A 141347-nucleotide genomic window follows, 5' to 3' on the forward strand; every position below is an offset into this window, starting at 1 on the left:
CAAACACCGTATCCCTGTGTATTTCAAACCCAGCAACACACTCAGACAGAGACTGGTACATCCCAAGGACAGAACACCACACACCCACAAAAGCAATCTGGTGTATGCAGTCCAATGCAACGAGGAATGCAAAGACCTCTACATTGGAGAAACAAAACAACCACTGCATAAACGCATGGCCCAACACAGGAGAGCAAACTCCTCAGGACTGGACTCTGCTGTTCATTTACATCTCAAGGAGAAAGCCCACTCCTTTGAGGACAGCAATGTCCAAATCCTAGACAGAGAGGACAGATGGTTTGAAAGAGGAGTTAAAGAAGCCATTTTTGTAAAAGTAGAAAAACCAACCCTCAACAGGGGAGGAGGTCTGAGACACCACCTATCCCCAATTTACAATGCTGCCCTTTCATCCCTTCCCAGGAGACTCAACAATCTAGCCTCAAAGAACAACTACTGTTCACAAGTGGCAAGTGACTCCAACGACTGTCGTTAGAACACAATAGGGCACTAACGAAGTCGAAACCAACTTCCCACCAACGACTGTTACTCCAACTACTGTCGTTGGCACTTGGAGCACAAAAGGGAACCAGTGACATCATCACCCTTGTGAAACGCCCACACAAGAGGTTAAATAGTGAGTCTCCACACCAGATAGTTGGACCAGTCCCAGCCTGGTCAGCTGCGTACATGAACTGATGAAGCCTCTTGGATGAGAGGTGAAACGTCTTCCTAGACAAATAACTAAGTCCAGTTGCTTTCGATTTAACCTCCTTTGAAATACTATGACCTGGACAAATGAGAATATGCACCGGCTTATTGCAGAACAATTTGGGGTGGCTACCCTTAGAATGGTGCGGGAACATGAAAGGTTGGCTCGGAAAATTGCAGATTACAGGAACCACCTACGGTTCAGTCTGAGATGCAGACAACAAAGGCTTACACCAACTAGCCTACGCTTAAATTCCACTATGAGAGGGCATAGAGTGGAGAAAATCATGGAAAAGGCTCAAAACCAACTCCTTAACGAACGAATAAGACAGGTCAACTTCACTATCGAGGGGCTAAAAGAGAAAACTGACCACTCACTGCTTAAACTGAAAACACTCTTACCTGGCTCCATCATGGAGAAAGTTGTGGATTTCACCCAAAAGGCACAACTATCACAACATAACAAAAGCAAAGAGAGACAAACCAAGAAATTCCGCAATTTACAATCTCGACATGTTGACAATAACACAGAAATACTCACATGGGGGCAAAAAACTGACCACTCAGCACAGAAAGAAACACAAAACAGATGGGTTAAGAATGTGTCTGACAGAGAACTCACCCAACCTGAGAAAGAGGTCCTAGCCAAAGGCTTGAACTTCGCCATGACACCGAAAGAGCTACCTATAGTGGATTTGATTACAGCTACAGAATCTGCTATAAGGAAAAACAACTTAACCGGAACTGAGGCAGATCAGCTAAGGTTAAAAGTGTCAGCGGCGGTGGCCGAGGCTAAGGTCCCCCCCTCTAACCTCACCTTTGAGGAGAGGAAAGCAGTGACGGCTTTGAGCAAAGACCAAAACATTACAATCCTCCCAGCAGACAAAGGTAGATGCACAGTTGTGCTCAATACAACTGACTACCAGGCTAAGATATCTACACTACTCAGCGACTCTAACACTTATGAAACTCTGAAACGAGACCCGACCAGTGGCTATAAAAAGAAGGTGATAGAATGTCTACAACAATTACAAAAAGAAGGGGTCATTGACAAAACACAATACTACCGGCTTTATCCCCAGGATTCAATCCCATGCCTATATGGACTCCCCAAAATCCATAAAGAAGGGTCCCCGCTCAGGCCCATCGTCAGCAGCATAAACTCGGTCACTTACAACATAGCCAAACACGTAGCCAATATCTTGGCTCCTTTGGTGGGGAACACCCCACACCACATCCAAAACTCTATAGACTTTGTGGGTAAAGTCCGGGACATACAAATGGAACCAGATGACACTATGGTATCCTACGATGTGACTTCTCTTTTTACCTGTATTCCAACTATGGAGGCTTCGGCCACAGTAAGGGAAAGACTCACACAAGACAACTCCCTGCAAAACCGAACAAAACTCAAACCCGAACATATTTGCCAGCTTCTGGATTTATGCCTGAACACCACATACTTCCAGTTCAACGGCAAATTTTACAGACAAAAACACGGCTGTGCCATGGGTTCACCAGTATCCCCTATTGTGGCAAATCTGTACATGGAGGAGGTAGAGAACAAGGCTTTAAACTCCTTTGAAGGAACAACACCGAGCCACTGGTTCAGGTATGTGGACGACACATGGGTTAAAATCAAAACCAAAGAAGTGCAAGCTTTTACCGAACACATTAACTCAGTGGACAAAAACATCAAGTTCACCAGAGAGGATGTCAAGGACAATAGTCTGCCTTTCTTAGATTGTGACGTCCATATGAAAAAGGACAGGAGCCTCCACATTGGGGTATACAGAAAACCCACACATACAGACCAATATCTACTTTTCGACTCTCACCACCCTCTGGAACATAAGCTTGGTGTTATCAGAACTTTGCAACACAGAGCTGATAACGTGCCCACCAGCTCACAGGCCCAAGGGGCAGAACACAAGCACCTGAGAGGCGCCCTCACAACTTGTGGTTACCCTAACTGGACCTTTGTGAAAACTGCAGCTGCTTCCAGAAAGAAAACCAGCAAAGTGGTTGAGAAAGAAAGACAAAACAAGAGAAAAAACATAGTCATTCCATATGTGTCTGGAGTATCAGAAAAACTCAGGAGGATCTTTAACAAACACCGTATCCCTGTGTATTTCAAACCCAGCAACACACTCAGACAGAGACTGGTACATCCCAAGGACAGAACACCACACACCCACAAAAGCAATCTGGTGTATGCAGTCCAATGCAACGAGGAATGCAAAGACCTCTACATTGGAGAAACAAAACAACCACTGCATAAACGCATGGCCCAACACAGGAGAGCAAACTCCTCAGGACTGGACTCTGCTGTTCATTTACATCTCAAGGAGAAAGCCCACTCCTTTGAGGACAGCAATGTCCAAATCCTAGACAGAGAGGACAGATGGTTTGAAAGAGGAGTTAAAGAAGCCATTTTTGTAAAAGTAGAAAAACCAACCCTCAACAGGGGAGGAGGTCTGAGACACCACCTATCCCCAATTTACAATGCTGCCCTTTCATCCCTTCCCAGGAGACTCAACAATCTAGCCTCAAAGAACAACTACTGTTCACAAGTGGCAAGTGACTCCAACGACTGTCGTTAGAACACAATAGGGCACTAACGAAGTCGAAACCAACTTCCCACCAACGACTGTTACTCCAACTACTGTCGTTGGCACTTGGAGCACAAAAGGGAACCAGTGACATCATCACCCTTGTGAAACGCCCACACAAGAGGTTAAATAGTGAGTCTCCACACCAGATAGTTGGACCAGTCCCAGCCTGGTCAGCTGCGTACATGAACTGATGAAGCCTCTTGGATGAGAGGTGAAACGTCTTCCTAGACAAATAACTAAGTCCAGTTGCTTTCGATTTAACCTCCTTTGAAATACTATGACCTGGACAAATGAGAATATGCACCGGCTTATTGCAGAACAATTTGGGGTGGCTACCCTTAGAATGGTGCGGGAACATGAAAGGTTGGCTCGGAAAATTGCAGATTACAGGAACCACCTACGGTTCAGTCTGAGATGCAGACAACAAAGGCTTACACCAACTAGCCTACGCTTAAATTCCACTATGAGAGGGCATAGAGTGGAGAAAATCATGGAAAAGGCTCAAAACCAACTCCTTAACGAACGAATAAGACAGGTCAACTTCACTATCGAGGGGCTAAAAGAGAAAACTGACCACTCACTGCTTAAACTGAAAACACTCTTACCTGGCTCCATCATGGAGAAAGTTGTGGATTTCACCCAAAAGGCACAACTATCACAACATAACAAAAGCAAAGAGAGACAAACCAAGAAATTCCGCAATTTACAATCTCGACATGTTGACAATAACACAGAAATACTCACATGGGGGCAAAAAACTGACCACTCAGCACAGAAAGAAACACAAAACAGATGGGTTAAGAATGTGTCTGACAGAGAACTCACCCAACCTGAGAAAGAGGTCCTAGCCAAAGGCTTGAACTTCGCCATGACACCGAAAGAGCTACCTATAGTGGATTTGATTACAGCTACAGAATCTGCTATAAGGAAAAACAACTTAACCGGAACTGAGGCAGATCAGCTAAGGTTAAAAGTGTCAGCGGCGGTGGCCGAGGCTAAGGTCCCCCCCTCTAACCTCACCTTTGAGGAGAGGAAAGCAGTGACGGCTTTGAGCAAAGACCAAAACATTACAATCCTCCCAGCAGACAAAGGTAGATGCACAGTTGTGCTCAATACAACTGACTACCAGGCTAAGATATCTACACTACTCAGCGACTCTAACACTTATGAAACTCTGAAACGAGACCCGACCAGTGGCTATAAAAAGAAGGTGATAGAATGTCTACAACAATTACAAAAAGAAGGGGTCATTGACAAAACACAATACTACCGGCTTTATCCCCAGGATTCAATCCCATGCCTATATGGACTCCCCAAAATCCATAAAGAAGGGTCCCCGCTCAGGCCCATCGTCAGCAGCATAAACTCGGTCACTTACAACATAGCCAAACACGTAGCCAATATCTTGGCTCCTTTGGTGGGGAACACCCCACACCACATCCAAAACTCTATAGACTTTGTGGGTAAAGTCCGGGACATACAAATGGAACCAGATGACACTATGGTATCCTACGATGTGACTTCTCTTTTTACCTGTATTCCAACTATGGAGGCTTCGGCCACAGTAAGGGAAAGACTCACACAAGACAACTCCCTGCAAAACCGAACAAAACTCAAACCCGAACATATTTGCCAGCTTCTGGATTTATGCCTGAACACCACATACTTCCAGTTCAACGGCAAATTTTACAGACAAAAACACGGCTGTGCCATGGGTTCACCAGTATCCCCTATTGTGGCAAATCTGTACATGGAGGAGGTAGAGAACAAGGCTTTAAACTCCTTTGAAGGAACAACACCGAGCCACTGGTTCAGGTATGTGGACGACACATGGGTTAAAATCAAAACCAAAGAAGTGCAAGCTTTTACCGAACACATTAACTCAGTGGACAAAAACATCAAGTTCACCAGAGAGGATGTCAAGGACAATAGTCTGCCTTTCTTAGATTGTGACGTCCATATGAAAAAGGACAGGAGCCTCCACATTGGGGTATACAGAAAACCCACACATACAGACCAATATCTACTTTTCGACTCTCACCACCCTCTGGAACATAAGCTTGGTGTTATCAGAACTTTGCAACACAGAGCTGATAACGTGCCCACCAGCTCACAGGCCCAAGGGGCAGAACACAAGCACCTGAGAGGCGCCCTCACAACTTGTGGTTACCCTAACTGGACCTTTGTGAAAACTGCAGCTGCTTCCAGAAAGAAAACCAGCAAAGTGGTTGAGAAAGAAAGACAAAACAAGAGAAAAAACATAGTCATTCCATATGTGTCTGGAGTATCAGAAAAACTCAGGAGGATCTTTAACAAACACCGTATCCCTGTGTATTTCAAACCCAGCAACACACTCAGACAGAGACTGGTACATCCCAAGGACAGAACACCACACACCCACAAAAGCAATCTGGTGTATGCAGTCCAATGCAACGAGGAATGCAAAGACCTCTACATTGGAGAAACAAAACAACCACTGCATAAACGCATGGCCCAACACAGGAGAGCAAACTCCTCAGGACTGGACTCTGCTGTTCATTTACATCTCAAGGAGAAAGCCCACTCCTTTGAGGACAGCAATGTCCAAATCCTAGACAGAGAGGACAGATGGTTTGAAAGAGGAGTTAAAGAAGCCATTTTTGTAAAAGTAGAAAAACCAACCCTCAACAGGGGAGGAGGTCTGAGACACCACCTATCCCCAATTTACAATGCTGCCCTTTCATCCCTTCCCAGGAGACTCAACAATCTAGCCTCAAAGAACAACTACTGTTCACAAGTGGCAAGTGACTCCAACGACTGTCGTTAGAACACAATAGGGCACTAACGAAGTCGAAACCAACTTCCCACCAACGACTGTTACTCCAACTACTGTCGTTGGCACTTGGAGCACAAAAGGGAACCAGTGACATCATCACCCTTGTGAAACGCCCACACAAGAGGTTAAATAGTGAGTCTCCACACCAGATAGTTGGACCAGTCCCAGCCTGGTCAGCTGCGTACATGAACTGATGAAGCCTCTTGGATGAGAGGTGAAACGTCTTCCTAGACAAATAACTAAGTCCAGTTGCTTTCGATTTAACCTCCTTTGAAATACTATGACCTGGACAAATGAGAATATGCACCGGCTCACTATAGCCTGAGTATTGTGTGTAGACGTCGGCAGATATGGAACGAGTTTGATGGGTTCATTAAAATGTCACAGTCGTTCTGAGCCTTCAAAAATAATGTGAGAAATAAATTACTGCCCTCTTATGTGTAATTGATATTTGGTTAAAATTATGAGTTTTATGTGATCAATGCTGTGTGTGAGAGAGTGAGTGTGTGTACTGTAAGTGGATGGGCCTGTCTGTTGTGTTGCATGTTTTGCTTCTTTGTGGTTCCCTTTGTGCATTTGCTCATTACTGTAATCTATAATGTGAGATATATTTATCACTTCAACTTGTCAGAAAAAAAAAGTGTGTCACCATGATGAAGAAACTCAACAACACATTCAGCTTGGTGGTGAAGTAACACTGTCACTTGTTGTTGAACAGCTGTGACGGAAACACAAAAGTACAAATCCACAGAGCCCCTCAGCTGTGATTTTAACCCTTCAACTTCCCTTCACTTTATTCACTTCACTTCAATAACATCAGTCAGTTTCTATGGACTTGAATTATCATGATTTTCTTCCACTGATGAAATATCCAAAGTTCAGACTCCATCAAAAGTCAAAAGAGCTCAATGCAAAGATTAAAAGAAATTGTTTTGAGTAAAAAATAATTCAAAATCAACTTGAGTTCATGTCTCAATGAGCTCCTCTCTGTTGCCACCGACTGTCAGGAGTCAAACTTTCACACTGCTGCTCTCTGCTGGTTGAGACAACACACTGCTTCATCTCCACACACTTCCACTTGTAGACTGTATTTTTTTTAAAGCAGTACATTTTATCAGTATTTTTTATGTAAATCACACTGACTCCACCTTTAATGAGGTGTCTTCTATAAATGGAGTCCTCTGCTGCTCCTGTTGCTTTAATGAATAAGATTCAAGATTCAATATTTCTTTTTTTCTCGTTCCTTGTCCACTTCGTACATAAGAATAAGAACATAATAATAACAGATAACATAAAAACATGAGACGTATCGGTGGAACATCAGCCTGAGCTCAGTGTGTTAAAGTGCTTTCAGTAAAGTGTAAATAGTCGACACACAGCAGCACAGTGTGTAGCTGCTGAACCAGGAGGTGAGGCCATAGGATAAAACAGACTCAATGGTGCCAGTAAAAGGTGGTGAGGAGGGGGAGGGGGAGGCTGCTGTTTTCTGATGGTGGAGGGGACGGAGCTACTGATGTGGCTTTTTGACAACGGCTGTGTGTTGGGATTTAGAAACTTTATTATTATTTTTTCTAATAAAAGAGTTGTTAAACACTTGAACTGCTCCACCACATCGACAGGACGATGATCAAACAGAGGAAAATAAAGACAGGTGCTGTGGTGTCTCCCAATAACCAGCTCCTTAGTCTCATTTCCATCAATAACCAGGACACTGTCCTCACCACACTTGGTCAGCTCACCACTGTAGTGACAACATGTCCACTGATTAACTGTGTTACCATGATGACAAAAGACCAGCCAGCACCGTGTCATCAGCATGTTTATACAATGGACATCTACAGACAGTTTAGTTTAATCCTGTGTGTGATTTACATCAACAATAATAAACAATATACAACTGTAAGAAATACAGTCTACAAGTGAAGAAGACAGGAAGTGTGTGGAGATGAAGCAGTGTGTTGTCTCAACCAGTCCAGCAGAGAGCAGCAGTGTGAAGGTTTGACTCCTGACAGTCGGTGGCAACAGAGAGGAGCTCATCAAAACCTTTCACCCAAAATAAACTAGATGTGAATTTGTTTTTATTCTTTTGAATTCAAACATAAAGACAAATATCAGATTATTTTCTTCTTTTCACTGAAACAATGTTGTTAAATCTTGTTTAAATGGAGAAACACAGAGTGAAAACAAAGCAGACAAAGTGACGGACTGCTCCTTTAAGAAGTGTGTGATCAGTGTCAGAGTCAGTTCCACCACTTTGAACAGGATTTCTGTTTCTATCGTTGACTCTGTTTCTGAGGATGTGTGATCTCCTGGTGCTGCTGAGCTTTTCTTTCATCACAGTTCATCCCAGACACAATCTGTGACTCTGAGCAGTCGGATCATTTTCACCTTGAACAACTGTTTGAAGAGCGACTGTGTGTTCTGGTCACGTGGTGAAAATCATCTCTTCACAGTCGTAGACAGGAGCCACATCAGTCCACGACTCCTCCCACTGTGTTTGTGTGATGGATTTGACACAATGAGCATCGACACTGGTCCAGACAAAGGTCCAGTCTGCAGGTCCAGAGGGGGGACATGTGGATTCAGTCGGACACTTCACAGGACCGTCCTCTGGCTTCGTCTGCACACACTCATCATTCAAAGCAGAACTTTATTTGAAATGTGACTTATCATGAGATTAAAAAAAACAAGTACGACTGAACTTTGGGGAAATGTGAATAAAATGAAGCAGCAGAACATTTGATGGAGTCTGAACTTTGGATATTTCATCAGTGGAAGAAAATCATGATAATTCAAGTCCATAGAAACTGACCGATGTTATTGAAGTGAAGTGAATAAAGTGAAGGGAAGTTGAAGGGTTAAAATCACAGCTGAGGGGCTCTGTGGATTTGTACTTTTGTGTTTCCATCACAGCTGTTCAACAACAAGTGACAGTGTTACTTCACCACCAAGCTGAATGTGTTGTTGTGTTTCTGCATCATGGTGACACACTTTTTTTTCTGCTGTCACATTAAAATCCAGAGCAAGAAACTTTTCACTCAGAGAAACTGGTCTGAGAAGAAGTCTGAGAAAAATCATCATTCAGAAAAAAAGAGTGAGAATAAATCAAAGATGAAGAGTTGAAGTGATGAAAACCTCTACACACAATACTCAGGCTATAGTGCATTTGAGTTTTCACTTTTCCCCCCAAATAAGATTTATTTTCCTGGTATTGTTTGTGAGCAGGAGACAGGAGATTGTGACGAGCTCACATGATCGATCGTTGAGTCTATTGATAACCTGGAACATGATCCAGGCAGTGTGATAGGTGTTGTAATCGGGAAGCCTCAGGAGACCAGAGGTGTAGAAGAGTGGGCCAGAGGGAGCAGTGAAGTCAGACCATGTTACTGCACCAACAACTTTCTTTTGTAAAGATGTAGTTTGATGAGACAACTTGGGAAAGTGTGACACCATATGATATTGCAGTCGGTGATATGTGGTTGAAAAAGGATCAATACAGAGTGAGGAGAGCAGAGAGAGGAAGAAAATGTCTTCATTTGATAAATAAACCTGTATATTCTGATAATTTGTTAATTAAAACAACAGTGAGACCCTTAAAGTTAATTCATTTGTGGATACCAAGACATGTAGTTGATTTTAGTCTCTGTATCTTTAATGGTGAGGTGGATATAAACTGTGTTATTTTGATTTCTGGTGGAAATAAATTCAATTTGTTTCATTGACATGATACTTTGTTGCATTTGAACCAAGTCTCCACTTTCTCCAGCTCCATGTTTTGGACAGGAGCAAGTTGGTGTTATCAGCAAACATGAACGCATTCACAAAAAATAATTTACATACAATATATATATATATATATAAGAAACTATTTCCACTTTAATGTTGCATGAAATGATCATTTTCTCTGATCCACTCACCAGAGTTTGTCACTTTTCTTTCTCTTGAAAAAACCTCCCACTCAGAAGAAAACCACACAGCATCCTGTGTGAGCCAAGGGGGCTGATGGGAGCTTTGAGGAGCCGTTACAAACCACGTGGCCTCGTCTCAGCTCACAGCTCGTCCTTGTTTGTCCTCGGCTGCATCAGAGCTCCACTTCTCCCCAGGTTCACCAGAGGAAACACCACAGCACAAAATGCTTTTCCTCCCAGCTGCTGCTCTGTGCTGTCTGTGTTCAGGTGAGTGTTTCCACACAACCAGGAGCCAACACACTCAACCTGTCACTAACACTCACACACTCACCTTCATCTACCTGTCTGTGTCTCTACAGCGCTGGTTACCATGGCAGCAGAGGTGATGCCGATTCAGGACCAGTTATCATTGACCAGGAGAGTTGGTGAAACTGTCTCATTCAGCTGTGAAGGAACTGACCAGTGTGGTGAAAATTATGTATTCTGGTACCAGAAGAGAGAGACGGAAACGTTTAGATTGATTCTTTGGATTGATAGACATAATGGCAACATAGGCCGAGGTTACGGCCATCCTCAGGAAGCCGATTTCACAGCTGTTAATAAACAGAACGGCTGTGACTTGAATATCAAGAAAGTTGAACCCTCTCATTCAGCCTCCTACTACTGCTTCTGTTATAAGAGAGATCCCCACAGTGAGAAAAGATCCGTGCCGCCTGTACAAAAACCTCCAGATGAACACAAGTCAAACAGTGGTAGTGACAGGAAGAGAGCAGTCGACCACAGACCACGTTCACATGTTTCACCTGCAGCTCAGACGCCTTTTCAAGACTTTTCTATGATATTGATTCATGTTTTCATCAGATATTTCAGCAGGTTTCCTGTTGTTCCCCACAGTGACGACAAAGAAGAAACACACAAGCTCAACGACAAAACAAGATGAAGACAAAACAAGAAAAACTACTAAAACAATAAGAGGTCTGGAGCTCTCCGGATGTTTGACCATAAACCAAAGTATTGGACAAAGTGAAATGTGACCTGATGGTGGCGCCAGATGAAGATTCAGAGGTTCAGCAAAGTGAGCAGCTTCATCCTGAGGGGAACATGAACGTCTGAACCAGTTTCAATGGGAATATTTGTTGAGATATTTGAGTGTGAACAAAAAGGAAAAACAACAAGAGACCATGTCATGTTGATATGAACATTAGAGAAACACATGATGGAGCTGAAACATGATCCTGGTTCATAATGTGTCGCCTCAGCTGACACATTCAGCAGCAGCAGGTTTTTGTATTAGTCTTTCTCACTGTGGGAGCAGATTGCCCTACTTCATCTTTGGCTCTGGGACTAAACTGTTTGTAACAGGTAAGAACAAACTTTTATTTTCCTTCATCTGTTTTATTCAAAGAAATATTAATTTTAACAATAACAAAGAACTTGAGGAGAAATGAATAAATTTGTTAAAGGGACAACGAGGAGTTTCTATTCGGTTATAAAAAAGTCTCACGTTAATGTGGATGAATCTCCGCTACCCACACTTGTTAATGGGCCTATTTTCGATAAATATATCGTTCTGTCTCTATCGTTATTTTGTTATTATTAGTGGTGGCGGAGATGCTGGTCGAGCCGACCAGCGTTTTTTACTTTCGGTTTCGCAACGAGTCATGAGAATAACGCAGCTGAATCGCCGTTTATGGTCGGAACTACGACGGTATGTGAACCTCTTTGAACCTCTGACTTTAATTCTTGATGAATGAAAACATGAGTCCGTCTTGCGCCGGTCAAAATAATTTTACGGTGCGCGCGGAGGCCAAGGGGGCAGTTGTCGGTCTGAGAAGTGAAGCTCACTTCCGCATTCAAAAAGCTGCAATCCCCCCGGCTGTCGCTGGGGGCTGGCTCCAGAAGGGAGCAACTCCAACTGAGCCCCATGTTAAAATAGCCGATTTTACAGCTTAAAAAAACATATTTACAGCCTGGTACATTTTATTTTTTTGGTCTCAATCGATAGTTTCTACCCCCGCACACACTCTGAGGGGGGTGAATTTTTTTTAAACTCTACCGTTTTACTATTATTAGGGTTAAAGTTCTGGCCAATCAGGGCGCAGAACCGTTGAGTGACAGGTCCGGCGACCGCTGCTACGAGGCCAGTGGGCGGGCTCTCGGCCGGCCAACGGCCGCACCGCTCCTAATATGGCAAGTAGAATCCAACATGGCGCGGTTCTAACCCCCGTAGTAGCGGCACAAAACAGACTCCCCCAAACCAATGGGTGACGTCACGGGTGCTACGTCCATTCTTTTTACAGTCTATGGCGGAGGCTCATAAATGTAGTGTGAAAACGCTTCGCTTTTCCAAAACTCCTCGTTGTCCCTTTAACAATATATGCAATTACACATTGGATGATATTTAATATTTAAGGCAGTCAATTAAATGTAATCAATAGAATGAATTTTAATTATTCTGTGTATGTACGTTGATCTACACTTTTATAATTATGTTTCCGTAATTACCAATAAATCTTATACCTATTCATCTCGTCAATATGACTACATTTTACATAGAGAATGGAACAAAATTGTTTTTTTGATGTAAAATAAAAATCCAGTAGTATAATAAATGTTATCATGTGAAATGAGTAAATATATTTAAATACTATAAATTTATAAATACTATTAATATGTCTCTTTAAGTACCTAAGTTCTTTTAATGTAAAATCTATCCACATTTCTTTAGGTTTCAATATTTCAATCATATGACAAACGTAAAAAAGCCTTCAATTACCTAATAAAAAATAGCAAACATAAAATGTTTGGTTAATTCTCTAGAATTTTTTTTAATCCATCATTATTTAGATAATACAAATATTTTTGATATGTTAGAATCGCACATAGAAAACATTGTAAATATAAAAAAAAAATACATGCACACTTCTTTAATATTTATTTAATATGTTGTCAGAAAACAGAAATGTAAACAGGTTGATTTTTGTATTAATGGAACAGTATAATTTCTATGATAACATGTTTCTTTGATACTGTGTATCTGTTTTTGTATAATTATACCTAAATCTAAATTAATAATAAAATGTGACAATAAAATATAACAAAGACAGTATAAAGATTTTAAAATATTTTTCCATCTCTTTCTTGAAGTTGACTCCTCTGTGATGAAACAGTGAACACGTCCATGATACATGATGTGTAGATGCTGCAGCTCAGTAACTCTATGTACAGGTGAACCAGTGTGTGTGTGGACCTCTGTGCTGTATTGATGAGTAGTTGAGTGATCAGAGTCCATGTATTTTCCAGGATCAGACTGAAAGCAGTGCAGTGCTGGAAGCTGCTGTTGACTGTGTGAATGTGTGTCTGTGCTGCTTGTTGCTGCTGTCAAACTTCAGATGAGCAGGTGGTGAAGCCCGTGGTGAGCGTGTACCCAGCAGCAGCCAGAGCCCACCTGGAGGGGAAGAGCTCCCTGCTGTGTGTGGCCTCAGCCATGTCTCCTCCTCTGGTCCAGTTCTCCTGGAAAAGACACAAGGAGGACGGTGAGCCTTCCCCTGCTGATGGAGAGCAGCTGGAGCTCACAGAGTCGGGACGCTCCGCCGCCATCTTGCTGGTGGACCGGCCAGAGGACGCCACGTATAAATACCGCTGCTACGTGAAGCACGAGGGGGGCACAGTGGAGGCCCAAACACTACAAGGTGATGAAGGCTTGGTGACTGTGTTGAGCAGTGATTCAGCTTCATGTGGAGACGCTGTCACAGAGAGCAGAGCAGCAGAGCTCACACATTTCTCACTACAACTCCAAACATCCCACTCCTTTTCTGTTTCAGAGCTTCCAGCTCCAGCAGCTCCCTGTCCTCCAGAGAGAGAGTCAGCACGCCTGGCAGCTCTGCACCAAGCTGACTGTAAGATCACCTGCTGCCTCTCTGCAGGGACAGCTCCACTGCTCTGCTGCACTTAGGGCCCAATATCAGTCTGTTCACTTTCTGCTCATCACTGAGGGACTCAAACATACACTCCCTGATTGTGTTAGAGTGTCCAACAGCACAACAAAGCCCAGTCACAGAGCTTTCACTGCACCATCTGACTAACAACACCTGTTGGGGGCGCTGTACTCAATGTCTCCACTCATTCATATTTCTATACATGAAGAATGAATCTAATGAGTGTGTGAGGTCAAAGGTCACAGAAACAAAAAAACTCAGTGAGTCCAACTTCAACCTGTGTGTTTTTCTCTCAGTGATGCTGCAGTGGTTTGAATTGTCAGCACCACTTGACAGCAGAAGGTGATGAAGGCTTGGTGACTGTGTTGAGCAGTGATTCAGCTTCATGTGGAGACTCTGTCACAGAGAGCAGAGCAGCAGAGCACTGACTGATTTCTTGTTGACTCCTTTTCTGTTGCAGTGCTTCTTCCCCTGGATCCTCTCCAGCCTCAGTGCAGGGTGAAGCTGCTCTGTCTGCTCTACACAGTGCTGATAGTGAAGAGTCTGCTGTACTGCTGTGGACTCTCTCTGCTGATGAGCCTCACAAACAAGGGACCGTCCACCAGCTGCACACGTGCTGACTGACTGTTTTCTGCTCCACTTTACTCTCCATCACATCTCATCACTTCATCTCATTTATCTCTTTCATCACAAATTCAAGTCTGATGTGTCTCTTCATTTCCAAATTATACAATTAGCCTAACACATATGTGTGGTTTTACTTCATTAAAGTTGAATTTGTCATCTTATTTGTGTTAGAATGTTTTATTTCGTAATTTCCACTTTTACTCATGGCATGTGTAATACCATAAAGTTTAGCTATTTGTTTGATATTTCATTGTTTATTACATTTTTTTCTCTTTTCCTTTAATTTCAATAAATTTATCAATCAGATTCTTTCAGTGTCATTTTTAATAACTAAATAATGTGATTTTGGTTAAGCTTCTTTTTTTTTTTTTTACTGATTTTTTACTTTTATTCTGCATTTCAATAAATCATCAAGAAAAAACTGTATCAGTCATTTTTCATTACATTACATATTTTCAATGCAGTGCTTCATTTTACAACAGATACATGGCCCTTTGAATTCCGTGTGCACAATTTGCATCTGAGCAAATCTTTTGTATATGTTAGACCAGGGGTGCTCATTATGTCGATCGCGATCGACCGGTCGATCGCGAAGACATTTGGGTCGATCGCGTGATGAAGAACAAAAAAAAAAAAAAAAAAATTAAAAACACAGTTGTCTGGACAGCAGGCATTTTTCTCACAACCGACCCATAGACTGTAAAAGAACCGACCTCAAAAGCGAGGGCAGGTCCGCCGAAGCATCATTCCGGGTGAATCAAGCTCTCCGCCCGTTGTCTTTGTTGTTAATTTGTTGCCGCTCCACAGAGCGCACATGGCTACTTAATTATGCACGTGCTGACCATATGGTTGTGCTGAGGCATTCTGGGGGTGGAATATGAGGTGTGTTCATGTCCGCACCATTCTTGGGTCCGGTGTGATTTATCAATGGAATATTGCGCAGAGTTGTGCGTACGCACAGCTTGATCAGTGTTTCCCACTAACAGAAAAAAAAAAAAAGTTTTTTTTTTCTCCTCACGTGTGTTTACGTGCGGTGCGCCCGCACGCGAGAGAGGCGGCAGGTTGAGAGGCTGACAGCTGACAGATGAGAGATGGTGAAACGCTAGCATGATTATTAAAAAAAACACCATCTCTCATCTCTGCCCGCACATAGACAGACACAGGTTCACATACAGACAGGGGCGCACGGTAAATGCAGCTGCATTTACCGTGCGCCCCCCCCGCCGCATAGTCCGACCAACTGGACGACCATAAATTGGTAGATCATTTTGACTTGGTCACTTTAAAAGTAGCTCTCAGGCTGAAAAAGTGTGAGCACCCCTGTCTTAGACCGAGCTGTAAAATAAACAGTATCCTACCACAAGCCAGTACAATACTGTAAATGCCCTTTCTAGTAAAGTAGGCTACTGTAATTTGCACTGCATCATGGGAAGTTTTTTCATATTTTACAGTACAATACCATACTCTTTTGAAATGATGTATGATACTGTATTTTATTTGTGATGGCTTAGTACCCTACACACACACACAAATACATCAGAACTGTCAGTTTAAAAAAGTACAGTACTGCACCGTACCCCTCCCCCTAAAAAACAGTACTGCACTGTACAGTACTGCATTTAAAAAAAAATGATAGAAAAGTAGGCGCTGGACTCAATGTCTCCACTCATTCATATTTCTATACATGAAGAATTAATCTAATGAGTGTGTGAGGTCAAAGGTCACAAAACATTATCAGTGAGTCCAACTTCAACCTGTGTGTTTTTCTCTCAGTGATGCTGCAGTGGTTTGAATTGTCAGCAACACTTGACAGCAGAAGGTGATGAAGGCTTGGTGACTGTGTTGAGCAGTGATTCAGCTTCATGTGGAGACTCTGTCACAGAGAGCAGAGCAGCAGAGCACTGACTGATTTCTTGTTGACTCCTTTTCTGTTGCAGTGCTTCTTCCCCTGGATCCTCTCCAGCCTCAGTGCAGGGTGAAGCTGCTCTGTCTGCTCTACACAGTGCTGATAGTGAAGAGTCTGCTGTACTGCTGTGGACTCTCTCTGCTGATGAGCCTCACAAACAAGGGACCGTCCACCAGCTGCACACGTGCTGACTGACTGTTTTCTGCTCCACTTTACTCTCCATCACATCTCATCACTTCATCTCATTTATCTCTTTCATCACAGATTCAAGTCTAATGTGTTTCTTCGTTCACACGTTAGAAAATTATTACATCCAACATGTTTTTATTTTTATTTTTTATATTCATGCTTAAAGCAGAAGTAAGTGGTCCGGTCGTTTTCGCTAATGCTGCGTTCCAGGCAGGCTTTTGAAATCGTAAATTACAGCTTCAAGTCACAACTTACGACTTTGTAGCGTTCCAGGCAACCCACTCGTGTTTTTCCGACCTGTTTTACCGGTGAAAGTCACTATAACGGCCACTCGTAACTTCCGACCTGTGAACTCGTACCAGATCGAACTGGTACAACTTCACGGTCGGAAAAATACGAGTTTCCTTGAACGCACCATAACAGTCCTCGTCCCTACGTCACCACATTCACGGCGTCCCTTGGCTGCACACACAGCCCTGCATGCCGTTCTCTCTCCTCATTGGATAAAAACTGTAGGATACGATAAATGTTTTCTCTTCGGCTCAGAGCAGAGCAGAGTGACTGACAGACCCGTGTTTCAGTCCAAACACTCTATGTAAGTGATTGCTGTCGGAAGATATAACTATTTAAGACTTATATTAACACAAATATATCACTTACTTCTGCTTTAAGTAGGTAGATACAAGCGTTATGAGATCAAGTTCAGAGAGCCTATCACTGATCTGCAGCTATATAATACATGTCAAACGCACATATTTCCATTTGTTAAATTTAAAGTCTTTACTTTATTGTTCTTTAGGTTATCTATATCCACTTTTATTTGTGACTTATATATCATTATTCAATATTATCAACTTTACTGAATTAAATTTTTTCTGGTAAATATCCTTTTTTTATTGTTTGTTTTACTTTCTCATGTTTCTTTTTAATATTTTCTGCAGAGTGTGGCTGTTTTCTCAATATATCAATAAATTGGCATGTTTGCTTTTGATTAACAACTTTGTTTTTACTGAATCAAATTTAGTTTTTAATATAAAATAATTGTAAACAGACTCAGTTATATTGATCAGATTTATTGACACTTGCAGCTCATTCAAAGATGGAGGTCCAGTCACACACATCCAGCATTGTGTTACTGTTGTGTTAAAAACAAAGTAAACAGCATTTCTCCACCTGTCTGAAATAAAAACACAGAAATTGTGTCTGTGTTAGTTTTACTGAACCATGAACCCAGTTCTTTAAGAGTCATGAAGCGACACTCACATGTGACAGAACATGAGCCAACACAAACCTGATGATGCGTTCAAATGCAGCAGGTTTCTGTTGTGTTTTTTATCTGTGAAAATAACTGGGTCATTTTCTCAGGATTTGTTGGGATCGTCTCAAAGTAATAATAATATTCAGCAGAAGCTAATCCCACACAACACTGAAGTGTTACAGTAACTACACAGAGGTGTGTTGTTGTTGTGTTTTTGATTCATGTCACCCAACACAATCAGTCTGCTCATGTTCAGACTACAGAGTTTATCCTAACAGGCTGTGTGGGAGCACACAGGGAAGCAGTGGAGGAGATTTAACAACCAAGTCTGATTTATTTTATGTTTGATGTTGTAAAACTGACTCTACTCCATGGGAGAGGATCTGCCAAAAATAATCAGATTTTTGAGTTTTTATCATTAAACTTAAACATGAAGCATCTTTATCAACTTTTACAGTGTGGACGTACAACATACGCTGATGACACTGATGTTTACACACACAAATAAAACAGCAAATTTCAAAACCATTAACATGAAATTATTTATGAGCCATTTTAAATATACAAGTTAAATAAATAACATTATTTACTTGAAATGAACACACATTGTTTACAGGAAACTGAAAGTGTAACATTATACAGACAATACAACAACATTTAATGATGTTTTAAAGATCATGAAATTAATTAATTCAGATATTTATAAGTTTACATCTGACATGTTTCAATCCTAAGAATTAAAGCAGATATCAGTGGAATGTTTTTGTTAATATAAGTCCTAAATAGTCCTATTTTCCGTCAGCAATCACTTACATGAAGTATTTCAGCCTAAACACGAGTCTCTCCGTCACTCTGCTCTGCTGTAACCCGAGGAGAAAATTTTCCTTGTGGGATACAAGTGTTATCCAATGAGGAGAGAGAACGGCATGAAGGGCTGTGTGTGCAGCCAAGGGATGCGCGTGAATGTGGTGACGTAGCACGAGGACCAATTGATGCCTGACAAGGGCGGGGGCTGCTAACTCATGGTGCGTTCAAAGAAACTCGTACTTTGTGTTTTTCCTTCCTGTGAAGTCATACCAGTTCGATCTGGTACGAGTTCACGGGTCGGAAGTTACGAGTGGCCGTTATAGGGAACTTTCACAGACAACAGGACGGTAAAAACACGAGCTACGGGTTACCTGGAACGCTACCAAGTCGTAGTTGTGACTTGAAGCTGTAACTTACGGTTTCAAAAGCCTGCCTTGAACGCAGCATTAGCCGAAACGGCCGTGAAGCTGATATCTGCTTTAATTTAAAATGTGTTGAAAATGATACAATGACTGTAAATTTACTTCAGCAACTAAATAAAATGTAGAAATTGAAAGTTGTCTTTGATCAACTTGTAGAGACGTCACATCAGAAAACTCTCCTCTGTGTCCTGTTGGAGGCTCCTGACAAACAACCTGCACCAGTTGTGTAGCAGCTCTTTGTTGCAGGGGTCAAATGTAACGTGACCTTCGGCTGCTAAAACTCCACATCCCCATGACAACATGAGCTGGACCAGAGCTCCAGGTGGGTGGTGTTTGTGGGTCTGTGAGCTCAGATGAACTCTGTGTGGGTGGAGGGCTCAGTGGAAACAAGTGTCACTAATAGACAAACCACAGAGATGAGTGTGTTCATGAGTGTGTAGAGCAGCAGATATGAATCTGTTCTCACTAGTTATTAGGACGGACTGAAAAACTTCTGAGAACCAATCAACACTTCCTTTCCTGCAGCAGACGAACCGTGTGGCTTTCTGCTCTGCAGCCTCCACAACGTGAGCTGTGGCTTTTCACCTCAACAACACAACGACAGCTACAAACACACACTCTGATAAAGAGTCATTGCAGGAAGGATCTTTGTAATGTTACACAACATTTAGCAACTTGTAGATAATATCACATGTATATTTGTATTTAATTGAAGTATCAGTGAAGTTTCAAATCACTTGTGAAAAATTTCACATTTCCAATTTAACCTGAATGTGAAGTAACTCACCTGCTGTTTTATTTGTGTGTGTGTAAACATCAGTGTCATCAGCACTGACTGAGAAATTTGTTAAAGAGGTTTAATAATCCAGGAAAATGTCACATTAAAGCTCCTCAATCTGCTCAGGTCCCATTTTATTATCTGACACTAATTCATTGAGTGTTTTTAGTCGTTAGAGAGTTCACAAGAGACAAACTACAAACTGAAGTCTCAGAGTCTCGAGAATCAAACAGGACATTTTGACTGAGGTGTTGGTGGACATACTGATTAAATTAGGAAAGAGTTTCAGACAAAGGAAACATGGTAGAAATATTAAAACCAAAAGATTTTGATATTGAAGTTAAATAATGTGATGTCACACCAACAAGTCAATATTATACATATAAATGAACATCAGCTGTACATTAATTCTCCTGTAGCCTATATTTTTAGAAATCAAAATCATGAAAAAAATCATTTCGATAAGTGACTTTATATTTAACAGACTAAATTATTTAACTGATTGAAAAACACCCAAGGCAATTGTTAAAACATAATTTATTATTATGAAGTATTTTACACTTTATATGATTAATAATCTGTTACTTAATAATCAAAATTTAAATTACTTTTTATTTTTAAAATGTCACATTTAGCCAACAGATCATGTTATATACTGAAAGTAATCTGAAATTGTTTATTTATATTTTATTTTATTTTTTTTGTATTTGTTATTGTAATCCCATATGGGATGGGCCACAGTGGTGGCATGACACGAAAATAAAAATATTCATTCATTCATTCATTAATTCATTCATTAATTCATTAATTCATTCATTCATTCATTCATTCATTCATTCATATATAGTGAAAAAATCTCAAAACTCTCAGCGCACACTAGAGCAGATTGAAAAATTGACAAACTTTCTTTGATAACAATGGTTAAAAGCAGTGAACAACACGTTTCGCCTGTTTCTTCGTCAGGTTCAATCTCATCAAATTACATTTGTTCAATAAAAATTGTACTCCACCAACAGCGAACTGTGTTTGAACAGAGACCATGAGAGTTTTCAACACCGACTCAAAGAATATACTGTATGTATACAAAAAGATTTGATCAGATTGACTCTACACACAAATCCAAAAAATTGTGCACACGAAATTCAAGTGCCATGTATCTGTTGTAAAATGAAGCACTGCATTGAAAATATGTAATGTAATGAAAAATGACTGATACAGTTTTTTCTTGATGATTTATGGAAATGCAGAATAAAGGTAAAAAATCACAACCAAAATCACATTATTTGTAATTAAAAATGACACTGAAAGAATCTAATTGATACAATATATTGAAATTAAAGGAAAAGAGAAAAAATGTAATAAACAATGAAATATCAAACAAACAGCTAAACTTTATGGTATTACACATGCCATGAGTAAAAGTGGAAATTACGAAATAAAACATTATAACACAAATAAGATGACAAATGCAACTTTAATAAAGTAAAACCACACATATGTGTTAGGCTAATTGTATAATCTGAAAATAAAGAGACACATCAGACTTGAATCTGAGATGAAAGAGATAAATGAGATGAAGTGATGAGATGTGATGGAGAGTAAAGTGGAGCAGAAAACAGTCAGTCAGCACGTGTGCAGCTGGTGGACGGTCCCTTGTTTGTGAGGCTCATCAGCAGAGAGAGTCCACAGCAGTACAGCAGACTCTTCACTATCAGCACTGTGTAGAGCAGACAGAGCAGCTTCACCCTGCACTGAGGCTGGAGAGGATCCAGGGGAAGAAGCACTGCAACAGAAAAGGAGTCAACAAGAAATCAGTCAGTGCTCTGCTGCTCTGCTCTCTGTGACAGAGTCTCCACATGAAGCTGAATCACTGCTCAACACAGTCACCAAGCCTTCATCACCTTCTGCTGTCAAGTGTTGCTGACAATTCAAACCACTGCAGCATCACTGAGAGAAAAACACACAGTTTGAAGTTGGACTCACTGATGTTTTTTGTTTCTGTGACCTTTGACCTCACACACTCATTAGATTTATTCTTCATGTATAGAAATATGAATGAGTGGAGACATTGAGTACAGCGCCCCCAACAGGTGTTGTTAGTCAGATGGAGCAGTGAAAGCTCTGTGACTGGGCTTTGTTGTGCTGTTGGACACTCTAACACAATCAGGGAGTGTATGTTTGAGTCCCTCAGTGATGAGCAGAAAGTGAACAGACTGATATTGGGCCCTAAGTGCAGCAGAGCAGTGGAGCTGTCCCTGCAGAGAGGCAGCAGGTGATCTTACAGTCAGCTTGGTGCAGAGCTGCCAGGCGTGCTGACTCTCTCTCTGGAGGACAGGGAGCTGCTGGAGCTGGAAGCTCTGAAACAGAAAAGGAGTGGGATGTTTGGAGTTGTAGTGAGAAATGTGTGAGCTCTGCTGCTCTGCTCTCTGTGACAGCGTCTCCACATGAAGCTGAATCACTGCTCAACACAGTCACCAAGCCTTCATCACCTTGTAGTGTTTGGGCCTCCACTGTGCCCCCCTCGTGCTTCACGTAGCAGCGGTATTTATACGTGGCGTCCTCTGGCCGGTCCACCAGCAAGATGGCGGCGGAGCGTCCCGACTCTGTGAGCTCCAGCTGCTCTCCATCAGCAGGGGAAGGCTCACCGTCCTCCTTGTGTCTTTTCCAGGAGAACTGGACCAGAGGAGGAGACATGGCTGAGGCCACACACAGCAGGGAGCTCTTCCCCTCCAGGTGGGCTCTGGCTGCTGCTGGGTACACGCTCACCACGGGCTTCACCACCTGCTCATCTGAAGTTTGACAGCAGCAACAAGCAGCACAGACACACATTCACACAGTCAACAGCAGCTTCCAGCACTGCACTGCTTTCAGTCTGATCCTGGAAAATACATGGACTCTGATCACTCAACTACTCATCAATACAGCACAGAGGTCCACACACACACTGGTTCACCTGTACATAGAGTTACTGAGCTGCAGCATCTACACATCATGTATCATGGACGTGTTCACTGTTTCATCACAGAGGAGTCAACTTCAAGAAAGGCAGAGATGGAAAATGATTTTTAAATCTTTATATTATTTAAATTGTCACATTTGATTATTAAATTAATTTAGTTTTAGGTATATTTATACAAAAAACAAACTGTAAGATACACACTATAAAAGAAACATATTATCATAGATATTAGTAGGAATATTCCATTAATCTGAAAATCAACCAGTTAAAATCGTTATTTTTTTCATTAAATATTAGAGAAGTGTGCATGTCTTTTTTCTTATATGTATAATGTTTTCAATGTGTGATTCAAACAGATCAAAAATATTCATGACTTGACGGATGAAGAATTTAAAGAACATACCAAACATTAATGTTTGCTGTTTTCATTTGGTAATTATAGGCTATAATAGCCTACTCGTCATAATCATGTGATTCAAATATTTAAACCTAAACAAATTTAGATAAATTCTACATTAAACAGAAACAGAAAGAAACATCTATATAAGTATTTATAATAACTAATTTTACATGATCAGTTTGACTGCGGCATTTTTATTTTACATGAAAAATACAGTAAAATCTAGTTACATTCTCTGTTATTTAAAATGCGTTCATATTGACGAGATGAATAGTTTTAAGATTTTACAAATCAACTGCACTGTTAATTAAGGAGACATAATTATAAAAGTTTAGATCAGCGTGCATTATATAGGCTGCACAGAATAATTAAAAAGTATTCTATGAATTACATTTTACCTTCTTTCTTAAATTTTAAATACCATCCAATATTTGTAATTATAACATGTAATATTTTTAACAAATTCCTCTGTTTCTCCTCAAGTTGTTGTTTTTTTTTATTTTTTAGAAAAAATCTTTCTTTGAAAATTCTGACTTCAAACACGTTTTCAACTTCTTCAACAAAACAACTGAAGGAAAATAAAAGTTTGTTCTTACCTGTTACAAACAGTTTAGTTCCAGTTGAGCCAAATATGAGGTAGGGGATGCCGCTCCCACAGTGAGAAAGACTAATACAAAAACCTGCTGCTGCTGAATGTGTCAGCTGAGGCGACACATTATGAACCAGGATCATGTTTCAGCTCCATCATGTGTTTCTCTAATGTTCATATCAACATGACATGGTCTCTTGTTGTTTTTCCTTTTTGTTCACACTCAAATATCTCAACATAATTCCCATTGAAACTGGTTCAGACGTTCATGTTCCCCTCAGGATGAAGCTGCTCACTTTGCTGAACCTCTGAATCTTCATCTGGCGCCACCATCAGGTCACATTTCACTTTGTCCAATACTTTGGTTTATGGTCAAACATCCGGAGAGCTCCAGACCTCTTATTGTTTTAGTAGTTGTTCTTGTTTTGTCTTCATCTTGTTTTGTCGTTGAGCTTGTGTGTTTCTTCTTTGTCGTCGCTGAACAACAGGAAACCTGCTGAAATATCTGATGAAAACATGAATCAATATCATAGAAAAGTCTTGAAAAGGCGTCTGAGCTGCAGGTGAAACATGTGAACGTGGTCTGTGGTCGACTGCTCTCTTCCTGTCACTACCACTGTTTGACTTGTGTTCATCTGGAGGTTTTTGTACAGGCGGCACGGATCTTTTCTCACTGTGGGGATCTCTCTTATAACAGGAGCAGTAGTAGGAGGCTGAATGAGAGGGTTTAACTTTCTTTATCTCCAACTCACAGCCGTTCTGTTTATTAACAGCTGTGAAATCATCTTTCTGAGGATGGCCGTAACCTGAGTATATGCCGCCATTATCTCTATCAATGTAGAGAATCAGTCTGAATGTTTCCGTCTCTTTCTTCTGGTACCAGAGGATTGGATCATAGTCACACTGGTCAGTTCGTCCACAGCTGAATGAGACAGTTTCACCAACTCTCCTGGTCAATGATAACTGGTCCTGAATCAGCATCACCTCTGCTGCCATGGTAACCAGCGCTGTAGAGACACAGACAGGTAGATGAAGGTGAGTGTGTGAGTGTTAGTGACAGGTTGAGTGTGTTGGCTCCTGGTTGTGTGGAAACACTCACCTGAACACAGACAGCACAGAGCAGCAGCTGGGAGGAAAAGCATTTTGTGCTGTGGTGTTTCCTCTGGTGAACCTGGGGAGAAGTGGAGCTCTGATGCAGCCGAGGACAAACAAGGACGAGCTGTGAGCTGAGACGAGGCCACGTGGTTTGTAACGGCTCCTCGAAGCTCCCATCAGCCCCCTTGGCTCACACAGGATGTTGTGTGGTTTTCCTCTGAGTGGGGGGTTTTCTTGCTCTGGATTTTAATGTGACAGCAGATATATGAAAAGTGTGTCACCATAAAACTCAACAACACATTCAGCTTGGTGGTGAAGTAACACTGTCACTTGTTGTTGAACAGCTGTGATGGAAACACAAAAGTACAAATCCACAGAGCCCCTCAGCTGTGATTTTAACCCTTCAACTTCACTTTACTTCAGTAACATCAGTCAGTTTCTGTGGACTTAAACCATCATGATTTTCTATCCAACGTTCAGACTCTATCAAAAGTCAAAAGAGCTCAAGGAAGAGATAAAAACAAATTCTCATTGAGTTTTCATTGGGTGAAAATAATTTAAAATCAACTTGAGTTCATCTCAGTTTTTGATGAGCTCCTCTCTGTTCAAGATTCAAACCTTCACACTGCTGCTCCCTGCTGGTTGAGACAGCACACTGCTTCATGTCTTTACTACAGCTGTAGTCTAAATAGTTTAATAATTGTTTAGGTAAATCACACTGACATCACCTTTAATGAGATGTCTTGTGGCTCTCTACATTGTTCCCTCTAAACCAGGGGTCTTCAACAGGGAGTTTGTGACCCCCAGGCCTAAGGGTTTCCACGGATGCAGCCTATACTGCACATAACTTATGGTTGATTAGACAATTTCTCATATTTTTTCGTTTCCATATTTATGTTAATAAAAACGTAAATTTGAACATTTTGCCTGCATCATGCAATAGCCTACACATTGTCGATATTGGCCGCACAAGTGTCAGTAACAAGGTTTGGCACTACTACTCTGACTGTTCATGTTTAAAATAAAAACATGAATATGAGGTATGGCACTAGGCCCAGTTTAAAATAAAACTCAGCTTTTATACAATGGGACAGGGTGCCTGGTCCATTTCTCCATCAGTTTGGGGGTCCTTGGCCTGAAAAAAGTTGAAGAGCCCTACTCTAAACTATCGAACCTGTTTGTTTGTTTTTTTAGTTTTTTTTTTTTTGGCGTTTTTGCCTTTATTTGATAGCACACAGTGTAGATAGACAGGAATGGGGGAGGCAGAGAGAGGGGGAATGACATGCAGGAAAGGTCTGCCCGGGGCGGGATTCGAACCGGGTACGCCTGCGTTGAGGACTGTAGCCTCTACATGGGGCGGCCGCCTTAACCACTGCGCCCCCCATCTAACCTGTTTGTTGTTGGGGTTTTTTAACAACACTTTATTGAAAAAGTTTCAATTACAGTCAATCTCACGTGGTTTATAAAACAGACAAAAACCGTAACACGTCATGTTAAGTATTGAAGGGGAATGAACTCAAAATATACAAAAAATAATTGTAGGCCTACTAGCCTACATGACAAACAAAAATGCCCTGAGACTCTTTTCTTCATTGGATTTATTTACCCTTCTAGAATAAGACCCTCACATTGTTGTTCTCTTTTCTTTTCATTTGTCCTGATAGCTGGTTCAACATTTCAATCTTTGTATCACAAATGTGCCTTAAATGTTTGTAATTTCATGATACTCAAATAATAAATAAATAAATAAATAAATAAATAAATAAATAAATAAATAAATAAATAAATAAATAAATAAATAAATAGTAGACGTGCTGCAGTAGCGCCTCCCGGCCACCAGGGGCGCTGCTGCGGACGGAGCCTCCTACGTGGCCTCTGACGGACACGTCATGCAACAGCGGCTTGAAGCTGCAGCGCAGGCGCCTCAAGAGCTCTTTCATCCCCGGAGGTTGAAGCTGCGCTGAACGGTAAGAGACCTGAGTGTCTGTTTCTTTTACCTAAACACACACACACACACTGGATTTATTTGATTATTATTAAATTCAGCAGCTCACACACACATACACACACTCACCGTGGGTTCAGACTCTGGTTTCGCACCGTGAGTCCGTTTAAAGCGAGCTGTGACCGAGTCTGTGACTGTGACACGGCTCCTCTGGTCCACGTAAGCGTCGCTGTCGGTCGGTGTCCAGCTCCTTAGAGAGGCAGAAATGTAAAAAATAGAACTAATTTAATGCTTTTAACAGAGACAAGAGAAGCGCTTCCGGTGTTTTTGTGTGTTTATATGAAATAGAGACTGTTTTTTTATTAGCAGCTGTTAGCTTTGTGTCTCTTAGCCCCGTCAGCCCCAGACTCACTGTTATGACGTGTTCCTGTTTGGTCTCCTCGTAGTAGTGGTGTAGTCAAGAGATTGTCTATTCTAGCTACTCTACTTCTGTTATATTTACTCATTAATTTGTATACTCTAGTGTTGTTGTCAATAAAGACCAAAAAAAAAAGTGCAGTAGTGAAGAAAGACCACCAACCCGAGACTGAATAAGGACCAAGACCTGACCAAAGACTTTGAGGGGGGTCGAGAGCAAACCAGACCACTACTGTATTTTATTCAGTGCCACAAACTTACTCATAATAATCATGTGGCTTGATATTAACATTGTTCCTCAGCTAAAAAAGTAAAGATGATTTGATTATGAAATCTAAACCATATTTAATTTAAACAAAGTTTGGATTGAACAGAATAGCACAGCAGCTCAAACCCTGCTACTGTAAAGTCTTAACCACTTTTGAGCTGGCACAACCACGTTTTTCTGATGGTTACACAAGCATATATACAATTTTAATCATATTATTATTAGTTATTGAACCACATCACATAAACCAAAATGAGCGAGTGACAGAGAGACATTTGATGTTTAAAATAAAGATGTCACTGCAGCTGTGGTCTTCACTGGTCTGCAGAAAAAATCCCGATCTCAAGACCAAGACTTTAAAAATTAATTTAATCGTCAAATTTATGTGGACACCTGAATATTACCAGTCTCATGAACACGTCCTGTCTCCAGTTACACCCCCCTCTGTCTCCTGAGGCTCTGTGCAGGACTTTGGAGCCTTGATCTGCAGGGACAGAGGTGTCCACACACACTTTGGACCTTTTACAGATGATTGTGTGTCTTTTTTTCTTTTTTTTTTACCTGATTGTCCTCTTGACATTAATTAATTGCGGCCTGTTTTACCTCCAGATGACGAAGATGCTGCCTTTGTTCGTGGTCCTGGTTCTGTTCGGTCTGGGTTCAGGAGAGGAGGGCGCCCGGCTGCTGGCCTCCAAGTCGCTGCTCAACCGCTACGCTGTGGAGGGTCGTGACCTCACCCTGCAGTACAACATCTACAACGTGGGCTCCAGGTCAGTGCACAGCGCCCTCCTATAGCTAAAGCTGAGAATAAGCTGTGTTTTAAGATAAATGCTACTTTTCACTTTTATTTAAAGGGATAGTTCAACATTTTATAATCCCTATAGTTTTGGGAGTAGGTTCGTTACCTTTAATTGTCGGTGCAAGCAATTTTTAGAACGGCAGAGCGGAGCTATGCAATGGAGGCTCATGGGATTTCTTGGTCATCATCAAACTCATAAAATACACAATCCAAAAACTCCAAAACGCTCTGGTGGACAAGTTGTTACCGGCACATTCACCACACTATGAGATAATAACGCAATGTTACGAGACAGAGTTGTTTTAGAGGTAAATTCATGCAAAACTGCTGATGTGTGTTGCCTTCAGGGACAGTTTTTCAGCAAGCAGACTCTGCATTTACTCATAGTGTGGTGAATATGCAGGTCACAACTTGTCCAAGGCAGCATTTTGGAGTTGTTGGATTGTGTATTTGATGAGTTTGATGAGGGAAACTTGGTAATCCCATTAGATAGATGGATAGATAGATATACTTTAGATCCCAAGCTGGGAAATTACAGCCTCCGTAGCGTAGCTCTGAGCAGCTCACGGCTCTGCTCCGCCTTTCTTAAAATAGCTTGCACCGACAATTAAAGGTAACGAACCTACTGTTTTGAATATAGGGATTATGGCAATCGGCCAATTTGCCAAGATGTTGAACTATCCCTTTACGTCTGATTTGACACGATGGATCAATAAATTCATGCTAAATTGTACTAATCAAAGCTGGTTTGCATGTGGTAGCTCTGTTGACCATAAGATGCAGTGATGTCCAACTGAGTGTCCTCTCCTCCGTCTGTCTCTGCAGTGCTGCCCTGGAAGTGGAGCTGTCCGACGATTCCTTCCCTCCCGAAGATTTTGGAATAGTTTCAGGAATGTTGAACGTCAAATGGGACAGGATCGCACCGTATCCTTGAGCCTAAATGTCCTCTGACCCTTCGGTCGTTATTGCTGCTGCAAGACAAAGCAATGAGTAGTAGATCTGAAGGGAGACAAAGACAGACAGCTAGATAAGTACGTCTCTGTGTGTCTCAGGTTACTGATTTCAACGACTGTCGATCATTACGTCACCTCCGTTAGCAGACACTTGAAATGATGACTTGTTGAGACAGAGACAGAAAGTGCAGCGCTGTGGAGAGACATATGGTGCTTTTCCACCAAGAAGTTACAGGAATTTATAGTTCCTAGAAGTTTCTTTTCAGCAACTAAAAGGTTCCTGTGGCCCATGGTCGTCTGTGTTTAGGATAGGATTGAACAGGATAGGATAGAAAACTTTATTGATCCCCAAGGGGAAACTACTTTGCCACCAGTAAAAACACATAAATCCACTTAACAAACATACCATTGCACAAAACAGCTGTATCGACATGATTAGGACAGAGTACTGAGTAGACAAAAACAGTGAAAGATAAATAAATAAATATATAAATATACACCTCCATAAGGTAAAAAAAAAAAACAGCAAACAACCACTGGTTAGTCATTGCTGTTAAAAAATCTAACTGCTGCAGGAACAAAAGAGCGTCTGAGTCGTTCAGTAGAACACCGAGGCATCACTAATAGGCATCACTACATTTAAGGAGCTTTTAAGCTCCTTAAATGTATTGTGGAGTGGGTGGTTATCATAGAGAAGGACTGTTTTGTCTGTCAATAGATATACTGCCTGTCTGCATTTCCAATCAATGTAGCCTTATAGTCTTATAGTCTTAAAATTACACATACAAGAACAAAGACTGTGTCTCAAACACATATTGTTTTGATGATGCATGGTAAAAAAAAAAACAAGGATTTAGAAGCAGTGTTGGGCAAATGACTCTGGTATTTAAATTACTTAGTTAATTGCTTTATTTATCTATATGGTGGAAAACAATTGAACAAATCCACGTTCAGCTCGCAGATCACACCCCAAAAGTTCCTGAACCTTTCAGAAAGTACGACCCCTCGACGTCTTGCAGAGGAAGCAAGCCGAGTAGGTCAGAGTGTCAGGGCGTTCTCTTTGTGAATTGATTTAAGATTTTTTTGTAGCTTCACACCCTTCATGTTCTTGAGGTTGTCAGCTTTAACTCAGGAACGTTCAGCGCCAGCAACGTCTCCCACACCGTGGTGCTGCGCCCCCTGAAGGCCGGGTACTTTAACTTCACCTCCGCCTCCGTCAGCTACCTGGCCCAGGAGGGAGGACAAGTCGTGGTAAGAGCTGTTGGATTAATATTCCCACAGATCACGTCACAGCAGCTCCGTGTGTAGTCTAATGAATGAAGCTGAACTGTTTTGTCCGTCCGTCCCGCAGGTCGGCTACACCAGCGCTCCAGGCCAGGGAGGCATCCTGGCTCAGAGGGAGTTCGACCGCCGCTTCTCCCCACATTATGTAAGTGTTCAGTCAGTCAGCTGACGATCAGAGCAGGAAAACCTCTGCACCGCTAAACCAAGTCTACTTTTAACCAATCTGTTCTTTTTAATGTATTAAAAGGGATCATTGGATGTTTAGTTCATGTATATGCAGACAAATTAGAAATACCCAGATTCTGTGCTGTGTTCCTACCCACCCAGGAAAGTTGCAGAGTGCAGTTGCAGTCGGCACTTAACTGTTTTTCTACCACTTGGATGAGTTTAGAAACATTATTTTAAGGCAGAGAAACTACATAGTGTTGCTTTAACCTTTATTTTACAACTGAGAGTGAGGGTTCAGTGAGCACTGTTAGTCCACAGTCGATTGGTGTCCATCTACTAGGGCTGGGTCTCTTTTTGATGGCAACACTGATGCCTTCATCTTGCTATCATTCTTAATCATTTCTTTTTTCAATGTAAATCTTTGAAGCTTATTTTAGCAGAAAGGGAAAAAAGAACACAGGGAATGGTACTGTACACATTTTAGTTTGACCTTTTGTCCTGGTCTCAGCAGCAGTATCAGATGTTGAGACAAGCACGCTGTATGCTGATTGGCTCACTGATGAAATTTACTTTGTCTCCTTTGGTACCAGTTGACAAGACCTCTAGAGCCAACACAACACAAGACTTAATCTTCAGTACAATCAAACCAGTGCGGTCAATCCATGAAAACACACAGATGTGCAGCTGTAGTAAAACCCAGCCAGAAAAGATTAAATCTGTGTCATTTTAGCTAAGCAGCAGAAATAAATACTGAGAGACTGTCCATCCATGTCAAGTCGGCAGCATACGGCTTATCTGACTGAAAACATATGAACCACCGAGTCACATTTGGGTGGCAGCTCAGGCCATAGAAACAGGCCACAAGTTCACCAATGAGCGAACAAGTCCCACTTTCATCATCTTCAGATACAACAGAAATCAGAAGTCAGGCAGCTGTTGGATGAAGCATAGCTCACTCTGTCACTATCCGACAGCTGTGGTCCGTTTAACTCTTTATCTTCACTAATAATGATGAACCACTTTATAATGTTGTGAAATACAATCAGCAGAAGTAAAAAATTGCTGTTGCATTATAAACCAACATGACGCCAAACTTCAGCTTCTAGTTTATAAGAGGAAATACTTTAGTAGAATAGCTCTGAGCTAAAATACAAGTTATTGACAGTTTGTAAGAGTGTTAGAATAAACACAGCGAGGCTGTAAAGGTGAACCACTGAGTGTCCATGTTTGTACCTGTTAGCAACCGGCCTTTTATAACAGACATAAAAGCTTAAACAAATATTTACTGATACTGACACTGTATGTAATAAATAATGACCATATTTCAGTCATCTAACCAAAAACACATTCAGAGGGCCAGGGAACAGGAAGTGGAAAAGATGCTAATTGATTTCCAAGAGACTCAATAAATATATAAACTAAACATACCTATCTATATCTATATCTATATATATGGAGTATATTTCAGTCTTGTAAAAACAAGTACAGTAGACAAAGTATAAAAGTATAGATACAAAACAAAACACAACAAAGCAATACAATGCACTTTGACTAAAAAGGTGTAGGCTGAAGCATCAGTTTATTTTGCCTACCCTTCTTAAATTAACATTTTCCGTCCACTCAGAGGACAAAAAAACTTGCATATTCTACATACAGCAGTTTATGAGCACACTGGTATTTATAATTCAGTTTTATATTTATTAATAATATTATTTTTAAATACGTTTTTGAGTCCCATAGTTTCATTTCTAATTCTAGATTATTCCATAGATTGACTCCTTTAATTGATATACATCTTTGTTTCACATTTGTTCGGACATAAGTCCTCTTAGTTCATATCTACTGGTTCGGGTCTGAAACATCCTCTGGACACTATCTGGAAGCATATTATTATTTACTTTATACATCATTTGAGCAGTTTTATAGACAGTCCACAAGATCATTGAATTTTAATGTCTGTAGGTTTATGAAATGAATGGATGTATCTAAAGAGTTGTTGGTTGTAGTGTTTGCTGTGCCCTGGTGAGTTTATGATAAAGTCGGATTTGTATTCAATCCATAATTGGTAGTTGTTTTTGGTTGTTTTTGTTCTTTTTGACTGACCCTTGAACCCTCCTCCCTCCCTCCCTCTCTTCCTGTTCTCCAGCTGGACTGGGCTGCCTTTGGCGTGATGACTCTGCCCTCCATCGGCATCCCTCTGCTCCTCTGGTACTCCAGCAAAAGGAAGTACGACTCGCCGAAGGCCAAGAAGAACTAAGACGACACCACTGGGATCAGGGATGGGGTTGGGGCGGGGGTGCACTGTAATGTGGGCACAGGAATATCTCTGAATAACTTAATAACCCATATTGGGGGGGTGAAAGTTTAAAGTAAAGTACAGTGACCAAGAAATGTGCTGAACAACAGCAGCAGCGTGAGTAGGAGAACTGAGGATGAGGAAGTAGAACCAGCTGCTGGACTTTCCTTCATATGGTTTCATGTGACAGAGCAGTGACACTGGCAGTTACTGTTCTTTTTGCAGTTTTGTAATTGTGTGTGTATGAACTGAATTCAGGTTTGTAGCCAGTTGTTAAACTGCAAAATAAGTCAATAAAAACAGGCTGGGTTTTTCTAAAACTGTGTCCTGAATTCTGATTTTTGCATCACTTCCATAGAGCAACACACGTTTTAAGATCATCCAATGTAAACAGAGGTCTGTGATATAAAGCAGTATTAAAGGTTATCAAGTTAATTAATAAAGTACATAATAAGGTAACTTGTATTGATGAAGCAGCTTGCTCAGTTATTGCTTGACAAACATAGTGTTGCTGTGTTTCAATGCATTTCCAACAACCTTGAAACAAACTCCCAAAACACAGTTCCACCAAGTGTCTTTTTGCTTTTGCTTCACTTTTGTCACAACTGTATTCAGGATTGTATTATGAATATTATCTTACCGTATAGATAATACATTTTTTCACTGATTTACTTGGTTAAAGATTATGAAAATTGACATAGACCTGCTCTGTTCTTCTGAATAACCCTCCCTGTGGATGAAAGTTACTGTATGCTCAACACAAACTAATCAGTTATCCTCACATTCTTGAAAGATAACTTTTTTTGTTTTGTTTTGTGGTTTGGACTTCAATTTTATCTGATGAACAAAGTTTTTCTTGGCTGGAAAAGTGTCCACAATCCTTCAAAGTGGCCATGAGGTTCTGGCAATGTGTCCTCCACACATTCAGCGCCCACCGCACCCACAAAGAAGTCGGTATTTGTCTGACATTGCTGCTCGGCCCAACCTTCATCCACCTGCAGTGACTCCCTCTAGAACCATTTTTCGTCACCATTTTATGTTCCTTTAACGTCTCCAACTCTTCTCTGGATAATTGTGTTTGCTTTAATCTATTTCTGCTGCATTCAAGTCTTTGCAGCTTTCTAGAACTGATCCATTCCCCTTTCTGCACTCTTATGTGTTTCATTTCCTGACGTACACCTCTCAATTTTAGGAACCAGGCAATGACGCTTTTTAACTTTGTGCAAGATGAGTAGTGACTAGTGAGCCATCATCTGGCTCATTGTAACACCAGGCTCTTGTACTGTGTGAGAACTCTATTGACCTCTGGGTCATCAGTGTCCAACAACATGCCAGGAACTGAAGTCTTTGGCCTCTGGTTTTCCCTGTGCAGAGTCGAGTTTAGATCCTTTTAGATCTCATCTGAACAGATTTTCAGTCATTGAAAAATCTTGAAATTGTATAGTTATAACAACCAACCGTATATAGGCCTATATAAAAAAAATAAAATAAAAAAAAAGGTCTAGTTTAAGAGCATCAGGTTTGGGTCCATCAATACACTTTTTGATGACAGGTTCAGAGAGAATGATTGAGGTCTCGGCTTTACATAAACAGTTAGGGCACTGAAGTGGTCCACACTCAAATAGCCTACCTATATTATATAATACCTGCAGAGTAAATTTGACTGGTCCCAGCCAGGACACAGATGTCATCTGTTGGACAGGACAGAGACTATTTTTCCTCAGGTCTGCAGTGACATCTTTTAACAGCCTGCAGTGGACAGTGGACTGTTTTTATTATAGCGTAGCCTATTAGGGACACCACATGTTGGACCTGGACAAAAGTAAAGTAAGTAGGCTAAAGTTTATTCTATGCAGCACCTATCACAAAGTCACAAGGTGCTGTAGGAGGTTATACATATCAGAATAAAGAAGAAAAAACAATCAGACAGTACAATCCATAAACAATTACAATGCAATTACACAGATGAATAAAATGCCTGTCTAAACTGGTGCGTCATCGTCTTCAGCTGCTTTTTCAATGAGGATACCGGAGACGCAGCTGTCAAAAGGAAACTGCGCAATCTGCTTAAAAAGTCTGTCTGTCTTTGGTAGGAGTCTGTCCACGCATTTTATACTTCCCTCTTTTATTTTGAAGGTTGACAAATTAACCGGAAGACGCATCTCACTCATCAGTTTGGTGCGTCCTTGTCGCCAAGAAAGAAAAAAAACCGAAGTTTAAAGATAAGGCAGATTCTTTAATGTCTTAGCCGCCAGGAGGGGCAGTGAACCTCCCACCACCAGGTCGCTCAACTCGTATTTACGGTAAATCGGACATGACATCAAACTGTCAACCTGGGTGTTTTCCGCATTCCCCAATAAGCGGCTGTGAGCGTCAGGGCCGACGAGCAGAGCGCGCAGCAGAGTAGCGCGCACATCCTGGGACATTTCATTTCACCGGAGCAGGAGCGGGGACACATTCATGGGACAGACGGCGGCTGGTGGGGACATCCAGACCGGGAGGCGAGCAGCAGCAGCAGCAGCAGCAGCAGCAGCAGCAGCAGCAGCGTTGGGTAAGTGCGTCTTATTGTTTGTTTCACCGGCTCTGTGTGTCCGAGGCTGCTCAGACACTTGAGTCGGTGGTCAGTGTGAGGAGGGGAGAGGAGAGGAAAGGAAAGGAAACGACATGCCTCGGTTGATTTTATTTTCTGTCTTCTTCACGCTGATGATGAGACCGTGGGAAGAAGCAGCGCTCTCACTTTTGACCCGTGTCCCTGCTGCTGGGACACTGAAGCATCTGAGTGTTGGGTCAGATCTGCACGTGCCAGGCACCGGATCAGATAATTTAACACGTTCACTCACTGAGATCATTGTAATGAAGTCCTGATCACGATGAAGGCAGTGGTGGTGTTTTTTTTTTGTTTTTTTTCTCGTCATTGCACAATGGTTGTAAATTCTGCCCCTGGGTTGGTCCGGGTCTATAGGCTGCTGGTCCAGGTGTATATGCTTGTTCAGTCTATATCTACTAGTCCAGGTCTATATGTAAGTCCAGATCTATGTTATTCCAGATCTATATTTACTAGTCCAAGATCTATAGGCTATCTGCTAGTCCAGGTCTATATCTGCTAGTCCAGGTCTATATCTACTAGTCCAGGTCTATATCTACTAGTCCAGATCTATATATCTTAGTCCAGAACTATAACTCTTAGTCCAGGTCTATATCTGCTAGTCCAGGTCTATATGTTATTCCAGATCTATATTTACTAGTCCAGATCTATAGGCTATCTGCTAGTCCAGATCTATATATTAGTCCCGGTCTGTCTCCACTGATCCATGCCTTTCTCATTTTATTGCGATGTGTTTATTGCACATTTCATATCTCGATGATTCATTTGATTTATTAGTGGACAGGATCAGTTTGCATGTGGAGAGCAGAGGAGGGGGGCGGGGGGTTGGGTGGCCTCCAAGACTTCAGGCCCAGGGGCTTCTGCATTCTTACTGCGGGTCTGAACAAATTAGTCGTTTCTCCTCCTGTGTGTGTGTGTGTGTGCGATACTGCGGCGTTATATTAGTCCAATGAAAACAGTGGTGAAAGAAACACAGTGCTCACAGTACCAACTGCAGCCCACGTTTCCTGCCACCTGAACGATTCACTGGAGTTTTTTTTCTATCTTCATGGAGAACTGCTCAGCTGCAGCCTGCAGGTCGTCCTCTGTTCAGTTCTTCAAATGGCCACTTGACCACAAAACACTTCACACATTTCTCAAAATAAACCTCTTCAACAATAACATTGCAACAGCTCTCGCCCAGAAGACAGACAGTGTTGTACCTTCTGACATAATCAACACAAACAAGAGGAGGAATTATGATAAATGACCAACTCTGCAAGATTTCAATTTTTTTTTTTTACACTAAATCAGTATTTTATCCCTTTAATTGGCTGTACTATACTATTATGTAACAAGAATGAATCAGAAATGCAGAAACCTCTTTTGAATTTGAGCTCTGTTCACAATTTAACTCAAACTAAACAAAGTAAATGATGGATGGAGACTGACAATGAGATAATAAATGATAATAAATCTATCTATCTATCTATCTATCTATCTATCTATCTATCTATCTATCTATCTATCTATCTATCTATCTATCTATCTATCTTCGTCACTCTGCATTAACAGAGAAGTTGGGTTGCACACCTCTGATGTCATGCTGAGTGTTATAAAAGAGGGGGCGGGGGTCACCACGACACCCCTGCTATATAAATACATAGTACACCTCATGATTCACAGAGACGGACAGAGTGCTAATGATGTCAGAGTGGGCGGGGTCGACACAGAGGCCAGATGTTAGTCAGTATTCACTTATTGTAATGTGGCCGCGCAGCAGAACATGAAATTAGGAAGTGCTACACCCACATGTGGTCTGAGCCTGTGTGGAAACCGATGACATCACCCACCTTCCTCTCTTATCCTCTCATTATAACGTTTTTCTGGTTTTGTTTTGTTTTGTTTCTGTTTTATTTCACAAAGACAAGAAAATGAACAGGTGATTCAAACAGGTGCCTCACCTGACAGGATTCAGGTCAGCATCCAGGAAGATAACTCATTATCTATTATCTATACAGTTGTTGAAGCTGCCAGATCTACCTTCACGGTACAAGATCACCCCCCCCCCCCCCCTCCCCCTCCATCACCACCACCGAACTGGTTTATGTCTGTGGGAAACACTTCCTCTTGGGTTGTCAGGGCCACCGTAGGTTTGTCTGAGCCAGGTGTTTGTTCGGCTTACAGATATTTTAAGATTCAAGGAAGCAGTGAGACCCATCCATCCATCCATCGCTGTGGGGTTAGAGACAATCTCAGCTGACACATATAGAGGCAAACAACACACACAAACTCTCACTCACACCTCTAGGTAATTCAGAGCCACCAGTTAGTATATGTGCTGGAGACCCTGAGGAGAAGCCACACAGGCAGAGACGTTGCAACAGGGCAGGCAACCCAGGCAATTACCTAGAGCCCTGATCTGGAAGGGAGCCTCCAGAGAGGCTGACATTGGTTCATATCAATGACAACATGACGTTGCTAATAGTTGTATACACAGAACATTATTTAAAAAAAAAAAAATTGAATCATTAAAGCAGAAGTAAGCGATCCGGTCGTTTTGGCTAATGCTGCGTTCCAGGCAGGCTTTTGAAACCATAAATTACAGCTTCAAGTCACAACTTACGACTTTGTAGCGTTCCAGGCAACCCACTCGTGTTTTTCCGACCTGTTTTACCTGTGAAAGTCACTATAACGGCCACTCGTAACTTCCTACCCGTGAACTCGTACCAGATCGAACTGGTATGACTTCACAGGTCGGAAAAACACGAGTTACGAGTTTCCTTGAACGCACCATAACAGTCCTCGTCCCTACGTCACCACATTCACGGCGTCCCTTGGCTGCACACACAGCCCTGCATGCCGTTCTCTCTCCTCACTGGATAAAAACTGTAGGATACGATAAATGTTTTCTCTTCGGCTCAGAGCAGAGCAGAGGGACTGACAGACCCGTGTTTCGGTCCAAACACTCTATGTAAGTGATTGCTGTCGGAAGATATAACTATTTAAGACTTATATTAACACAAATATATCACTTACTTCTGCTTTAATGGTTTTGGATTTTTGGATTAATTAACAGTTCATTCTTGTGGCTGCATTTGGGGGGAGGGGATGGTGGGAGGCCTCCATGGTGCCACTTGCCCGCGGCCTCCAGAATGTCTAGAAACACCCCTGCACACAGGCACAGGGGGAAACATGCAAACTCCACAACCTTCTTGCTGAGAGGCATTGGTAACAGGGCTAACCACTTTACTAACCAATCAATATCTGGGAAACAATTTGGGATGAAAAGTGTCGATTATGGGCGACTGCCTCGATGCAGGAAAAACAAAACCTTTTACGTCCTTCAGCTTGTGTAAAGTCAAAATATTTTTAGAGAGAAGGCCAGATAGCATATCTGTTTGACTCATGAACAAAAATGTTTCTGGGTGAAGTCCAGAGCAAACAAACTAATAGCCTACACACACACACACACACACACACTTAGTCCAAGTGCATCTGGTAGGAATACATCAGAGGACAGAGTGGGAGAGTGAGGAGAATGACGGTCTCAGTGGTCGTCAGAGGTGAGAGATCAGTGGTTTTCACTCAGCAGCTGCGTTAGGACATTGAACACACATGGACAGCAGTGTGCTCTGTGGTAAAATGTCGTCTCTCTCTGCTATCTGCTACACACAGGTCCAGCTTCGTGTGCAGAGTCTGGGGGGAACATGAACCACAGGACGTTGGCGGTGAAGTAGGACAAACCAACATGGCCGTCTTCAAGCCTGAGAATGTGGAAGACTTATATGAGATCGACGAAGTCCTGGGAAGGTACGGTGCAGTTGTCACAGAGCCTGGTGATGTTGTGTTTTATCTCCAGATTGTTGGATTTAAAGGACAATTCCACAACACCAATATTTTCTTTTTAATTACTCCTGTTCTGCAGTAGTTCTGTCTGTCCCTGCATCGCCACAGCAGCACATAATGGGAGCAGACCCACAAAACCACATTTTTTTGTCAGGTGGTTTGTTTACCTAAAGAAAGCCGACATGTTTGTAAACGGAGCTGTAATACAAAGTCTCTCGAAGTCTCACGCGAGAGTCAAGTTGACGCGCTCAGTATGTTTACAGGCAGAATAAACAATATCCAGACTTACTAATACTGCTACGAAAACGTTGTGCCTCCGAGTTGATATTCCTTTGATAACTCAAAAACAAACGGGAGCTTCAGACGACCTGTAAACATTCTTAGATGGTCAACTCAACTCTCACGCGAGACTTTGCGAGATCGCGCGAGACTTTGCGAGACTTTGTATTACAGCTTTATTTACAAATATGTTGGCTTTCTTGAGGTTAACAAACCCCTTGGTGTGTCTTTGAATAGCCATCTGACGTTGTCTGTGGAAAAAAAATTTGGTTTTGTGGGATATGAAAAGCCTAAACAGCGTAAGATCCATCCGCTCCCATTATACGCTGCTGTGGCGATGCGGGGACAGACAGAACTACTGCAGAACAGGAGCAATTAAAAAGAAAATCTTCGGATTCATTCTTTTAGACCTAAAATGTTAGGAAAGTAGAGCCCCAGGTTGAATTTGGCTGGAATTTGCCTTTAAGAGAAAACAATGATCGTGAAGGTGAAGTCGTGATGTGCAGCTGTAACTGGAGGATGTTTGTTACCCTGTGAAAGGATGCACAACCCTCTGTATCACCACAGAGCTGTCTTTTATTCTGAAACCAGAACTCTGTATTTTATTCTGAAAACCAGCACTGTGTATTTTATTCATCCACAGTATTTAATCAGGTGTGAGCGAACACATGCAGATGGTTGTGCTTTGTTTAGCTCAGTGACACGCTGGAGTCTGATATTCCCATACATGGATACAGACTCTGTGTTTGTTTCACTGCTGTGTGAGATTCTGCAACAACAACCAGAGCAGCTGTCACTGCACGGCCGACTCTGTTTTCCTCCACTGTGATATATATCTCTGTTATCAATATCAGGTGTCAGACAGGTGATCGATAGACTCTCCCACAGCAAAGCAACAGAGGGGGTTGAATAACAGAGAGGAGAACACCTGACAGCCAGTTAGTCACTGGTCTCACATGTCCCCAGTCCACATCATCACACATCCAGTTTGTTTAACCAGTAAATTTGTGCACAATCTTTATTTATTATCCTGATTGACAGAGAATACAATCCTGAGTCTTTATTTACAGATTCAACATTTGTTGTTGTATGTTTTTTCCAACAACCAGCTATGCAAAGTCGTTTGTCCCTCGAGCAGTCAGACTGCATAATTCCTTGAGTGGGATTGGAGGGGGGAGGAGGAGTAGACAAGTGAATAGAGAACACTTTTGTCTTTCGGGGGGCTGCTCTAGGTTTAAGGTTTTATAACACCTTACTCTGTTTTTATGTCTAAATGGTTCCACTATTAGTTATTTTCAAGCTATTTATGCGTTTGTGTTTATTGTTATGTTGTGACTGGTTCTATCTATCTATCTATCTATCTATCTATCTATCTATCTATCTATCTATCTATCTATCTATCTATCTATCTATCTATCTATCTATCTATCTATCTATCTATCTATCTATCTATCTATCTATCTATCTATCTATCTATCTATCTATCTATCTATTCCTTGGGGGGAAGAAGGAGCTCCATAACACTCATGTTATCTGCAGCTACATTTTTATAAGGTTCGGATCATTATGTCATGTAGAGCTAGAAATGGTCACAGTTGTCATATTTAGAGTTAAATTGGATTAATTGACTCCTGGTATAGCCTCTGAGTGAATCATACTGTACGCTTGATTAGTGAAGATGAAATCACAGGAAACATCCTCTCATTCAGTCTATACCCATTCAGTCAGAGTAGTTGTGGAGTCTTCTTGGTGCTCACTGTGGCTCGTGTCTCTCCCTAACTCGTCCCCGTCCAGCGGGCACTTTGGCCAGGTCCGGCGGGTCACCGAGCGGGCCACCGGGACTTGTTGGGCGGCCAAGTTCCTGAAGATCCGGAAAGGTGCGTGCAGCCGCCTGGGCCTGGAGCGGAGCAGCGTGGAGCGGGAGGTGGAGATCCTCCAGGCTGTGCAGCACCCAAACATCGTGACCCTCAAAGATGTTTTCGAGAGCCGAGCTGAAGTGGTGCTCGTTCTGGAGCTGTGAGTACACCTGTGTGTGTGTGTTTAAAGGGATAGTTTAACATTTTGGCAAATTGGCCCACTGCCATAATCCCTATAGTCTTAGCAGTAGGTTCGTTACCTTTACTTGTCGGTGCAAGCTATTTTTAGAACGGCGGAGCAGAGCCGCGAGCTGCTCAGAGCTACGCTACGGAGGCTCATGGGATTTCTTGGTTTCCCTCTTCAAACTCATCAAATACACAATCCAACAACTCCAAAACGCTCTGGTGGACAAATTGTGACCTGCACATTCACCACGCTATGAGATAATAACAGAACATTAGGAGACAGAGTTGTATTCGAGGTAAAGTCATGCAATCACTGATGCGCATTTGTGCTCGGGGCTGTTTTTCGGCAAGCAGTCTCCGCAGTTACCTCGAAAACAACTCTGTCTCGTAACGTTCTGTTATTATCTCATAACGTGGTGAATGTGCAGGTCACAACTTGTCCACGAGAGTGTTTTGGAGTTGTTGGATTACAATTAAAGGTAACGAAGCTACTCCTAAAACTATAGGGATTATGACAATGGGCCAATTTGTTCAACTATCCCTTTTTAAGGCGTTTTACATCATTTTGCCACAACACAATTTGGCATCAACAGTATTAATTTAAATAATCCAGCCCAAAATAATCTGGGCTGCTCTATGTAACTGATTATTAGGCCACCAGAAATATATGAGCTTTCTGTAAAGAAGACTAATCTGTCTCCCTGGAAATGTCCTCCACCTGAAGAGGAGAAGAGAAAACAGAGTTTGAAGGTTTCTGATCACAAACATTAAAAGCAACTTCATCGTATTCTTTATTCTGCTCCTCATGTGTGGCTTTCCTCTTTTCTTCACTGACCTGTCAACACGTTTTCATGTCCCATTTCCTCTTCCTCTGGTTTCTCTACATCTCATCCCCTCCTCTGTCTTCCTCTCTTCTTTAATCAACATCCTCCTCTGTCCTCTTCTCACCTGTCCTGGTTTTTCATCATGTTGTTATCCCTTCTCACTCTCTTTCTCACCTCTCTTGTCATCTTTCCTGCCTCCACTCCTGCTCCTCAGGTTTTGTACTCTTCCCTCTCTCTATTTCCCTTTTGATTCACCCAGTGCTAAAATGAAACCATCCCTTACATTAATTTGCATCAAGCCAAAGTCATCTGCTGTCCATCCAGTCACAGAGACAGAGGAAGAGTTACCATATTGTAAACTTTGCATGCTGTGCAAATGTTCCCAGACTGACTCAGCGTGTACCTGTGTGCCAGGTGTGAGCTTCAGACATTTAGACTTGTTACAGCAGGAACGCACACAGGTGTCACTCCCCCAGTGTCAACGCTGGCTCTCTTCCATTGAGCTGCGTCATTAAACTGTGGGACCGACACTCAACTCAATCCTGCTGAACAATGGCAGGTAGGCCCCGAAACCGGCCCGAGGGGCGGGTGTGTGTGCACACACAGCTTAAGCATATTAACATACCCTTCCAGTGAGAAGCCGGGACATATAGTGATTTATATGGAAATGAGGAACAGTCAGTGGTGCACACATAATGTTGAGAACCTCCTAAACGGGTCTTCATCGTCAGACGTGTAGAAACGAGTGACTTTGTCCTGCTGCAGTGAGAGTTGACGAAGGTAGATGATGACGAAGCCTCTGCCTTTACAAACCGCACTGTCACTACAGCCTGTTATCATCACCAGGACAACACCGCAGTGCAGGAAGTAGGACTGTACCTGCTGTGGTGAGAGGCAGTTCCTGCTGCTTTTTAGTGCTGCTTTCACTGACTGTGTTGAAATGTCTGAATAGTAACAACTGAAATATATTACACATTATCACCTGAATGAATGAATGAGTACATTTCAAAGGCTGATTTCTCAGTTGGCCTTTGTAACTGAAAGGCTGTGTAGGTAGAAGTTAAAGCTTATATAAACACAGACCCCTTTTTACCTTACTATATTATACTCGTCCCAACAAATACAAAAAGGGCAAAGCACAAGAAATTTAAATTAATCGTATCAGTAAACTTAAATTTCCTGTCACAACAAAATAAATAATAGCGCATAGCGCACAAATCTGAAAATAACAGTACAGAATCAGTAAACTTAATTTTCTCTCTTGTAACAAGAAATGATGTTGTCACAGTTGATTATTGTGAAGTTAAATGTCACCTCTGTCGGATCTTATAGAGTCAGCGGCGGGGAGCTGTTTGACTTCATAGCTGAGAAGGAAAATCTGTTGGAGAGCGAGGCCATCGAGTTCATGAAGCAGATTCTTGAGGGTCTGGGATTTATGCACAGCAAGAACATCGCCCACTTTGACCTCAAGGTAAACAGTGACCTGACCTGAATGGTCGACTTCGATATGTAGCTGCATGCTCCTGCCTCGGGTTAACGGCCTCGTTCTCTCCGTTCAGCCAGAAAACATCATGCTGTCGGACAAAGTGTCTCCACACCCCGACGTTAAGCTCATTGACTTCGGCCTCGCCCACCGCTTCCACCAGGGGGAGGAGTACAGGAGCACCAGCGGCACCCCGCAGTACATCGGTAAGGTTGGCGTGATTGTTCCTTTAAAGGGACAGTTCAACATTTTGGCAAATTGGCCCATTGCCATAATCCCTATACTTTTAGCAGTAGGTGTGTTACCTTTATTTGTCGGTGCAATCCATTTTTTGAATGGCAGAGCGGATGCTCATGGGATTTCTTGGTTTCCTCATTAAACTCATCAAATACACAATCCAACAACTCCAAAATGGTAAATTCATGCAAAGCCGCTGAAGCACGTTCTCATCGGGGCATTCAGTCTCTGCATTTGCCTCTAAAACAACTCTGTCTGATAACGTTCTGTTATTATCTCATAGTGTGGTGAATGTGCAGGTCAAACTTGTCCACCAGAGCGTTTTGGAGTTGTTGGATTGTGTATTCGATGAGTTTGATGAGGGAAACCAAGAAATCCCATTAGCCTCCGTAACGTAGCTCTAAGCAGCTCGGCCATTCTAAAAATAGCTCGCACCGACAATTAAAGTTAACAAACCTACTCCTAAAGCTATAGGGATTATGGCTATGTGCCAATTTGCCAAAATGTTGAACTGTCCCTTTAAACTGTTGCACTTCTTCTGTGGTCTTCACAGTGCTTCGTCCCCACCACTACCGATACAGGATGTTAAAGTACTACTATTACAGTAGCTGTAATTCATGATAAAGGGGAAGCGTGGAGCAAATTTCAGATGCAGCGCTTTTATTTTGAAGTCCTGTTTCCAGGACTCGTTTCAGTGAAGTAGGAGATGTCTGGATGTTTGAGTATGAGATAAACAGCAGATGAAATGATGAAAGCCTTAAAGGACAACAATGATTTCATACATCATGTCCCATATTCCTTTAAATAACCCCCCAACCCAACTCCCACCCCCCTCTATCTCTCTCTCTATCTCTCCCTCTTTCAGCCCCTGAGGTGATCAACAATGAGGTTCTGAGCACAGTAGCAGATATGTGGTGAGCGCCGTGTCTGACACACAGTGTTGTGCATATTTTCTACATGTACAGAAACTACACACACACACACACACACACACTACCATTGCTCTGTATAGGGGGTAAATTCTTCTGTTGTTGGCGTGTCTGGGCCTGATCTGCCTGCCTCTGTCAGGACACTGAGCCTCACAACGTGACTCACTGTCGCCTTTTCTCTCTCCTCCAGGAGCATCGGAGTTATAACCTACATACTGTAAGTTCAACTCTCTGTGTGTGTGTGTGTCTGTGTGTCTCTGTGTGTGTGTAGCAGTTAACACTAGGGTTGCCTCCTTTTATGTAATAAAGATTTTTTTGGAGAATTCAGTTCAAAATGCCAAAGCTACGGTGGCCCAGAGACAACAACAAAAGAAAACACATGTAAAGAGACAAATTCATGACAAATTCAGAAAACAACCTCATCTGTTAGAAAAAAGATGCACTGAAGCATCTCACAACACCTGCAGATGCACAAACATGCTACAAAGACTGAACTCACAACACTGTTTCCAGGGACACAAAAGTGACGGACCTGGCTAAAAACAGTACGTACATGTATTTGCAATAATGTCTGAATCATCCAAGATTGACTTTCTAATGAATCAAACAAACAAACTCTCCTTATTTTTCAAACACCTCTATCTGGTAGACATCTTCAGAGGTTGAGAATCATTGAAAGTGCATCCTATAGTCCGTCCCTTTTTTTTTTTGCTTTTTGTCAAAAAAAATGCAGGACAAATGGTGTTTTGTATTGATTCAATTCAAAATGCAGTATTTTATTTTCACATACGTAACCGTTTTTATGGACTTTTTATGTTAATTTGTTGTATTGTTTTGGGGACTACGGATGTAATTTAGCACATGTGCTAATGCCGGTGTAGCACTCACTGTCCATTAATATGCATTGTCCCGACTAAATAAACAAATAAAGTAAAGTAAAGCAATCCTGTAACGAGTAGCTGCCTCGTCTCTAGCTCTGTAGCTCTGTAGCTCTGGTTGTCAGCTTGACACTGAACCTCTCGTTCACAGATCAGAGATCAGTTTGGAGCATTTCCTTAGATGTGGTATGATGATTTGTGAGCAGCTTCCTGTGTGTGGATGGATTCAGATGTGGACTCTCTCTCTCCCCCCCCCCCCCCCCCCCTCTTTCTCCCCTCAGACTGAGTGGTCTGTCCCCGTTCCAAGGTGAAACAGATGAGGAGACCCTGAGGAACATCATCGCTCTGACCTACGAGTTTGACGCTCACTATTTCAACATGACCAGCTCCATGGCCAAAGACTTCATCCAGAAACTCCTGCTGAAAGACCCCAGGTACTGTATAGGTTGTGTTGGTACTGTGTTGGTACTGTGTGTGTGTGTGTGTGTGTGTGTGTCCTGGCTGGTCCAGTGTCATGACGTAGATGCTGACGTAGTAACGACTAATAACGATCTCACATCTTATTATATAACGAGCTGCATCAACTAGTGACGTCAGCTCAGATGTGTGTCACTCTTCTCGTCGACGTGTTGTCATCAGTTGTGTGTCGTTGTTGTGTTACAGTGAGAGAATGACAGCTGAGGAGTGTCTGCTTCACCCATGGATCAAGGTCACTACACTACACAACACACGCTACACACAAACACCATACACACTACGCTGTGTTCAGGCTTCAGCCGTTTACTGCTTTGTGTCGTTTACAGTGTTATGTTGTATACATTGTTGTGTCTTTTACAGTATTGTGTTGTTTACATCTTCATATTGTTCACTGTGTGTTGCTGATAGTAAAAAAAACAGTTGTTTCCGTCTTTTTCAGCCGATCACGCGCAAGCAGGCGGCCAAAAGGAATCGATCCTCCATCAACATGAAGAGCTTTAAGAAGTTCAACGCCAGAAGGAAATGGAAGGTGAGTGTGGACAGATGTGCTCCCAAAGTACAGATGTGGTGCAGATGTTGAGCAGCAACATGCAGGTTTCCTCTTTTTTTTTTTTTTTCACCAGAACTCACAGATTGTCTCATGTGTTGCTGTCAGACTCTATAAGAGTCACGCGCACTAGTTATTATGTGTATGAGAACACTACTATACTTATTTACTGCTATTAGGTCATTCTTTACACTGTCGGGTGGGATATATTACTATTTTACTTTTCATTTTATCATATTTTATTATTGAAATATTCTACCTACCCTTATCTTTGCTCTCTTACACTTTTATTTCTTTTTCATGTTTCTATCTCAGGAGCTTGTAACAAAAGACTTTCCCTCCGGGGATCAATAAAGTAATTCTGTTATTCTGATCACCTGACCTGCCGGCCGTGTGCAGGCAGAAAGTCACGTTGATTTTACAAACTAAAGAGATAAATATATAAACAGAAACATGTTCAGATTGTGCACATAGTCACATCCACCTCAGACTCTAAGATCGCTATGTTTTCTAATTTTGTTGAAGAACTACAGAGACAACTTTCACAATGCGTCACGTTTTCTATGTAGATCCTTTTTTTCATGAAATTAAGTTCTATGGAAGTTAGTCACAGAGAAACTGAAATCAATACTGAGTCCAACCCAAGTGTGAACTTTGGTTGGTTGTAATCATAACTGAAAACCACTCTCTGACTGTTCACTCCCCACACAGATGTCCTACAACATGGTGTTGATGTGTAACCGTCTGGTCCATCTGAGGCTGCTGTGTAAGGGCAGCTCAGATCCAGACCTGATCCAGGTGAGACCGCTTCTTCACTCATCGCCCTGTGACTCTGTTTTTACATCCATGTCAGTTAATGTCAGAGATGCTCAATACTGAATGTCCAATTTGTCCATCTTATAAACCTACACTATAACAGTGATAATAAATCTCACAAATACAGTGTTTTGAGGGTGTACAGGGTGTTTGTCTGCTCTCTGGTTACTTCTACACTCTAGTCTGCTGAGGTTTGACCACCTCTATCTTCAGGTAACCAATCATCAACCAATCATCCAGCGTACAATCAGAAATAATGTTGTTAGAGTCAACATATGCTGCAGGATGTAACCATGGTTCTCTAAACCAAACAGATCTGCAGATAGCTTCTTCAAATAAAAAAATAATTAGCAGAACAATAACAAGTGAAGACTGAACAAAGAGGCAGAGTTTGTCATATTTAATACAACAGAACAATGAACAACATCCTGTGACGCTGAGGTTCTTCCTTTTCTTTTACCTTTATTTATTCAGGGAGGGCCAATTGAGAGCAAGCTCTCTTTTCCATTGACGTCCTGATTACAATAATTGAAATACAACAATTCAATAATACAATGTACATGCAAGGCATAAACATAAAGCAGTAACACAAAAAACAACAATTTCAGAAAGTACATGTAGACTCATGAATGAAGTGCATGAAGTCCATGGTAATATGCTTGAAGTGATTAAAGGGAATCAAGGCCTCCAGCTGGAGCTGTGACGAAGGATTATTCCATTTGAATGGTGCAAAATACTCAAAGGCAGATTTTCCTACCTCAGTCCTTACATCTGGGATGTTAAGAGCCAAGGGATTATGTGCATGAGTGGAATAATTGAATAACCTCAAAGTAAGCAAGTTTGTAAAATAAACAGGTAGTTTGTGAAGAAAGGCCTTATAAATCAACAGTAAACAGAGTCGTTCTCTTCTCAGAGCCAAGTAAGTCCAGCCTGGGTCATGAACCTGTCACCAGTAATAAATCTAACTGCAGCGTAATAAACTGTGTCAAGTGGTTTTAGTCTAGAGGGAGAAGCATACATATAAAAGACATCTCCATAGCACAATACTGATAAAAATGTAGCTTGCACTATCTGCGTCATAGCTGCTACGATGCCGAGGTTAGTCCAGGTCAGGTTTCAATGATATGTAAATGAAGGTGACAGCTGATGGAAAAAAACAACAATGAACGAGTCCATCGAGAAAAACAAGCTCTGTTGAAAGATTTTTGTTTAGATCTGTCTGATTCAAATCCTCCGATCTGTGATGCACCTGTGATGTGATGATGTCGTTCCCCAGAGACAATGTGAAAGCGACGTGGAGGACACCGAAAGCAAACCGGCCTCTCTGCTGCGCCGCAGACTCAGCAGCAGCTCATAGAGCCGACCGGAGGAGGATTCAGATCCAGATGCAGATGCAGATGCAGCTGGGGTCCAGATGTTTTCTCCACAAGTGCACACCTAAGATGGACGAGTGTCTGAGAAGTGCCTGGGACGTCTGATGATGAGCTTTTCTTCACGAAGACGAGCTCCCTGGATCATTTTGTGATTTGATAACACGTGAAGAGCACAGCTTTGTAGAACTGTATGTACAGAAAATGTGAAGCTGAATTTACGTCCAAGTCTTCCATTATATTTTATACTGATGCTACTGTTGTCACCATCAAGACCGATGCAAAGATTTGAGTGCACATTCTTGTTTTTAAATGTCGTCCTGGTTTTGGTGGCTGATAACTTGTAAACACGCAGAACAATGAAGTTGTTCATCTTATAACAACGTAATAGTTATTTAATACTTATGTTTTCATTTTGTTTTCTATCATCATGAAGTGAATACAGCTGAGATCTGGGACCAGTGACTTCAACAGACTCTCAGTCCTCCTGGGGCATCATTATATTGGTACACAACAGTTTGTTTCTCTCACATGGTCCCAGATGTGATGAGTTACTATGATGAAGAGGCAGCTCCTTTAAAAACAGTGACACACAATTAAAAAAATGTAAAAAAAAAAAAAAAAAAACTGGACGGTTCGGTTTCAGCTTTTTAGAAAACAGCTTTGCTTTTCCTCCACCTGTTAAAGGTTGATGTTCAGTTTCATTGTGGTCTCATAGTAGTCGTTACCTGCTTGCTCAGTTGCCATGGAGATTTAGACCCACTCCTCCCGGCTCCTCATGCATGACGACTGAGGAGTTTCCTCGTACTGTTTCCAAGCAACCTCGCATCCACGTATGTACAGGTTCGAGTATCAGCAGAGAGCGGGGAGGTAATCTGGGGGTTTATGGGGTGTTGTGGGTGTTTTATGGGCTCTATGACACTGACAATTAGCAAGTGTCTTGTATTGTTGTAATATTTTATACTGCAAAGTATATGAGTTGATACTGTATATTACACCTTTTATACTGTCACATATTGTATATCTTTAAATGGCACAGTCAACCTCACTACCTAACAGTTGAACTAATATATTTGTCGAGTATTTTTGAAAAACTGCCAAAGCACGCCTCGTTGTCTCTGTTCTCAGTCTGGTGAAACGTGTCTGTGATGTGTTTGATTTCCCTTTTCATCTCGTTGATTTGAGTCGTGTGACTGAGGTCGGTCGATCCGATCGGTGTCTCTCCTGAGCTGCTCGGGGGTTCAGCGTCGGTCCGTCGTTACAGGTCTGTTACAGACCAGACTGGTTGAAAGTGACGGTGAGAATAAAGGGACATTTTTGGATGATATCAAAATGATTTGGACTTTTTTTTTTTGCCTACAGCTACACAGTGACCTCTGACCTTCGGAGTTCTGCATGTGTTGAAAGACTGAATCATGAGCACAAGAAATCAATAAGAAAAGCTCAAACTAAAAAATGTTGAGCTGAGTCATGCAGAAAAAAAAACATTACTTACATCTACTTCATATTGACAATGATCTGTCTGTAGTCATATAAAGTACTAAACACAGCAAGGTCTTTACCTTATCCTGCAGAATGCCTTGTGATAATGCATATTATGCTTTGGCACTATACAAATAATAGTGAATTAAATAATGTGGTCTGAGAAGTGGCACTGGTTTGAAGCGGTGGAAGGTCTAGTTAATAAATCAAAAGACATTAATAATGTAAACTAACTCATCTTAATCTTTGAAAACTGAACTTTGAGCCCCAACAGTGAGTCAGTCCAACGACATGCACATCAGGTTAATCAGTGACTCTACATCACAAACCCACATAAGATGGTTGGTACCGGATATGGGAGATTGGCACGATGTGACTCACTGGTAGATGCTCTGATCTCTGTCCAAAGCCTGGTGGGTTATCATGATTTGATTGATCTATGACAGGTATACAGGAGCTTTGCCAACTTGGTGACTTTGATGAAGCACCAGGCAACAAATCTGGTGAAAAAAGTGGAACTAGATCTCATAGATGGGACATATTTATGACTATTATTGAAAATGAAAATGATTAATGACAACCATGTCTGTCAAAATGAGGGGACGACAAGACTGCTCGCACAACTTGACACCCATGTTCACAGCTCAACCACATACTCCCTGAGCAAAGAAAAGGTGACCACATAAAATCATACAGAAAGCTGTAGCTGCAACAGTCACATCGTTTCACTGTGTGTTTTTTTTCTGTACAAACTCAGAAGATAAGAGAAGCAGGGATTAACTTCTTCTATTGGCTGCAGCTGCTCCGTATAACACGCAGATAAAACCCTGGTGCTGCACAGCAGGAAGTGTGATGCATTTTGATGCTGTAACCACAGTGGCGTGGACATATGTGTGGTCTTGCTGTCATGATGCATGTTGTATGAAAATGTTGTTTTGACTTTGTTAAATTGGAATTAAATGGTGACCAGAGCAGTTCTGCTTCATGCTTGTCACATACGCTTAAATAAAGTCAATAAAGTACTGAATTATGTGAAAAATAACCAAAACCTCAAATATCAGAGCTGAAAATAGATATTTAAAAGATATTTAATCCCCATAATAAGTAACACAGATACTTTACTGTAGTAGGAATTGAATTGAATATTATATATTATATCATCAATCTGAGATCAGGAGTTAGAACAGTTTATTTGGTTTATTAATTGATTGAGAGAAACTGGATTAGGCTAATAAATACAATTGACCCTGCAATACATTTCTGTCCTCTGTAGACATCATGAATCAAATCATCAATGAAAAATGGTTATGGATGAAAAAAAAAGCCTTTTGTTATGGTATCAAGCATAGGAGCATATAAGCAACCTGTTTCTCTGTGTCTCTAAAAAGTCTGAAGGCTCCATGAAAAACCATCTCAGGTCTAATGATGAAATCGGAATAGGAAATAATGTAGTTGATAAAAAAGAATGATTGACATTAGTTTTTTGATGTGTTTTGCTGGATAATTAGAGTCTTTCCATGTGCATAAGCTTCAAAATATTGCACGTTTGAGAACAATATAGCCCTGTTTTCCACTACAGTGGACAAAAAAAAAAAAAAATCCTGAGAGCGACCAAGTTGTTTGAGCGAAAATAGTAGGCTATTATTATTATTTTTATAAGTAGCCTATTAGTACCTCCGTAACTAGTAGACTTTATTTAATTATTTCATTTATTAATTTATTTTTATTGAGTGAGAGTGGTAGGCTATACACACTCCTAACCAGTCGGTGGCGGTAATGCACTGAAACGCTGTTTGCCAACCTCCATAAAACCGAAAGAGGAAGAAGAAGCAGCATCGCTGTTTCCCACGGCCGTGAACGCAGCACGACTATTGGCTGCGTGCAGCGGCTGTGTTTGGCCCGGTTTGGCCCGGCAAGGACACACAGGGGCTGGAATGACATTTGTGTGAGTTAGCTCAGTAGCGCTAACTAGCTCGTCACCAGCGTTAACGTAACCAAGCCGTGACTAAACCTCTCCCTGGGAGGCCTAGAGGAGGAGGTGGAGGAGAGGAGGAGGAGTAGCAGCACTGCACCACAACCAGGCGGACTTCGGCAGGATTGTGTCCGTTAAAGGTAACACCTCAGGCGGGGACGTTCTGCTTCATCCAGCCGGTAGCTAGCCGGGGTTAGCCTAGCGTGCTAGCAGCTGTCATTGGCTGTCACGGTGAGCTAACGGGCATGGACGTTAGTGTCAACGGTTAAGGAAAGATATGTCGACCCTGTGTCTGTTTCAGGAGGAAAAACACAAAGCAACCGACAGAAAACCCTGATCGAAACTGAATATCGATTAAGTGGCAGGTTTGTAATGCAGCACCGACAGACAGCATGTGAAACTCATGTGGGCTAATGTGAGAAAAAATACCGGCGTTATTAACCTCTCCTTGTTGTTGGGGTCAGGTTTTGTTTCTTTTTAAAGTTTACAACAATAAAATAAATGTTTTATCTCTGCTCTGCCATCAAATGATCGATTCATGCTGTAATAATAATAATTCAGGTGTTGCCATTTCTAGAAATGACCAGCAGCACCATCCAATTAACACTAGCAGAGGACATTTAGTTAAGTAAACCTGCTGTATTTGCAGTACATTGTATTACAGCTGCAACTAGCTGCTCTATTTTCAATTTAAATTATTACTATGTATCTCTATATGCTGCTAGTAAGTTATTCATTATGTGGTTTTAAAATCCCAGAAAGGACAACTTGCCCTTCACATATGAGGTCTTTACTCAGGTTGCATTCACTGAGCAGATTTATGTTGCAGTGATGTGAGTATGCTCATGTCTGGTAAAAGAAAAGAAAAGAGAAAAATCAGCCTCTGCTGTCACTGTGTAGTCTCTGATTATAAACTTGTGGTCTGCTGCAGGTCATGTGCTCCTGGCATCGGCTCAGAAAAAACCTCAGTGGATCCAAGTCAGAGAAAAATCCATCAGTGCTTTCAACTTGCATTTGCTTCACCTTTTGTATTTCCCAAAAAACCCAAATTCAGTATCTGCCATTAAATCAGTCCACAACTCATTGTGGACCTAATTATTGTTCAAGAATAGCTGGTTAAGTGTCCACGTATAGCTGTTTTTTTTTACAGTGAAAGAATAAACACAACTCTGCAGTTCCTTTCAGTCTTGTTTCTCCGAGTGCAGCAACCCAAAACCTAAACCAGGTGCTCAGTCTTTTAATTATAAAAACACTTAAAGAGCTGCATTGATTGGTACTTTATCTACTGGTGGGGCGATGAAATACGATCTAGGACCATTCAAGAGTGATGAGTTTTCAAACACTGTGCAATAATTCATTAGCGTGTCTGACAAAAAATAGTGCAAAACTTTGAAAACATATCTTTTTTTTAATCCTCCTTATCAGGACTGTGAGGATTTTCACTATTGATGAATATGCCAATATTCTCTGTTAATATTTTGTTTGCAAATTGACACCAAATATTGAAGAAAATAATCTTCACAATTGACCAACGTGCTTTCAAATTCCCAAAGAATATTTCTTTATCTCATGATGACGCTTTGCTCTCTCTCCTCTCTGTGGTCTCAGGTTTGTGGAGGTGGAAACGCTGCTGCTGCTGTAGCCGGGAGTCGTCCAGAGACACGAGGTCCTAAGGACACAGTGTGTGTGTGTGTCCTTGTGGCATCCTCTGTGCTGCGGGTGATGCTCAGCTTGTGACTGGGGTTGCCTCGGCCCCTGTGGTGAATGGCTGTGAGCAGAGGGGGTGTCGCCTTCTGGGTGGGTTGTGTCCGCAGCCATGGCAGAGGGCAACCCATCCGAAAACAGAGCTGGACTCTCAGCCAGGTGAGGGCTCTGCTTTCAGTACACACTTTAATAGTGGGTAAGGCTGTTTTGTGCCTTTTTAGTGATAGTAGTAGTAGTGAAAATGGACAGGAAATGAGGGAAACAATGTCCAATTGGTTTGACCATATTTGTGCAATTTAACTTATAGCATAAGGTACTGTAGGTCTCTCCTCATCTACACATGTACAAAAACAACAGATGAAGAGGGTGCAGACTCGGAGAGACGGACGGAAAATGAATTAGCACTTATTTAAAGCTAACTTTATGCCTGTGCTTATTGGTCAAGAAGGTTTTCGTTAAAAGTCTGAAGTTGCACAAACACTAGAAGGGACCAAGACCACACCAGCTGAGACACCAGTGCTACCAGTGGGACAGAGAGTCGGTCTGGAGCCCTGGATAAGATGCAGCATTCAGTATAATTCACACAGTTTTATTATACATCAGAGTAAAGCCTTTTGTAATGAAACATCAACATTAAACCAGTATGTGAAGTGTTGCTGTTCGTAGTTATGTTGTTCAAAAACAGAAAAAGATGCCCACAGAAAGGACTTTTAATCCTGGACAGAGCAACGTTTCGATCTGTGAGACCTTCGTCAGGCAGAGGATGAGGCAGCGAGTTCAAAAAACCTTTTAAATAGACCATACACAAGCAAAAATAACCAATAAGAGCCAAGGTGATTCATCACTACAGGCTGTATGTGGGTAGGTGATCATCACTTTAAAGCAGTGATTCTCAACCTCGTGGCCCCATTTTGACATGCGCCAGCTCAGATATTTTTATATGCTGCATTTTATTTGAACTCGATTTATATTTGAGAAAGTGAACATATAGAATATAGTTGTTTAAGATTATGTTTGGTGTTTTTAATCATAGTTTTAAAAAGAATAATTCGTTTTCTCCTGATTACTAGACATTTCGGGCGACCCCAGGGTTGAAAAACACTGCTTTAAAGGGACAAGGCACCACAGACAGAAAGTAGTGGATAAAAACATTACTAAGAATGGAACAACACATAAAAAGGACTGAAGTGAACATTGAGGGTCTTATTTATTAGATTGCCTCAATACCTATACATAAATATGCAAATCTATATGCATGCATACAGTATACAAGGATGATCCCAGGCTGCCACAAGAGAATCACAACAGAGTAGATAATACACTGGAAAACATTAGACAGATGATTGAAAAGGGGAGTTATGTTGTTAAAAATCATTTCACATTGTCATCATTGCTTCCTCAGGCCTTCGACTGGCTGTGGATCCGTCAGACACGGCCGCTGAGCAGTGCATCATGGGCCCTGGCTCCCCCCAACAGCCTGCGGTACCAGAACGTGAAGCAGCCGGTGCTGTCCCACCCGTTCCACAACGCCAGCCAGGCGCAGAGAGGAGCGTGCTTCGAGGAGGACTGGGAGGAGGCGCTGGGCGTGTGCGTGCTGGTGCGCCAGGGCGAGGCGGACGGCCTGCACACGCTGCTGGAGATCCCTCTGTTTGGCCACAATAAACTAGGAGAGCTCCTCGCCCTGGGGCCGCACCGGTCGTCCGACTTCTCCTTCGCGCTGACCACGGTGGACGGCAGCAGGGAGGACGACATCAGCATGGACAGCCTCCGGAGGAACAGCGCTGATGCTGCAAAGAGAGAACACGGTTGTTTCAGAAGCCTGTTTGAAGCGGAGAGGTGTCCTGCGCCGTTCATGTACGGCTCCCAGTTTTATTGTTTTCACTGCCCGGGCACCGAGCCGGTAGCCGGCGGCGGCGGCGGCGGTGAGCTGAGAGCGAAGCAGGATCGTTTTGGACTTGAGGACAAGCTGGTGGAGCTTCCTGTGCTGCGTCCCTCCGCTCTGTGTAGCCTTACGGAGAGAGCAGAGGGGGGGCAGGCTGACGGAGACAGCGAAGGAGAGGAGAAAATGGACGAGATGTATGAAAAACTGAGGATGGAGGTAAGAATCATCTAATAACATGTTACACAGGAGCTGAAGGGTGAGTTTCACCTGTAAAACATGACAAAATAAACCAGAAGTGGAAAGATTTTATTCAGGAATTGATTACGAGCAAGTAGCAGATGTAAGGATGTCAGGTGTTACTGTATGTGGTCTTTCTGGTAATAAATGTTTTTCTTGTAGTAATGTCGCTGGTGAGAAGACTCAAAATCTTCCCAAGGATATTTGTCTTATTTCTAGTCAAAACAATTCTCATTATACTTAAAATAAGACTCATCACATTAAAAAGTAGATTGTTTTTAGACACTTTTTACTTCTTTGAAGCATATTTTCACTTCAAATAAGTAGAAACATCTTATAGTGGAGCAGGTCTTTCTTTCTTATTACAAGCACAAAAAACTTGCTTTCACTGGCAGATTTTTCACTTATTTCAAGTGAAAATTTGTTTGAAACAAGTGAAAATTATCTGGAAAACAAGTTAATTTTTAGGTGATGAGTCTTATTTTAAGTGGGAAGAGATGAGTTTCACTAGAAATGAGACATTTTGACAAGAAATAAGACAAATATTCTTGGAAAGATTTTGAGTTTTTGCAGAGTAACAACTGTAGGATTTAATGAAAACTTGTGAGTGTTGATGTGCAGAGCAGCCAACTAAGGTTTTGAATCCAGGTTTCAAAGTTGCAGTAAAAATGTTTGATCAGGACCTTGGAGACTCGGACGTCCGTGTTCAGATGCAACAGATGTGATGATTAAGCCTCTGTCCGTGTCTCCCAGTTCCTCCCTGTTGTTCCCGTCAGCTGCTTCCTCAGCTGTGGAGGGATGAGAAGTTGGGAAAAGTTGTGTGATTCATTCATAAGAAATTAGGACTTTGGTCAGTTTACACTTTTTTTTCTGTGTTTTTCACCCTCTTCCTGCTCAGGTTTGAGTGAAATATGTTTCATACCTGAGCAGGTCCAGGTAGGAGGTACAGTAGGTAGGGATTCATGATAACTATTGGTACAGATAATTATCGGCCCGATATTGACTGATAATTAATTATCAGTCTCTATTCTAATTATCGGCCAAAATACATAGACAAGTTCGATAATTCAGTTTTTTGCTGATTATTTAGCCAACAATGCCTTGATTTCGCTCTTTGTTTGCCATCTGAGTTGATTTGAAACGATAACAAATATTGATTTTTGAAGAGTCATAACTGTTCCTGTTTTTGTTGTGATTACAGTAGTGATGTCGATTATATTATTTGGTTGAGTCAGAGGCAGAGCTATGATGTTAAATTCATCTTAATTCACTACATCTTAGTCTTTCTTATCTTCAGCTGTGTATATAAACTGTTAAAAATGTCAGGGATAATCGGTTGAAAAGAAGAGTTATCGTTCATCCGTAGTAGGAGGCGTGTTGAGATGACACAGCTCAGAGTGACTTGTCTGTATTTGTGTGGAACTGGGTCTTGTAATAAAATCAACTCACTAGAGTGAAGTCGCTGCAAGAATCAGTGAGAACAAAATTAACAGTTTATGATACAGTCACTTTTTTTCTTTTTATTTATACCACTGATACCGACTGTCTGTGAGTGACATCTGCTGATCCACAGTCAGTACCGTTAATTTTCGTCTGAATTGCAGTTGGTGTTAATTTTATCAGTCTCACACACTTTGACTAAACTACCAGATTAATAACCACAGGGGATTGGTTTATGGTTTATCAAAGACCAGGAGCGTTACAGTAATGCTGATCTACTTACTGTATCATGGATTCGTAATGAAAATTGCTTGGTCATGATTGGTGGCTGATCAATAGGGGCCATTTCTCTAAATAACTGTAGCAAATACACAAAAGTAAAACATTTTTCAGTGTTGGTTTATTAGAGATCATTCATTCTGCTGTGCAATATTTAATGTGATCAACTGTTTAACTGAATTTTTCTGGGTTTTTGTGACCTCAGTGAGCAGATGCACGATGAACCAGATGGCAGCGATATATAACAATGATTTTCCTATTTCTTGAACAGAAGCCAGTGTTTGACTCGGCTCTGTGTGTACTTAATGCCTCCAGTATTTCTGACTGACTGTTTAATCTATAAATGTGACCGCTGAGCATTTGGAAACATTGACGAAAACTTTCAGTAACACACTTCAACATTTATTGTGCAATGTAGAGATGAGTGACGCTCTTGCTGCGCTGCTGTCGTTTATCACAGCTTCATCGAGATCGAATCTATCGTCCAGCAGCTCTTGTGTCACTTTGCTTCACTCTTTGTCGTTGTCCTGAAAACTAATGACGTGAATTTTCTGTTTGTTTTGCAGCTTCCAAGTTTCTTTGTAAAGAACCATGATTACACCATGTACTCGAGTGATTTGGAGTTCATCAATGGCCTATTGAATACCAAGACCAGGTGAATCTGCTTGTTCACTTTGAGCTAATGGTGATGCATCGTATTTAACGGGGCCTGGGGCTACATTTTTCTAGTACTGATGAGCTCCAACGCTCTGCTCTTAGTGTAAAGAGGAATCTGACAGCACTTTGGCACAGCATGTAAAGTTTTGCATATCATAGTGGGTGTGAAACATCTGATATTACATTCTTTGTTCCCTAATAATCGGATCAGATCTGATGAGTCACCGCTGAGCTCTGTCATGTTTCTTTGTCTTGTAGTGCTGTAATGTTCGGGTTTGTTCCTTGTGTCGTGCTTGTTTCTTTTAGATGTTCGTCTTCTAATATTACCTCTGTTTTATGATGCTTCCGCCTTCCGGGCGACCCTCAGTAACCACGGTAACCCTGTGTTTTAACGTCACAATGGCTTGAAATGAAGTCTCCAGAAATGCAGGTTTATGCAACGTGTGCAGGCTAAAGAGTTTTGTATATGAGGCGGCAGAAACAGGAGCGATCTCTGAAAACAGACAGTGAAAGTCCGTCTCACAAACAGATCTACAACATAATAGTTATATTTAAAGGGATAGTTCAACATTTTGGCAAATCCGCCCATGCCATAATCCCTATAGTTTTAGGAGTAGGTTCGTTACCTTTATTTGTTGGTGCAAGTTATTTTTAGAACGGCGGAGCAGAGCCGTGAGCTGCTCAGAGCTACGCTACGGGGGCTAATGGGATTTCTTGGTTTCCCTCATCAAACTCATCAAATACACAATCCAACAACTCCAAAACACTCACGTGGACAAGTTGTGACCTGCACATTCATCACGCTATGAGATAATAACAGAACGATACGAGACAGAGTTGTTTTAGAGGTAAATGCAAAGACTGCTTGCCGAAAAACTGCCCAGACTGGAACGTGCATCAGCGGTTTTGCATGAATTTACCTCGAAAACAACTCCGTCTTATAACTTTCTGTTATTATCTCATAGCTTGGTGACTGTGCAGGTCAACTTGTCCACGAGAGCGTTTTGGAGTTGTTGGATTGTGTTGAACTATCCCTTTAAACATTGTATACAAACATGGGTTAATGATGAAAAGTAGGGTTACTTCTGTTCTCAATTTGTTTCCTTTTCTTTTCCAAAATAGCAATAAGCACAGATCCTATAAGTGGTATCCATAAAAGCACTGTTAAAATGCTTTGACTAAACACTATCCAAGTCTGCGCTCTCTGACTGTGACTGTGTGTGTGTGTTGGTGTAGAGGTCGTGTGTTGTACCAGCTCACCCTCTCCGTGTGGCGCCTGCTGTGTCTCTGTTACTACGCCGAGGCGCGGCTGGAGGTGCTGAAGCTCACCAAGCACATGGAGGACGGGACCATTAAGGCTCGCTGGAGGATCAGGGGCCTTCCTGTCCACTCGCTGCTGCTGCGCTTCTACCGCAAAGACAAGTCTCACCTGTACAGGTAACACAGTGAAAATGACGAGGCGTAGCTGGGGTCTTTCTGTAATTAACTGTTGTCAAAATCTTTGCTTTAACACGACATGCACCATTCAGATTGTTTGACTCCAGGCGTTTGAGGCTTTATAATCTGACTCTAAATCTCATCTCTCATCTGCTTCAGGTCATATGATGCATTCTCTACATTTTACATTGGACAAGATGGACTCATTCACTGTCATAAAGTTGAAAAGGTAAGCTAACTCCCAATACTAACTTCTCATACTTAGTCTTAAGTAGCTAAGCTGAAATGAAGATGAAGGGAAATGTTCAAGTTGTCAGACCTGAATTTGGCGTTGTCACTTGTCAGCACTGTCACCCTGAGTCGACAAGAGGAATGACTCAACTTCACATTGTCCACTCATGATGATGATGATTGTGTGTGTGTGTGTGCTTTAAGTTGAAACAAGTGGAAAAGAAAGTTCAGCACTGTCTGCATTTCCTCTAAACTCTGGAAAAAAAAAACAAGAAATGGTGACAGTTTAATACAACTAATGGCTATAAATACATTTAATTAATAGATGGAAGTGCTAATGCACCTAAAAGCTGTGTGTTTTTAGCTGCTAGGCAACGAAACAAGGGGGCAAAATCCTAAAATTGCAAATATCACTGACTGACTAATTATATTTTCACCGCTGGTCAGCAAATTGCAGAGCTGCAGTCTACTGAGCTGCTCTGGTTTGCAGGTTTTCAACTGTAGGGAAGAGGAGGAGCACTTCCAATACACTGCGCCTCATCTCCAATACAGCAAATAGGGTTATTATTACTAAAGGAGGCAGAGGAGGAACTAAACCACTATGACCAACGCTACATATCAAACAACCACAAAGCAGTCTGACTGTCTTCCATCTCTGTGTTCCAGGTGATGCCCGCTCAGCCTCCCGTTCTGCCCAGAGTGACGTCCCTCCTGGCCGGGGCTCTGGTGGCTCTGGGGGTGCAGGAGCATCGACCTGCTCTCAACCTGCTGCCCCTCCTCTTGTCCTCGCTTCGACAGAGCAGAAACTGACCCCGGGGTGACCATTAGAGGAATAACGGCCGGTGGGATCAACAAGAGTGTCTGAGGTCCACGTGACTCTGAGAAAAAAGAAAAAAGAAAAAGCTTTGTTCATTTTCAACATAGGAAAATTAACATGGAAGGTTCGAGCATTTTATTTTAAAGTCTCCTGTAGTTTCATCTGAATTAAATACAAAGTCAAGACCTTACACTGCTTTTCCATGACCTAACTGTAGTTTAGCTGTCGTTGGTAAACCTGCACACAGGCTCCGGGTGTCGCAGCGCTGTGGTTTCAGAACAGACGACCTGGTTTTTCCAAACTCGACAAATCTGAACATGAGAATGTGAAACAGCTTTTCTATCATTAACCTAAATATGAAAACAGTATGATCATCTGTGAGGTAGCATGAGTAACCAGTAAAGTGTAGTGCTAACCTCCGCAGTAGCATCACATTATCTCACATGGACACACCACTCGAAGCTGCCAGTGAAGTCACCTCACTCCTCCTCCTCCTCCATCATAAAGCACTACTTCAATATTTTGGGAAATAAGATGAGAAGGTGGATGTCAATTCTTTGTGTTTGAGAGAAATTACTGTACTTTTCAACCAGGGTCATAATAATGTCTATTCTCATGCTAAATCTAACCTGACAGGACTCAAATCTTAGACTTCATCTCAAAGTAATTATGTCTGGCTGATGCTATTGACTTGATTTGATTTGATTCAATATGGAGTCCGATCGCAACGTCAGTTCTGCTTGGATATGAGCAAGGGTCAATTTAAGCTGTAAATTGTTCTTAATATTAATCATGTTTACAAATGAACACAAAGCAGTTACATTGATGCAGTTTAGACACATTTCAAGAAAATAAATATGTAAGTGATGTGATGCTGGTGCACAAAGTGTGTATGACACGGCTTCTTCTTGCAAATGGTCGGAAACACACTGGATGTGTAGCTGCTGCTGACTACATGGTTTTTGTTAACAGGATACTTCTGTGTATCGTACAGTAGCTGAGTTCACATCATGTCTCTTAAGAAAAAAACTCATATGGACATTAACAAGACTGGATTTCCAGCAAAGGGTCTTAAAATGAATCAAACTAATTTATAATTAATAAATCCAACATTCCTGTAACCTGCAAACTCCATGTAGAGAGACAGAGCTGCAACATCAGCAGCAACACACACCCACACTGTGTTCCTGACTCTGCTTTTTGTCTGGCTCTTCTTCACTCTCTATAGTGGAGCCATGTCTGCCATCTTTCAATCTCACCACCCTCCTCACCAAACCATCTTTTTTTTTTTTTTTTTTTTTTTTAAATCATGTTGGGATTTTATGTGTGGATTTCAAATGAAGATCAGTTTGAATCTGAGATTTATTTTTTAAAAGACAGATCAGTTCATTTGTGTGTTTCTGGATCAGCTGTCGTAGCTGATCCTTAGTGGATCTGTCAGACCAGTTGACGAGTGCAGTTGACTTGGAGACGAACACAAAAATCAGTCGCCAGTAACTCTTGAATGTCACAGAACCACTCTGTCTTTAAGGTTCAGGGGGGAGCTGTAATCTGGACCTATTTCTTGACAAACTATTTGTTTATTGATTGATATATCTGCTCAGTTCTATTGGAGTGGTATTAATTGATCTATGACAGTACCAAACCCCGGAGGCCTCCCCATGACCCGTAGTCAGACCAGCCGTGTAGTTAACGCACATAAACCGGACCCAGAACCACAGGCTGCCTGTTATGTCATATGTATGTATGATTGTGAACACAGTAAACTAACGAGCTGCAGTGTGTTAACCAGCTTTAGAGTTGCAGTTTTTTTTAACTGTGTGCAGATCCAGACCTTACTTGTCAGTTTCACGGTGGCTTCATCATAAAAATATCGACACCTACCCGGGCCTGGGTCTGAGTCCGGGTCCGGATCCTCATGTAGCAGCCCCAGCATTATGTATTGGTACACTTTCACTTTCTACAGTTATGACTTGAACTTTTAACTCTACGTAGACTGAAATCTTAATTCGTCTCATCAGAGGAGCTATTGTCTTTATGCAGCATTGGGAAGATTTTCTGGTGTGAAGTGTTGTGGATGTGATACTGCTGATCAAAGAGCCTATTTTTGCTAAATGAAGCCTATTTGTGTGTAAATCGCAGTTGAGTGCGTGACGGCAGCGTAAGGATCTGGTTCATTACATTTCACTTAAACACTTAGAGCAGGACACACACACACACACCAATAAAACAGATTGCACATGTTCAAATTAGACCTTGCTTGCTTCACACACTATACAACAAATCACTAACCTACCAGAAAACAGAAGTCAGTAACTACATGTACTTGAATGATTATAAAACGTTGCAGATTGAAGGTGTCGACTTGTTTTTGCTTCCTCCTGGCTGCAGCAGTCTTTGTCTATATGTAGAAGTGATGAATCTTTCCTTAAAGTTCATTCATGGTGTTGCCCTCAGGCTGTGTCCAAATCACTATGCATTGTAGTTTTGAAACGTGTCTCTGTTGTTAGATTTGCTCCACAGTTTTCCAGCTCCAGAAAGAGACACTGTCGGAAACTCTTGTCAGTACGTGTTAGTTTGAAAGCTCTGGGTTTGTGTTGTGTAGTTTGGACGGATAAAAACCCTTTGGACTGACTCGTTGTCCTTGTTAAGTTAAATCCATTTTTAATGTTCAACTGTCTTAATTGTTTCTTATTTGTGGTATTTTCTGCAGCTTAATTGAACTGCTTCCTGTTAGACCGGCCCAGTCCAGAAGGGTCACGCTGTTAGGTGTTAGCATGGATATGGAGCTAAAACACTCAATTAAAACATAACCAAAATGCAGATGTAGCTTGTGACACAATCATTACTCATATAATGATTGACACAAATGACAGTTGTTCAAAAATGTCCAGTATTATATAGTATTGCATTATTTGTCAGGATATTTGTGAGTGTGGCTGTAGTGAGTCGCTATCGGAAAGTGGCGAGATGGGCGAAGGGCCGGCTAGCTGGTTAGCATGCTACTGGAACTTCAGCAGAGTAAAAGTCGTGATGTGAAAGAGACAGGAGTTAAGAGAAGTTCAGAATAAAATAAAGTTTGATGTTGACAACGATTCTTCTGGTAACCAAACAGCTGCTAATGCTTAAGCTAGCTACGCAGCCGCAGGAGCTAAACTTGCACCTCAGTCACTTTGTGTGTGAACATGCCAAAGCAGCACCATGAATGTCTTTGAGGAGAGGAAGTGCATGTTATCCCTGTTTCTAGTCTAGTCTAGTCTTGCTTGCACCAACATGCTCTTTCATACACACCTCTTTTCTTTTTCTTCTTTCTAATTTGCTGGATGTCTCGTCACAGTTTTGGCCACATTTGCAGACGTTCGCCATCTTCGAAAACACCACCAATATAATACTATGATCAAAAAAGTCTCAGTAGTTTTTTGACAAATGTTCAGCTTAGCTAAGAGAAGTACATTGCACTCAACGAGCACTTTATTAGGAACACTTGCTTCTTCACCCAGTTATTCAGTCACATGACGGCAGCAGTTAAACGTACTATAGGCTAAACTCTGTGATCTCATGATTGTTGGTGTCAGGACTTTTGAGTGTTTGCCAAACTAATTTTCACTTGGCTTGGGTCTGCACATGAGAGCTGTTGACAAGGAAACTCTAGAGTATTTCCAGACTTATTCTTCAACCCTTTATCGTCTCCTGTTGTTCTAGCCTGAGGATTGGAAATTCACCATCAGCCCCACAGCTCAGCTTTCATTATTGAGGGATATTGACTCAAAAAAAGCATCCAGATGTTCTTATCAAGGCTCTGACCTGGGTTGGGCCTCCTACTACTTAGGCTCAGTCCTTACTACAGCACCCGTCTGACTCAAGACACCCTTTGCTGTATATCAAGCCCCCCGCTCTCTTTCTTCACTCCCTCGCTGTTCCTATCAAATTAAAACCAAAAACTGAAAAATAAAGCTCCGACCTGTAGTAACAGCACCCCTGTTCGTCATCACTGCGAAACACCAAGACGTCTCTGTACCGGAGCAGTTTCTAATCTATTCAACTGTGATTTAGCTGTGAAATTGTGCCTAAATGAGTAGGTGTATGTACTCAAGAGTGACAAGGGTTGTTTGGGGGGGGGCGGGGCTCAAGCATCTGTTGTGATATCGCTGTAAAGTTTCTCACAGCTCAATCATATTTAGTGCTTCTCCAAACTGAGCAATAAAGCATGCTGTAACAGTAGCTGTGGTGCATCGGGATCGAACACGGTCTGGTGTGTATTTATCAGTCATGCGCCTGTGTTAGAAAAAACATGACTCGTCAGGTCCTGTGTTGCTTAATTCCCGTATATACTGCAATAACTCCCCGTGTGAATCCTGGTTGTGTGAATAAACTTATGATTAATAAAGAGAAGTGTTTGTCATTCTTGGGTGATGATGGTGTGAAATGAGTGTGTGTGTGGTGGAGGTCAACTTTGGTCCGAAGGAGGATGAACAACAGTGATGGCTGCCTCTTATCAAGAAGACGGTCATTGATGTTAAGAGGTCTAAACCTACACTTCAGTCAGTCAACGAATAAGAGAAGGACATTGAGGTGGTTCACAATTAAATAGGTGAGGAACTGGACATGAAACAGGACACAGATGAATCTACCTGAAGGGACAGAGGTGTCTCTTTTTTCCTCCGGGGACTCGGGTCCTTTGACATCTGCACTGAAATGTAGGTCAACTTAGACCCCAACCATCGTCTTTACAACATCCCGGCCTCCCAGGAGCCTTCACACTACTAGCAACGTTCATTCAATTTTTGATCAAGTTTCTCAGGGTCAAACCAAGGTCTTGACTCTTGGTCTTGACTCGGACTCGACTACATTTTTATTTGGTCTCGGTCTTGACTTGGTCTCGACCCCCTTAAAGTGTTGGTCTTGACCACAACACTAGTGGACCATCTACCTCCTGAGTCACAGCTGCCCAGGAGATCCTGTGTCCCACACCTGTCTCTAGTTATTAATGTGTACAATTACTATTATTTATGATTTTATTAGCTGTCGTTGTCATTCTCATTTTAACAGGCCTCTGAAGAGTTGTTTGTGAAGCTCAGACTGAGCCATCAGCTCTGCCTCTAACCCAAAAAAGGGCAAAGTGGTTAAGTGTGTGTGAAGCTGAGAGTTTTTTTTTTTTTTAATCAAAACAACTTTTGTTCCAGACTGTAAACATGTTTATTTCTGCTGTAAAAGTTTGATAATTTCCAATGGGAGTCTATAGGGACTTTTGGAGCCATCTAGTGGTCTTTAGATGAACTGCAGGTTATGATACTTCAGTGCAAGCTTCATTTTCCAGCCTCAGAGGATGCTGCCCAGCCGTAGTGAGAATTACCTGAGCTAAAAACCGACCCTGTTGTTTCACAGTAAAAAATAAACCAATGAGCTGTAAAGGGCCTGAAACACTTCCTGTCAACGTGTCGGCTGCTGTGTTGTGTGTAGATCACAGACTCGTCTAATCTTGTTGCAGCAGACGTGTGTCTGTGTGACTCTGAACCTCAGACCTGAAACAAAACACTGGTTTGAAGTTGATTTATTTCAGTGATGTTTACAAGCACAGAGTAACCGAGCTCTGCTAACTGTAGCTGTGCTCCTCACACACACACACACACGCATACATACATACAGACAGCCACCATCAGGCTGTGGCAGCTAACAATAGTGCAGACACATAAGAGAAGACCGCACTGTGAACACACCAAATCATTTTGTGATGTTTAATGTCATTTCTAAAGTCATGATGCTAATAGATAAAAACCTGACGCCTTGGCAACAGCACTAGTAACCTGACTGACACTGACACAGCTCTATGACATCACTCCCCATTTACTTACTTATGTACAGTTTGTTCTCATTTACAGTTATACATACAGTATATATATTTATAATGCAAATACATGTGCAACAGAGGACAGAGGAGTATGATGCACTGTCGGGAAACATCTTCTCCTCTTCATCTTAAGACTTTACTCTTGAAATATTGTGATTTTTTTTTTTTTTTACTAATAACCTTCCAGATTTATTTAATAATATTTCATGGTTTGTTTTCATGGTATCACTTTCTTCCAGCTTTTCCTTAGTAATCTTACACCATTATGTTAACATTTTATCTTGTATCAATGCAGCTCTATTCTCATAAGTGAAACTATTTCTATGAACATTTATTTTCTCAGAGCGTTACGACTGAATTGTCCGTTCTTGTCCTAATGGTCCTGGCACTGGTCTGAGGCTCAGACTGTCTCGGACCGACAGAAGAGGGTTTTTTGTTCCCCACGTCATGTTTTTTTTTCCTCCTGTTCTCTTCTGCGCTGAGCTGCTGCAGCCAGTGTTTACTCTGACACTTGACTTCCCACCACGAGTTTCTCAGTGGAGTCAGAGAGCAGAGGGAATGTTTTAGTTAGATCAGTAGTTCCTCAGACCATGTGCCATGTGGAGGGTTCACAGTCTGCAGGGTTTTTTTTTTCTCTCCCCCCCCCCATCCTAACCAAACTAGAGCAGAGGAGGAGGAACCGCTCGGGCCGGCAGCCGTCGTCCTACGATGGGATATTAGCACACTACATGTACCGGGGAACGGATCCTGTTCTGGACCTGGCCCTCGCTCCTCTGTTCTGGACTTGAACCTGGACCTGGATCTGGACCTGGCCCCGCCCCCCCATCTGTGGCACATGGCTGTAGAGGATTAGGAGTCTTCTATAGAAAAAGCTCGGTGTGTGTTGGGGAACCTCTGGGAGCTGTAGTCCGGATCGTCCTGCACTCGCTCTTTGATGTCGCTCTTCACCTGCGGAGACAGAGACGCAGCGGAGTGAAGTTTACCCACAGTGATGTTCTGCCCTACAAAGGCAAAGTGCAGTAGCTGTAAAAATGCCAAACTGAGAAAAACAGCTACCAAGTCTATAATTGATTAGATAAAGGTGGACTGAATTAAATGTATTTTGTAGTTTGTCTTTCTGACCAATTTTGACCGTTTTATGGCAGATACTGCACTTTTGCCTTGGTTTCACAGTGCTTTTTTGGATGGACGGCAAAATAAAAAGCCCAATAACTCTGGAAATTTTAGCAGTACCAATATCAAATTCTACCAGATTGAAGAGAATATGCCACACTTTTGATTGGTCAAAAAAAAAGAAAAGAAAAAATGCACTTTGCCTTTGTAGGGCAGTATTGTTTAGGTGTTGTCTGTATAAAATTGTGTATTATATTAAACTGGACCATGTATAAACATACCTTGTTATTGTGCATTTATTACCCAGATTTTAAAATAATACACAGGTTCATATAATCATGTTTTATACATGTACAGGTACAGTGAGTAGGGGGCTGTGCCACTGCCATTTATAAATGGCACTCAACAAAGTCTGTCAATTGCATGATAAGCATGCATACAAGCTTTTTTGATCTATTGTCTCGAGAGTCCGTCACTACCTGTTTGGTGTAGGCCTCCTGCAGCTCGGAACCCTCCAGCTCCCCCTGCAGGCTGTTGGGGGCAGAGACGGGCAGGACTCCGGCGGTGCGAGCAGCTCGACTCACGGCGTCTGACAGAGACAGATGCGGTCCCTCACCCTGGGTGGTCTACGGACGGAAACACATTCTGACATGTCAGGAAACGAGCTGCTCAGGATGTGGTTAGCCGAGTTTAGCATAAGCAAGGGGGGCTGAACTATTCTGAGAAGTCGACAGTTCAGCTGCTGCACACCTGTACACCTCTGACATCCAGGACATTCACGAGCTCCGACCTTCACTGATTCAATCACAGTGGTCAGATCAGTTCACACCAGCTTTAAAATGTGCTTCAGTGATCGGATCTAACTTCCTGTTTTACATATAGACAAATACGTTGTTGTTTTTAGCCAGTCTGACAGACGAGTGTGGACACATGTGGATCTAGACCAAACTCTGAAGGTTGTCTGAGTGATCGGAGCTCAAATGTGTCCTGAATGTGTCTCGGCAGAAACACAAGACACATCACCAAACATGGCTCACCTTCCTCCTCTTGGCGGGCATCCCGTGCAGGTAGGCGTCCGACAGCGGCGGCTGAGCTTTGATCTTCCTCTGAGACAACATGTCGTGTCTGATGATGGGAACCCATTCCTGAGAGAGAGACACCGTGGGACAGTTATTATCCAATGAGGAGCGAGTGACGCTTTGTTCACCTCAGCATCATGAGACATAAACACATGTTGATGTAAATTTGACCTCAGGCAGGGAGCATGATGTGGTTTCATTCATCAGCACATAACTTTCAGTAAACTCTAAACTAATGAGATGTAATGAAACATTTTGAAACATTAACATCAAGAAGATGCATTTTACAAAATCTGGAAATTTATGAATCGTTGCAATAACTTCAAATTATGTGACAAGAGTTGCCATGGACTATGAAGACCCTGCAAGCCAAATTCAGGGCTGAAAATTATTAGTTTTTGTTTATCTATCTATCTATACTTATTTTAAAGGGGACATATTACGGAAATATCACTTTTTGATGGCTCTTTAACATATTTGTCTTGCTTTCCGGTCCCCAAAATGTGAGAATTAACCAAAAAATATCAGTAATTTTCAGGGTCCCTAGGTTGAAATCCATGTGGTTTTATGAGCTACTCCCTCATTTGTCATCCAATGATGTCTTTACTTCTTGAATTTGCATAATACCACCCCTACCTGTGAGTACCTGTACCAGTGGAAGGGGCAGTGGCTCATTTGCATTTAAAGGGACAGGCACTGAAACCAGCTGTTCTGAACAGAGCTATTAAGAGCTGTGATGTTCGAGGTATTTTGACCGAAGCATGTCACAGACATGTCTTTAAGACGTCTGGGAACTGTTTTAACTGTTATAATATGTCTCCTTTAAAATGTATTTTCATTATTCAGTTTATTTCCAGGTAACCCGGAGAGGAAACCTCGCTCCTTACAGGTGGGACAGCTGCCGCCCACGGCTCCACCTCAGGAGCCGCCGCCTCCTCCCGTCCTGTCGGGGCCGCAGCGGGACACTGATGAGTGTCTCCTGATGAGACGGTGCTGTCTCCAGGAGCCGCTCCCCTCTCTCCGCCGTCAGCTGACGTGGCCATGGCCTCCTCTGCTGTGGTGGCTGCGGCCGGAGACAAACTCTCCTCCATCTGTCAGAGGGAGGAGGGATCCAGTCAGCTTCTGTTTCATCTTGTTTTGTCTATTGCAGCAGTCTGTTATGTATTGTTGCTTCTTTCTTTAGTTAAGTTTGGCAGCTATTGCTTATGATGATGCTAAATGAGGTAATCTTTTACTGCACATTCATCTGACATATTCATTACAGTATTTTGTGACCTCTTGTTTTGCTGCTGCTGTTTCATTCCTGTTGGTCGGTTATTGCAATGCATGTGTTAGCTGAGGAGGTTTAGCTTTTAACTGTCTCTCTGTTGCAGTCTGCTCAGTTGTTTTGTATTGTGTGTGAAACCTAAATGTCAGAGATTCGCAGACACAGATCCAACACTGGGCTTCTCTGAGTTCAAGACACTTTCAGAGTTGCTGTTATTCCCAAAAAAAAACACCCAGCTCATGTTCCCTCATCATCGTCCATCCTGCTGCTGCACAGCACAAACACTCTCTACAGTAAAATATGTGGAATAATCTGCTGCTGACATCAGTCTCTAACAAATGCTAAATGAAATAGAAGAGAAAGCTCTTTTCATAGGAGTGAAGCTTCATGTTTTCCAGTTATTATTTAAGATTTACACGTTCAGTAGGAACTGACGGGCTCAGAGCTGAACCACAGAGACGTCAGAGACCGGCTCACCTCCACACTGGGACTGTCTGATGGCTGCTGCGCTTCAGCCTCCGACCTCTGGTTCACATCCCCCTGAAATCACAGTGAAATCACACGTTTATGTGCATTTTGAATTTTGATTTTGACTCAATTAGTCCCTGAGAACTCATCTGGCAGATGTGAGGACGTCAAATCATCACATGTTCTCATTTAATGATCAGATTGATGCTCTGAGGCCTTGGCAGTGTTGTTGATGTTGACCTGCTGCTCATTACAATCACAGGTGTTGAGATGAATCTCCTCTCTCATCATCCTCAGCTTCATGTTTCCTTATCTCAGTTTGTTTTGAGTTCTGTATCTATGATTCAGTGACTCTACGAGCCAAATTAAAAACTAAACCAACTTGATTTCAGTGACCTGGTCCTGTTTGCGTCAGGACTGAGCCGATCACCTGTGTGTAGATGACGTAGTGCTGGATCTGGTCCTCTGTGACCGGGTTGTGCTCCAGGATGACGTGCAGCCTCAGAGACATCATGCCGGTGAGCCAGTTGACCAGACTGGGGTTGACTTCTGCAGACATCCTCCTCTACACAAACACACACACACAGTACACACACACGGCATTGACGCACACAGCGCATCGCATCACATCACACGAGAGAGAAGCGGCGTTAGAGATGACGTATACTGACGATGCGGTGGTTGATGACTGCGGTCAGCGCTCTCTGCTCTCCTCCGAGGCAGTACAGGTTCAGAGCCAGGCACTCGAACAGGCCCCGGGTGCACAGCAGCAGCAGGCGAGGGCCAAACGTGTGATCTAGCACAGAAGACACACAGGGGATGCAATGGAGGAAATTGAATCACTATTAGGCTTTGTAACACGATTTTTGCACAATTTACCTTGGTAATATCTCCCCCACGATCAATATTATGGACAAATATTTGGTTAAAATATGTTAGCAGCCAGTAAAAAAGCTATTACAAGACGGTGGCAAACAAAAGAGTCCCCATCTCTTGTGGGTTGTAATTGTAATTGTAAGAGAAATACATAGTCATGGAAAAGCTGAGTTTTTCCCTTGAAATTGTGTTTTTTCTAACCATCTAAAATACACCAATATATGGGCTTAAACTTTCGTTGGATTGGATCTAAAATCGATGTACCCACTTAAAACTTACTGTACAGTTATATAAGAAATGTGATGTTCTGTCTCGATGTGGAGACAAGAATATGTAACATGGAATAAAAAGGACTGAACTGTTTCTAAACCCTGGATCCAGCTCTATCTCTTAAATTGTATAAATGTTATCATTGTGACTAATTTACCCCTGCTTATTTACTCTTGCCCATCTGTGCCTTTTTCTTATCTTTTTTCTTCTTTTTTTTCTCTGTCTTTGTATACTGTAATATAAATAACTCAAGACAAAAAACAAACAAACACAAAAACTAGAGCTTTGACAGAATGATGATGATAATTCACAGTCTCTCTACTGTCTTTAGACTCAGTCTGCCTGCAGTCTGTTTTCTACGTCGCCAGCCTCCTTGAGCGGCGACTTACCGCTGCAGCGCAGGATGTGTGAGGCCATGTGTGTGAACTGCTGCCGGAGGAAGGACAGGTTGGTCTGCACGATGTCCACTCCTTCCCGCACTGTCACTGTGGCCTGGACACACAGCACACAGGGTCAGCACATCAGGTGGGAGAAAGAGGTCATTACAGAATGTGTGTGTGTGTGTGTGTGTGTGTGTGTGTGTGTGTGTGTGTGTGTGTGTGTGTGTGTGTGTGTGTGTGTGTGTGTGTGTGTGTGTGTGTGTGTGTGTGTGTGTGTGTCTGTGTGTGTGTCTGTGTGTGTGTGTGGTCCTTACAAAGCTCTCAGCTATGTACTCCTCCAGTCCGTTGATCAGGTCTTCAGCTGCTGTCTGCAGAGACAACAAAAACGTTTTTGTCTGTGAAAATCATAGCAATGCTCCTCTGAATGATCATGTCCAGTCTGAATCTGAACATGGAATAATATTAATATATTTTTAATCATTGTAGCAGCTGCACGTGAAGACACTGTGACATTTTTGTGAAAAATAAAAGAGAAATTAATTTATAATGAAAAGAAATCAACAATCCAGAGGTGCAGACTGTATGCAGAGGGACAGAGCTGCAGCAGCTGCAGCACTTACAGCGATGTTGGCGTCAGTGGGCTCCCGGCCCTGGAGGTAGTGCTCAGTAAAGAAGTCTGTGAGCTGCGGCCGGATGCGGGTCAGAGGCTGGGCGTTACCATGGAGCAGCAGCACCATGTCCACCATGGAGAAGCTCTGACAGACCAGGGACAGCAGGTCGCCAAAGAACCCTGGTGGTGTGAAATGTGAAAGAAAAACACTTTAATTAACATAGTGATGATTGCAATATATCACTATTATAGCAACATAAATGTAATATTAATTCTAACAATTATTCTACACAAATGAAAATAATTATATACATTTTTCCATTAACTTTTTTTTCTCTTTCCTTTTTAAAAAAACAATTCTATTCAATTTTTATTATATATTTGTTTTATTATCTATTCATTATTATTTTTTATTATTGTATACTCTATGCCATATTATATGTGTATATACTGGCAATACCACTCCACCTGCCTCTCATCCACACACACACACTTATACTAAATGCATGTATCATCGTAACAGGTCATTTCCTGTTGTTGTCTGTACCTATGTCGACTGTTTGTATGTTTAGTTGTAACGTATTTGTCCCTTATGTCACCTTGTCTATCACTTAACTTCACCAATAAAAAAAAAAAAAAAAAAAAAAAACATAGTGAAGATGTGTTTTTCAGTGTTTGTGTCTGAATCATGCTCCTGACTCACCCACGGCGTCCCCGGAGCCCGGAGTGAACAGGTTGCTGGTCTGGGACAGTCTCTGGATGAACTGGGCGATGCTCTCTCCGTTGCCCTGCTGCGCCCCCAGCGAGCTCATCATGGTGGACAGGACGCCCTGCACGATGCCGGTGAACAGCTCCGGGCTCAGGGAGTCTGTGCCTGCGCCGCTGCCGTCCTGGGCCGGGGCGGCGCTGGTGGACGGAGGAGGCGGGGCCGGGGCGCCGGGGCCGCTGGCCGGAGGCTGGGCGTGAAACAAACACTTTTAACCGACGTGTTCAACCCGGGACGAAGCAGGAGGTTGGTGACGTGGTGGAACGCAGCCTCCAGCAGAGAGCAGCATGTTTTTATACCGCTGTGGCTGTACATGTAACAGAGCTAAAAGGTTACGAGCACAGTGGCCTCCTAACTTAAAATTTTAGTAGCGCAAATAGAAAATTTAGGGGCGCACACAGTAAGTTGACCTGCAAAGCAAATATTCACATTTCCTTTTCATTCAGGATCCTCACACACATTGGTCTGACACTTGTAATGACAGATTACAGATTATTTGAGTCGCAACTTTCGCAAGTTTCACCAGTGTTAGAAAAACCCTGCAAATTTAGTTGCACTGTCTCAAATTTTAGGGGCAAAATGACTCAATTTAGTGGCAGCCTGAAGCCCTGAGTGTACATAACATGATCTGTTATTATATCATGATAATTCTAATAGAAGTTTTTCTTTTTTTTTTTAATTGTGTAGAGACAAACAATACCAAACACGTGTGGGGATGACGAAAAGACAACAAACAAACGTATAAGACAATACAGAGTAACAGGTGTGACTAACGTATAGGATGGAACTTAAAGGTCCAGTGTGTAATAATTGGCAAGGTTATTTTGCAAAATCTGAATATACTACCTATGAATATATGTGTATAATCGCCAGCCGGAGAGCACGTTTCGCGTGTTTCAAGTTCATAAATAAACCAACGAAGAAGAAGGCAGAAGGAAAGAAGAAGGAGGAGGAAACAGACATCGTAAAATGGTTTAGATCTGCTCCTGAAATACTCCCAGTCGTGGTAAACAAGTTTTTTTGGTCAGGTCGGGCAGTGCTACGGTGGTACTACAACTACTAACAAAGATAATAATAATAATAATAATAATAATAATAATAATAATAATAATATTAATAATAATAGAATAGTTCAAAGTTTTTCAATGACTGTCCATGACTCTGATGAACAGTCCAGTTTTTCTGTTTTCTGTACACAGGGATGAGACCCTGACCTTCCCCCCCCTCCCGTGTCTGTGGTGGGTGAACTCACTTGTTGTGTCAGGTCCGACATGCCCTGGAAGAAGCCCGGGACCCCCGGCAGTGTCACGGTGATGGAGGGCGCCGGTCCGGAGCCCCCACCCCCGAACCCGGCCGCTCCCCCCAGCAGAGAGCCCAGCAGCTGGGCCAGATTCCCCTCGGCGCTGCCCTCAGGCGGCTGCCCCACCGAGGCCGTGCTGGTGGTGTGTGTGGACGTCTGTCCGGAGGTGTTGGCGGAGAGAGGGGCGGAAGACACGGTGGACGAGTCGGACAGAGACGAGGTAGAGAAGGAGGGCTGGGGGCCGGCGGAGGACGTGGTCACAGGATCACCTTGGGGACAAAATAAGAGACACCAGCTCTGAGATCAGAATCAGAGTTCTTAGAAAATCTGAAAGTGAATTAAACACAATAAACCAACAAAACTAATACTATGGTCTTCATATTGAGACAGGCAGATATGTTTTTTTTTATGTAATTTATGTGACATCCAAGAGGTGGAGAATGAAATTCATTTTGTGTTATACTGTCCTTTCTATGACTTTATAAGACAAAAACTGCTTAGTAAGATAGATCCAAATAACAAATTTGCGTTAAATTGTTCATTAATGTGCATTGTCCTCAGCAAATAAACAATAAATGAAATGAAATACCAACAGGAAGGACTGTCTAGTCTTTTGTATTTGTCATTAAATATTTCTTGCAATCTCACATGGGATGGGCCACAGTGGTGGCATGACACGAAAATAAAAAAATTCATTCATTCATTCGATACAGAATGGATCCTTTAGATTAGTTTATTCAGTGAGCTGCTGTGGCTGTAGGAGCCGGCGGACACTGACCTGGTTGCCCCGGCATCAGGAGCTGTCCCACCAGACCGCTGATCATCTGGGTGAGGGAGGACGGAGCCAGAGGTGCGCCCTGCTCACAGAGGAAAACAAGCAGCTGTTTGTTTTGGTTCTGTCTGATTCATTAATAATTAAAAAAAAACAAAAAAAACAAAACAACAGTTAGCGGTGGTCTGACCTGTCCCGGCTGCTGGCTCGCCGTCGGCACCGTGGCCCTCAGGTTGATGGTGGTTCCTCTGGTTCCCACCGGCTGCGGGATGCGAGGGGAGAAGGACGGTCTGGTGATGACCACCCTGGCCTGAGCCGGGTGGGGCGGCTGCTGGGACGCGGCCGCCTCGGCGCCGGGTGTGGATCCGGGGCCGGACGGCGTCTGCTCCGGGTGTCCTGCTGAGGCGGCGGCGGCCATGGCGGCGGCCTGATGGGAGATCTGGTGCACGATGGCCTGCATGAACTCGGGGGGCAGCCCCGGGAAGTGGACCGGCGTCACTCCTGAACACAGAGGGAGAAGGCGTGTCCTTTTATTGACCACAACTTGTATTTTTGACTTATATCCAAAGTTCTTGTGAAGGAAGTGACAGCCGTTACCATAGCAACCATGTACCCAATCACAGAGCAGAACTCACCGGGCTGGCCGGGACCCGCAGCGTTCGGCTGTCCGGGAACCTGGGACCCAGCGGCCGACTCACCTGGAAATAAACAATCACATGAACAGGATGTGAACCTCACACATTCGTCTTCACTGTTACTTTATTTCTAATTAAATTAACATGATTCCTCTCTTTTTACTTATTACGTATTATTTGTATTATTAATTTATTGTGTATTTAGGTTTTTTTTTCTTTCTTTCATATGCATGTGTTACTTTGTCTGGAAATAAATAAAGACATTGTTGGAAAAAGAAAAAAAAAGGGCACATAACTAAAATGTCTCCACATGCAGCCACAATAATAGTTAAAGAATATTTCTATTGCAAATACAGTGCTGCTTGAAAGTTTGTGACCCCTCCAAACATGGTGCCTGCGATTGTTTTTGTTTTTTTTCAGTTTTGGACTCATCCGTCCAGAGAATGAACTTCAGGTTTGTCCAATTGATCTCTGGCAAAGTTTCTCCTTTCTTGGCAACAGAGGCTTCATTTTGCATGTGCATTTATCCTGCAGATGCTGCCAGAGTGGTCAACAACTCTCTGAAGATATGTGTGTCGGCCTTTACCTGATTTATTCTTTTTCTGGAGCTTCTTGGTGAAAGTTTTGATGGTCGTCTGTCCACTTCTGGGCAGAGTTGCGGTGATGCTGAGTGTCCACCATGTGTAAATGATTTATCTTACAGATCTCACAAAACCTTTCCAAATAATGTCTCATTTGATCGGTCTCTGGCTGCTTTATCGATCACTTGAGTACCCACATGTGTTCTAGTCTATCACCTACTTGACTTTACCAATGCAGCTGGGGTTCACTTACTTTTGCACATACTCTGACTTTATCCTTCACGTAGTCTGCTGGCTACACACACGGTTCCCTCAAAACAAGTGCATGGAATTAATAAACATAAACCTGACATATATAGAAACTGGCGATGATAAAATAAATTTTTAAAAAAAAGAAAAAAAGAAAAATCTAAACCACTCAAGGGGTTCACAAACTTTCAAGCAGCACCGTTTATGCAACTTAGTAAAACACATGTAAAATCAGGCTTCTCGCCTACGATATGCACTGAACTCTCTGGGCCACCGTAGTTTGTGTCTCTCTTTCACACAAATCCCAGAAGCCCTTGTGACTGCAGCGCCAACACGGAGAGAGTCTCGGCCGCTCACACTCACCGTCGATGTTCATCTGCATCATGACCACGGGCTCCATGGTCTGGTGGGTGATGCGGATCACGCGGGGCCCCCCTCCCCCCTGTCCCGGCTGATGGGCGGCCCCGTTGGGCTGGACGGGCGGAGCCTGGTCGGGAGCCCGCTGATCCGATTGGCCGGCGCCCTGAGAGGGTTGGCGCTGTCCCTCGGCCGTCTGTCTCCCATTAGACGTCATGGTTACTGTTGTTCCCAAGTTTATCTGGAGGAGACAAGACATGTTTACTTGTTGGTGCTGGGCCAGTCATGTAAACAACAGATCAGGTCACATTACTGTCAGCGATCGCCACAGCAGCAGATAAAGTCCTGCACAAGCTGCACAAATGCACAAAAAGCTGCACAAATATGACTCCAAGACAAGTGCAAGTTGTTCAGTCACATTTTAAAAGCAGTTAAACAGCTGGACTTCTTGGTTTTAAAACTCTTTAACTATTCAAAAATTCATTGTTTTTACATCAGGACGTTGTTGTCTTGTTCCACATTTACAAAACCTGTCTCTGAAACATTGCACTGACTGTAATGAACCTGTATAGTGACTGAAGTCATTTAACCAACCACAGCATAAAACAACTATAAAACAGCAACTACTATACACTTCTACAAGTTTATATGGAACTAAATGCTGCATTTCTTGGTGCTTTCTCAAGTTGGACAGCAGACATTAACATGATTTCTAAATGTGTCCAACACTGACTTCAGATCAGATTGTGGTCTCGGGTGTGGAGTCTTCTGCCTCATGTTTATTATACACCCTTCAGGACACAGTGGAAGTGTTGCTGTGATGGATTTTAATCCTGTGATAAACACAGTGCATGGTCTTTCCCACTTTCAAAATAAGAGAAAATTCATTCCTCTTGACTAAAAGCTGTTTCAAAATAAGAGTACTTCATTTGCAAAAGTTGGAGGCAGAAACTGAGGTACTCTCTAGGTTGAAATAATTAAAAGCCTTTTCACAAAACATTTATCATTTTGACTTCTATTTCAAATAAACTAGTTAGAAATAAACTAATTCTGGCATATGGTGTTTTATTTGTGCTGTGATCATTTGTCTGACATCTCATACTGGCACCACCACAAAAACTAAAGCATTTGGTTTGATATTTGTTAGTCTAATATGTAATTTTATTAAAGAACAATGTGAACACGTTTCAGCATGGCCTTAGATTAAAATCTTTTAAAATTTAAAGCCCCTGTACAGACATTTAGTGTTGATTTTGGCGGCCCCTGTGGACGAAAGCAGTGGTGTTTTGCCGGAATGAAGACTGCATTTCCCACTGTCATGAAGACGTTTGTCTGGCCGGCGTGTGTAGATTTGTTTTGGTCCGACCTGACCATGCCTTCCAGAGGTTTAGAATTAGACTACTTAGAAATAGCGTATCTTCACACTGATGGGCTCATTTGCTGTTGTAGGTAACAGAGAGACATCAGCAGAAACCAGAGACTTTTGCATATCCAGTTAAAAGCTCCGTACAGGGGCTTTAAGGCCATGCTGAAATAAAGGCTTTTTATTATTTCAACCTAAAGAGTACCTAATTTTATTCTACCAACTTTTACAAATGGGATCCCCACACTGAAGATCACCAGAGGGAGAGTGACCAAGAGACTTTTCACATCCATGCAGCACTTATTGCATGTGTTTTTTGACAAGAGTACAGTACTTCATTTCTAGAGAGAAATTAATATTTTTACTTTTTTCATCACTAACTCACTTTCAACCAAACTAGCTCTACTCCTAATAATGTCTCTGTGCCTTGTTTTCCTCAATAATTCAATTCAAATTTAGTAAATTAGTAATATTTTGTATTGTAAAAAACGTTTCTAGTAAAAAGCAACAGTTTTACCCTCTTTATTCAGCCTCTGGGCCCCAGTGCACCACGAAGCCTGAGGCTCAGAGCTACATGTAGGTATCAAGCAGCTGTTGCCCAGTTAAAAATTAGCACATGTGAGAAACCACACAGATGTTTTGTGAACATCAGGAAATCCCAGCAAAGCAGCACCCGTAATCTACTCACAACGAGCTGTGACCTACTCTAACAGATGGGCCTTGATGAACGACCCCGACCCCCCCCCATGGTGACTCACAGTGCGGTGGGAACCTACTGGGATGGGCATGTGTGGCAGCCCGGCCTGGAGCAGGACTGGGTGGGTGTAGTGGGCCATGGGGCGGACCACATACAGGTGGCGCGGAGGAGAGGTCGCCAGGTTGCAGCGCAGGTCACCGAGGACAACCAGGGTGTTTCCGAGGAGACGCAGGGCATCTCCAACCAGGTTGAGGATGCGCTGATCCTCCTCTCTTTCCTGTGTCTGTGAATGGAGAAGCAGGCGACAGAAGAAAGAACAACATGTCATGACTGAGAGTGTGCAGAGTTAATGAGATTATAGTCTTTCATTTGTGCAGGTGAAAATGGGTTAATCAAAAAAAAAAAAAAGAAACAAAATAATTAGTCAGAGCAGTTTTCATCTGCAAAAACACAACATCCCTTTATTGTCTCACTGTCATTTACAGATTATTGTATTGTTGTGTAGAGCAATCACTTTTAAATGTTCTGATAGGACCATGAGTGTTACAGTATGTAACTGCATGTAAAAGACTGGTGACACATCCTCCTTAAAACTATTTTTTTTGTTTATTTGTTTAGTTCTTTCGTTTCTTTTATTGTAATTTATATATTTTGGTCATTTATCTCTTTTTGTAATTTCCCTATGATAATTTTTCTTTTATTATTATCATTTATATATTTCTGATTGTTAATTTGTATGTTCTGCTTTATTCTTTGTATGACACATTTTAAATTTAATTGTTAACTATAGGTGGAGGCATCTAAAAGCTCTTTGAGTTTTCACCTTTCCCAGCACTGTAAATTATCAAATTGTTCCTTTTACTTGTGTAAATCTGATCCAGAACATGAGAAAACATCACCTGTGTCCCAAAACCATGCATCTATATACTCCCTCCCTCCCTCCTTACGTTGTTGTTGTAGTCTGCTGATGTGGCGGCTCCGAGGATGGAGTGGGTCCTCTCTATGAAGGGGCGGAGCCTCTCCTCCACCCTCCTGACCTCGGACAGAACCTCCACAAACTCCGCTGGACTCGGGTGACTGAAGGACAAACGCAGAGCACAGGTGAGTGTGTTTACATTACATTTGCATTTAAAGAAAAGCAGAGACAACCATAAGACAACAGCTGACCTGCATTTACAGTGATTGTAAATGAACAGATGCATGATAAAGCTAGACACAGTGCATGGTGGGTAATCTTTACTCAGGACAGACTGTGCACGACACAGTGATATGAGCTGATTCACTTGGCTAAACATGAACGTGGCCTTGTGAAGACAAAGTCTCTGAATCAGCCTGAGGGATTTTCTTTAAATGTGGAACAAAGGACGAACAGATGAGATTTTAGTGAAAATCAAAAGTCAGTGTGATCACACAAAACATCATGATAACTCAGGTTCATATTGTTTCTGACTCTGGATAAACATTGATGTAACCTGAAACGAAGGTGATTCTAGTTTTCTTTTCCTATACAGTTACATAGGCAGCACAGTGGTAGATGTTTATACATTACAGGGATCCATCCTTCTGTAAACCATCATTATTGTTTTCATTAAAGCCTATAGAGGTTTTAAATACAAAAGAAAACAGAAACAAAAAGGCATGTTGAGATAGAAAGAGTAAGAGACCTGCAGCTCTGTCACAGGAACGCACAGCTAGAGCAGAAACGTTTATTCATGATAAGTTTTAGACCAGGCCTTTTCAACTGCTGGCCTGTGGAACAACTCCAGCCTGTCAATCAAGTCCTACTGGCCTGTCGATCAATTGTAAGATTATAAATACATTTTTGCTATAATATTGCAGCATCTATCCTAGTAAACTGTCAGTAGCAGTCAGTCAGTGCTCCAACTGTTCAATTAAAACGTGTGTTCTTAGCATTGATAAGCTGAAGTTGTCGATTCTGCTTTGGTACTGGCAGCAGTTTTAATTTTGTTGTACTGTTCATAATATGATGACAATAAAGGCACTTTGACTAGAAAAATTAAGAAAAAGATAATTGTGACATAATTCACTTGCTTTTGATTTTCACAGAAAATAACTACACTGAATAAACTTAATAAAAAACAGTAGCTGGTCTTTGCCAAGATTGGGGTTGAACTAATTTGCATATTGAAACCTGATTACAGAGACGCAATCAAGATCATAAAACACATTTTTCCCATGTCAGCACCAGGTGTGGGCGGGGTCGTGCAGGGTGACTTACTTGGGACCGGCGCTGGCTGCTCCCTCCGTCTGGGTGGAGGTGGAGCTGGATGGAGCAGCAGCAGCGGCGGCAGCAGCGGCAGCAGCAGCAGCAGCAGCAGCAGCAGCAGCAGCAGCAGGAGGAGGAGGAGAGCTGGTGTCCATGGGCTGTGACGCCGCAGCGCCGCTCACAGAGGAGGAAGAGGACGGTGAAGAAGAAGAGGACTGGGAAACCTCTGGCTCTGGATGGGAGCTGCTGTCACCAGACACTCCCTACACACACACACACACATGTAGAGTCAGTGCTGTTAATCATAATAATAATAATAATAACAATAATGCCATTAAAAATCATGTGCTTATTGGTGAAACATCTTTTCCCCTTTCAGTATTTTAATTCAGTTTTTATTATCCACTTTTATGCCAAAATAACAGATCTTCCAGTACATCTCACATAAAAAAATAACCCAAAGCATGATGGGAACTGTAGAGCCAGAAGTAAAGGAACATACCGTGCATAAATACATGTACCTGCCACAACAGTAGCCATTTTTAAAAACAGATTAAAAACTAAAAATCTTTTTTCGATGTGTTTTTTGTAGAGGCTGTGTTTGGGCTTGGTTTAGACTTGTGGTATGGCATGTATGTTCTTGTTGCAAACTAATATGAAAAAAAAAAAAAGTTTGATTTGAATAAAATGTCTGATGATCGAATCCCGACCTGCATGTCATTCCCCCTCTCTCTGCCTCCCCATTTCCTATCTCTCTTCTCTACCCTATCAATTAAAGGCAAAAAGCCCAGAAAATACACTTGAAAAAAAAGAAAGAAAAGAATATGTCTGATGTTAGAACAGCTGAAAATGATCCGTGCCGTGTGGCGATGACAGCGTGATGATCTGACCTCCAGTCTGTGGATCAGAGCGTGAGCGTCCCTGAGCAGGTTCTCGGCCAGCTGCAGCCTCATCCTGGGCTCGCTGTGCATCGACTGGTCCAGGTTGATCTGCACGTCCACCGAGCCGTTGCTCTGCACATATAAAGAAAGAAAAGACGAAGAGTGAGAGGAAGAGGAAGAATGAGGCACAAAATCACAACGACTGGCAATAAAACGAGCCTTTACCCCGGAGCTGGTGCTGACCCTGGTGTTCCTCGCGGCGTCGCCGACTCCCGCCATCATCTGCTGAACGGACATCTACAAGACAAACCCCAGGTGTGACAAGATAGATAGATAGATAGATAGATAGATAGATAGATAGATAGATAGATAGATAGATAGATAGATAGATAGATAGATAGATAGATAGATAGATAGATAGATAGATAGATAGATAGGATAGATAGATAGATAGATAGATAGATAGATACTTTATTAATCCTGAAGGAAATTCATCTGTCAGCTGCTCCAAATATTCTGAAAGAAAGAACTTAGCTAATGCAGACAGATGTAGCAATAATATAAAAGAGTAAAATAAAGTATAAAATATACCTATATATATATACAAACTCTCACCTATATACAGTATATATGTACACATATATATACACACACACACTCTCATATAAAAGAAATACAATTCATAAAATTTGCATGACACCGCTGCTCGCTCAGAAAAGCAGCGTGAGCTTCCTGTTTGCTCGCAGCACGTTCATCGATTCGTCCTCCCCACCTGCAGCTGCTGGGGGTCCATGATGTTGACGGGCAGGTTGAAGGTGCCCAGCATCACGTAGCTGTTGGCGTTACGGTCGTGTGGTGCACCCTGGGAGGACGCGTGGCCGCCGCCGCCGCCGCCGCCGCCGCCGCCGCCCTCTGCTCCGCCCGTGGAAACGCCCGCGCCGCCGGAGCCAGACATGGTGGCCTGAGGCGGGGCTCGCTCCACCAGATGGATCACCTTCCCATCCACATCTGAGGGAGAAACACAGGGATGGACGCCGTTAGGGAGTGGGAAAACAATTATCACTTTGATTTCTATTTTAAATAATCTATCTATAAATAACGCTGGCATTTTCAGTATTTTCAGTATCTGAGCTGTGACATCTCATAAACCCGTTTAGCAGCGAAGTACTGGCACCATTGCAAAACACAAAAGCATTCAGTCAGTTTAGCCTAATATCAATGTAATTTTAGTAATGTCAGAACAACATGAGACACATTTAAAACAAATATTTGATATATATGAGTAAACTGAGCAAATGTATTGTATATCAATATTGTACTAAACAGTTATATTAGGAATAACAAAAATCAATAGGAAGCATTACTCATTTGTTGCATCACTTAATATTCATCCTGGTGCTTCGATGGTTTCACTTCCTTCAACTGCTTAACTAACTGCAATTATTGCAAAACTAATGCAGCATCTGACACTTTCTTTTCTTCCTGAATTAAACATGTTAAAATTACAGCTGTGAACCTGACACACCCCCAGACTGACAGTGGTGCTAGATCATAGATAGATAGATAGATAGATAGATAGATAGATAGATAGATAGATAGATAGATAGATAGATAGAGGAAAGAGATGCAGTACTCAGATCTCGGTACTATAGTGATAAAATCAATAAACAACACATAATAACTAATACCATTGTCAATCTTAATATAGGATGCTGGTAGAGTAATTTATGCTACATATAACACTCTTCTGCTCTGTGCAATTTAGTAATGATTTTTTATCTATATCTAATTAACACTGTAATACAAACTCCATATTTTAACAGTATTAAGGCCAAAGCATCCCCGTCCACTACAGGTTTTTTTAACAGTGCTGCTGCAGCCTGTGTGGCTGTGTGGTGAACTCACTGTATTCAGTCAGTGTCCTGTCATCCTGCAGCACTCTGCCCTGGTAGATGAGCCTCTGCTTGTCCACTGGGATCTCCACTGACGACGCGATGTGCTCCTTGAACTGCTTCACGGTCAGCTGGGAGACAACACACAGCACACTACCTTGCATTGAAACGGGAAGGGGCAGGAGAAGGGGAAGGGGCAGGGGGGGAGTTTTTAAACAGAGAGCAATGTCTTCTCTAAGACAGGCACAGTAAGAGCATTACCTCGCCTCTGACTTTGTAGCTCCTGCTCTGAGAGTCCAGAGTCTTCACGGTGACTTCGATCATGTCGCTGGACTCTGCCATGTTTCTAAAAATGGTTGAAATAATAATAAAGTCAGAGCTGCTGGTTGAGCCATAGCTATCCACTATTCACTACTGTGCAATAGAGACAGTGTTAACCTGGGGGAGTGGGGAGGGGCAAGGGGGAATCTAGCAGCAGCTACTTCATATACCTTTATCTGCGTTTCTGCTAATTAATATAATATAATGATGCACCTGCTTTCAGACAGCTCCACAGCCTGGTCGTTGTTGTTGTTGTTATTAGCCTGTTAGCCAAAAGATAGCTAACGCTTGGTAATAATCCCAGTCACCGGGAGGCTAAAGAGCGATAACGAGCTAATCTCCCACGGGACACCGACGTTGTCCAACGGTCAGCAGGAAAGCCGGGCTCCTCCTCGTGCTGTAAAAAAAATATATATATATATATATATTTTTTTTTACAGTCTATCACCACAGGCGAGGCAATAAAAAAAGAGAAAGACACCTTTGACACCGCTGTCAAAGAGTGTGCGCACTCAGGTTGATCCGTTAGCCGCCGACTAGCTGCGATAATAAACCACGGCAACGAATCTGACGTCACGTGACCCCGGTGACGTAATCAAGCGGCGCCCGTGTCACGAGCGCTTCAGTGTTTTGATTTTTTTTTTTTTTTTTCAGCCGTCACAGTGTGAACTGTTCATTTCAAGTCTGCTAATAATTTTCACGGAATTTACCCATCTAAAGTTTTTTTTTTTTACAACGATTTAAAAAAGATATAGATTTAAACTGCTCTTTCTGTGTAGGACACCCTGGAGATGTTTTTCATTTATTTTCTTGGTCTTGCCCTTTCTCAGCTAAATTATGGGAAGATATTTGTAACCTGATTTGTTTTTCGATTGAACCTCTTTTTTCCCTGTGCTTTGAACATGTATTGTTTGGCTTCACTGACAATCCATCTTCTAAAGAAAAACAATACTATATCATCAATCTTATTATACAATTAGCCAAATGGCACATTCATAAATGTCGTTACACTAACCAAAAATCACTTTTTCTTATTTTTGAAAATGAAGCCAAACAATACATTAAGTCTATTAAAAAATCCATCAACATGAAAGCTATAAAAACTTTAAATGTATGTACACTTTACAATGTTTTTGTATGAAAGCTTGTCTCTGCAGTATTGTCTGTATTGAAACCATGGATGTTCTGTTGGTGTATTGATGACTTAATAAAGTTTCTAAAAAAAAAAAAAGTCTGCTAATAGGTCTAATTATTTCCTTTAAAAAAGATGTTATTATTCTGGTTATCATTATGATTATCACAATTAATGTTATTATTGTTGTTATGATTATTATTATTGTTATTAATAAAAACAATAATAATCAGAATATTGTAATGTCAATTGTGTATACGCGATATATATTATTGTTATACTATTATTTTTCTTCTTCTTCTTTTTAGTTTAATTTGTGTTATTGTTGTTATTATTTCTATTATGTGTATTTTTTTATTATTGTAAAATTTGGGGGGGTGAAAATAGTCCAAAGTATTGTTAGTGTAGTATGGATGGTAGAAAAGTTAGTTCTCTCTCTCTCTCTCTCTCTCTCTCTCTCTCTCTCTCTCTCTCTCTCTCTCTCTCTCTCTCTCTGCGTGCGTGCGTGTGCGTGCGTGCATGTGTGTGTGCAGGCAGCTCCTATCAGGAGCGACAAGTTGAGACAGAAGTGAAGGTGTGGCAGCAGCAGTCATGAGGAGGAGGAGGAGGAGGAGGCGGAGGCCCGTCTGAACCGTTCAAGTGTCACTGTGGGAAACTTGGTGGAACTTTTTCCTGATGTGTATCTTCCCTCCGCGACTCGCACTTTGAATTCATGTGTGTGAGCGTATGAACGCAGTGTGAGAGGAGGGAGGTCTGAGGTGCGGCTGGCTGACCGAGCCGAGAACAAATCTGGAGGCAGCAGCAGCGGGAGCAGCCGCAGGTTGGATTTTCTAATTTCTGCCTGGTTTGTGTCCGGACTTGAGAGTGACACTGTCGGATCTCCCACCTTCAGTTCTTGCACATGTTGCTCGAGGGATCTGGAGAGAGCCACCGACCTGCCAATGGAGAGAGTTTAACTGCTGGACGACGAGAGGTAAACACACGCCTCATAGCGTTAATGAACCACAGCAAAGCGTAGGCGCTCAGTCTTAATGAGTCCAAATGTCAGATACTGTTTTTTATCGCTGCAGAGGTGAGCAGAGTTATATGAGGGCTGGATTTCAATATGCTATGCCAGCTGGCACAGTGGTTACATTCAGGGTCACTTCCCTGTGAGCTGACAGTAGCCTACAGCTGATAACCATGACCATATTGTCACACTGACTGTCAGTATTTGTTGAAACTAACTTGTGAGTTTTAATGTTATGAGACACTAAGTTAAAAGCTGTTAACAGTTTACATTAAAACATTAGGAAAATATATATCCTCCATGTAGGCTATTTAATTAAACTCAAGCTGCACCAGAAATAGAGAAACAACTGCTAAAAGTTAGGAATTATGATAATATGTATGGTTAACCAAAAGTATTTCATGATTTTATTTAATTGGCATAATTTACAATCCATTCCATCAGTTTTTCCACAGTTAGAAGATACAAACCATAAATTACATCAGCTGCCTGGTTAATCTCCACATGTTTTCACTCTTCATTGACGCAGATTTTATATTAAATCAATAAAACTGCCATGTTGCCTTTCAGTCCACCCTCAATCTGCCATAATGACAACATTTATTTTAAAAGTCAATACTGAAGAATCCCATTTAACAAAGTTTTTACTGTGACTCCAGACTGTGGTCGGCCACTTCCTGTTTGCTTTAATTACCCTTGATGAGTCTAAAGCTTGACTGAGTCCACCCATTTGTGAGCTGAGCTGACTGGACAGAGTTGAGAAAGACTCTTCTTATTTATATCAGGTCAGGTCCTAGAGTTCACGGGTAGGTAGGTAGGTAGGTAGGTGGGACAAAAAGCTCTAAAAACTGTGAAAGTGAACAAGTCTGGAACCAGGACTCTTCTAGAGCAGGTATCCAGATAAACTGAGGGACCAGGAAGAAGAACTTGGGTCAGGGAGGAGTTTCAGAGCTCCAGAGTTTCCTTTGTAGTAACGGAGAAGCTGCTGGAAGGACAAACATCTCAGCAGCTCTCTGTCTTTTTTGGTAGAAAAAGAAACAGAGACAGAGGAGCTAACACTGGGTAGTTCCTCAGCACTTCATGTCATAGATCCACCTCAAACTCTGCTCCACTTTGATGTGGATGGACCACAACAGCAGAGACCACAATGGGCTCCACATCCAAGAACTGAAACCTGAAGCTGCAGTGGACAGTTGAAGACTTGATCTGATCTGGATCTGGATGCTCGAGTCAAGAGTTTGAATCCATGGACCAACCTGCTTTGTGTCAACAGTCAACAGTGGTGGTGGTGTGATGGTGTGGGGAAGGTTTTTCCTCTTAAAGCAGAAGTAAGCGGAATGTTTGTGTTAATATAAGTCTTAAATAGTTATAGCTTCCGACAGCAATCACTTATATAGAGTGTTTGGTCTGAAACACGGGTCTGTCAGTCACTCTGCTCTGCTGTAAGCCGAGGAGAAAACTTTCCTTGTATCCTACAACCTTTATCCAATGAGGAGAGAGAACGGCATAAAGGGGCGGTCCTCTCTGTGTGTGCAGCCAAGGGATGCGCGTGAATGTGGTGACGTAGGGACGAGGACGGAGACTGCTAACTCCATCTGCTGACAGGAAGTTAGCCAAAATGACCGGATCGCTTACTTCTGCTTTAATACCAATCATCCATGGTCTGAATGTTGCTGTCTTTGTGTTGCTGTTGAGCGTGTTCATCCCTCCAAGGCCACAGACTGGCACCATCTTCTCCTGTCGACTCCCAGCTGGATAAATCTTCGTGTCATCAAGCGAAAGATCGTCTAAACCATGGTTTCATCAACGCGACAGTGTGGACGAGTCCCGCCCCCCACACCCACCCGTTACAATATCCACAGACCTGGAGCCAGTGGAAAACCTTTGGGATGTGGAAGAACAGGAGATTCTTCTTGTGCTTGAATGTTCATGTGCGAGATCTGCAGAGTCATGTCAACACAGAGCAGAGTCTCGTAGGAAAGTTTTAACATCTGGTGGATCCATGACATGAAGAACTGAGCAACTCCCCAGTGTTAGTGTGGTGTCGTGTCCCTGATTGAGTGAAACCTGAATGTGGAGCAACTTCTTGTCTCAGTGACTCATAACCCACCTTCCTTGACCTTCTAAACTTTCTAACTTTTGTGTGTTTTTTTGCAGCACTCCCTTTTCCTGCATTTCTCCATCACACCTCATACAAGCCACCATGCGTAGATTCAGCTCGGAGGGATCCCTCCTGGATCTCGACTTCCTCCCGTGGAAGAAGGTAGCCCTGAAGAACACGGACAATGAGAAGAAGCGAGAGTCCGGCATCTACACGCCTCACCAGGAGTACGATGAGCTCGACGAGAGGTCGGCCGATCCGGCTCCCACCATCCAGGAGCCTAAAACGAGCTCCAGCGGGGGGATCGGCGGCGGCAAAAAGGCGCTGACCAAGGACCGCAGCGTCAGCATCGAGAACCTGACCGAGCGGGAGAAACTGGACAAGAGCCAACTCGGAGTGTGTCTCATCAGCGAGGGCTGCAGGGCCTACAGTGACAGCCAGCTGGCCCCCGGCGCTAAGGGCAGCACTGAGAGCGTGGAGAAAGATGACCTGCCTTCCTCGTCCCCCTCGTCTGCATCCTCCTCCAACCCCTTCTTCTTCAAATCCCACCACCGGCACCAGAATAAGCCCAAACTGTCAGCTGCTAAAATGCACCTCAAGGGTCTGTTTGGACAGGTGGGTTATTACGTTTCATTATAGCCATATCAAATTATCCGTATCAAATGTGTGAACATTTTGGTCCATGTCTTTGCAAGTCGTACCGCTGCCTCCTGCTGTACTGTAAGGTCCTGGATTTTAGATTTGGATTTGCGGAGGCCGGTTTGAGTCAGGTAGTGAGTGGGTAAAAGTTCACGTCAACTAGAGGAAGAGTAGACATGATGTTAACAGATTTCGCTGAAGGTGTTTTTCCATTAAAGCCCCTGTACGGAGCTTTTAACTGGATACGCAAAAGTCTCTGGTTTCTGCTGATGTGTCTCTGTTACCTACAACAGCAAATGAGCCCATCAGTGTGAAGATACGCTAAGTAGTCTAATTCTATACCTCTGGAAGGCATGGTCGGGTCGGACCACTGACGAAACGATACGAATAGATATATATTACGCTGCTAAAAAAAAAAAAAGCAAGTCCCGTCTTCTTTCTGACGTTTCCAAAACATATCTACACGCGCCGGCCAGACAAACGTCTTCATGACAGTGGGAAATGCAGTCTTCATTCCAACAAAACACCACCACTTTCGTCCACAGGGGCCGCCAAAATCAACACTAAATGAAAAGTCTGTACAGGGGCTTAATGCGTGATTCGAAGTTGTGAAACAGAAAAATGCGCAAAGGAAACCTGAATTTCAAATGTTGTAAAAAAAATTATTGGCATTTTGTATTAATCTACCAAGCAAAAAATGAAAACAGAAACACTTTTTCACATTTAAACAGGCAATCTTTTTAAATGTGAAAATGTTAACGTGGGAAAAAAATCTGTAAAACCTTAACTCTGAAGTGTGTTTGTGAACTTTAGTCAAGCTCACCCATCATTAACCTTTCTTGGGATAATTTTGTGTGTGAACCTATAGCTCATTATTACTCATAATGTCACTTCAAACATGGTATGACATGTTTAACTGCTGGCACGGTATCTCACACAGTGGGTGTGTTTAAGGAGCACAAGTATGAGAAAACAACTGCAAAAGTTCAGTCTAGATTTGTCAGTGAGATACTATTGATTACCGGTATATTGAGGCCCCCATTCACTGTATTGACCCCAGCAGTTTCACATTTATTATAACTTGATCTGACTCTCAATGAACCAACTCACATGTGAAACCTTTGTTCAGTACAGTCAGTCACAAACCATTATACCTTTAGCTGCAGGCAAAGGAAGCTAACAAGCTATTGAACCAAACTCATTATTCAACAGGTTAAAACATGTTAAAAAAAAAAGAAAAAAAGAACATGCCCTTCTGTAAAGCTTATAAAAACTACAGTTAGCAGCCAACAGTGACTTAAGTCTGTTTAAAGCATAATGTATCTTCCATTCTTCGGTTATAAATCATCCAACCTGCAGCATGTGATTGCAGCCTCGTCATAAACAAGCCTGGGCTGACTTGTTCCCCTGCTAATGGATTTTATATAGCTGCACCATTACCATCTAACCTAGCACTCAGTCCATCCATCCATCCATCCATCCATTGTCTAGACCGCTGACATACTGTACGGCGAGGGCGTTGTACAGGTCACCAGTCCATCACAGGGCAGATGTATGGAGACAAACAACAACACATACTTATGCTAACTCGACCCAGAAAGGCTCCAGGCCTGGGAATCGAACCCAGAACCATCTCGCTGAGAGGCAGCAGTGCAGATTCAGAACATCCTCCTCAGAAATAAATACTACTGAACCAGATGCTTGACTGGGATTTCTCCACTTCACTGTGTGGTTTCTGTTTCAGAGTCCTCACTCCTCAAACACCAACCTGACAAACACAGAACAGAAAGACAGGTGAGAACCACGTTAATGTCCTGCTGCATCACTGTTATGATCTCTTCAGCATTCACAAGATATTTTATTAGATAAACATAATTAATCGTATTGTATTTTTTTCATCCTGACATTGTTGTGAAGTTGTCAATCCTGATGTCGGCTGTTTTGTGTTGGTTATCACTTCTCCCTGGTCCGACAGTGCTAAAGAGAGGAGGTCTCGTCTGCTCTTCATGCGCCAGTGGAGTCAGGTGGGCCACGGCAAGAAGAGCAAGATCAACCGAGAAGAGCTGGAGAGCTGGGCTGAGTGCCTGAACACCCTGCTGGCCAGTCAAAGTAAGTCCTACTTCCACTCAACACTCCCGGTTGATTGGTGTTTGGTTGAGAATGAAGTTTTGAGTGTAAATTGGTGACGTTTATTATTTTCCATTTTAAGCACCGACTGGGTGCAGGTTGGAAGTGCCCTGGTTCAGAGGAGGGTTGTGTTGTAATTTTCTTGGAGAAAAGTTGAAATGGAAAGAAGTGACTGTCATCGAATATTGTTTATCTCATATTAAGTAGAACAGGATCACTCCTTTGACAGACAGTAGACAGCGAGTTAAGTGCTTCTTACAGTAAGTGCTGGTAGTTTGGTTGAACTCTTCTGGGCAAACTGCTCTTTGGGGTTTAATGGTTTCTTTCTTACAGCTGCAACTTTTTATTATTTCTCCTGAACAGAGAGGACAAATTAAGAATTTTACACAGAATATCAAAAAAAGTTTAGGCATTTGCAACAGTGAATTTTGAGTCAGAACAAATCAAAAACCGTAATTACTTAAAGGGATGGTTCAACATTTTGGCAAATTGGCCCTTTGCCATAATCCCTATAGTCATAGCAGTACTGTAGGTATGTTACCTTTAATTGTCAAAATGGCAGTTACGGAGGCTCATGGGATTTCTTGGTTTCCCTCATCAAACTCATCAAATACACAATCCAACAACTCCATAACGCTCTGGTGGACAAGTTGTGACCTGCACATTCACCACGCTATGAGATAATAACGTAACGTTACGAGATGGAGTTGTTTAGAGGGAAATGCAGAGACTGATTACTGAAAAACTGCCCCCAGTGGGGAGCGCATCAGCGGTTTTGCATGAATTTACCTCTAAAACAACTCCATCTCGTAACGTTACGTTATTATCTCATAGCGTGGTGAATGTGCAGGTCGCAACTTGTCCACCAGAGCGTTATGGAGTTGTTGGATTGTGTATTTGATGAGTTTGATGAGGGAAACCAAGAAATCCCATGAGCCCTCGTAGCGTAGCTCTGAGCAGCTTGCAGCTCTGCTCTGCCGTTCTAAAAATAGCTTGCACCGACAATTAAAGGTAACGAACCTACTGCTATGACTATAGGGATTATGGCAATGGGCCAATTTGCCGAAAATGTTGACCTATCTCTTTAAGTAGAATACTTAAGTGAAGATTTTAAAGAAATGTTTAGGACGATAGATAAGGGTGTTTGTGCAACTGTTGTGTTGAGGAAACCTCCACTCACACTTGAAGGAAAATCACAAGTGTTTCATGGAAGCATCTCCAGGAAGCAGTCCGTTTTTGAGCTCGTCCGTCTCGTGTGATGTGGCCAACGGCTCAACAATTCATTTGCCAATTACAACACAGTTTAAACACAAATACTTCATGGTATAATAAATAAATGATGGGATAAACATGAACTTTACTGTAAAATGATAACATTCTGCAGAAGCACTTGAGATTATTATGTGACTGTGACTCAGAGGGGAGAGTATGTTATTTCCTGTGATTAGACTGATTGGTGGAGGTGGAGACTCCAGTAGATGATGTCCTGAGACGGAGCGCCCCCACACTGAGCAGCACGCTTTGCTCCAGCTGATGTTAGAGGGAAGGGAAGCTCTTTTAAACGAGGATCCGTCTGACCTGAACTCCCCTGTTCACATCTGCCTTGGAGGAGAATAATGAGCCACTTAAGATCAGATCTGTCTTTGCGTCACGACACACTGTGAACTGTAACCTGCACTTCCCCAAACCTCCCCTCCCCTCCCCTCCTCCCCTGCTGCTTCTATGAATAGAGCAGGTAGTAAACACCAGGACCTGTAAATCACTGCTGCGACAGTGTGTCAGTCTGCAGCTGGAGGTTAGTGACAACTCTGACGTTAAACCTGTGTGTCTGCACTGTTCCTCCTGTCAGCTCTGTGTTGCAGCCTCCTCAAGTACACACTGACATACACAAGTTGTCACTCATATCAGCACAGAATCAGCCCAGGCCCTGATTGCTGCCTCTGATAACAATGTCAACATGTTTTGCATGCCTGAAGACGACGTACATTGTCATTACTTACAGAGCTTGTTCAGGTCTTTTATCTGAATGTGCTTTTCATTCATGATGCCGCCGAGACGTCAGACCTGCTTTCAGGGATTTCCAGGGGGCACACAATCTGACATCAATCTCGACAAGGCTCAAAATATTTTTAACTCCAAATGTTCATGTAAGGAGAATATTCAAAATATAAAGAATCATAAACTTAAATACATAACTCAATTCAACATTGGCACATTATAAATAACCCCCAATGCTCATCAGTACCCTTTTTTTAACTTTTTAAATCAATTATCTCAGTATTTATTTTACCTTTATTTTTATTTATTTTTTTATTAAACATTTATCAATTATAGGACAGTTAGACGAGTACAGAAAAGTATGGGACAAGGGGCAACAGAACAAAACAAAGAGCAGGGGGTGGACATGTGATACGGAGTATTGAGCAGGCATTTTGAGGGGTGTTGAATTTGTTGGGAATAAAAAGAAGAAAATACAATATACAGTATATACTGTATAAAGGGATGAACAGTGAGGAGTAGTGCTTGTAGGGATCAGCTCTGGATAATTGCAAAAATGGAGACCAGGTGTTGTAGCAGGTGATATTATATTTTATGGTGAGTGTAATTTCCAATTTTGAGTGTTCAGTTAACAGATTGTACCAATGTTTTATTGATTGCTTTGTTCTGTCTTTCCAATTGATAGCTTTCACTGACGTCACGTCCCAGGGACCTGGCGGTCAAAAAGCAACATTCCAAAGTGGCCCCGCAATGGACTTTCTATGGACAAACAACCGAGTAATGACTTAAATCATCTGTCAGCGGCCGAGAAAGAAAGATATAAAAACAACTTTGAAGTTTTGAGCACTTGTGACCCATATTCAACACCAGCTGCTGTATACGAGCTGTTTAAAATGACCAGTTCCCTGCCGAAGCTCGAGTTGGGCGATGTTTACATTTACCTGGTGGAGAATCCATCATCCTCCACCGCTTGCAACCAATACCTCCGGTGTTATGGCTCAACTGGTTTCTGATTAAAAGCCCCATTTTGTAGTTTTTTTTTTTATCTTAAAATAATGTTTCTGAACTCATTGAAGTGGTAGAAATGTACCTGTAACTTTCCTGTACGGGAACACCGTCCTGGTACCGCAGCTCCGCTGAGCTCCACAGCTGAGCTCCACAGCTGAGCTCCAGCCCACTGAGCCCAGGCTCCCTGCTCCTCTCACCCACAAACCAGAGCCCTTAGCTGGGCTGCACGGTGACCAGCTGCCCCCCTCCTTCCCCCCGGAGCTTTGCTACGCACCGCTACCGACGGCAACGATGACGGCGGTCCGATAGCAGCAGGACCGGCGGCGGCGATGGTAACCCGGCGGGACCGCCGCCACCGGACACGGCAACAGCACCGCCCGCGGCGGCAGCGACACGGTAACGGGGGTCGGGACCGACCGCGGCGCGGCGAGGACGATGACCGGTGTTGTTTAGCGTATTTTCAGAGTGTTTTCCATTAGTTCGTAACTTAAACATGACAGGCTTTGTCATACTGTGCAGTGTTGTGCAGAGTGAGAGTAGTGTGGCGCTGACTGACTGTAGATTGGCGGAACAGGTTCACTCACAGAAGCATAGTATTGGCTGCAGTAACATGTGAACTGCGGCTTTATTTGTGAATTTGTGACAAATCTGCGGACGGAAGTGCAGCACAGCTGTTGTTCGGTACGGTAACCAGTTAAATCAGACACCAGTTGGGCCATAACACCGGTATTTTTGAAGCAGCAGGGAGCAGTGTGTGTTTTTCTGCCTTGTCCTAATCCGTGGACAGCGGGGAAGTGGATTGTTTTGACCGCCAGGGGGGCGTTCCATACGGGCCGTGACGTCACATGAAAGCTATCAATTGAGTAAAATTATTTTTTTGGCAATGGTTGTAGAAATGAGGATGAATGCTTGCAGGTGTTTTGGGGGTTGATAAAGAGGTTGTTTTTATTTTCAAATCCTACTGTTTTTCATTAAGGCAGTCAGCTCTCTGACAGTGTTCAGCAGTACGTTCAGTCGACCAATCACCACGCAGACAGAGATGTAATGAGCTGTGAGTGGGTGTACCCTAATGGCCAATGACTGATCCCCGCTGTGTTTACTCTAAATGCAGCCCCTGTAGGGAGGCTTATGAGGTCACGACATTGGTTGTTTAAAGAGGGAGGGTGCAGATGATGTTCAAGATAGCCTCCAAGTTGATTTTCGGGGACATTCCAAGTCGGAAAGTTAGAAGAGTGCGTTCGCTTAAACAACTGCCAGCTATGAGTCACTTAGGGCTATCTCTGCACTATGAGATAAGAGCAGGGTAATGCTTGATGTGCAGTCTGACACTGGGAGGTGGTGTATGGCCATCATGGAGAGGGTGGAAAAAATGTGATCAAGTGAAAAGCGACAGAAATAGTCGTGTAACTACAGAACCGGACAAGAGTTTTCCAGCATCCACTTGAGACGGGGAGTTTCTAATTTTCCTAATGTTGTGTGTTGATGGAGGATGGATATTCCAGATACTTGTTTTGTGTGAGAGGTTAAGGTCATGTCTTGGGCAAAGATGACACAGAGGTTTCTGACAGTAGCGCTGAATTGAGAGTCAGGATATAATCAGATTAAGGAAAAATTGCTCATCATCTGGATATTTATGTCTTTAACACATGCCTGAAGTTTGATCAACTGGTTCGCCTCACACGGCTTCATAGATAAGTCAAGTTGTGTGACATCTGCAAAACAATGGAAATTTGTCTGATGCTTCTCGATAACATTGTTTAAAGGAAGCATAAGTAAAGAGAAAATGATCGGTCCGAGCACAGAACCCTGTGGAACTCCATTACGAACCCAATTAGACTCTGATGACTATGAATTAAACCATCCTGTTTGTGTGCAAAACCATTTCTTATTTATACCATATATTTGCCAATTTCAGATTTAGTATTTTACATAGGCTAATGAAGCCATACAGTTCTTGTACAGTTATTTGTTTCAGTATATTGAACATTGATACATTTTAGAGCTGCAACAATTAATCGATTAATCGCACAATAATCGATCATTACATGAATCATCAACTATTTTGATAATCTAATAATTGGTTTGGGTAGTTTTTAAAGAAAGAAAGTCCAAATTATCTGGTTACAGCTTCTTTATTGTGAATATTTCTGGTTTCTTTGTTCCTTTATGACAATTAACTTAGTATCTCTTTGGGTTGTGGACAAAACAAGACATTTGAGGATGTCATCTTGTGGTTTGGGAAACACTGATTGACATTTTTCAACATTTTTTTTTTACATTTTTAATAGTTTAAATAATCGACAGATTAATCGATAATGAAAATAATCGTTAGTTGCAGCCCTAATACATTTGAAACAGATGGTGATGTTTCTTTACTGTAAGTGCAGTAAATAGATCCAAAACCATTGATGTGTTCGGTCTCTCAACACTTTCCTGACCCCCCTCGTCAGTCTGTGTCTCTCAAGTTCACAAGTTCAACGGTTCCCACTGACATAAGTCTTTAAAAATACCTCACAGATACTGGATATAGTTTCATTGAGAAAAAAAAAAAAAAGCTCAGTCATTTCCCATAACAGTCTTAAAGAGACGTTATTCAAACAGGGAAAAATAGTGTGAATATTTTCAGCAGAGGACTTGTCCACATTTGGTGCTCATAGTGGGAAAGGCACTATATGTGTATATTGCAATGACAGTGTTTTTAAATAGTGTTTGTCTCTGTCTGTGTGAGACTGGCGACTTACACGGGGTTGTATTTGACACTTTGTTATTCGGAGCTGAGCCTGTGCACACTGCACTGCAGCGATGCCACATGTTCAGGGAAACGCTTGAGTCGAAGCTGCCTGAGGACTGACCTCAGCACAGTGTGACACGGCCTCCTTATCGGTGCCATGCTAATTTGGAGTGCTGTCCTCTGCTGCAGTTGATGTGTGTGAAGTGTGACATGATGTGTGTGTGTGTGTGTGTGCGTGTGTGTGTGCATGTGTGTGTGTGCATGTGTGTGTGTGGGGTGTCAGCAGTTCGGAGCAGTCGGTCATGTCTGATTCCTCTGGTGAGGTGACGGGTGTGTGCACAGCTTTTTACACTGATCCTGTGAAGCAGCACTTGTGTGTCTGTCATGTCCTTATTAGGCTTGAGGGACGGTTGTGTCAGTGCTGTGTGTGTCTGTGTGTGTGCGTGTGTGTGTGGGTGGGTGTTGTCCTCTTGTGACATGTGTAATTTGATGTTGCATGTTGAGGTAAACCCTTATTACCCTCCTCTCCTCTCCCTCCTCCTCCTCCTCCTCCTCCTCTCAGCTGGTGTTTCAGTGTTTGGAGCATTCCTGCGCTCTGAGTTCAGCGAGGAGAATCTGCAGTTCTATCTGGCCTGTGAGCAGTACAGACACTCATCCAACAACTTCAGCCTCCAGAGGCGGGCGAAGGACATCTGCGCCACCTACATCCAGCCAGGTGCCCCACGAGAGGTAACACAACTGTTTACATACTTAGTGTCATGCTGCATGCGGCGTGGGCTGAACTGTGCTGCCTCTTCCCTCTTCCTGTCACATCTTTCCACTGGTTTCACTCTCAGCCCCATTTCATCAATGAAATCATGCAGAAAACAATGTGTTACGTGTGTTTTGGAAACTCCTTGTGTGGGGGCGGTTAAAGTTCATAGTCTGACATCAATGGCTGCATTCATGTGGAGATAATAACCACAATAAGAATTTGCTCTATTATTATACGGTATTTAAGCAGGAGCAGGAGCATCCTGTAGAATGAAAACGCCTATTTCCACAGTTTAGGTCAGGATCAGCAGTAAAAACGTCCAAGTTACCAACTCACAACATGCAAAGAATAAAATATGATTAACAAGATATATAGGGGATAGAAAGGTCCTTCGTCCTGTCCCTGAAAGCTGCTGTTTAATAAAGACTCAGATGCAGGGAGCTGAACTGCAAGATTAATTTCACCCAATTTTACACATCTCATGTGTCTGACTCACCGGGTGTAGCTCTCTGTCGTCTCTCTTTCAGCTGCTCTTATCGTGGCATTTCCTTTGCAGGGAATCAGCCATTTTAATCACAAGTGCCCACCTCCACATTTGGAAACTGGGAATCCTAAACTCGATGCTGCTCAAAATGATGATCTTGATTGGTTTAAAGAAAAAGAAATGTTATGCTTTTTCCTTGTATTACAATGATAGTAGCTACAACCAGTCCATTTGACACAGTGCTGCGGGTCTGATTTAAAGCATAGCCTGGTCACACCGGACCAAACAAGACCGGCTTCAAACGCCCTGAATGAAGTAAACATGTCAATATGTTGTTGTTTATAGACATAAAGAATCAGTCCATACTCAACTTGCAGTGGGTCAGTGACAGTCTCATAAACACAGATTCAGACAATCAAAGTTTTATACATCACAAACCTAAAGAACCAATCCTGTCACTTTTAGGGACATGGGGGGCGGGGCTTAGTAAACCTGATAATAAACCTTGTGGTCAGCGCATTGAGAGCCACTGCCAGCTACAAGCTAACAAACAACATATAAAAAGGCTAACTACACTAACTGCTCCGATGGGTCCGCTATAGTCTCTGGTTCTGGTCTCAACAGACTCCTCATCTGAGTCTGGGTCTGACTGAGTCTGAGTCTCTCTGGTGTTTCCTCCTCTGACCATCTTGATGCTCTCTGCACTCTCACCTGGAGCAGGCAGTTGGAGATGGGCGGAGCTTAAGGCCTGATACCTCAACCAGGAAGTCAGAGGAGATGAGCTCCTCTTTCTTCCTTTCCTTCTTCTTCTTTATTTATTTATTTTTTTAAAACTTTTTATGTGAGAAAACAAGGAACTTTAAGCATTGATGTTTTATTATTTGGGAGGATTGTGATACAACACAATCTAAGAGCAGAATATAGCCTACTGAGTAAATCTTTCAAAGTCTGAAATACAAGCAGAGGAACTGGAAGCTAAAAAAAAAGAAAGAAAAGCAAAGCCTTAAAAAGTAAATCCATTATTGTTTATCTGTCTTTATTTCATTAACTTATTTATTTGTATTAACGTCATCCACCCTGTTATTGTCTCGTGTACTTGTATAATTAATTATGAGAGATAGGGTGACTAGTTGAGGGTGGCGGTGGGAAGTCATTTTGGTTTGGATGGTGGTTTGTTTTCCTTCCTCTTAGGATATCTTTGTAAATACAGAGAGCACTTACATGCTGTTTATGTTTTGTTTCGATTAAAAATCATTAATCTATTGATAAAATAAAATAAATAAATAAATCCTTAGTTGACATAGCCCTCTTTAAATGGAGTGTAGTGCAGTCACCGTGTTGTGTTGTTGCAGGTGAACCTGGACAGTAAGACCAGAGACCTGACCATCCAGCTGCTGCAGGCGCCGTCTCGCACCTCGCTGTCCCACGCACAGAAACGCATCTACTCCCTCCTGGACACAGACTGTTACCCACGCTTCCTGCAGTCCAACGTCTACCTCTCGTTCCTCCGGGAGGCAGATTAAGACGGACGGAGGCCACGGAGGCTGATGGTTCATCATCTGGATGACGAGTGACTGACGAGTTGCTGGACTTGATGACGAGCATTTCCCGTTTCACTGTTAGATCCTAAAACTAAAACGTCTTGAGAAGACAAAGAAAAGAAAATTCAATCTGGTGTGAGTGTTGATGCTCAGTGGACGCTGTGTTTAGATGTGTAAATCAGATAAATTAGTGCATCGACTAGTTAGATAGATAGATGAGTTTGGCGGCATGTTCAGATCAACACCAACATGTCCTGTGTGTTCACTACTGACCTGGGATCAGTATATATGGTTAGCCTGGCCGACCTTTAACACTGGAAGCAGGAGGGAACAGCTACAGCGACAAACGGCTGCTGGATAATATATCGTTTATTTACTCAGTCTTGTCACCACGGCGCTGAGGTTGTCAGGGTTTTTACTGATTATGGGCTGTACTGTAGGTGGAAGGAAATTTTTTACTGCACTAGCCCCTCATGTAAACACTAAAAAAATGCAGTTTATGGAGCCACAGCACGGATGGATAAACTGCTACTTGTCAAGAAACCATAGAACAAGTTCCCATTAACCGTTTCTTTCCTTCTTGACACTTAACTTCTGTTTGTGTTTCACATTAAACTCCGTGTTAATTAGTAACTTCCACATGTTGTGGCTGCATTCCTTCACTATGCCTCTCCCCACTCCTGCTTCCAGGCTTTAAGCTAAGCTAAGTTAACCCTGAATGAAAGACGCCCATTTTCCCATGACGTTGTTGAACTTGTCCTGCTTTGGCTCGGAGCTGCAGCAGTAGCTACGGTCGGTGCGGAGAGTTTGGAAAAAAACAGAGCAAAGCTGGTTTTCTTTCCCCACTTTACATGACCTGTGAAACTATGCAGCTCTCGTTTCAATCATTAAACATCCTCCTCGTAAGCACTTAATGTCTTCACGGTCCAGTGAGGTCGGTCTGTGTTCCCTCTGCTGACGGAAAGGAAAAACTAGTTCAGCGAGAATGAGCTCTTTGCCTGTAAAAGGTCAAAGTAGCATGTGAGTTTCTTTTAAGGCAAAAGGTGGGGTAAGCTGAGCGCTTTGACTCTGACAGGGAAACCGATTCAGTGCGTGCCCGTATAGTTAACACTTGTACAATAGCCTCAGCAAACAGCTGGGAATTAAAGTAGGTTATTTAGTATGAAAATATTACACAAGTAGCATTTCCTTGAAAACATGTTAACACCATCATGTAGAAAGAGAGAACGTTAAGACGTGAGAATCACACCAGAGTTTTAAAGGGAACGAAATAAAATCCTGTTTTTGTATGTGTCTGTTGATTCTTCTCTGCGTATATATTTATATATATATATATGTGTGTGTGTGTGTATGTGTATGTGTGTGTAAGGTGGAGGCAGGACAACCCCGGCCCATGCAGAGGTTGCTGGGATACTGAGATAGAGATGTTGTGAGGACCAGAGCAAACAGCAGCGTTGTGTTGCTGCTTCCAGTCTTACCCACACTCCCGTCACCAAACCAAACCTTCCTCCAGCTCCTCCTTGGGGGCGGGAGGTCGGCTGCTGCTCCGGCTGATAATTAATACATCAAATATAACTTTGATATTAAATCAACAGTGCGGGAAGTTTGCACAGCTGCTGTCGTGTAACCTAAGGATGGAGCTTGTGATTAGGGATGGAAACCATGAGATGCAACTGAGATCACACAGAAAACGGCACGTAGCAACTTACCAAAACACAAATAAAACAAAAACAAAAGCCCAGCTGCATGTGATCAACGCAGAGGGGAAACCCTCAGTGACACAGAGGGCAGAGAGCCTAAAGAGCTGCTGCTGCTGCTGCTGTAACATCTGGGTCAAGGCCAAAGCACAGCAGGATTTAGGTCTCACTGAATCAACAAGTACGTTGTTTTTCTAGTGTCGTACTTACAGAAATGTACCAAAAACATCCCAGCATGCATTGCACACTGTTCATGCTGCAGCCTTGATGATTTAACTCATGATGAAATTGATAATATCTCAGGTTAAAATGCTCCTTGTAGCTTTGTGTTCCTTCACACAGTCAGGTCCTGAGGCGTCTCTGTGTATGAACGGACATTTGTCACGCTCTGATGGACACGATATCTGAGTAACACCGTCATATAACTCCACATTTGGCAGAAATATTAACGTTAACTACAGGATGAACTGATTAACTAACAGTGGTCAAAGGTCAAGGTCAGTGTGACCTCACAAAACATTTTTACTATTACTTCACATAACTTTTGTGATGAAATTTAAAATGAATAGTAGACAGTAGTAAACAGGGATGTGACCTGAAATAAGACTAAGTGAGGAGTAGGGATGCAATGAACCGGCTTTTTCAGTCCCAATGAGGATACCGATACCTGGGCTTAGCGTACCTATTGCCTGAAACCCAATACCGATACAATACCACTGTTAAATTAATACATTTTACACCTTGCCATGCAGAAGACAGTGAAGGCTTCAGGCTGGACTTTGACATTACTTTCCTAACTTTGTAAAATGTTGTTGCTCTGTGTTTGTTGCTGCGAATAACTAAAAATAATTAAAGTGAATAGATCGGCATCATGGATCAGCACCATTATCCGATACCCGATCTCGCTATTTAGTCAATGTCTGGGCCGATATCAGATTCATTTATCAGTGTTTTTCAGTTGTTGTTGATGCTGGATTTTGAGCGTAGTTTCATCCTAATTTTCTCTACTGGACAGGGGGGATGGGCGGCGTGTTATCACAGTGGTTAGCAGCAGCACCGCCTGTGTGGGGTCTCTCCAGGTTCTCCAGCTTCCTCCCACGGTCCGAAGACCCTGTTCCCTGTAGGTGTGAATGTGAGTGTGTGAGGTTGGTGTGTATGTTTTTGGCCTGTGATTGACTGGCATCCTGTCCAGGGTGAACCTCACCCTCGCCCTGTATCAGCTAGTATTGGCTAAGTTATAGACAATGGATGGATTAATACAGTGTGGGACCATGTGGATTCAAAGTATTATTATTAATTAATGAAACTAATTCAATTCAAGTCAGAGCTGCTGTGAATTCAGGTGTGGTTCAGTTCGACGGATCATTTGTGTGCCTGAGTGCGCTACAGACTCTTGACTCAGGTCGTGATGTGTGGAAGCTCAAAGATGTTGACATCTGATAAGCTGCAGTTCCTCGTGTCTGGAAAGTCAAGTTGAAGGCTCAGTTTACTCAGCATCAAGAGAAAAATGTGGTGAAAAGGCGGCAGCGGACGGAAGCATATTGGCACTGGTGTTTGGGGCTCACGCGAGCGGGACATTTCGTCAGAGCCAACATCAACATATCTGGGAAGAAGGAAGTAACTGCATGGCTGAACGCCTACATGGACTCAAGTATTTCTATTGTCATATGCTACTGAGTACTGACTGATGCAAACAGCAAGCAAACAAACACGCTAAACGATCTCATCCTTGAAGTGTTTCAGTTTAGTTTGAGTCCGTTGTCTTTGGACCTAAACAAACTGGATCCAGTGCAGATTGTTGAATTAGAGGAACAAACTTGGCCAGTTAAGGCCTCCAGGGGACTTAGCAACACTGAGGGTGTTAGTTCACACCTGGCATTTATGTGTGAGAAAGAGGACAGGGTGAGGAGGGGGTGAGTGAATCACTGCTCTGCTCACAGCTCTGCCATGACATAAAGATTTATCCATTTGGGATAGTTAAGTATTTTGGGTTTCATTATGAAAAACCATGTTGGAGCCAAACATCTGAAACATGACTGAAACATGAAGCAAACACAGACTGCAGTTCCTCTAATGACCACTAGAGTGTCGCTCAGTTTCTATAGACTCCCAAATTTATGGCAGGAATCACCATGTTTACAGCCTGGTACAAAAGCTGTTCTGGTGTCTATAGATAATCTCATCCATTACGTTTTATTGAGATTTAAAGGGATAGTTCAACATTTTTGCAAATTGGCCCATTGCCATAATCCCTATAGTCATAGCAATAGGTTTGTTACCTTTAATTGTCGGTGCAAGCTATTTTTAGGACAGTGGAGCAGAGCCGCGAGCTGCTCAGAGCTACGCCAAGGAGGCTAATGGGATTTCTTGGTTTCCCTCATAAAACTCATCAATTACACAATCCAACAACTTCAAAACGCTCTGATGGACAAGTTGTGACCTGCACATTCACCACGCTATGAGATAATAACGGAATGTTACGAGACGGAGTTGTCTTGCCGAAAAATTGCCCCCGACAGGAACGCGCATCAGCAGCTTTGGTGTGTGGTGAATGTGCAGGTCACAACTTGTCCACCAGAGCGTTTTGGAGTTGTTGGATTGTGTATTTGATGAGTTTTATGAGGGAAACCAAGAAATCCCATGAGCCTCCGTAGCGTAGCTCTGAGCAGCTCACGGCTCTGCTCCGCCGTTCTAAAAATAGCTTGCATGACAATCAAAGGTAACAAACCTACTGCTATGACTATAGGGATTATGGCAATGGGCCAATTTGCCAAAATGTTGAACTATCCCTTTAAATTTCTGTATAATTGAGGTTGTGGCTCCAGGCCAACCTCAGAGTCATCAGGCCTCAGGCTGCTTTCGTTTTCCTTTATGAACACATGACGTAGACACCCAGCAGCACCGATGGATAATGATTTACAAGTTTGACTGACTTTATTGTCTTTATCAACGTCCGTTATGTTAAATTCTGCTTTTCAACGCTACAACTGTCTTTGGCTGTTCCTCATTCACAGTAGTTTTTTCTACAGGGAACTGCAGAGCAGATAATCTGCTTCCTGTTAGCACCGGCTCCTGTATGTGAGGGGTCAACGTCAAGTAGGCATGTGTTTTCAGCTGTGTTGGTGCGGATGGAGAGAGCAGAAGAACATTTCAGTAGCGTTGATGGAACCTGGTGTGTGTTCGGCTGAGAGCTGCCCTCTTCTTAATACCAGGTCTGAACAGGTCTGCCAAACCTAAACAAAAGGACATTAAACCAGCACTTCATCTACCAAAATAACTGAACACGAGCTCTCCTGCTGTCGAGACAATGACAAACACTCTTGGTTTAAAGCAAACTACAAAAGGCGTTTATTATGTTTTTTCTCACAGACTGTGTCAGTTTGGGATAAGTTCAGAAGCGTTTGCACAGTATTTTGTTGTCGGCCACCAGCTGAAGTCACTGCTCCTCCGGCTTCACTGCAGCTTCAGACCAACAACGTTCTCGATCTGCCTGTTGACCGGTGTCCGACGGCTCTTTTAGAGGAATCGCTCCATATTTGGCTCTTAGCAGCAGTTTAGTTGACTAGTTCGGATGATGAGTTGACTCATCCTGGAGACCAGCCAAGGTAGAACTCACAATACCCCCAGACAGGAAATCACAAAGACTGGGAGTGTGTAGCAGAGACTGGGCCCTTGAGTGAAGTTTAGAAGTTCGAGCTCTCAGCACAACTGCAATTTTTCTTTTCAGTATCATTTAATCAAAGTACAGAAGCAGCTCCCGGTCACCAGGGCCGGGTGCTCCTGTACTCCTGCTTCTGCTTCACCCACTGGGCGGTGTAGCAGTTCTCCCCTACAGTCCACGACCAGCCTCCTCGGCCTCGGTTGCTCTCCTTCCCCGACAGCTGTCTCTGCTTTACCAGCGTATCTCCTGCTGGCCCCGGTGGACCGTCCGATGTCCCGATCTCCTCCTCAGCATCTGTATGCAGCTGTGTGTCTCTGCTGTTTAAGGAGGCCTGGCTGCAGATGCCATCCTTCTTGGATGAGGAAGGCCGGAAGCTGGTGAAAAAGAAGTGCACGGGCTCAGAACAAGGAGGATAAGGACGACGATACAAATATGTTGGCTAAAAGTTGCAATAAAAATATAGCATATAATCACCCAAAGTGTAGACATACTGTGACTAAAAAGCAGCCAGAGGGCATTTATTCTTTTCTTTTTTTTAATCTATTTATTCTTCTGTGAGGAGAGCGAGACTTTTTCAAACTGAAAATCAGATCAAACATGAATGAATAAAAGAAAAAAGTATTTTTCTGAAAATCTTGATCCTGATCTGACACATTCGGCCCGGGTGTCAAACCTTTATTGCACTGTGAGAATAGAAAAACTGTCACAATAGCATCAATAGTATCATATTAGTTTGTATTTATTATTTTTATTAATATACCTGAGGTTTAGTTGCGTCATGGAGAAAAAACAGCAAATATCAAATATCCACACTTCTTCAGCAACATCGTCTATGTTGAGTATGTCATATAATATATGAAATGATGTATGGATCCAAAAAGTATGGGACCGTCATTGGATGGAGCAATTTACAATTAACATATTCTGTTTTTTGTTTTGTTTTTCTTTATAGAGGGCATTTATTCTTTTGTTTTGAAAACTGTCCGATAGAGAGGACATCCTCTCTTTCTGAGCAGATGTCTCCTTTGACCTTTGGTTTTGTGTTTTGGCCACAGATGTCTGCACGAAGGGTGAGTCACTGAACCTCCTCATGTTCTTCTGTCATGCTTGTTAACCTCCCTGACAACAAACAGTTCAATCTCCAGTGCAGTAGTGTAAATACCTGCTTAGTGGTGTGTGAGTACTGGCCAACCTGTGTGTGTCTGTGTATCCCAGTGCGTGTGACTGATCCCCCACTGGTCTCAAACCTGAGGAGGCACAAGGTGCTAAAACATGAGGAAGGTGAGCAGAGCTGCCTGGCTGCACTGCACCTGACTCTAGTGATGTGCAAGTCACCCAGGAAGGGGTTAATGGCTCTGTGTAGCTGCCAAGAGCAACAATCAGCATCTTTAAAGGGATAGTTCAACATTTTGGCAAATTGGCCATAATCCCTATAGTCTTAGGAGTAGGTTCGTTACCGGAGTTGTTTTCGAGGCAAATGCAGAGACTGCTTGCCAAAAAACAGCCCCCGACAGGAACGTGCATCAGCGGTTTTGCATGAATTTACCTCTAAAACAACTCTGTCTCGTAACGTTCCTTTATTATCTCATAGCGTGGTGAATGTGCAGGTCACAAATTGTCCACGAGAGTGTTTTGGAAGTGTTGGATTGTGTATTTGATTAGTTTGATGAGGGAAACCAAGAAATCCTATGAGCCTCTGTAGCGTAGCTCTGAGCAGCTTGCGGCTCTGCTCCGCCGTTCTAAAAATAGCTTGCACCGACAATTTAGGGTAACAAACCTACTGCTATGACTGTAGGGACTATGGCAATTGGCCAATTTGCCAAAATGTTGAACTATCCCTTTAAATTTGTACACAAAAAAAAACACAGGCTGAAACACAGGTTAGTACTAACCAGGATATGATCATGAAAACTTCTGGTTGGACATTGGCTGGTCAGTTCGTTAAAGCTGCCATCTTTGTTAAATGAACTCAAGTTCACTTACTGGCATTTCTGGAGCTTTCTACCACACCTCAGTCTTCGTCAGGTGGCAGGAAGACTGTGCGAGGCAACTGAAGGCTCCAACAAAGCTAATGTTTAGCTGATGTTCTAATACATTAAGCAATAATGATAGCAAACTTTCGGTAACCCTTTAATTTACAGGCCATTAATTATGTGATAATGTCAAGAAATAGCCAAGAAATAAAAATGTATTGCGTCATAATGTCTAGAAATAGCCTAGAAATAACGGTCATTTTCATAGTAATGTCAAGAAATAACAATTGATTGCGAAGAAATAACCCAGAAAGTCAATTGCAAGGACTTGGTGGAGAAAAATTCTGGCCTTTCCCAAAAAATTCAAAGCATGAAAAGCATATGTAATCTTTTGCCTTTATGAAAAATATGACATTACTATAAAATTGATCGTTTTTTATAGGCTATTTTTTCACATTACTACGCAATTAATTGTTATTTCTTGGCTATTTCTTGACATTATCACGTAATTAACGGCCTGTAAACTAAAGGGTTACCCAAACTTGTTGTAAACTATAAAGTCGATATTCAGGAGTCCTGCACAGTGTCAAAAATCTGCACATACTTTTATTGACAACATCCTTTGAATGTCTGGGGATCAGAGGTCAGTGATCACCATCTGCAGGACTCTGGCTTCCTTATACTAATGTGTCATCATCATGTCATCAGGCGTCGTGTTTCAAAGAGACTGAGAAGACGGCTGAACTTTACCCGGCAGGCGTGTGTCCAACAGGTCGACGGCTTTGCTGTCCAGGTGCCGACTGTACAGGCTGCATCTGGCAACTAGACCCTGTTGACTACCAGAGAGATGGCAACAGCCAGCAAGGAGGATGAGAAGAAAACCGAAAACGTACAGAGCAGGGTAAAACAAGAGAGAGGACAGGTGCACGGAGGGGGATGGAGGTGTGAGCCGGAAGGAGAACAGCGAGAAAAAAGGGAACAAAGGAAGAAAAAAAACACAAAGACATAATTACAAAACAGTATCAAACCAAGAAGAACTAAATAGAAAAATAAACACAGACAGGGTGTTTCAATAAAACCAAAACATGACAAATAATAAGCCACAGAATGGAAATAAGACTTTGGAACAGGAGGTGCGAGTCGACCTTATCTTATACCAACACCGATGTATTTGTGTGACAGACAAAAGGAGAAGCTCACATGTGCAGGTTTTGTGGCACATCGTTTAATTAGTTTCTAAAAAAAGGCAAAGCAGATAAGACAGAGCTGTCACGTTTTTGTTTCTTTAAAAAGGCCTAAAGGAGCCTCGCCTCGACCGAGCCAAATAACCATCGTAACAACGGCAGAATCTGCGTCTCCGCGTCACAGAGACAGGCTCTGTCAAACTAAGACACCGCAGCCACTCCTTTAAAAAGGGTAAAGAGTCAATGGTGCCAGTCAGAGGCTGGTCAATGGAAGTTGCCCAGTTGGGATCTATTGAGGGAACTGTATCAGCGAGTTGATGACAACAGTGAAAAAGAGGAGACAGAGAATTAATCAGGGCCAGAAGGAGATCAGCGAGGTGGAATGGGCAGACAAAAAAAATGAAGGGGGGAAGGGAAAGAGAGAGAAAGAAACAGTGTTTAGAAAGCTGTGGACGGAGCCGAACAAATAACAGGACAGAGCAAGAGTCTTTGTGCTGCACACAATAAAGAGACTGATGAGAGGAATGTGGCGCTCGTCTGCCAAGTGGAGTGGACCTGGCACTGAGACTGATCCTCTCCCCGCTGCGCAAACACAACAGCTCATTTACAGCTGCATGTTCGAAATCATACACGCTGCATTTCAGCGTCAATTAATCCCCCAGGACGGGCAAACAGGTGTCCCGCTGAGAAACTCAATAACTAACGCACACTGACCCGTCCAGACACGGTTTAATCTGTGTTTACTTGCAGGCGGGCTCTCGGGGTCGGACCGTCGGGATCTGATCCAACCTTGGACCGTTAATGTTGAGGAGTCTGTTGTATCTGCACAAGCGTTCTCTCAATAAATCCTCCTGGTGAGATCAAAGTCTGAGAAACTTGTTCTAGTTTTCGCTGGAATTACTTTCTTCCAAAGAAACCGTTTCATAACTGAGAACTGTCACATGAAATCTGAGCAGTTTTGATTCCCAGATAAATGTGGTTATCACCTAACTTTCCTTTTTGACTCAGTGATATGGGCTATAAATGATAATAATGGCAAGTTGTAAATATGATTTGGATATCTCCTCTAAAGCACCTCACAAATATCAGATTTAAATCTTTCATCCATAAAAATCTAATGTGACACCAATTAGCTAAAAGATCGGTATGATCATGTGATGCAGCTCCAAGGCATGAGGCCAAGATTTGTTGTGAGGTACTAACTGTATCCACTGGGGAAGGAGTCAGGTCTTAATTGAAATGTGAATTTGATTTGACCCACACTTAGGAAAGGATTGTTTGGTAAAACTATCAGGAACAGAGCTGCTGCTGCCTGTGTCTGAAAAACAGAACTCTTATTTACCTAGCGGCCTCCTTTTATTACATTTCACAGTTTTCTTTATTTAGCCGGGTTGTAGCATGTGGAAAAGATTCAACAGAAACAAAACCGCCAGACTATTCAGCGCTATTCAGACTATTGTATTTGGTTTTATGAGTGGTTTTCCACCCACATCTGTTATACTTGGTTCAGTAGATCCTTGAAGAGTTGCGCATTTGTTCTGATGTATACTGAATATTGTATGCAAAGAGAATGACAAAAACTTCTACTGATTATTCATGGGTTTTCATAAAGCACTTCACTGACGGTAGAAACGGTGTAGAGACAGTGACACTGGTGTAAACCCACAAAGACGACCCACTGTACAACATCTCTACTTGAGTCCTAAGACCAAACTGTAACGCCCCCCGGAGGTCAGAGGGTGCGGAGGTGAGGCCTGTCCTACCTTGTGCGTCTTGCCCTGCAGCGCTCCATGTGAGGGGACTGCGGGCTCTGGTCCCTGCTGTCCCCAAGGAGGGTTGTTGGGGCGGTTCGGAGCGGCGCCCTGCTGGGGGAGGAGCCCACGCTGAGGGAGTGGGAGCACTGGGAGGATACCGACCGCTGGGGGGAGTGAGGCGGAGCAAACGGCCACGGGCGAGCCCTCTGCTCCTGACGGACCACTGCAGAGGACAGGGGCAACACACACTCAGAACGTCACATGTTAAAGGGATAGTTCAACATTTTGGCAAATTCGCCTATCGCCATAATCCCTATAGTCATAGCAGTAGGTTCGTTACCTGTAATTATCGGTGCATGTTGTTTTGAGATCAGCGGGGCAGAGACGTGAGCTGCTCAGCAAAGACAATAGAGTTGAACGGTACAGATCCCCTGTCCCTCATCAAACTCAATCAAATACACAATCCAACAACTCCAAAACGCTCTGGTGGACAAGTTGTGACCTGCACATTCACCACGCTATGAAATAATAATGTAACATTATGTAACATTACGACACACAAAGCAAATACTCTGAGCTACTTGCGCTTTTGAAATCTCTCCGCCCAGCAGCCGTGTCTGGAATGTAGTTCCGGCTCCGTATTTGCTCCAAAAACAACTCTGTCTCATAATCATTAATCATTATTTCATAGCGTGGTGAATGTGCAGGTCACAACTTGTCCACCAGAGCGTTTTGGAGTTGTTGGATTGTGTATTTGATTAGTTTGATGAGGGACAGAGGACCTGTACCGTTCACCTCCATTGTGTTCACTGAGCAGCTCACGTCTCTGCCCCGCTGATCTCAAAACAACATGCACCGATAATTAAAGGTCATGAACCTACTGCTATGACTATAGGGATTATGGCGATAGGAGAATTTGCCAAAATGTTGAACCATTCTTTTAATGGCTAATGATGTCAGTAAAGCGATACAGCAGTTATTTATGTCTAGATTTATCTTATATATTCAGAGACGATAATGTTCTTATGAATGACTGGTCCTACAGTTTTGTAATGCTCTGATATAAAACTAGAAAACCTTAAAGAGGCTGATGAGGAGCAGGAAGTTCAAACTGAAGCAGCACAGGATGACCTATTTTCATTTTCTCTCTCTTTATCCCTTATATGGGTCAAACTCAAACAACGTCCTGATGCACCCCCACGAGATGTTCAGTCTGACCCTCCATGGTTGCTAAATATTTACCCTGATGGTATTATAAAAGTTTTTTTTTGTCTTTTCTCTATGTTTATTTTTGACTAAGAGCCTCAGAAGTGAGTACATGGTGGCTGTCTTGTATTTTAAAGTGGTGATCATGTTGTTTTAAGCATTTGTATCCACATTTGGTCAAATTCTCTGAAATAATTAGTGATCTGCTTATATCTAATATAATTTCGTTTTAAAAATGACCAGTTAGCTCCTACTGTATGTAAGGCATGCTTCTCTAATGCAAGGCTCAACAGCAGGCTAAGCATGAGTCACCTCAACAGTTATATATACACTCATTTATTTGACTCTGAATATGTTCCCTATATGTCTCAGCTTTATACAACACTCTGTGGCTGGTGCTTTGCCAGGTGTCGCGGCTGAGGAGCAGTAATATGTTAACTGCACGTCACTTTAGCTTTAATAGAGACTTTAAGACTCCACAGGTGGATGAAATTATGAGACTGCACAGAGACGACCTGGATTATGTCCGTGAGGAAACACTGGTTCCTTTGGTGAGAGGATTTGTTTAATGTCTGTGTTGTACGGCAAAGTGAAATGTCTTGTTTACCTTCTCTCTCCATTAAGGAGTAGGGTTTGATCTCGCCGTCTGGCTTTTTTAGGGGAGCCTTTCTCAGCTGGCCCGCTGCGGAGGAGAGCACAGTCAGAGCACAGCAGGAAACACACGACGTGACAGGGTGACCTCTTCCCTCGTGCAAATCAGCCCTACAGTACATATCAGGTAGATTTCAACAGCAGCTCCTCTGCCACGACATTTTCTAGTTGTGAAGGTTAGGTGAAAACTTAATGGGAGGATCCACTCCAAAACGCTATTCATATACTGGTCTTCAGATTTCCAACCGCTCAGAGCAGGTCTGTGAACACAACACGGACTGGACCATGTGTCATATGAAGACAAACAGCTCTTGATGTGACATTAACTATATACACTTCAGTCTGTCGCCGAGTTGTTCTTGTTCACAGACTCTCACTCGAGCAGCAGCAGATCTCCCAAGTCCAGTAATAAGACTAAGGTTTTAAAGTGGATCTGTGGCCTGAACATGCTGTTGGAAGTCGTCTGTACCACGTTGGCTGTGGCGCCTCTGACAAAGATAAATGAAACTGTGGTTAAAATGATTGGCAGCCTCAATCTTACACAAACTCATGGGGTCACAGTCTGTTCTGTCAGCAACTACTTATATCTATGATTACTGATAGTAAACATATGTGACAGAAGCTTGGAGGATTTTACTTCTCTTTAGTTACCTGGAAGCTTAAAGGGCATTTCCAGTCGTAATCAATGTTTACCTCAGATATCAGGTCACCTATGATCAGTTCATTTCATACCATCCATACTCCCAACTTTTTTGTCTGAATTTTGCTTTATTAAAGCTCTAGAGAAAAGAAAATTGAATTTGACCCCACTCTGGGTGATAAAATTAAAATCTATTCTTGATTAAATCGGGGATGAAAGTGTGGTATTTTTGGGGGAAAATATTAAATTTTAAATGATACGTTACGTGACCACAGAACAATTTTAAAAATTAGTCCGGAGCCCATTAATGAACATTGAAAACAGGATATATTCTTGAACAAAAACGAATATAAACATCCACACGCTGCAGTTGGGAGTATGGATGGTATGAACTGATCTGAGGTAAACATTGATTACGACTGGAAATGTCCTTTAATGTAAAAATGCCAAAATACTTAAGGAATTCAATAACGTTGATACAGGATGGTCTCATACTGGCTGTGTTTTGAAGTGATCAAGCTGAGGACAGACCCTGCGAGACCTCTTCCTGTTTTAAAATCCATCCTGACACAGAGGCTGCCGATCTTTTTAACACTGGCTGCATTGTTTAAAGTGATTCTACTGATGTGGTTTACTGCTTTGTGCGATTGTCACAAAAAGCACCTTTAATTTGACTTTTATATATAAAAAAAAAAAAACAGACAGACATTCAGAAGAGACACTGGTGGGTGTTCTCCTGTCAGTAAAGTGGTCTGTGGGGGGTTTGAGGTGGTCTACACAGGTCGTGGCTCTCTGTGGCTACAGCTAGGACAGCAGGTTTATTATATCATATGATGCAGAACACATATTGAGCCTAAAAGGGTGTACAGAATGAATACATGTGATGGGAAAGTAGGAACTGAAGTTGGCTGAACGGAATAAATGAGATCAGGAGCATCATATATATATAGATATAGATATAGCACAGAGCTAATTATGGGACAAAGGAAGGGGGTGCAAGATGCTGGGGACATATGAGAAAAGAAAAGAGAGAAAAGTCCTTACAAAAAGCCGTACATCCTCTGATCCGTCAGAGGAGAGGAGGGTGAGCCTGAGAGAGTTTGGTGAAACAAAAGATTTTGGAATTGGAATAAAAGCAGATCAGTATTTTTGGGCCGGAGAGCCCCTTTCTTTGAAAAGGACAGATTTGCAGTTTCTGTACCATGAAGGTGTTTGTTTTGTGTTTTTTTTTTGTTTTTTTCCTTCCACAACAAAAAGATGAATTCACTGTGATGTCAAAAGCAAGAAGAGATCACTGTTTCCAGCTGTATCGCATGCAAAAACGTGTCATGTACTGTAACTGAACTTAGGAACATAGATGCACAAGTAAATGGAGCTGCACTGCAAAACAGAGGTAAGAAGCAGATAAACCAGATTTAGGGTTGATGCAATAGCACTATTGTAAGAGCGCCAGCCAAGCACAGGTTCAGATAGTACTGTGAGGATCACCGAAGCCGCCCACTTGCCCACATCATCTCATAGCTCATGTTACCACAGAGAAGAAAAAACAACAACTTAATTCCTTCCACACACCAACAACAAAAAAGCCAGAAGGACAGGATGAGAATATCAAAACGTTACCTGCTCTGTTCAGGAAGAAGCCCTCAAACACCACAAAGTTATTGACCTGGACGGAATGAAAACAAAAACAAGATGACACAAACTGCTGTTGACAAAAGCATGAGGGTGAGTCAGTGAGTCATACTTTTATCAATACTTCTGAACCAGGCCAATCTGCCAAGACTTTTTTATTTGAGAAAGCTGAGGACTTTCCAGGTAGAGAGCTCTCTCATGGGAATGTTTTATTCATCCTTTGTTGAGTCTGTACTCACATTTTCTATGATCTGTTGGTTTGGCAACCTCAGTCTAGCTAATAAAAACAGACTAAGCAGTATAATTAATTAATTAGACTGTTACCTTCAGGAAGGAGGCTGTCGAACAGATACTTGAGATCATTCGTCCCATTAGCTGTAGCTGACGATTTGGTGTAACTAGTAGGTAATACTTTTTTTTATGATGTATTCTGGTATTGGTAGGTAATACTTTTTATGATGTATTTTGGTATTTCTCATATTGCTATGTATGATGTATTTCTATTTATTTATTATTATTTTATGTGTTCTACCTGGTGTGTTTATTGTGCCAACTGCTGCTGTACACCGAATTGCCCCTTGGGGATATTAAAGCTCATCAACCAATAAATCAATCAATCGAACACTATGGTATTTTAACTGTGCTCCCAATCATTGTTTATCATCATATGTCTGTTCTGAGAGACCTGAAGCTGAATTTCTGACACACAACACACAGTTCAGATGATGCTCTGTCCATTTTGAATCAAGAACACACATCCAGTACAATAATTTAACACTGTGTGTGTGTCGAGGCTGCTGCAGTGCAGAACACCTGGCCCAACAATGGATAAACAATTAGGTAGGCGGCCCTGTACATTCCTCTATCTGCATGTGACAAACTTTCACTGAAGTTGAGACTTTGCCGCCTCATGGAAAACTCTGCCAGTGATAGCATCAGCCGCCTGCAGCAACCTGGCAGAACAAAGACGGGTTCATCCCGGCTCATCTCTGAATAAGACGAGGTTTCCAGGAACAACACTGCAGCGTAGGTGTTCCTGCTCTTCCAGTTCATGGCCAATTATAGACCGACAGAGTCTCTCGTCATCAGTATTCCATAATAAGGAATCCAAAAGTGGATTATATACAGACACTTTGCTATGACACGTCCTCCATTTCTCTCATGTTTTCACAGCTCAACTCGAGTCCACTTGTGGTCAACTCAGCCGACTGGACACACAGCTGTCTGCAGCAGGTCTGAGGTCTGATCAAAGCAGACACCATGAGGAGCAGGGAACTGGCTGCAGAGCTCAGAGGCGGGATTTTAAAAAACAACCAAGGACTCCTGTAGAGCTGGAGATGAGAGGAGAACAAGAACCTGTTGGTCACTCTGAGCGCAGAAGAGAGGATCTGGATCTGTGGTCTTTATGTCAGAGTGTCCAGATGAAGACTCACCTCACTCAGAGACACTTTGTAAAGAAGCAGCTAAAGGAGCCTGAGGCTGAAGGCTGCCTGTACCACTGCTTCAACTAAGTGCTGATAAATAAAAGTGCCTGAATCCCATGTGATTTGTCAGCCTTTTTTAAAATAAATTTATCTTTTCATCATGGAGAATTGACTGATGAGGGACTAGCATTTAGCTTAGCGTGCCAGCAAATGCAAAAACAAAGGGAAGGGACAACTTTCACTCAATACATGATTGTTTTTTGATCACAATAATCATGAAAAACTTGTTATCGCTTTGTCACTGTATCAGACTGTGTCATAGGACTAATGTGAATGTGTTTCATAAGGTCACAGTGACCTTTGACAGTCAGTTGATCAGTTCATCCTTGAGTTTGTGCGAGGTGAAACAAAGATTTTACTTATCTTTGTTTCACCAAAAAACTGTCTGGAGAGAAACAGTGACAAACTGTGACAAATCTACTTCCAAAATAAGTTGTAGAAACACAGTCGGGAGTAAAAAGGAAAGAGTCGGGAGGTGGCAGAGTCTAAATATAACTGTAATAAGTGGAGCAATCACACTGAGAGTCACAGCAAAGAAAAGATTTTCACACTGTCAGATGAAAGCATGTGTCATTTTCTCTGTGTCCCTGGAGGGAAATATAATATATTGAAGAGATCTCATCTGCTGAAGTGGAAGTTGGACTTGATTTGTTTTAGTACAGAGTGCAGCAGATAGAGGAGAAGTAACCGTTCAAGCAGCTGATAGCGTGATGGGAACAACTGTACCTGCGGCACACTTTGTGTCAGGCAGTAGTGCTTTGCCAGGAAAGACAGGAATTTGGGCGAGGGTCTGTCGTACGCCATCAGCACCGGCTCTAAATTCTTGTGCTACAGCAGAGAAAAAAAAGAAAACACGCAACCACTGTTATATAGCACATGGAAAACAACTGTTGGCATCAACAATGAAAATGAAATGAAATGAAAAGTGCCCGGGGGCCAAGTACACATCACTTGCATGTCATACAAACACCAAAACAGTTAAATTATAAATGGTATTGTATTTTTACGTCACTGACACATCTGGCCAGATGTTTGTTAGAGGCTGTGAGACACAATACACATCTTGCTTGTCTTTTGAAAACTGCACCTGTCCAAATCATGATGTGTCAGACCTTGATATTAAATTATGTCATTTCTCAAATACAATCTGGTAATGGGTCAGTGACAAATAGATTTTTTTTTAAAGGAAAGAATAAAAATTGTTTTTAAGACCACGTATCAGATTTGTTAAAATGTAGATATTGTAATGTGAAATGACGTTTGAACATTTTTTTTAACAAAAGTAAGACTGAATGCTCTGAAAATGTCAAATGGAGTAACCACAAAAAAGAATAATACATATTAAATATTTTTATCGACCTAAAGTGGATTTTAATGTATACTTTCTTCTGAAAACTTTAAATTGATTTTACTTTAATTAGATTTTTTTGCTGTAATTCTATATTTGAATTTTAATGCATTTTAGCAACACAGCTTTTCATCTAAATAATGTGTGACGAACATTTTACAATTTGCCAAGAAACATACAGTTGCATTGCAAAGGTGAATTACATTTATTCTACATTTGAGTCCAGATTAATTGTCCTGTATAAAGTCAGGTTTTTATGAAGAAATAACAAACAAACAATTTGACCTGATCAATTTATGCATATACTGTAGTTAGAGTCAAACTCTTTCAGTATAGGTCAGGCTGTAAAGCTTTGACACACGTCCACCTTGTTTAAAAACTTCATCGGGTGTGAGCTCTGTGCATTCCTGAGGAACAGCAAAATTCTTTATGTCAGTGTTTCGTCACAACATTTGTGTTGGCGAGCAATCATGCCCTCAGGGCGCTTCATGTTGTTTAACTGAGCAGCCTGGAACGGTGGCTGTAATAACACCCTCCTCCAATACACTGGGTCTAGTCTCTAGTAATCCGCCTCTCAGAGAGGAATGCTTCACCTGCAACACGAAATCAAACAGCTCCAACCCGTAACCGTGTCGCTGCAAGTTCTCTGCGATGTAGAAATCCAAAACACACAGCGGCTCCGCCTCAACGTGCACACCCTGCCGGTCCTGTGGAAGAAATACAACAAGCACACACAAGCACTGATGACGAAGGAGGTTAAAAAAAAAATGAAATTAATGAGGCAAGAGGAAGTATAAGCTGAAAAGACAAAAAAAAGAAAAATTGTGACTCACAAGTAGAAATAACTTCTTGTAGCCGACCTTGAGAAATCCCACAACCGCACCGTGTCCTCTGTATGCAGGAGAGAGGAGGGGCAGTGAGTTCATACAACGGTCTGATCTGCACTGACTAAGACTCTGTGACCTCTCTGTATTTTTCATGTATCATAGTTTTCCGTTTGGGTGATTTGCGGTGAGCTGCTGCCATTAGGATTTAACACAGAGTCCTGTATGTCTCAACAACACAGTACATGCATTGTGACCACAGCATGACTCAACACAGCTCAGTCAGTCCCCAGACAAGTACAGTAATGGAAAGAGTGTGTGTTTGTGTGTGTGTGTGTGTTTGTGTGTGTGTGTGTGTGTGTGTGTGTGTGGGATGTGATATGTACCCGTTTCTCTCTCCATCCTTCAGCAGGTACAGCTGATGCCTCTGGGACTGCAGTTTGGAAGCACTGGTTATTGGTGCTGTGAGCTGTTGCGCCTGTGGAGAGCAAGAACACACACCGTTGATGAATCTGTGAGCAGAAATAGTGCTTTCAAAAGGGGCTGGGTATTATATACGAGTGATTGACAGAATTGAGCACCCTGACCTGCCAAAATACTAAAATAAATCCAGTCTATACTTTGGCTACATGTTTATTTTCCTTTGGCCCTGTACACCCTGGTTTAACAAACCCCATTCTGGCCCCTATGCAGCATGCACCATCACATCTGGACCAATTGTGATGCACAAACACAGAACTTCATCAACTGGCGATGTGGTGACTGTGAGGGTCACATCTTATGACTGACATCATTGTTCGCAAGTTATCACTGACCCATAATGACCTGTGGATGGAGAGACGCTGCCTTCCTGGAGAAAAACCCCTCCCATCAGGAGAGAGATGTTTTCCTCATAGAGCGACTGCTGAGAACAACCTTGTATTGATTGTACTGATCGGCACCACCTTCTATTTCTGTGCTTACTGACTCTGGGACTATTCTTACAGATGTGCGTTAAGTTTGCAAACAAGCACACAATCATAAGCAAAACTCACAAAACCCACCTTTGCTGAGGCTCTCCCAAGTTCATCAATAACTGTGGCTATGTGGGCTTGAAGATCTGGCCTGCAAGGATGAACATGGTGGAGTCACATTAGGAGACAAGGAGTGGCTCAATTAGGCATCATTGTCAAAAAAACAGTGAAAACACACAGCAAAGGTTTAAACCAAAACAACATTTGAATAGCTTTCTTTTTATTTTAACTTTTGCACATTTATTGCATTGAATGGAGGATTTCTGAAAGCAGTTTATTGTTACATTCTCTGAATAGGAGAGATCCAGACAGGGTACTGTATGTTGAGAGGGGTACAGTGTGTAACGTGCTATCTAATAACAAAGACAATGGGAATCAGACCTGGTCCTTCTGACTTACCTTCCTGCTGATTTACGACCTGCAACCAGAGTATGGTCCAAGATGGAGACCTTCTCAGAGAATAACTGGTTAATATCAATAGGAAACTCCATAGTAGCTCTCAGTCTGGTTAGCTGCACAGCTATGGGCTAACGTTAGTGTATCTAGCAGCCAACCCCAGTAGCAGAGCTGCAGCAGGTGCTTCGCTGGCTAGCTAGCTGGCTAAAGGGGCTGCGGGGCTGATCTTCCTCACCAAGCGGCACAGCTGGCGTAAAAAGCCCGAAGGCAACAACAGCAATTACACATTGGCACAGTTTAGTAACGCTGCAGTGGGATGGTACAATAACAAACGCCTGCTATGTAGACTGTCACTGCAAATCCATTGTGTCTCTATGGTTGCGAGTCACTCCCCGGCAACACAAACCGTAACGTAATGTCCGCAAAGGCAGCGCCATGCAATCTGCTCTGTACCAAGAAAAATCCACGTAACGTTGATTAATAAACATTTAAATTACGTTTGAAAAATTACGAGTGAGGCATAACGATTAACTCGTGTTGGACAGTGTCATTTAACATTTTCTCTTCAACTAATCATTTTCCAACAATTTCCAGTGAACTTGTTGTTATGGTATTACGGTAATATGAACGAAGGCTGCACGGGTGTATTCCAGAATGCGGGTTTAGTGGTTGGGTTCCAGTTGCCGTGGTAACATATACTGTGAAGTTAACCTACTAGTTAGCTGCATTTCCCTCAACAAAAGCCCGAGTTTCTCTGTGTGGTCCCAGTGCTTTGAAGCTTCTGGCGTGTCATTTTCTCATCCACACTGTAGTGTAGGCTACATCAAAGTGCGGATTAAAGAATTTATGTTGGGAGAAGATTTAGCCCATTTCCTAATCCTGTCTTCTTCCCTCACATTACGTGTTTTATGATTAGTGTGGAATGGCAGACACTACCCCTTATTCAAATAGGCCCTATTACACGTATAAAATATTTATCCATGTGTAATATTTGACTGAGAAATCACATTAAAATGTACGCCATTTTTATAATGATAAAATGACACTTGAAAGACAAATATTTTAGGTTTTGACAACAATAATATGTCTAGCTCAGCAGCCTTTTAGCTCTTATAAAGATGAGGCAAAAGTGATCCTTAAAAATTAATAAATAGTAAATTAAAGTTTTGAAACGTTGTTGTTGGCTGGCAGAACAGCTGCAATGTGTTGCCACAAAAAGCAGAGGATAGTGGCTGCACTTTGTTCACCTGTGCATTTTCCTATGTAGCCTAATAATGTGAACTTACTTCAGTAGAATCACAATAAAAGTAGGCTATAGTAGAAAAAACAGAACAAAACTGAGTCACTATTACAAACTGACAATTATTGTAGGCTATCTATTGCAATGGAATGAATGAAAACAGTGTTTTATGATTCTATTAATATCAACTTGAATAAAGCAGTGTCAAGAGGAAATTATGTAGTGTTTCTATTAATTCCATGTAAACTTGAATAAAGCATGCCTCAAGAGGAAATGGTGGTGTTTCTATTAATTCCATTTGATGATGTTGTAGGCTAGTGTTTCTATTAATATAGGCTATTCTATTAATTCCATGTAAACTTAAATAAAGCAGTGTCACACAAGAGGAAATATGTTGTAGCCTACTCAATATCATTGTTAGTCATAGTTCAATCTTGGTTACCAGTCATAAGTGCCAACATTATGATTTGTTTCTTTCCTCCTACTACTATTTGACCACATCAGCAGAAATAGTTCTGCATCTTGCTGCTAAGCAACACATAAACCTTTTCCAAAGAGTATAACGCTGTTCTTTCCCAATAACTTATTACTTTTTTGAAGCGATATTTTGTTGAACAATTCACTTTATTTTTCAACATACTGAAACTAATTACAAATTTTCATTAATTTGCAGAATAGGCTACTACTGCCCCACACTATGGAAGCTATGGACGTTTCTTTCAACCTTTTTGTTCATTTCAGAACATCATCTGTAAGAAACCAAAGTCACCACATGGTGGTGCTGTAGGCTACATTAGGTGAATGTATGGTGAGACAACGAAAGAGTGCACCACCATCAGCACAGCACTGTCTGCACACCAATATGGGTTTCAACAGTTTTCACATTTATCACAAGTTCATCCTTTAGTTGTGTTTTCCTCTGTAGGAATTTTAAAATATATCATAATGGACAGATACACTATCTAGCAGACTGGTCCGTTCATCTGTCTGCCACTTAGAAGCAACTTTATGAAAGGAACTCTGGTATTATTAGAGTTCTGGTGTGCTAAGTGCTGCACATCATTGTATTATATTATATTATAAGAGCAAAATGACAAAGATAGTACAGATAGAAGTGAGTGATGTGAGTGAAGACAGGATTACAAAATTGGCTAAGTCTTTGGAGTTTTAATCTCCCAACAATAAAAGTAGTGTTAGAAGATAAATATTCAAGCGCAATTGTCCATTGGACAATTGGCAAAGTGCTAGTAAAAAAAAATAAAACAATAACACAGACAGAACGTCTCTGGTTCCTGTCATTTTAAGAGGTGATAATTGAAAGTTTGATCTGAATGAAATTCCAATCTTGATAGCAAACGGTGTTCAACGCCGTTCATCATGACTTGTTTTTATGGCCACATGATGATGTGGTTGATTACACTCACAAAGCTCAGACTCATAACCACAGAGCTCAGTGGAAATGGATGAATATCTTGCTTTCCAGATAAAAATCTACTGGTTGCACATAACAAGGTAACAAGAGCAGTAAAATACCTACACTTATACAGTAAATACAGCCCATATTTGGGCAACCTGTAACCTAGTGTACTAGCCCATAATACGTCATGACTGTCAGAACTGACATCCACATCTGGACTAGTTTATTCTGTGGTCAAAACTGGAGGGCAACAGCCAAGCTGCTAAACTGTTGTAGGTAACAGGACAAAGATTTAGAGTATCATTTAAAGGGATATTTATGCCATAATCCCTAGTCATAGCAGTAGGTTCGTAACCTTTAATTGTTGATGCAAGCTGACATTTCGATTGGCGGGGCAGATACACAAGCTGCTCAGCTAACGCTACCGTGGTGTAGGTCTATTTCCAGGTTTCCCCCATCAAACTAATCAAATACACAATCCAACAACTCCAAAACGCTCTCATGGAGAAGTTGTGACCTGCACATTCACCACGCTATGAAATAATAATGGAACGTTACGAGACATAGTTGTTAATTTAATTGTAATTCAAGTTTAATTTTGTTCCAACTGTAAATAAAGATGGGCGTACAGTAGGCTCTTTGACAACAGGTTTCTGAAAAGCAGTTTAGAAAAACTCAGAGCTTTTCTCTGCCATCACTATCTTAAATGACTGACTCCACCAAACCAATCCAAACCCATAAGTGGGTAAAGAGGAGGGTGTGTGGAGCTGAGCTTTCATTGCATGTGTGTGGTCACCCGTCAGTCAGCCCAAAGATGCCTTGGCCTAGATTATACATACATTTAAGCTTGAATTAAGTATGAACATTTGAGTTATTTAAAACGTAAGACACCCTTCATAGAGACTCCACTGGTCATAAGAAAACCTGCAGTTTTTTGCTACTTCTGTGTTGGTTTCATTTTTCAGCCTCCGAGGTTGATGCTTACAGTAGCTGAGATTGTTGCTTTTAGTCTTTCATATTTGTATAATTCTTGTTTAAATGGGAACTATGCAAATCCTGTCGCTTTTTCGCCGTTTTGGTTGCTTTTTTTTCTCTCTACAGATCCCCCCACCTCTCTCTGGCCTTGTACATTTGTTTTCAACAAAAGTGGCAAGAAGGCAATCAGTGGAGCGATGTCTACCGAGGTGGGTAACGTTAACATTTAATTTAGGTGCAAATCTTGCATAGTTCCTCTTTAATTGAGAAAAAAAGGTGGCTGTATTGTTTAAGTTAGTTCATGTTCAAGAAGCAGCAGCGGTCTTTGCACTTTGACTCACAATTGGAGCAGCAGAGGGAGGAGTGGTGGCGTAATCCTGGGTTTGAAGGACCAGCCCTGTCCCATGACAGCATTCTTTTTTTCTTTTTTTTTTTAAAGGAAATTGAATATTCACGGGGTAAAATTCTATAGCACATGAATGTGGAAAATTGCTTTTGTGTTGCAACAAACCTCACAACAGGAACAAACATGCACACGCAACAGACTTCAGTTCAGTGGTTTACTTCAGAAAAGGGGACAGGAAACTGCTGGTTTCAGTTTCTTTCAACCTGGTTTCATCCTCTTCAGACCCCCCCCCCCCCCCCCCCCCTCTGTCTCTCCACCCTCCCATCCTCCCTCCATTCCTCCCTCCCACTGGCTTCGCCCAGACAGGTATGATTTAACAGGAATCCTGAACTGACTAATAATCCAGCCTCTCTTGCATAACTCTGGTGTTTTTTCCAAAAGTATCAGATCATATTATGTTAAACAAATGTGGTGACTTGCTCTCATGTGACCTAAAAACCATTTCTACCCCTCTGAAGTCACTTGCATTTTGATGGGGAGAGGTCAGAAGGTCCACTGGTTCAGATTGCTTCCTCATTTCATTGAAAAGGAAAAAAAAGATAGACGGAGACAGAGACATGGCCAGATTTGTTCTCGTGGAATGACTGCTGCAAGAATGATGTGTGATGTGTGTGATGAATGAGGCGTATCAAAAGAGGGACTCACTCCCACTCACCGACAGAAGGGGTTTTATTGAGTGATATTTTTTCGGTGAAACGATTATCACTTTAGAGATGGAATCAAACCATCAAACCAAGAAGGGAAGATGTTGGGGTTTCCCCCCTGCTGCTCTCAAGCAACCTCCCTTATCTTCCTTGAATCATCCACCTGAAGTCGTCCTCCACATCGAGAAACTTTTTCATCTCACTGCAAGCCACATGAAAAAGTTTCTCGATGTGGAGGACGGCTTGCAGTGAGATGTGAGTCACGCACTACTGTATTGCTGCATTCCCCTAAAACACCCCTTTTGAAAATGAATGAATCTTAAATGGCATCTTTACCTCAACAAGTGGTGGTGGATTTACAAATAGTTCATAAATAGGTCATTGATTTAACACTTAATAAACTATAAATAAACAATTATAAATAGGTAATAGGGGAAAAAAGGAAGGTTGGTGCAGAAAAAGTTGAAAAGTTATTTACAGTAAAGGTTACATCCCTAAAAGCTGTTTTGTGAGGTCCCGTTGATTTTTTTTTTTTTGTTCAAAGCTTACACAGCCATACAAGAGTGCACAACATATCAACAGTAAAAAAACAACACAATGTGATACAGTAAAAAGAAGAAAAGACAACAAAAAATTTGTTAGTATATCAATTTTATATTCTATTGATTTACACTGTCCTTAAAGGTTGGGTTGGATCTCATTCTGGATAATTTTTTTAAGTCTGAGGAAAGGGGCTGGGACTTTTGACTTTCTCAAAATGTGGCCTGATAGAACTGATTTTCCGGGATCTCCAACCCTATACCTCTAACCTTTGACCTCGGACCAACAAAATCTAATCAGATGTCACCTGTGAGTCCAGGTGAATGGTTGCTGAGACAGTGTGTTCACAGGGCCAAAAGCGTGTTTTTTGGGGGGTCACATGACCTTTCATGGCTCTGGCTCAGGTGATATTAAATGCTGATCAGGAGGAGGTCCAACTCCTGTCTCCCAAGTCCACGACCACATGTGTCCATATCTAGGTGGTGTTACTTCCTCTCCTGCACCAGCCCTGACTCCGCCCCTACCAGAGGGATTTTTTTTTTTGGCACCTGTGACGAGCTTCTTAGCTAATACAAACAAATAAGTCTGAGTTACAGTTTCCTTAAAATAGAACAGTGTCTCAATACACCCTTAAGTCAGACAAACAGACGAAGGACAATGGGAAAACGCTGAGGTGTGGCAATCAAACACAGGTGAGACACATGAGTAAGCACAGGAAGGCGGGCGCAGGAAGGGAAGACGTGGGAACTTCAAAATAAAGCAGGAACTAAACAAGACAAACCACAACACCCATTCACAGACAGTGAATTTGTTGACAAGCTGAAACCAACGTCATCAGCAATAACAACAAGTCTACGTCAGCAAAGATGTTTCTTACTCATCTATTAACAATAGGTTGAGTTCAGTGTCTTGCATCCTCTCTTCTCTCTGAGCTCTCACCAGCGAGTCAAAGCCAGGCCAATATAATAATAATAATAATAATAATAATAATAATAATAATAATAATAATAATAATAATAATAATAATAATAATAATAATTTTATTTATATAGCACTTTTCAAGCAAGTGCACAAAGTGCTTTACAGATAAAACACCAGAGAAAAAAAGAACAAAAGAGGAAGAAAAACACGACCCACTATCAAAAGTCCACAGTCAGCTGCACAGTGCCGACAAAGACATTAAAAGTACAACAAATTCATATTCAAAAGTACAATACAAATGAATTTATAATGTAATGATAGAAGTGCTCTTGCAGGGCAGATAAAATGTTAAAATAATTAAACAAGATCAGGAAATAGTTAAGAATACGCCATCCTATAAAAGTGAGTTTTTAGACGTTAAACTGCAGTGGAGTCGGCTGATCTAACACTAAGCGGAAGGCTGCTCCAAAGCCGGGGGGCCAGAGCTGAAAACGCGCTGTCACCCTTTGTTTTCAGTTTGGTTGGAGAAAAAGTAAAAGATTCTGATCAGCTGATCTAAGAGGCCTGGTTGGGTTATACAGTAGGGGGTTAAAAGTTCAGTGATGTATTCCGGTGCCAAGCCATGAATGGCTTTAGTAATAACATTTTAAAATTAATTCCAAAAGTAATATATTACTACTATATTACTTTTATTAATAATTTATTACGTAATATTCACCTTTGTCTGGTCCGTTGCTCAGCTACTCTTTCCCCTCTCCTCCTCATTTCCTCCAACAAAGTCTTTCTCCATGACAAAAATACTGAGAATAGTGAGATAGCTGCCTAGGTGAGAGGTGTTGACGTTGGTGAGGTACGTGTTCTTGCGAGAGTGTGCCGGGCAGGAAACCAAAGTTACAAAGTGTAAAAACTCTCATTTTGAAGTGTTACTCTAAAAGGCTCCACAACAGTAACACTCACTCAGTCCTGAGGCCTTGGCAACACACAGAATGATTACACAGCTACAATACAACACAAAAATACAAGGGACATGAGCTCACAAAGTGAAATTACACTCTCTGTGATTTGACTGGGTTGAAGGTTGCAAGGCTCTGATAATGAAATGATGAACCACTGTGCAACCGTATGTTTCCCCATCAGACAAAAAATCTGAAGGAAATTCCAATTTTGAGGGATCTCTCCTTGTTTTCCAATGAAGAAGAGGAACTACTGGAGATGTAAAAATGAGGCAACTTGTGTTTGTCTCTGAGCAAACACAGTGGTCTTGCATATTTTGGGTGTTTTAGGTGAGCATATGATTGTATGATACATGTTTGTATGAAAGTCCTTTTCTCTTGCAAAGAGGAAGCTGAGCAGCGTGCTAATTGACAAAAAAAAACCACAGTGTATTCCTCTGTGACTTTGAGGGAGAATATCAGGTCTTTTTTTAGCTGAAGGGAGTTTGCTGCTTGGGTTTGATTTAGACACATGCAAAAACAGAATGGTGATGCCCCGCACCAGGGGAATTCTTCACGTTAGTTCTTTTTTATCGCATTTGAAATGTGAAAACATGTTTGTAAAAGTGGGCTCCAGACCTCATAGGGGGGCAGATTACGGAGAAAAAGATTTTCCACGTCTTTCCTGTTTAGTTGATAGTAGGCGGGTGTAATCCCCTCCTACTGAAGTCACCTTCAATGGAACAGTGAATTTAGTCATTCTCACTGAATGAGCTGTCAAGTAGCTGTTGGTGGGTCAGTTTGATTTCCTCTTCATTGAATTCATACATTTCTTCTCATTCAGTGGGTGTTAACAAATAGTGTTGTTTTTCTGTGGTTTTCTTTTTCTTTTTTATCTTACAAGTGTTTGTCGCTGCCGTGACAGTGGCCTCGTGGTAATCAACTTCAAATCAGTTCAAATACACACTGTACAACATATACTATTCATATTGTATACAGTAGTAGTAGTACAGTAGTATTTAAAGGTGCTTGTAGTATAAAGGTAAATAGGTTCTACATTGATACAGTAAAAGTATAAAAAACCTCAGTCCACAGAGAAATGCAACACCTGTATTCAGAGGTGAACCTTAAAAGCAGCTGTCAGGATTTATGTAACTTTGTGATGTCACAACCAATCACCGCAGCCACCATTCAATTTCGCAGTGTTTTGCTTTCCTTGTGTTTAATTCTGAATCTGCTGTATGATTTAATAGATTTCTCAAAGGAGGGTCTGAGAGAGGAAATGTAAAGCAACACTGAGATGAATGTCTGATTCTTTGAAATTTAAATAATTGGCAATTAAGATAAAACAATAAAAACATCTGTGATAGTGATCGTTCAGGTAAGATTTGGACCTTGATGCAGACACGAGGAAATGTTAGGAAATCCGTTGAAGGAGGCTGAAGAAGGGTTCTGGTCTGACTTCGTGGGATCTTAGAGGTACAGGGAAAAAATGAGGTCAGTGAGGAATATGAGGTGAAACTCGAGCGATGACTCAAGTATTCCTTTGTTCAGATTGTAGTAGGCTACTAGGGGTAGTACTATGATGTGGGTGCAATTGTTCTGAGTCTGAATCCATAAAAAATGTTCATGCATACAACACTGTGCGTTCTTTACACTCAGAGAGTCTTCCTGAAAACATGAATTAATAAATATGTGGCACTTAAATGTTTATAAACGTTTTTCTCATTCAACTCCACACTCTGTACGACACTGTTTATGATAAAGACATTCAGCTAATGTGATGCAGTTTCCTCATGACAATCAGGTGTAAATCTACTGACCCCGTGTGTGTGACTCCACCTCTGTCACTATTGCTCTTAACAATAAGACCAGACCTTCATACGGATTAATGAATGGTTCATGACTATTTAATTAATTAGCTTGTTAACCCTTCACTTTATACAGCAGGTTATTTATAAGCTGTTATACCACATTAGATAAAATGACTGAATCACCTTTTAATCTCATTGACGAGTAACTATTTTACCACCTACCACTTTATACTAATGGCAGCAACTCATTAGAAGGATTAATGAGTAAACATTAAGTTCATCTGGCCAAATAATGAGCTTCTGACCAATGAATGCTGTTTTGTTATAATTTGTTGTTAATAACTTAATTGATAACCTAATCAAAAGCTTTTATAAGAATTACATTTGGACATGGTGCTTTTCCTTTTGAGAATTGAGTCATTACAGTAGAAATACTTTTCTTTATTACCCATGACAAACAGCCTTCAGCTGCTGTTTTAGAGGTTTGTGGTCAGTGACAGCTGTCATACGTTTTTTTTTTGCAATAGCTTTTGCAATGCTCTCACGCAAACTCACAATAATTATTAAATAGCTGTTTCAAAGCACATGATGGTTAAAAACTGATGCCGTGATGTGATGAGGAACTCAGGTTTTACCATGAGCGCACAACGTTTGGCCTCCGTCCGTATTTTCAGACAATTAGGTCACAAGTTGTGTCAATGACGACAACAGGAACTGGTGGTGGCTATTAGTATCTAGGTCTGTGTGTTGTTTACGACATGACGGAAGGAAGGAAATACACACATTTGTAGATGAAATGAAGAACAAATCATATTTATTTACATAAAAAAACAAACTTACCCACTACCTGTATGAAGTAAGCAGTCAGGAAGTCAACAGTGCTCAGTATGAACGGATGGTGTTGTATGCTGAAAAATGAGAAGTAGGCTACACACAAGCAGGTGTGATGTTGTGGTTACTCACCTGAAGCAACCAAGGACAGAAGACACAGCCAGAGAGCTCACACAGCTGTCGCAGCGTCAAACCAAAAATCCTCTCAGTCTTTTGGCCTGAGTTGAGACGTAGCCGTGGTGTTGATTTGGAAACCAATCGGTACAGCTTTCAGCTTGCGTCAATGTTTTTTTTTTTCCTGTGACATGTAATCATACAGATTATACTGCGGGTAATTGGGCCACTATGACAGTGGTTTGTTAAGTTTATATACAAATCTCCTGACCCTGACTTGTTGCAATGCCTCTGCAACTGAGTACAGATTATTTAAAGGGATAGTTCATTTTCATTTTGGCAAATTCGCCTATTGACATAATCCGTATAGGGTAGTTTGAAGGTTCATTACCTTAGATCGTCAGTCCAAGCTGTTTTTAGATCCGTGGGGCAGAGACATGAGCTGCTCAGCTAACACAACGGAGGCGAATGGTACTTTCGCCTTTCCCTTATCAAATTTATCAAATACACAATCCAACAATGCCAAAACACTCTCAGTGACAAATTGTGACCTGCACATTCACCACGCTATGAAATAATTACTGTATGTAACATTACGACACATGAAGCAAATACTCCTACTCCTAATACTCCCTAGCAGATACAGTACTACTTGCATTTTCAAAATCACTCCGCCCAGCAGGCGTGTCTGGGGTGTAGTTCCGGCTGCGCATTTGCCTGGAAAACAATTTTGTTTCGTAATGTTAGGCTACATCATTATTTCATAACGTGGTGAATGTGCAGGTCACAACTTGTCCATGAGAGCGTTTTGGAGTTGTTGGATTAGTTTGATGAGGGAAAAGCGAAAGTACCGTTCACCTCCGTTGCATTAAGCATTGAGCAGCACGCGTCTCAGCCCAGCCAATCTATAAACAACATGCACCGACAATTAAAAGTAATGAACCTAAACTATAGGGATTATGGCAATAGGCAAATTTGCCCAAATGTTGAACTATCCCTTTAACCATAAACACACTTTTTCTGGAGTGTATTGGGAAAACACACTTTCTTACACTTTCTATACACTTCCCCAATGTGTCTGTTCAAGGCTGTAAAACCAATGTATGGCAGAAACTTTAGAGTGTGTGAGAGTGTGGTCTGTGGCTGTTTTTGTTCTGCTTAACATAGCACGGTGCCATGTATGGGGAAGCTGTGAGGAAGTGACGTGCTGAAACATCGGGATGAGTACAGTATAATCCAGCTCTTGTCTCAATGTTATTACACTTTTCCCATTCTGGTGACCATGGCTGTTGCTGTTCAGGAACGTCCACTTGCAATAAACCAGCAAGTACCGTGCAGTGTCGAATACTCAGTTTTTGAAATTCCCACAACAGGAGACAATCCACTGGGTCGTAGCAGAAGGTTAAAAAAAAACAACCTGCAGTTGTTCAGGTTGGAGGAGTTGTTGGGTTTGTCAATGACACAGCAGATACAGATACAGACAGCACAACCTTTATTCAACCAGATAAAAGACTCAACGAGATCAAGACCTCTTTCACAAGGGGGGGAAGGAAGGCAGCAGCACACGTCATAGTGACTAAAGACAGATAACAAAAGAAACACTGAAATATAAAGTGCAAGCAATTTGACAAATAAAGTGCAGGTGTTATGGTTACAGTAAGAGTTTAAGAACACAGGAGGCACTGTTCAATGGATTTCCATTGTTGATTTTTTTTTTTAAAGATAGAGCAGAAGGCTTCCAGTGAAATAAAATCTGATAATTTTAGTTAAGATTGGAGGGTATTCCAGAGGGGGGAAGAGAAACTGAATGTTTTTTTTCCCTGTTTCAGTCCAAACACAAGGAGCAGAGTTACAAAATGTCATTTGAACATAAAGCATTATGGCTTTTACTGTAGTTCTCTGAAGAAAAGTGCATAAACAAGTCATCCAGTGTCTATTTCGTTATCTGGTGTCCCATCAGTGATCTCACTCAACAGCTACTTCAGGTCTCACTCCACCCAGATCATAAACAGAGTATGAACAACACAAAATGTGGCCGTAGATTTGTGTCCAAGAGATGTAAAAATCAACAGATACAAGAATTCCTTCATTCCCACTGTTACTCGCCTTTTAAACACTATTATGTTTTATTTTTATGCTGCTTTTTATTTTATTGTATCATGTGATCTATGCAGGCCCGTTGTATAGGGGAGAAAGGTGATGATAATTCTAGGGGCCCATGCAGCGCCCAGTAGGGCCCACAAAAAACTCCAGTAATCTAATCTTTGTATGACTGAATTATTCTGCATAAGACCCTGACTAATACTCATAGTAATGCTGCATTAGCATCAAAACAAAATAGGCTAAATAAAAAATGATAATACATTCGTAGTCTAAGAAAAAAAGTGGAAAAGTCAGGGGCCCACTTCTTTCAGGGGCCCCAGAATTCCTAGCAACGGCCCTGGTACTATGCTGTATTTTATTCTTTGTATCATGTTCTCATGCTGTATTTATTATGTCCACTGTTTGGTGAGTTTTCATGTTGATTCTATGTATGTATGACGTGGTTCTTCTTCTCTCTGCTGGCCGCACAACAAATTGCCTCATTGGGGGTAATAAAGACACCTTGAACCTTGAACCTTGAACCTTGAACCTTGATCCACATCTGCAATTTCTGCCATCAGGAGATGAGGAGTGATCTTTGTGATCCACATGAAACCATGCAGAAATAAAAAAAAAAACATTACTTCTTTTTGTCTGTTGTGATGATCGGGACAGGAAGGCAGTCCAACTACAAACTGTGTCTTTTGTTTACGGTTGTTTACTGTCCTCCCCTTTCCTGTGTGGGGAACCTGCGACAGTGGAAAGAGCGTGCAGCTAACCGCCTGTTAAACCACTCAGAAACAAACGGATCGTCCACCTGCGGATGACGAACGTTCCAAACTGAACGGGGTCGATTCGATTTTCCACAACTCCCCCCCATCTAATATTTGACATGATTAAAAGAAGAAGAAGGCCCCTCTGTCTATTTTTAGAAAAAGAAGAAGTGCAGGCGTCCAGTTGTAGCTTCTTTTTTTTTTTACTTCAAGTGCCATGCACCATAGCGCTTCTCTTGGTGATGTGTCGGTGATGTGTCGGTGATGTGTCGGTGATGTGTTACTCCAACACCTCCATATGTTTGACTCACATAGAGACAACAACACATGTAAACACATACAATAGAAAAATGTTTAAACAGTGTGGCAGATAATTGGTGTGTAGATTTGTTTCTGCACAACAGGATGTGAGTGTATATGTTAGTGAAAGTGTGTGTCAGAGTATCTATTGACTTCTTGTTGTGTGTGACCTGAGGTGTAGAAGGGGTTTCTACACAGGTGTGTGTGTATGTCTGTGTGTGTGTCTGTGCTACTGAGATTACATAGTCATAGAGATGCCATATGTGTGGGAGTGTGTGTGGTGTTTCTTCTTCCTCATCAAATCTCCACTCACTCAGTCACTGTGACATCAGTGGAGTTTCCCGGATACGACTGCTTTAAGAAGTGCTGTTGGCTGAGTTGCAGACATTAAAGCCAGAGCAGCAGCAGCAGCAGCAGCAGAAGAAAGAAGCTCAACTCAGTAGAAGTGAACTTGGTTATTGATAAATCTGAGAAAACAATGGAAGGCGAATGCAAAGTGCAGCTGGATGCATCTCTACCCACAGAGGACAGGAAACACACTACTACGCAGGGTTTCAGACCGAGCTCAAAGCTAACCACGGCTCTGCTGGCGTTCACGCTCTGCCTCGCCGTCGCCGCCTCTGCTCTTCTCTTCTTCAACTCAAACACTAAGGTGAGAATCAAAGCATCTGTGAATGATTGAAGTGCCTCTCACAGCCAGAGGTCATTGACCTGTACCTAAACTTTTTCTAACATCTCTCTTTTTTTAATTTCCTCTCTTCCTGAAATAGGGCCTGAGACAAGACGAAGACGATTATGGTGGTGAGTATTTTTTTTTACCTGTGATTTACTTTAGAGCTCAGCACACTAATTGCAACCAGACAGTACCAGCATGGAGCTGCGTTACATCTTATTGACCTCTGTCTTCTTCTCTTCTCTCCAGATCTGCGTCACACTTTGAGGCAAATATCCGACGGAAAAGCAGCCATTCATTTAGAAGGTAAAACTGCAATATGTATTCAGCTACAACAAAATACCTGCAAATATATGACACATATGATGAGCAGATGTATCTCCTGGAATTGTAACTAAATTCAATTTCTAAAGATATTCTTTGAAAAATCACCTCATCACAATGTCCAGCACTTTACTTTACCTTTAAAATGGAACTTGTTTTAAATTATAATTATTATAATTAACTAGTTTTAGTATTTTACCTCTGACGTATTTATTTATATTTATTTATTTATATATATTGCATTTGCATTTCTACTTGTAGGTTATTGGGTTATTGGGAGTTATAGCTTAGCTTAATTTTATACTCAGGTCTGCGATTCTCTAGATAGAGCTGTTATCTTTCTTATTTTTTATTATTTGATGCAATGATGTCATTCATTGCATCAAATAATGCAGAATGCAGCTGCTGTAACTACCATGATTTCCTGTGAAGGATTATTAAAGGATCTAACTAACTAACTCATTTCTCCATGTCCTTCAACAGGGAGACGTGGCGAGACTTCAGTTCAGTGGAAGGTTGATGAGAACCATTCCCACTCTCAGGGAGGTCTGCTGCTGGTGGGCAACGAGATCGAGATCCCCCGCAGAGGCCTCTACTTTGTGTACAGCCAAGCGTCTTTCAGTGTCAACTGCAGCGGCGGGGACGATGACTACGAAGACTCCATGGTCCACCTGAGCCACACCGTGAGGCGCTGGTCCGCGTCTTTTGGCAAATACGAGATCATCCTGAACTCTGTCCGCACCGCCTGCCAGAGGATGGTCAGCACCGATGAGGTTGAAGACGGGAACTGGTACACAGCGATTTACGTGGGAGCTGTGTTCGACCTGCATAAAGGGGACAAACTGAAGGCGGGGATGGAGAAGAAGATGCTGCAGGACCTGCAGGAGGAGGCGGGGAAGACGTTCTTTGGTGTGTTTGCGTTGTGAGGACAGATGACTATGTGACCGGGGGTCAAAGAAGATAGCTCCGCTGTGAGCCCTGCACACTCACACTGTTCTTGTCTCGCACATTTACACTGCAATAGGGACAAGACAGCACTAAGGACAGTGCAACCGTCAGACTATATCTAATGCAACATTGGTCAACTCTGAAGTCAGACTGTATGAATGTCTGCTCTGTAATGTACTGTGTACTGCCAACTCCCGAATTTGACTATTTTTTATTTATTTATTTATTTATTTAAATATTTATATAACATATTGTTTACAGTATATATTTATGGTCTTATTTACAGTATCATGTGTCATTATGTGTAATTTATTTTATTTATTTTGTCTGTGTGATGTTTACATGTAAACCTACAGGCATACTAGTGAAATGTTTTTTAAATAAAAAAAATTATAAAGTATTTGTGCATATCTGGTCATATCAGACACAAAAAAATGTGGAGATTCACCTCCTCGTGGTTTTCTGCCTCCCACACTCGGAATAATTTCAGGTTGCATCACTGATATTCAGTCAGATCAGATATGAGCCATTAGTGTGAAACTTTGTCATAACTACTGACTGAAGTCTGTGGGATATTGTTAAAAGGTGTATTGTGAAGTCACCGTGACTTTGAAGTTTGATCTTTCTTTAACCTTTAGCCCCAAAAGTCCTATTAGTTTGTCTTTGAATGCTGGTGTAAGTTGATCAAATTCAAAGAAATTTTCACAAGGTGTTAGTGAGACTTTGTTGTTCACAAAGTCAGAAGTATGTTTTGTGAACTCACCCAGTCATCAAACAGTTCGCCTTTGAGTCCAAGAGAAATTTGAGCCAAATAAGAAGAATTTCTGTCATGGCTTTACTGAGACATTTTGTCCAACCACAAAATGATATGCTTCCATACTGACTATCTCTGGTGTGGAATAAATAGCTCTTGTCTCTTGTCTTCAAAAAGGAATAAATAAAGGACTAAATCAACAAATAAGAGTGAAGCTAAACACGGTAAATACTGATCAATAGACATGGAAAACTGGAGTCAACCGATCCTGGTGAGGAGGGGTCACAGCATTTAATAAATCGCTGTGTGCTTAACCCAGTCATCAATGTTTTTTTTTGTATTGTTATGTTGTGTTTAAAGGGACAACGAGGAGTTTCTCCATCGGCAGAACGAAAAATTCTGCGACAATAAAAAAGTCTCATATTAATGGGCCCATTTTCGATAAATATATTGTTTTGTCTCTATCGTTATTTTGTTATTATTAGTGGTGGCGGAAATGCTGGGCGAGCCGAACAGCGTTTCCTTACTTTCGGTTTCGCGGCGAGTCATGAGAATAACGCCGCCGAATCGCCGTTTATGGTCGGAACTACGACGGTATGTGACCGTCTTCGAACCTCTGACTTTAATTCTTGATGAATGAAAACATGAGTCTGTCTTGTCTTGTTCTTGTCAAAGAATTTCACGGTGCACGCCAAGGCTCATAAATGTAGTGTGAAAACGCTTCGCTTTTCCAAAACTCCTCGTTGTCCCTTTAATATATTTTAGTATAATATAATATAATATAATATAATATAATATAATATAATACAATACAATATAACATTACATTACATCATATCAATTATATTCAAATAAAATAAAACATGTGGATGAAAAACCTCCACCAAGCCTCATGATGACACATCCTGGTATTTCTTAACACTTGACTTGGCAGTAGAGTGGTTTGACACGTTTTTTAAATGAAGATGCCACCAGAGCATGTCCGTGTTTTCGTCATCAGTGACAGTGGATAATTATAGCCCTGGTATTATTTCAGACACCATGACTTAGCTCTCACCTCTGTATCTACTTATTCAAAGGGGAGTGAGAAAGTTTCCAGCAGAGTGGTAGTTCCTCAAAAGCGGCATAAAAAAAGGGAAGGAAAGAGGGGAAGTCCCTGGGTAACCCACTGCCTCCCTTCATCATCAGCAGCATCACACTGTCCAGTTTCCTTCATGATTTGACAAAAAAAAACACGTTGAATGGAAAATTAAAAGCTAAACGAAATGAAATCATACATTACACCAACAAGTTGGATACTTTTTATGCATAAAAAAAACCCCAGCATGAGATAAGAAATAGGAATAAAAACTACTGGGAATGAAATAGATGTATTACCTCTGGCATGGATGGACTAAGAGATGATGGGACCTCCTACCCACCCATCCTGCAGGCTATTTAATTTATTCATCCATCCTAACACTGGGCTAAGATAACCATATAGGCACAAACAACCTCATACTCTCACATTCACACCTATACAGGCAAGTTGGAGTCACCAATCCACCGAAAGTGCACGTCTTTGGACTGTGGGAGTTAGATTCAGTGGAGTGGGATTTACCTGTGAAACTGCTCTGTATGAAACTTCACTAAACAGACTGTACTTTCACCGCCTCTTCACTTTGCAATGCAAGCAGCCTGTAGCCTGCAGCCTGTGTCGGTGCAGCACCTCTCCGACCACAAGCCACAGCCTGAGGAAGACAGTGAAACTCTCCGGCTCTCTCCTCCACGGGCTCATTTCCATACATAATCATGGTTTTAAATCTCCCTGATGTAAGTCACCACTGGTTTCTGTTTCTGTAATCTAACTATGAACCTTTAACTATAAAAGTCAGCCACACCGCTCTATGAAGCTGTGTTAAATGCCATCGTTAGCAACATGATAAGACACACACACAACAACAACAATGGTAACATGCTGATGTTTAAAGGCTCTGTCAATGAGACCAAACAGTAATATAACAGCAAAAATAGGTGATAGGTGACCTTTTCCTCCACTGAAGACACAAACAGGTAAATCTTCATCAAGCGAGGCCTCAGGTTGGCTGGACAACTGTTGAAACATCCAATACAATCTCTTTATTTATTCAGGACAATCCAAAGTGGATCAGTTCAAAGCTGAATTCCTTCCTCTGTCCAACTGTGGAGCCAATACTAGTCTGACTTCCCAGAGATGAAGAAAAAAAATATGAATGCATCTGAACTTTGGTTTATGTGATAAAGTTTACAGAGTCCGGATCCCTGCCAATCAGTGCCAGGACCTCGACCTCTTAAACCCTTTGTTTACACGGAGGCAGTTCTTGTTGCTCCATTGGCCAAGTCATGTCCATTTAAGTTTCTTTATTTGGCTCCGATGTGAAAGAAACTTAAAAATTACTGCCTAAAAACACATTAAAATGCCATAATCAGATCCCTGAAATCCCTTTTCCTGCCTGTTCCTGGTATATACACCACAAAAGTTGTGTCATTTGACTGTTTCAGGATGTGGCAAGACTCAGAGTTGTATAGTCTATATCTATACTCTATACCGAATGAATGAACAGGAACGGAGCCAGAACAGTTCCCTGAGGAGCCCCAGTGCTGCTCTGCCACTTTTACTTGTTCGGTAATTCACCATCACCATTCACCAGCTTCATGTCACAAACAAACCCATAAGAAGAAACATCGCTATAAAATCATCGAGCAGATGTTACGACATTTCATTGGATAATGAGGTACCATCATCGTGTCAAAAAGCCATCAAAATTCAACATGGACGACAGTTTGAGAAAAACAACAAGTTTTTTTATTTTCATTCTTGCATTTCAAATCATCTCTGATATCAGATATTACAGCATGTAGAAATATACTTTGATGACTGTACCACATGAAATACAGCTTTGTATATGCAAAGTCCAACGTCATCATTATTTACATCGTCATTATTTACATTTAGTCTGTTTTTTGCACTATCGGCGTCACTGACATCATCACTGCTCAGATCGATGGTTTAATTAAAACACATCATTACAGATAAAACCTACGGCGGATATTTACACGTGGTCACAATGTTTTCACTGTTTTTTTTTTTTTTTTTTGACATCTGTGCCTCACACTTGTAGATATTAAGCCAATTTAGAAAAAGGTCAAATTAGCCACACACTGCTACCACACAGAGAGAACAGGAGACTAAAGAACCGACTCTTAAACCTCAGTTAGAGAGAGCACACATGACAATAGATGTGTCATGAGAGTTTGAGACATTGGAAACAAGACATATCAGCAGGGCTCACTGAGAAAAGTGACACTGGAGTAAAAAAAAAAAAAAAAAAAAAAAGCTGCGCTCTCAATGACAACACAGGGAGCAGCAGGTACTGTGTTAAATCCTGTGCAGCCATGAGCGTCTCACAAAAGGCTGAGCATCCCCGGCCTCAGACTGTCTCAAACCACATAGACATGCTTTTCTTCTATTTTATTTTATTTTATTTTTTAACTTAACTCTAATATCTACGACTGAAGCTACAGCATTGACAAGGAAGTGTTTAAGACCTCTACTTTGTCGGAGAGCAAAGATGAAGCAGGGCAAGGGTGTTAAAGAGGCTGCAGCTTACTTCCTGTTTCAGTCAGTGGTACTGTCATTTCCTGCCAGCGACAACCACCGAACTAAACTGTCGAGAGCCTGAAGCCTAACAAAACCCTTTAAATGACCAAAACATCATCACACCGAACCCTTTTTGTATGATCCTGTGATGCTACTGCTCAAACAAACAGTTTTTTTGTTTGGTGGAAACAACCTACAGATTTCCATCCTGTTTGCTATGGTTTAATATTTTAGCAAAAACACTTGTTGGGGAGCTACTTTGCAAGAAAGTGCAAGAAAGTCAGGAGCAAACCGGTGGATCTGTTCAGTCTCAGTGTTATCACAATAAAAGCTTTTAAATGCTTTTAATGTGAAGGAGCAGCAGAAGGGAAATGTAAGGTTGGAAGATTAGCATAGCATAGTTCAGGATGTGGCGGCAGGGTTAGGGTTAGGGTTAACACTGAGGTAAACAGATGAAAGATGAAATAGATGAAATTACACACATGCTTTATTTCCCTTCAGAAAAATACAACTGCTGCTGCATTGGTCACCGCTTTAAATACTGCATTTTCTAGTTCAAACAGGTGAAACCGAACCGACAGAGTCACTGATGCACATCCAATAGCGGAAATACACAGTGAAGCAGGTGTTTGTTTGATTTATCCATCTGTTTTCTTTGAGCTCCAAGTGGAGTTCGGATCAGGACATCTTTAACTTATGACTGATACCACTCTGTGTGAAATGACTTTAGATTCTCCTTCAGCCAAGGACACAAAAGTAGAGGAGCCACCCCGTGATTCCTTGCAGCAGCATTTACCGACCGTTGTCCCTCTGACCTCTCCTCCACATCTTTTCTCGACCTCACACTGTTTTCCATTGAGGTCAAAAGAAAAGGTGGTTGGTAAAAAGAGACAGGACAATTGCTCCGCAGTATTCAATCTGTGATTCACAACATGAAACTCAGAAAGCGAAAGGTCTTCTGTGTTTGCCCACATTATTATTATTAGGGAAACACAAGTGGTGCACGTGTCACAGTTTCACTTTCTGCCATGAGAAACTCTGTCGCTGAAACTGCGGCAGGGATTCTTCCTGCTCGTCCACAGAATCCCCCACAAGAGGCTGCAGTGGTTTTACACGAGAAGTGAAAAAAGATTTCATAAGAAAAGCCTTTTTGTTTTCTTTTTTACTGAGAAGGAAAGTTTTTAAACAGACTACACTGGAAAAGTCCTAAATAGAGCAGCACTTTCAAACTGAAAAACAAAAAGGAGAAAGAGGGAGAGAGAGATTGGCCCAGACATGTGGGTTCAGACCTTATCTTGTTGCTGTGGTTTGTTGTTTTTTTCCTAATTTAAAATCTATTCTAAATGTGCATCTGAGAAACCAGGGCTGCCTCATTTGACACCGTTCTCTGAAAACATTGTCTCAGAAACCGAAAAAGAAGAAGTGAATTTCTGACGAAATTGCTCTACAGACAAAAATAGACCCACACACTGTAGAAATATGAGCGATTTCTGTGTCACATGCA

General features: G+C 41.9%; 7 protein-coding genes across 9 annotated transcripts; 5 read left to right on the forward strand and 2 right to left on the reverse strand.

The window, feature by feature from the left end:
- The first annotated feature begins 26892 nt into the window (after positions 1–26892).
- ssr2 (signal sequence receptor, beta) lies at positions 26893–33464 on the forward strand. Its single transcript, XM_083981597.1, has 6 exons — positions 26893–26981; positions 28254–28414; positions 29269–29367; positions 30539–30647; positions 30748–30825; positions 32995–33464. Exons 2-6 carry the CDS (start codon positions 28254–28256, stop codon positions 33103–33105), a joined length of 558 nt encoding a protein of 185 aa, XP_083837723.1. The 5' UTR covers positions 26893–26981; the 3' UTR covers positions 33106–33464.
- Positions 33465–35354: 1890 nt separating this feature from the next.
- On the forward strand, positions 35355–51748 carry LOC310993424 (death-associated protein kinase 2). Its single transcript, XM_083981772.1, has 12 exons — positions 35355–35695; positions 39407–39541; positions 41651–41872; positions 44055–44193; positions 44282–44411; positions 45308–45356; positions 45562–45588; positions 46531–46683; positions 46913–46958; positions 47166–47255; positions 47985–48071; positions 49366–51748. Exons 2-12 carry the CDS (start codon positions 39480–39482, stop codon positions 49444–49446), a joined length of 1086 nt encoding a protein of 361 aa, XP_083837898.1. The 5' UTR covers positions 35355–35695; positions 39407–39479; the 3' UTR covers positions 49447–51748.
- A 1018-nt stretch (positions 51749–52766) lies between these two features.
- On the forward strand, positions 52767–61993 carry cUnh6orf136 (chromosome Un C6orf136 homolog). The gene is made up of 7 exons (XM_083982673.1): positions 52767–53053; positions 54522–54776; positions 56020–56715; positions 59022–59110; positions 60349–60549; positions 60709–60778; positions 61447–61993. Exons 2-7 carry the CDS (start codon positions 54678–54680, stop codon positions 61588–61590), a joined length of 1299 nt encoding a protein of 432 aa, XP_083838799.1. The 5' UTR covers positions 52767–53053; positions 54522–54677; the 3' UTR covers positions 61591–61993.
- A 5139-nt stretch (positions 61994–67132) lies between these two features.
- On the reverse strand, positions 67133–86078 carry bag6l (BCL2 associated athanogene 6, like). 3 transcript variants are annotated; one of them, XM_083982670.1, is made up of 25 exons: positions 85763–86078; positions 85490–85574; positions 85242–85359; positions 84109–84344; positions 83562–83633; positions 83346–83468; positions 82468–82718; positions 81176–81305; positions 80308–80511; positions 78175–78409; positions 76982–77044; positions 76537–76847; positions 76353–76431; positions 75527–75843; positions 74212–74464; positions 73519–73688; positions 73213–73266; positions 72908–73010; positions 72044–72168; positions 71803–71937; positions 71382–71444; positions 70525–70728; positions 69596–69703; positions 69038–69184; positions 67133–68393 (listed from the first exon to the last, which is right to left on the reverse strand). In XM_083982670.1, the coding sequence occupies exons 2-25, from the start codon at positions 85568–85570 to the stop codon at positions 68295–68297; spliced, it is 3681 nt and encodes a 1226-aa protein (XP_083838796.1). In that variant the 5' UTR covers positions 85571–85574; positions 85763–86078; the 3' UTR covers positions 67133–68294. The 3 variants fall into 3 exon arrangements, with proteins under 3 accessions (XP_083838796.1, XP_083838795.1, XP_083838797.1); XM_083982669.1 differs by having other exon boundaries at positions 69035–69184; XM_083982671.1 differs by lacking the exons at positions 67133–68393; positions 69038–69184; positions 69596–69703; positions 70525–70728 and having other exon boundaries at positions 71403–71444; positions 71755–71937.
- A 1230-nt stretch (positions 86079–87308) lies between these two features.
- Positions 87309–102219, forward strand: LOC310993480 (uncharacterized protein). Its single transcript, XM_083981836.1, has 6 exons — positions 87309–87654; positions 89848–90406; positions 92175–92224; positions 92406–92539; positions 98857–99023; positions 100885–102219. Exons 2-6 carry the CDS (start codon positions 89894–89896, stop codon positions 101053–101055), a joined length of 1035 nt encoding a protein of 344 aa, XP_083837962.1. The 5' UTR covers positions 87309–87654; positions 89848–89893; the 3' UTR covers positions 101056–102219.
- Positions 102220–106225: 4006 nt separating this feature from the next.
- On the reverse strand, positions 106226–120917 carry atat1 (alpha tubulin acetyltransferase 1). Its single transcript, XM_083981784.1, has 12 exons — positions 120540–120917; positions 120171–120231; positions 119514–119605; positions 119137–119194; positions 118897–119010; positions 117682–117783; positions 115460–115505; positions 113156–113230; positions 111352–111565; positions 109155–109240; positions 107594–107678; positions 106226–106805 (listed from the first exon to the last, which is right to left on the reverse strand). Exons 1-12 carry the CDS (start codon positions 120629–120631, stop codon positions 106532–106534), a joined length of 1299 nt encoding a protein of 432 aa, XP_083837910.1. The 5' UTR covers positions 120632–120917; the 3' UTR covers positions 106226–106531.
- Positions 120918–133942: 13025 nt separating this feature from the next.
- On the forward strand, positions 133943–135448 carry tnfa (tumor necrosis factor a (TNF superfamily, member 2); the record flags this gene model as incomplete). The annotated part of the gene is made up of 4 exons (XM_083981490.1): positions 133943–134177; positions 134296–134326; positions 134448–134504; positions 135006–135448. The coding sequence occupies exons 1-4, from the start codon at positions 134004–134006 to the stop codon at positions 135446–135448; spliced, it is 705 nt and encodes a 234-aa protein (XP_083837616.1). The 5' UTR covers positions 133943–134003.
- Between the last annotated feature and the right edge of the window lie 5899 nt (positions 135449–141347).

This window comes from Trachurus trachurus, assembly GCF_905171665.1.
Source record: "Trachurus trachurus genome assembly, chromosome: 11".
Taxonomy (NCBI): Eukaryota; Metazoa; Chordata; class Actinopteri; order Carangiformes; family Carangidae; genus Trachurus; species Trachurus trachurus.

Excerpts from the sequence above, each read along its gene's own strand:
- ssr2 (XM_083981597.1), top strand. The coding sequence starts at position 28,254 with ATGACGAAGATGCTGCCTTTGTTCGTGGTCCTGGTTCTGTTCGGTCTG. Across the intron at positions 29,368-30,538 it reads AAATGGGACAGGATCGCACC|CGCCAGCAACGTCTCCCACA; the intron begins GTATCCTTGAGC and ends AGGAACGTTCAG. Across the intron at positions 30,648-30,747 it reads AGGAGGGAGGACAAGTCGTG|GTCGGCTACACCAGCGCTCC; the intron begins GTAAGAGCTGTT and ends TCCGTCCCGCAG.
- LOC310993424 (XM_083981772.1), top strand. The coding sequence starts at position 39,480 with ATGGCCGTCTTCAAGCCTGAGAATGTGGAAGACTTATATGAGATCGAC. Across the intron at positions 44,412-45,307 it reads CGGCACCCCGCAGTACATCG|CCCCTGAGGTGATCAACAAT; the intron begins GTAAGGTTGGCG and ends TCCCTCTTTCAG. Across the intron at positions 45,357-45,561 it reads AGCACAGTAGCAGATATGTG|GAGCATCGGAGTTATAACCT; the intron begins GTGAGCGCCGTG and ends TCTCTCCTCCAG.
- cUnh6orf136 (XM_083982673.1), top strand. The coding sequence starts at position 54,678 with ATGGCTGTGAGCAGAGGGGGTGTCGCCTTCTGGGTGGGTTGTGTCCGC. Across the intron at positions 59,111-60,348 it reads CTATTGAATACCAAGACCAG|AGGTCGTGTGTTGTACCAGC; the intron begins GTGAATCTGCTT and ends GTGTTGGTGTAG. Across the intron at positions 60,550-60,708 it reads GACAAGTCTCACCTGTACAG|GTCATATGATGCATTCTCTA; the intron begins GTAACACAGTGA and ends CATCTGCTTCAG.
- bag6l (XM_083982669.1), bottom strand. The coding sequence starts at position 85,570 with ATGGCAGAGTCCAGCGACATGATCGAAGTCACCGTGAAGACTCTGGAC. Across the intron at positions 85,360-85,489 it reads GCTACAAAGTCAGAGGCGAG|CTGACCGTGAAGCAGTTCAA; the intron begins GTAATGCTCTTA and ends GTTGTCTCCCAG. Across the intron at positions 80,512-81,175 it reads CAGCAGACTACAACAACAAC|ACACAGGAAAGAGAGGAGGA; the intron begins GTAAGGAGGGAG and ends CTCCATTCACAG.
- LOC310993480 (XM_083981836.1), top strand. The coding sequence starts at position 89,894 with ATGCGTAGATTCAGCTCGGAGGGATCCCTCCTGGATCTCGACTTCCTC. Across the intron at positions 92,225-92,405 it reads AACACAGAACAGAAAGACAG|TGCTAAAGAGAGGAGGTCTC; the intron begins GTGAGAACCACG and ends CTGGTCCGACAG. Across the intron at positions 99,024-100,884 it reads AGCCAGGTGCCCCACGAGAG|GTGAACCTGGACAGTAAGAC; the intron begins GTAACACAACTG and ends GTGTTGTTGCAG.
- atat1 (XM_083981784.1), bottom strand. The coding sequence starts at position 120,631 with ATGGAGTTTCCTATTGATATTAACCAGTTATTCTCTGAGAAGGTCTCC. Across the intron at positions 119,011-119,136 it reads ACAAGAAGTTATTTCTACTT|GACCGGCAGGGTGTGCACGT; the intron begins GTGAGTCACAAT and ends TTTCTTCCACAG. Across the intron at positions 106,806-107,593 it reads ACTCACACACCACTAAGCAG|CTTCCGGCCTTCCTCATCCA; the intron begins GTATTTACACTA and ends CTTTTTCACCAG.